Below are 142534 nucleotides of genomic sequence, written 5' to 3' on the forward strand. Positions count from 1 at the left end.
CAGTCTGTAAAAAGCGGTATGAAGTGAGTTCTAGTAAAATCTGATTATCCATGTTTAATTCTGCTTTTACCCAAACATTGTTTCTTGACTGTGTCCTTTAATGGTTGCCAGTTGTGTTCACAGGGATCCAAGGCATTCTGATCAAAACCTTCCTTTATGAAGAGAAATACCCCCTCCCCCCCACAAAAGGGCAAAAACGACAGCGACAGCTGATTATTAACCCCAGACGTGATGCAATCTTCATCTTTATTAAGATGTTGAAAGCTTCATGGCTCAGACAGCCTGAATGTCCATGCAGTCCTTTTTAACCTATCACAAAAAATATGCCTAGAGGTATTTCAGTGAGGCAGGAGGTATAACAAGTGGGGAGGGGGAAAGAAAGTAACAGGGTTGGCCCAGGAATAATTAACAAATAGAATACAGATGGTAAAAGCAGATGGTTTCATTTCTGATTTCGATGGATGGCAAGCGGAGGGTTGCTGCTCTGCTGATGATAATGGAGGCACTCTTTCACCAGATCGGTTCTATAGAAAATGGTAGAATTATCACCAGTGTGAAGATGATGTCTCATCTATTGCTGTCAGCATAAACAGCAGTAGACTTATATTCTGATTAGAGAGTAAACACACACACAGGAATTACTATTACACATGCTGCAGGAATGAGACATAGTAATCAAGACAGGGAATCCATGGGAGAACAGTGAAGAAAACCATCAAAATTCCTCATTTTATAGGCAATTAGAAAACACAGTGCTTGGCTGTTGTTTATGGTAACAGGGAGGGTGATACACACTCTCCCACACATACAGAAATGTGTCACTATTACTGCCTAGCAGTGTTAAGTCCCTATCCACAGACCTAAAAACCCAGAAAGTTTGTTTACATGATTTGTCACAACTTTTCCAAACATTCCAGCTCTGACATGAGCCCAATTCATTTTGATTGAATGATCAATTCCCAAGACTATAGAGGTATTTCCTCACATGTGGTGCTCATTTAGTTATTATAAGGCATGTTTTCCCTAAAATGTGTGAAAGAGTGACATGCTAAAAGGTCACTGATTTTTGTATTCCCATGATTCCTTCCTGGTGTGTGAAAGGGTGAAAGTGACAGATGTTTGGCAATGCCACCCCAAAAATGACCACAAAAAAAGCCCCAAAACAGATAATGAAATCCAGAGGTGGTGAGGAGCACTTTAGTGTTTGTACTATAACTTGTGGGTCTTAGTTTGAACAAGGTACAACATTCAAATCAAAGGTCTAATTACAGTACATCTGTGGATGGCTGAAAGGGGACTTGATCCTCAATTAGGAGCTCGTTGTGAGTGAAAAATGGAGCTTTAAATTGTACGTTTTCCTCTTTGCTACTCAGGCAATTCCTGCTGTGCTTCTACAGACAGGAGAGCAATTTGACTTAATCCATTATTGACCGCTCCTCTCTGACCTCATCCACCAGGTCCAGGCTGGGATTTTCTTAGAGACAGCCAATCTAAACAACCGATTTAACGTAAGGATTTTTTTTTGTGTGGAACTTAAGCCACCAAGTCTTCCTCACTGACATGATAAATGCTGCTGTGATATGAAATGGGAGATGCAAAACCAGGTTCCAGATGGCTTTCCATCAAAGGGAAAATGCATGTAATTAAAATATTCTGGCTAATGTAACAGCTATTTCCCTTTCTATTTCTAAAAAAAAATTCCATTTCTATTTAATAAGACATGTTTAATAATGTGGTGAGTCACATGATAACCATCAGATTCAGGGATATGGTATCATATTCCTTTTCCAAGCAGCTAAACGTCTTAGTCTGAAGTGCCAAACCTATTTTTTGGGGCTTGTATGTACATGCAAGTATTTTCTTATCTTTCTAGCTGTTTATTCACGTCTCTGTGTCTGTCAGCAAGGCTTCTGCCACCGCTGCTCATCTCTAACATTCATTATCAATCCTATGTCGATCAAGTTGTCAACAAAATGATGTCTGAACACTGATTACAGGTATTAGAAAGTTCAAATCTCTTCATCACCATTTCAAGGGCAAACATTACTTTTAATTTCTTCCCTTCCCAGGCCACATATCCTATTATTACCTATGTATATAAATGAAAAAGAATGCAGTGATGAGTGACGCATGTCCTCCTGTTACTATGGACTATGGTATGCCTGCTACGCTTGTTGATTAGAGTGTTTGCATGATTGTTATGAGAGGAAAGACTGTTTGGCTGTACCGGCTTTTTGGCACATACCTGGATAGGACTTCAGGGGGACTATGAGCAGATATGCGACTGGATTCTGAGCCTGGCAGCTGTTTTGTTTCTGTTTTTAATGTGTTTGTTTTTAAAATTGTAAAGCAACCATGATTGATGTGTTTCTGCATCAGTCTTAAATGACTGAATTGTCATTGTCCAAGAATACTTGAAACATCTAAAGAAATCACATCCAAAAGAGTGACCAGCACCATACAGTGGTGGTATCACACAAGCACTTCCTATTGATCAGGATGCAATGTTATGAATGATTTCTTGTAAAAAAAAAAAAAAAAAAAAAAAAAATAGAGATGGACTTCAATTAGCTATTCAGTAGATGAGAGCCTATAACTTCAATAAAATTTCACTCAGTGCATCGTCACTGCAAGCGGATTAGCCGAGCAGCACAGTGGACCAGTTGTGAGATGGCGAGTGTCTGGAAGTGATGCGAGCTTCCTGTTTTTCGACAGAGAAAATCTTCAAGGTTGAGAGCTTAGCTTGTCATCAATCATTACCCCAAGGCTTCTGGTGGACCTTGATGGTAATAATGACAATGAGCCTAGCTGGACAGTGGGAGGAGGGCTAAAATTTAAGGACTTGCTGTGATGACAATAGGCTATGATGATAGGTTGAGCTGGAGAGAGAGCAATCCTTCATCCAGAATGTCATGTCTTTCAGGCAAGTTGAGATGTCTGACAAGATCAAGGTGTCCTCTGTGTGGAAGGAAGTATTGTATGTCATTAGCCTTGTAGTGGTAAATGAAACTGAGGAACTAAAAGAAAAAGAGTGGCCCAGAGATCTTGTACTACTTTCCACAGACATGCTGATATTTGACATCTCAGAACAAAGGCAGACATTTAGGTGGTGTATCCCCAGTGTTCTCAGCCTGGTCATTTTTCCTGCCATGTCTGCTAAATCTGCATCATGACAGAGTCAAAATCCAGTCAAATCTGCTTACAGCTAAAATTTCAGCAGCAGAATAGTAACTCACATGACACTGAGTATTCTATTACACAATGCAGCAAGCTGGCTAATTACATTTGTTTGGATTTGGATGTTTTTTCGAATATAATTTGCATTTTATTCATAATTATTTTGATCCTTTATAGCGGCTTTTGTTGCTTGTCGGGTGTTGTTTGTGAAAAACCAGCAAAACAAAGTTAAATTGGGATTCAAAACCAGAGTTAAAATGGGATTCAACTCCATGCTTCTGTTGTTGCTTCCGTCCATTCATTTGAAACTATCTGCACCAGGATACTCTATTTCATCACTCTGTTTGAGAGAAAAAAAAGTTTCTCACATCTTCCAGTGCCTTCAGGCCTGTTGCTGTTATATCTATTGGAAATCTGTCGTCACTTGCAGGGTTGGTACATTACCAATAGCAGGTGGTGCATCAGCTAGGCTGACTGGCCTGGGGCTGATGGACACACAGAGAGAGGTATATGTTTCTAAATACCTCCTGTTTTTCCAAAAAATATCATCATCAAAAGCACCTGACTTGCTTAGACACGGCAGTTATACACAAAGGTGGTTTCAGTGGCTCCATTGAAGTGTCATCATTGCTTGTGCATTATTAAAATGTCCAAATATTGATCTTACAATGCTATAGAGAATAGTTTTATGTGAGGCTATGGAATGAATGAGCCAATGCCATGTGGCTACTCACTTTTAAATGTTATTTCTGTTAACAAAGTAATTCACTCACAAAAAAATATCAAACAATATATAAGGATGGCAAATTATCATGGAGGTTTACTTAGTGGGTGTGTGTGATGACTGACTGAACTGACACAGGACACAGCAGTGCACTTCCTCTCAAGTGTTCTCCTGTGGTTAAGCTGCATGTAGCTGTCAAGGTGTGGGGTTCAACACAACACAACTTCCCCCAATCATATCAGTCAGCTAATCAGCACCGCCATCACTGAAATATATTTCTCTCCCCAGTCACCAGAAATTAAAGCTAAGCACATTTCTCCTCCCCAATCTGACTTCTAACACTTTACCTGTGGTGTAGGTTCTCTTTGATCATGCAAGACACTGAGGACATAAGGACTTGAATCAGGCAGCAGGCATGTGACACAGGTGAAGCCGCTCTCACTGAAATGACAATTAGTGTATGCTGCTTTGTAGCTGCTTTGTAGGTGATGGTTCAATGCCAGTCATTCTTTAAGTAGCTGTTATGTCATCAAATCCTCCAAAGCTCCACTGAAGCTGCTGGAGATGGACATTAAAAACATCATTATATAAAAGTCAGGAAGAATACAGGGGTTTCTTTTTTCATAATTAAATATAAAAAAAACAACTGAAAAATACTGTTCTTTTTGTTATTGTTTTTATGGCTTTCATAAATCCGTGTTTATAATGCTAATGATTAACTGGAACTCACTCACTGCATATGGCAAATCATTCATTCTTGGTTGTTTACATTTACTCACATTCTACTCTATTTTTCATATGTATTTCATGCCAGTTTTTTCCACTTTTTAATTGAGCTTTCAGCACTGTCCATACATAAGAGGCCTTTGTCAGGGTTTTTCGCCCTAGGCATTTTTCATTTATTCATATTGACATATAGTTATACTGAAAGTCTATTACAGTGTGCCAGTGTATAATGAGAAGCAAAAGTGTGCATTTGTTCACTATTTAGAACAATCCCATACTAGATAAATGCATATTGCACTTTTATCAGTTTCAGAAATACTGGGTGTGCTGCGTGAGTCTGGGAATGTCCTCAGTGTCTCTGCACAGAGGTGCATTTCAGCTGTTTTAAATTCTGAATAATGCTGCAGCCAGAAAAAAGTCTTTCCACAGAAAACAGCAACTCCTCCACAGTGCACTTGGGGTGTGAACTTAGAAACTTTAATTTCTCTGACACATTCTGCTGAAGTATTGTGCTAAAATGACCTAATGACTTATTGTGGGTGTGTCTCGGGTGTACTCCAGCTAACTATTATTTAAGACTTCTGAGACACTTTCTCATGATACTCTCAGTCCAAAGGAAATGTTCTGTGTGTGCACCTTGTGAATTTGCAAGTCAGCTATGCCATTTTTAATGTTGTTTAGTCATTGGCAGTAAAATTAAATTAAGTACTATATGGAGTTTGGGTCTATTAGATAGCCTTTTCAATGTTTAGTGAAATATATTACAATCAATTATTATTTTAACCTGACTTTCACTTGCCTTGGATCATTTGCTTTAAAAAATATGTTTATTATTACTGAAAGCCCCCTGTGCACCCCCCCCCACTCATTTATATTACATATGTCGTGTTCAGGTCTACTGAACCTGTGAGTAATGAGAGCTAAGAAATTGTGGGAAAAACACAGATAACCGTGATATAAATGGCAAAGAAATGTTGATAGCAGACTTTTACTCTGTCTGTAACTTCCATATGCTACGTTTACACATACAACGATTTGCAATGACAAAGCAACCAGAGACTCTCGAGTTTCAGTGAGAGCTGGCGACTTCCAGCAACATGAGTGACAGCAACCGTTGGTGACTACATGTAGGTGTATCCATAGAAAAAGTTGAGCAAATTTTATGCAAATATGGAGCAACTTGGTGCAGCAACTAATGGGAGCGAAGTCAGTAGAGCGCACACTGCTTCTCCTTCATCTGGTATGATATGACACGATATGATATGATATATACAATGCTGAATTTTATATATTTTATATAGAAAAACTCTTCCTTCAGAATGCTAGTTAAGCCACTCACTGCTAAACGTTATTATTATAGCATCCAGAAGTATTAACACATAGTGTTGTCTTAGCGTTACACCTTCAAGTTTTTGTGTCTTTTCTCTGAATCTCTATCCTTTCTCATGCGTCATCCACAAAAATTTCTCTATTTCTGAATTCCTGCTTTCTAATTTGCACATACATACACAGGTGCAGAAATAAACAAAAAGTTCTTAAAACACAGATTTCTGGTCAGCTATGCATGATCACACATTCCTCTGTCATTGTTGTCTGTGTATCTACAAATTTACTGACGAGACTTTAAAACTTCTGTAAGTCACTCTGGATGTGAGTGTTTGCAAAATGCCATAAATGTAAATGTCTAAAAATTGTGAAATTGACCGATTTCCTCATTTTAGGAATGAGCCACCAGGAATGGATGCCAACATGATGATGATGATGATGATTATGATGAAACTGGGAAAAATATGAATGGCTACTACACAAGTGCAGGACAGATCTTCCACAGTTCACCAAGGACACAGTTCACAGTTTCCAAACGCAATGTGTACATTTACAACACACAATGAAAATCTTCTCTTTATGTGATGTATAAAATACATCTGCATGTATTCAATTTGGCACCTTTATCATTGACATAAAATGTTTTTGTATGTGTAAATGACCATTTGATGTTGTTCTGACAAATGATTAAATTTCAATATTAATGAAAACCTTGTTTTGTCTGTATTTGTTGTCTGATTTGAACCCTCTCTATCTCAATCTCTCCATCTTTAACAAAGGTTTATTATCCAACAAATGAGAAATTGGTACATAGCTTACATAATGTATCTGTATAATGTAATATGATTGTTTTAGAATACACAGAATGCAACAGGTCTACCAGATCCATGAACACTGGGTGTGTAACAAAAATGCAAACATTAAACAAGGGTTAAATAATTACATGCCTTCAGTGTAAGGAGTACAAAGAGTTACAAAGAGTGAGAGTATAGACACATGAAAATTAATGACAGTTTATGGCAAGCACTGGTGCTATCAAAGTCTAGTGTGATATCTGTAAGATGTTTGTCTTGGCCTCTTAGAAATATTTTAATGTTCTCACTTTAAAGCAGTCTGGAGTTAGAGATTTGCAGGAGATATGTATGAAGAACCATACATATCATATCAGACCAAAACTGATGAAGATGGAATGTTGAAATTCTGTATAAAATCTTAAAATCTTATGAAAAAGAAGCATACTCACATTAAAGAGAAGGTTTTGTATGGCATTGTTTCATTTGACCTTACAGCAATGCTTGTAGCTTAGCCCTACAAACTGCATTGTTCTACTTTCAAATGGTCTGACTGGTCATAAGTTGAATGTTGCCTTGAAAACTAAGGAAAGTCATCAGTATTCTGCTGACAGTGTTATGAAATAGCATAGAAAAAATGACAACAATATACCATTATAATCACATTTGTGTGTTATTTGCTTTTGATCAATGATGTATAGTTTTAATTCCATGTTTGAGCCTAGGCTTGGAACAATAGATAGTTTATCATGGAGGAGGAGTCACTGTGAGAAATCTAAATTTGTATTAATTACAGATTATTCTTCTTTGAGAGAAACTGCAATAAAAGCTAATATTCCGCTCGTCTGCGTTGAACAGGGTCCCTGATAAATGTAGTCTTCCTGATGACTGGATCATTTCTGAAATGAAGTAGGAATGGTAATATAGCAGCTTCTGAAATACAATTATTTATTGTGGACTTCAAAAAGAGGAGTTTGTGATTATAGCAAGACCAATGTTTTTTTCATTTTCCTGGGATCAGTGGGGGTGAGGTGGGAATACACCCTTGCACTAGTAGGGAACCATGCACACACACACACACACACATTCACACCTAGAGGAGCTGCCAATTCACCAACTAGCATGTTTTTGAGATCTGGAAACCACAGGAAATCATTGATGCTTGCTTTAATGATTCTGAGATTCTGTCACATTTTATTTATTTATTTTTTTTTAAAAACAGTCACAATAACAAGACTTTGATTAACCCAATATTGATGACAAAATTAGAAATCCAGTAGCTTCCACTGCAATATGACACTTAGCTATAGTTTGGTGTCACAAAGATATTGAGTCAAATCCTTTATAAATGGCAACATCTGAAAAATCTGATTATGGAATTACAAGCTAATGAGGACAATTGTAAATGCAGGTTTACAAACACAAGACAATAATGTGTTATATAATTAGCATATGTTGGTATAATCTGGAGCCTATCCTGGAAATTGTGGAGATGAGTAGGTACATAATGAAACACAAGTCCATTGCAGAGCAGCAAACATACACACTCTTACACTCATTTACATTTAGGGATAATTTACAGAAGGCAATCCACATTCTGGCATGTTTTTGAAAGGTGGAGATAGGAAGAAACCCGGGCAACCTGAAGGACACCAGGTAATTAAGGGTGTCACACAATACCCTATATATATTAAATTATGAATTGTAATTCTCTCTAAACCTCTAGAAAGGCTCTAAACCAAAAGTGTTCCTAAGTGGCAGGTATATTACAATTTGGAATCAACTATACTTAACTCCACTTCAAATAATCTCTCTCTCTCTCTCTCCCTCTCTCTCTCTCTCTCTCTCACACACACACACACACACAAGGGTCAGCAGTAAGGAGTATAAGCAGCTGGAGACGTTCAGTTGCATAATGAGTGCAGTAGTAATCCCTTTCCATGCATCACAAGCTGACATATAGAATCAAACTCCATTATTCCAGGCCAAGTAAGCATTTAGCCTGCAGAGGGATTGCGTAGTGGGCAAAAAGTAAGACTTGCTTGTGAATGTGGCAGATGAGTCCAGGGAGATTGTATTAAATGAAGAGAAATGATATCTGTTCCTCTGAGGACCAGTGTGTAGTGCTGACATGGAGCAGTTGTAAACACACACAGGAGTTAATACGTGTGCTCAGCTAGATCAACACATGCAGTTACATTCATGCTCAATGATGACCTAATAAAGACTGTAACTTTGGTCTGTGGTTAAGATGTGTGTGGCTACTGTTGCTGACTGCTTTATCGCCTGACTCAATGGAATATGTATTGGAAGAACTGATAAGAACAATGGAGACTGAATTGGAAAGACAGAATTCTATGAGCACAATTTAATAAACTTTCTGTGCATTGTCAAAATGCTTTTATATATAGCCAAAGTACTATACAGCCACAGTCACAGCCACAACAGAACAAATGAAGCTGTCTTAGATCCAGGCTAGGTAGAAAATCTCAAGACATGGTAAAGGCCTATTTAATCAAATATTTCATCAACATTCAGCAGAAATGAAAGTCCGAGCATCTTTTTGATTTTCTGCCACTTTCACAGCTTAGCCTAACCATATAACCTCCTCTGGTGTTGGATGTGTCTGAGTTGCTTGTTAAGTTTGGTTAAATTGGAACTATGATAAAATATCAAAACCAATATAAGCAAATGACCGAAAGAGGAAGCAGACAGTGAAATAATGTGGAGTCCTACCTGTAGTCCATATGAGCACAAGCAGCCACTTTCTGAGAAATAATATCTGATGTGGTGGAGTGAATGGAAAGATTCTAGCTGTCTGTATACTTTGGAAAATGAGATAATCCAATACTATAATATTTATATGCTAGTGTTCCTCACATGGATCATAATTTGAGCAGTCTTTTTTGAATAATTACATTTTCAGCTGCAGTGTTTCTAATAATATTTATGTACTTGTTTAAAATTTAATGTGCTGAGCCGCATTGCTTAAACAGATATAAGAACATGACTGTCAGTATGTAATTTGTTTCCTCTTTAACAGCATTAGGCTGTTAGGACTAGTATATTTGTCAGTGTATCCGTACTTGTATGATGCAATATCCAGAGGGTCATTTTATGGGCTGTAAGCCCTCCATTCTTTTCCCTGCTATCCTGTTCATTAATCATTTACATGAGACAATTGATGGAAAGCACAGCAGAAATTTCAGCATGAGGCTTTGGACATTCTCTGAGGTATGCATTGTGTTGTGTTGTGTTGAGGTTTTTGGCTTGGGCACACAGGCTACACGCGTATGTTTGTGTTTGCCTGTGTCTCAGTGCACTGCAGGGCCATGTGCAGAAGTGCCACCCAGATCCTCTTTCACAATGACTGCATTGTCTTGGCCAAGGCAGCATTACAGCATGGCCTGTGATTTGTATACAAATGATCACCAGCAGATCTGACTTGGGGCATTGCAATGATAAGTGCTGTTCTATAGCTGGCACAGGGAGTCCTGAATATGGCAGCAGGGACCGGATAAGACAGGGATTTCAATGTCAGTTGAACAGCATCCAGTGTCCCTACTCTTCTGTATCTACAGAACATCCCTTTAAATGTGTTACATGATGTTTAAAACAGCATTGCCTACATTTTACAGTTTTATCATACCAGAAAAAATGAGGGAACATTGCTTTCCTGTACTGTTATATACTACTGAATGCTTTGTGAAATTCAGCTTTCCTTATCAAATGCTATTTGTAGTTCCATACTTATTTAATATGAAACAGATACAAACTGGTCTATGAGAAATGTGTGAGAAATGATTTGACTGTCGATCGATGGTTATGCATATAAATACGATGCTGAAAGTAGAGAACCAGTGTTCAAATGCAAATGTACATTGATTGAAAAATTCGATAATAAAATATCAAAGCATAAAATATGAATGTCACAATGTTTTCAGCTTTAACATGATTCAATTTTCACTGTAAGACAGCTGGTCTAGGTTAATATTACAGATTTCACTGCCTGTCTCCTGGAGATTTTCATGGCCTGAGCATGAGATTCTAAGGAAAATATTACATCCAAAAAATTTCATGAGATCCACTTCTTGGCAAAAAAAAAAGGAAAAAAGTACAATACAAAATTCGGTGCTTGGAAAGGAGCTGTGATGAAGGCGTTGGTGTGATGACCTCATACACCCCCCTGCTTCTGCTGGCTGGAGTGGAGGAGTGGAGGAGGCATGGTGCACGCTATAATTAAGGGAGATGAATGTCCACCAACACCCTGAAGCCTAACTCACACAGTGTGCTGAGATCTACTTGTTCAGTAGTACAAATCTACCATGGCATATATTCAGTTAAGAAAGACTGGTTGAGCCATAACCCTAAATCAACAAGTTTATTAAATCTTATATCCTTAATTATAACTTGTGGTTGTTTATCATTCATAACTCCTTTGAATATCTTTAACCTCTGCCACTTCATTTACACTGAATACACTCCCATTTAAGCACCGGTGCAGCCTACACAGTTCTACAATAATTTAACTGTTAGAGTGGTGAACAAACCATTCAGAGCTTGGTTTGTGTACATATGGTCTTGCATAAACATTATAGAGTTGTATTTAATCCTTGCCTTTTTGCTGTGCAATATACAGTCTCCACCATGATGGACAGAAAATCAATAAAGTTATGATTGAAATGTAGACTTTCAGTTTTTATTCACATGGTTTAAAAAAAATATTGCATTAACCATTTAGGAATTACAGTCCCTGTATTTTCATAAAACCCAAAATAGCCAAACTAAAACAATAAATATATGGATTATTTTTAATAATTGGATGTAAGTCTTTTGCAGTCAATGACTGACTGAAGTCTAAAACCCATAGACATCAACAAATGCTGAGTTTTCCCCCTTGATATGCTTTGCCAGTCTTTATTGCAGCTGCTATCAGTTGCTGGTTGTTTATGGGTCTTTCTTACTGTTTTTCTTCAGTAAGTGAACAGCATGCTCAACTGGGTTGAAGTCAGGTAACTGACAAACATTTACATGAACGTTCATTTTCTTTGCTTTAAGAAGCTCTTGGGTTGCTTTCACTGAATATTTGGGTCATTATTGTACTCTGAAGCACCTTTCTATCGGTTTTGCAGCATTTAACTGAATCTGAGAAGAACATACAACTCTTTACACTTCATAATTCAACCTGCTACTTTTATCGGCAGTCACATCGTCAATGAAAGCCAGAGACCCAGTTCCACTGGTAGCCAAATATGCCCATGCCATAACACGGCATCCACCATTTTGATAGATGATGTGCTATGCTTTGGATAATGAGCCCATCCTCTTCTCTTCCCATCCTTTCCTTCTCCATCCTCTTCTCTTTCATCCATCCATTGTGGTGGATTTTGAAAATTATGAAAATTGTGTCACTGTCCAAATACTTATGGAGCCGACGGTATCTTAATGTTTGTTAGCCTACCTCACTATGTCCGAGGTCGAACTTCCGCGAGGGGGCGCGAAGCCGCGCATGCGCAATGCAGATCAACAGCTTTAAAATGCAACAAGTGCAACAGCATGTTATTTTATCTAATAAAGACATGTAGTATTTCAGTGGAGCTGTGTGTATGTGTTCAGTTAAGCGTTTTCTGTTCCCCTGCAACTCTGTGTTGTTAAACTCAGTTAAAATAATTGGAGTCCAGTTATAGCTGAAAGCAGTGCATCTCAGTCCCTCGCTTGGGGATCACTTGCTTGGCATTTAATCTGACGAGCTTTAGCAATGTGCCACAGATGGAGTCCAGAGGTTGGGGTTAAAAGCTTCTAGTGTAATCCTGCATCGAAATATTAGACCATGTGAAAAATTAGCACCTGAAGAATTCTCCATATTTATTTATTAATACTAATTAAAAGATGTTCATAAACAGGAACATGTCCACTGACTTATTATGTTTGAATGGGGTTAACAGTAATAGATTGCCTCAATAAAATAATGATTTTCTACTACGCTAAAATAGAACCATTGGACATTAGATTGTAGAGAAATACAGGTTAATCTCTCTCTCTCTCTCTCTCTCTCTGGTACCTGTTATTAATTGAATTATGTCAAGGTTAGAAAAGAAATTCCTTCTCCCCGCCGTAACGCCTCATCCTCATTTGGACCAATGGTGCTGCTTTTTGTCCTCCCGTAACTGAATCTCTCATCAGTCTTTCCAGCTGACCGTCGGTTTGCCTCCTCCTTCTCTAACAGAGAGAGAGAGAGAGAGAGAGAGAGAGAAAGACAGAGAGAGAGAGAGAGAGAGAGAGAGAAAGACAGAGAGAGAGAGAGAGAGAGAGAGAGAGAGAGAGAGAGCAGAAGCACCGTGCTGAATAGTGAGCTGTGCGTGGCTGATGATTAGCATGACGCGCCGGAATGGTATTCGGACTTCGGGCGTGATCGTAGCTGATAGATTCTCAGGCGGGCCAGGCGACTCCTCCCCATCTCCTCCGTGACACTACTTTTCGGGTTTTTTTTGGAGTGTGTGTTTGGAGAAACAGAAGAGACAGAAACCAGCTTCGCTTTCTACCGAGAATGGCGTTTTAAAAGTTATCCCAATGCGCTGATATTGCCCTCCGCCGGTTTTCTTTTCCCTTCACAGAGACACACGCAGCCTTGTGATTTTTTGCTACGAAGCGACCACGAGTTGAGGCTTTAGTGAGACAAATGTAACAAGCGGCAGAAAAGGGAAAGGATCGCACTGATTTGGCTGGACTGAAACATGCTCTAAGGGTTGCTTACACTGTTACACAAGGCTGTTTTTTTATTTATTTTTTCTGCTCTTGAGAGCTGTCACTGCCATTGGAGGTGCATGTGCTGTGCTGCTGCTGGGAGAGATGGTCGCTCCGATGAAGTTAGGAGGCAGCGCCAGCGCTTAAAGTCGAAACCAGACATCCCATGGACTGTGATCGCCTTTTATAAATAAGCTGCCCGGTATTTTATAGGTCTTCTATTCTATGGACAGTGCCTGATTTTTTCTTTCTTTTTTGAAATAAACGAGCTCCTGGACATTTTCACATTTTTTCTACTGCTTGTCTTTGTTTATACGAATCCGACAGTGCGCTGAGGACCTCGAGGCCACCGATGTAAATACAACTGAAACGTGACTAAGAAAAACAACAACAACAGCAACAAAAAAACAAAGCTGATAGCACAGCATCAGTCTCGCTTTTGGCTTTTAGAGAAAGGAATAAAACGCAGATCTCGGCTGTAGTGATGCTGCAAGTGGAAATGGTGCTGTTGGTGTGTGTGCTGCTGTGGATGTGTGTGCTGAGCCAAGAGCCGAGCTCCAAGGTGATGGCCGACCGCTACGCTGTCTACTGGAACCGCACGAACCCCAGGTGAGAATGCTTCTCTGTATTCTCTCCAAAATATTCACGTTGGACTGACAGTGTGTGAGCAAACAGGAACAAACTTTCACTTCCGCGAGCACAATGTTAGGAACGGAGAAACGTGCGTTTAGGGGAGCATGGAGCTTAGGTCACGCGCTGGTGTGCCGGTGTTGCGTTAAATATCCACACTGCTAATGTACTTCATTGACATTTGCAACAGTTACTTAACATTAGGTGGTAATTTAACGACGGTGTGCCTGTTCATCCTTACAAGAGTTAATTGAATACGCTAGGTGTTCATTCAAAGAGCGCGCGCTGACTGCCGTGCGCCTCGCCGTGCGTGGACTTCTCCTTTAATAACAATATTAAACACACACGATGCAGCATTCAGTTATCAATCAGTATTCGGCTTGTACCGAGATAGTTTGCACAATTTCACACAACACGTAAGCTATTTTTAAAAGCGTGAGGGTCTTGCTTTGTTTGTTTCACTGATCAGCGGCCAGAAGGGTTTCTCAAGGATTGTGCAGTAAAGGGGCACAGTAGCCTAAATGTATATAAATTCATTCATTCATTCATTCATTCATTGGTGCTGTGATATTCCAGGAGTATACGACACATTCACATACAAATCACCTGCGATCATTAAAGTTCTGTTCTTATATGTGTCCAGTTCATTAAATGATGAGATATTTATTTAGTTTGTTAATGTTCTTTATATATAATAAAGATAATAATAATAATCGCACCTGCAAAAGATCAGAAAAGACAAAGGCGCATAAGGTGGTTTGAAATGTTCAGCGGGAATCCCCTTAGTGAACTTACTTCAGCCTGACTGCCGAGTTTAGGTTTAGTGACTGAATATACACTTCTTGTAAACAACATTTCTAAATAGATATATTTCCTCACCGTCCTCACACGTCTGCATCCGACAAAAGTACGTTTAAAGCATTAGTCAATTAGTTAAACTGTTGTTTTAATAGTTTCATCATTTCTCGAACAATCTCTTATGATCTTATTATTTTATCGTTTTCTTGGACTAGAAGAAGTCAATAAGCCTTCCCATCGCTACAGCAAAGTCAGCTAAAATACAGCTTTTATTGCGCAATTTTAGCTAAAACAGAAAGTCAGTAACCCTAAAAGTAAAATTAATTTTAGTTCATCACTGGGGTTTACCCGCTGAGTCACTTTAATAGAAACGATTCATTTTAAAATAAATGACTCTCGCACAGAGAGACTCGAAGCCGCTTAGCGTCAGGATACTCTTCAAACTTCCAGTGACTTAAACCACAACAGTCTAATCCCATACACACTTTACATACTAAAATATTAACTCAATTTAATATATTTTACCTTTTTGGAGAAAAATTAACTACTTCACACAGTAATAAGTTCTCTGTAATGCCTTTATAGTGCCCAGATATAGCCCACTTCTAGTTCATTCTCCCTTTATTATAGAGTATATATGTTTTGTCTATCTCAGGCCAGTTCGCCAAAAATGTTTTACTCACATCATGTAAAATGTCAGTTTGTGAGTTCGGAAAGAAGTTTTAAGACACAGGGTTGGCTTACACTGTCCAAATTTCACTTTGATATGACACATTTTTTTTTTCAGTTTTAAGATTTAACATTTTTAACTTTAAAGTTACTATAATAAGTTGAAAGAAGTGCTCACAAAATAAATAAATAAATAAATTAATTAATTAATAATTAAAAAAAAATTAAATGGTTTATATGCATAGAATTTCCATGTACAGTTGCTGTGTGTGTGTGTGTGTCCTTGCTCGAGTTTAGTGGTCAGCATGTCACCCCTGCTTTAAGCGGTGTTTATTTATGCACCACTTTGTTCAAACACAGCAAATGCAAAGTCAAGTTTAATCTGATACATTATGCTGATAGACACACTTTTATTAGAGTTCACATTTTTCGGCCCAGTTGACTGGCGGCCCTGTCGAGAAAAAGCAATTTACTCCAGATGTGCTGGCGAGAACAGTAGCTTACTGAAAAAACGGCATAATATTAATAATACTAATACTAATACTAATACTAATACTAATACTAATAAAAATAATGGTACTGTTGTAACTGCAATTTGTTACAGATGAAAATTCAATGATAGTCTTTCAACTTTTGTACTCTTCTCTTCAGTTATTAAGTTTGCCCTGTGTTCAGAGACTGTGTAAAGGAAGAAGCCTCATAAGAGAATGGCTGGATGAATGAATAGTGATTTTGTGTATTATGTACACTACAGTGACACTTTTTTCTTTCTGTTTGTGATGAATAGAGACTCATATATACATATGACTAATGAGCATTATTGTACAATCATAAGAGCCGACTAAAAATCTGTGTGCCTGTGAATGAGCCTTATGGTGTCTCAAATGTAGTCAACCATTTAATGTCCTCAATATAGGTGCAAAAACACTGAACCCACCATTTTGGTGGTTCATACAAATGATAAAATAAGTATTAACCATGCTTCTAGCTATGGTTGATTTGGATACTCTCTAATCTATTGTTAGTCAAATGTTTTTTTGGCCTTCACCTTGTTGGCACTCTCCCGGTGTCAGTTTTGTATTCTCACACCTCTGCTGCAGAGTTGAACTGCTAACTGCTTTAATTACTCAGCTGATTCCCATTGCTATTCTTAACGGCTGTAGTGAAGGGACTTGTTTTGGACTTTTCCCATGCTTACGAAGTGCCCAGTGAAGAGGTCTAGCAGCAATCACACTCTCCCTCCCTCCCATTCCTCCCTTTTTCTCTCGAGTCGCTGTGACTCTCTCTGGTTCCCAACACCATGCTGGGCTGAGAAAATTAATGAATATGATTTTACTTTGCCTCTGTCTCAGCCTTTTGGCTGCGTTTTTACAACTGCTGAAGACCTGAACACAGGGGTCATATGTTCACACGGCAGCAACACATATTCAGCCGTAGCGTGGTTACTTATGAGAATGTTCTGTGAAGTTAGAGTGACAAATGAACTCATTTTCTGTATAAAGATTATATTTTCAATGTAATTCTGACAAACAACAAAACACGTACACTTAACTTGAGCATTTGATAAAATATCCTACTGTTTTTTCATATCGCAAAACAAAATATTACATACAGTAGGCCTCTCATTGAAATGCAAAAGTAAAGATCAACTATTTTTAAGTAAAAAAAAAAAATAGTTTGAATCGCTGTTGTTTTTTTCAAGGTGACCTCATATCACGCACAGTGCTGTCCTTCACCCAAACATTGCCGTTTTCCCACCACATTTTTCATAGCTTATGTGAGAGCGAAAGAAGGCTCTAATCCAACTCTGTTGCAAAATAATAACTAAAGTAAATGACATAGCTGCTTAGCACACACTAATGCAACTTGAATAACCACATAGTTATCATGCAGCAGGTTTGCTGTGAGTTCGGTAAATTTCTCATGTATGAAGTTTCCCAAAACAAAAAACGTCTGTGTTTCTATAATCAAAACATATTTAAATGAAATATATTTTAATTGGAGTGTCTGAAACTAACATTTTGAATTAGTATTAAAGATGGCATTATAGTACTCTTTCTTCACTGGTATTGACACAGACGAAGCCGATGGCCATCTGATATTGTTTTCTTTAAAAGCTATTAAGATTTAATATGTTTTTTTTAACTGTTGCAGTTGTTAAGCTCTATCACACAGAAATCACTTTACATTTTCACATTTTAACACTCTAAAATGCCATAAATATAATAGTATAATAATATATAATAATAGAAAGTAGAATATATTAAAATTAATCAGAACAAAATAATAAAAAACTGTCTCTTTGTATGTAAATATTTCCAGTTCCATTTATTTTCCAAATCTAATTTCTGTTCCCACTTCAAGCTTTGCTGTTTGTTACAGGATCTGATATCTGATATGTTTTTTTTTTCGGATATTTGATATGAGCCACCTTTTTTTTTGCTGGTATCGGCCCGATACTGATACTGGGTCTCTAATTAGAAGTTCTTGCACTGCTTCTATTTTGAGATTTGGTCCATCTCTGTTCTTCGCCTGGTTTGTAAAAGCATAATAACGGCACGCAGAGCCTTTCCTTTTAAGCTTAAAACATTATATATGGTGTTCCAGTTGTACTTTTTCAGGTTTCAATGAAAATGATAATAAAAAAGAAAATAGTAATTGACTCTTTTGTATGGATCTGAAATAATAAAACACAGTCTATCAATTTTTGAACATTTTTGAACTTTCACTTGTAAAATATTTAATAAAAAGGACTGGTAGAGACATTCAAGTAATAGAAACTTAGAAAAATAGCTTACGCATCTAAAAAGTAAAAAGCAAAGGAACATTTGTATGGTATGTATGAAAGCGAGATCAAGCAGCGTTTTAAGAAATCAATATTAATTTTTTTAGGAAATAGAATACAAGTTTGTAAATATAATGATAATAAGTAGTTTTGTATGTTCAATTTGAAACTTTGTAAAGTGCTATTTTGTCCAATTCTGCATTTTAAAATAGCCTTATAAGATGATTTATATGATGCTAGTGTCTATAAATCAGCGTAAAGATGGCTGGTTATGTCGCGGTTGAGTCGGGAGTCGACTATTTGCTTGCCTAGGATTAGTTTCACATGGGCGAACGTTGGAGGACTGCAGCTGCTTTCCCTTTTATCATGTCTGATTCGCTTCAAACTATACTGAGAATGGATTTCTTTTTTGTCTTGTGGTTTTTTTTGTGTGTGGTAACACCACTGTTTTTATCTGTTTGATGTAGGAGGTTACTGCATTGTAGGTGAAAATGTATTCATTGTATGTAGGTGAAAATGTATTCATAGTAAATAATCAGATATACAAAGTATGACACAATATCTAATCTGTATTTCTTTGTACATACATACTCTCCTCCTTCCATACAGAAAATGTGGATAATACAATAAGATAAGATAAGATGATATTATATGATAAGATGTTATTATTGTGACCAGGGCACCTTACATTACCAGTAATACTTATTAATTATTTGTATATACTGGTATATGTAATATATGTATGCATGTTTTTTTCTGGTGTTAATCAATTTGTTTTATATTTATAGTGTGGTCTAGTCCGTAAGTGGGTGCTGCTGTTAAAAATCTATGCAATATCACTATTTTAATTAGCATTATCAGCTGTAGAGAGAAATATACTTTCACATTTGTACCAAATGGATTTTGATACTATTTGAAAGTATTTCGGTAAAAATTAATGGGACGAATATAAGTAAACCATCTTCTGTACGTGTAACCCACACACATTTTCTAAGGCCATTAGCAGTATTTCTCAGCTACGGACACCCTCAGTACACACCTATCTGAATCTGCTGCATTCGTGACGTTCTGCATTTACACTTTTACACTTTTTATTCTATTAGAATGTCGAAAGTGCTCCCAGAATATGATTTTATTCCCCCTTTTCAGTCTCATGGTTGAATAACAGAATGATTAGTTCAGGATGTTGCTGTTCAAGTCTGTACTGAAAAACCTCAAGTCAACCTTGTACAGAGACCAAAGGAACCAAGTGCATTATTTATTTATTTTTTTTCAGTTATCTTGCAGGTTATTTTCATGAATTTTGTTCTTCTTCAAGTGATGGACAGAGCGGGAAGTCGCTAAATAAACTCACATTGCTGGATGTAAAGTGTAGCTTGCTCCAAAGCGGCTCACTTCCAAACGTGCTGTAAATATTGACCGGGCTCCCACACACCAGCGCCCGGTCACTCTCTTCCTCGCTCTATACTTCTGTCAGCCTGAAAGGCCAGCATTGTTCCCTCTCTCCGTCGCCTCTCCGCAGCCCGGGTCGAAAGTATGCATGTATTTAGAGAAATAGAAGGGAGGTGTAGGGGGGCAGATGGGGAAAGGACTGAATAGAGAAGGACTCGCAACATTACTTGTAATACTCCAAGTGTTTAGAGGGCCACGGGAAAGAGGGCACAATGAATGGTAGAGGCTTTTGCCTGAGGTGGATTTTGTAATTTGGGGACCAAGGGCTGGATTTAGAGCTAGGTGTGGTTCTCAGGTGAGGTTTTTAATCATATGTACTCAATGTCTGATAGCATCACACAATATAAGAGATTGTGGTTTACCATGGCAGGCATTTTTCATTTCTTTCCATTAGTAAGGGCTTTTTAGGAGAGACACATTCCTACCTGATTTTTTAATTGTGAAGACACTTTTTATATAATGTGTTCTTATTACTGTTAGAATGAATTGTTTTTATTATTATAAAACAGGTTCTACAACTAGAGATTACAAATGACCTGACTAACTGAAAGCCTGCACAGACATGTTGGATTGTAGTAAAGAGGCAAAGATGATATCTTTTTGGAAATATTGACTATCGTCATTTCGGTTAAGTCTGCGATTTCCCACAGCAAAGGAAAGAGGATACATGTCTTACTGAATTACTTTCTGGCTGCCATGTTTCTTTCTTATATGAATATTCAACAGTATTTGATATGACTAAGTGTGCTGTTTTTCTTTTTTGGTTGACTGGATAGTCAGTTGATATTGCGGCACCACCAGTGAATTCAAATTGTAATGTTCTTGTTGGCTCTTGTGGCAATGTTAGTAATACTATTCGCTTTTTTCTTCTTAATTAGGACTGACTGCAGCTTGTTTATTTAGTCTCTCTGACAGTAGGGTCCCTGAAGTCTTGAGATTCAGACCCCCAAGTTTCCTCCTAACCCCCGTATTTCCTCCTAACCCCCACACGCAGGAGGTAATGCTGTGAAGTCACTAACAAGCTTAAAAACCCGTCAGCTATTTGTCCAGTAAGAAAATCTCCTCTCTCCTGTCTTACCCCCTTCCCACTTCAGAAGCCCCTCTGCTGACTTCCAGTATTCAAATTCATTAGTTTAGATACCTAATGAGATAAATAAGACTAACTGTGTAGAAGAGCCCTGGAGTGCTTTAAGCTCTCAGGGTTAAATATAGAGATCGCCCTGGACACTGCTGCAGCATTTTAATGCTTTGCTTAAAGGGAGAGTCTACAATATTTGGAATGTTTTACTTTGTTTTTAGGTTAGAAGTATATGTTTCCCCAGCTTTGAATGCTATTTATATTTTTTATATGCTCTGGCTAGCTGGCTGTTTTAGTTATATTGACTCGTATTTGTTTTAAAATTGAAATGATGTCTGTTTATAGAAAAATGTTACAATTTGACTTAAAATCTTAGTTTGCTTGGTATTTTCCCCTGTTTCCGAGCTTGTTTGCTGCTTGCTAAGTCAAGAGAAATTAGTCCACCCTCTGTCCGTCTCTCTGTCACAGTCTGTGATGGCTGTCCCTTCACATTTTTGTAATATACTCTTTGGGGGTATTCAGGAGTGTCTCATTAGTGAGGGTGCTTGATTTGGCCGCAGTGTTGTGGCTACTCTGCTTGAGTGACAGTGGCTTAAAGCTGAAAAGCGTCTCCATTCTGAGAGAGCCAGTTGATGATTGTGAGCTTTGCATTCTCCTTAGCTTTAGGACTGACCCTATATGGAAAAAATAGTGGATACATTTTTGAGTGCAAAAGGGCAACGTGGCAGGTCGAGGTTTATTCCACATCTGATGGGTTGTGGTGATTTTTTAAGGTTAAATTGAAGTCTAAAATTGACTGAGCTTAACACTGGCAGCAAATCAAAGCAAATGTATCGTGAGTCATACTAAAATAATATTATAATCTGCTGTGTACCATCAGTAACTTTCCAGTCTTTTTTATTGTTGTAAGGATGTTGCCAAAAAGAATAGGAAAACCTGTGAAAAATAAGCTATTTGGTATCAAAATGCAAGCCACAGCTGTAAATTGCAGCTGCTGTACTATTTTAAACAGCTTTTTTTTCAAAGCTGAATAGATATATTAGATATAAGCAAAGAGCGGGAAATGTACTGAAAAGGATTTTTTTTGAAAGAGTGGTAACCCCAGCACAGCTCTCTGCTCATCTGCTAAATATGACAGCATTTTATCTTCATGAGACATGTGCTGTCTTTTGAAGAGTACCAGCAGTATTCAACCCTTCTCCCAAACCACTGTTTGTCATATTCATGTGTGCTGTGCTGACTAAATCACTCCTGGATCTTGCAGCCTTTGCAAAATGTAATTAGCTGACTGACATTTAGGTTAAAATAAATAGCGAAGGCTTTGTTGAGGGTCTATGTCTAAAGAACCATTTATGATTTAAATAACTGTGGGCAGAGTTTATTTAAGACTTAACAAAAAGATTTTGTAAAAAACAAAACAAGAACAAAAACCTTTTGAAAACTTTTAAGTAATGCAGTCTTTTCTCTCTCTCTCTCTCTCTCTCTCTCTCTCTCTCTCTCTCTCTATATATATATATATATATATATATATATATATATATAGACAAAAAGGAATAAAATATATGTAAAATAATATATAAAAATAAGATTTTAGTTAATTGCTTCTAATTTAATTACTACTACTTTAATAGTCCGAAACACAAACCTGTGTCTCTGCAGTGCTAAAATCTAATATCCATCTCTCTCTCTCTCTCTCTCTCTCTCTCCTTCTACATATATATATAGAAGAGCCCTAATATAAAATCTGTTATGGATATGTTCACATATGTTCACATTGTTTTGGGCTGTAAAAGTGTCAGTAGGACGTGCAGTGCAAATGATATGCTCAGTAAGATAATTAGCGGATGGTGAGATCAGGCGTGAGATGGGAGAGAGCCTTTTCTTGTTTAGGACCGCTCAGACTAGGATAAACCTTAGGGAGATGGATGGGGCTGGATAGTGAGGAGAGGGAAGGGTGGTGCAGATGAAATATTAAAACCTGTTTGTGATCTCACACACAAGCTGTGCTGGCAAACCTTCGCACGCAACGCAGAAGGAAGGAGGTCATAGCAGCCATGTTGGCAAAGCATGGACACGTTAAACACTGGGGCTTAAGTTATTTGTTGTGTGGGTAATCTGCCATGGTTAATATTTTCACATTACCACCATTTTGGAAATGCTGCATTCTCACAGAGAATTGAACCATATAGTGGAACATTTTTCTAAAGTCTTAAAATATTTTGAAAAGTTAAGAACCACTTTTAATTTGCCCGTTTCTTGCATTTATGAGTTAAGAAACCTTGGTGTTGTGTTACATTCTTTGGCCAGTGTCAGTTTTTCCACAGTTCCTCAATAACAAAGAGAAACTTGGAAGCATCCAACAATGAAACGCTTTCCTCCAGGCTACCAAAATATGATGTAGTTGGGTTTTGGTGAGGGTCTAATGGTAGTGCTAGACATTTTCACAGTATGCCCTGGGAAGTACATCAGTAAAAGCCTTGCTTCAGTATTGCGAGTGAGAGCTACATGGCATGAAGGTGTCTAAATTATTCACGGCCATAATCGGCCTTTATGTCAAATCAGCTGGCCAGGGCCCCAGTGTTATTTTAGCGCATAATTGATGGTGCCCAGAAGTGGAAAACTTAGAATAGCAGAAGTAATGGGAAGCGAAAGTGCAGGTAGGCGTGCGTCGGGCTCAGTAGGGGCCAATGGTGAGAGGCGAACGCTGTTAGGATAGCGTGCAGTGGATCACACACAGGACTGACCCTAACAAGGGCTGACACTGAGCTGAGCCAGAATGTTCTCTCCCTGAAGATTTAGAAGAAGGAACTGGAGAGGACAATGAGTTCAATGCCTCCAAATAGCTGTTATTAATTAGAACGTTCTTTTTTCATTTAAAAGCATTCTCTAAGCCCACATGAACACAGGAAAGGGATTTTTCAACAATTAATTTCGCAAATGGAATATTTTCCTGTTAGATAAAATGTTAATTCATTACAAAATCTACAAAGAAGCTTTAATTGTTTATTTTCTTATTCATTATATTATTTTTATTTTTATTATTCTATTATTCTATTATCTTTTCTCCAATACATATTGTATAGTAAAATAAATTAGTGGCCATTAGAGGAAACCCAAGAAATTGAAAAATCTTTTAAAAAATTTTTAATATTTATGTTGCACACATTGCATTTATGCTAAATTCCCTAACAAGTGTGAATTAAACATTATTTACTGTTTATAAAAATCAACTGTTTAATACTTTTTTTATTAAAAGAATAAGCTACATAATGTAATGAACTAGCCAAGAAAAAAACAATGTACAGACTGAAACCAAATGTCCTTTCTTTTATTTTCGGAATGAAAACCCTGAAACCCTGAGATTCGATATCCCTTAATTAAGTTCTTTCACCTTCTTGTGACTCACTCAAATTTTCTAAAAGCCTACGCTTTCCCAAACCAGAGATTTACAAGTTGAATTCATCCTAGCATCTCATGTTAAAGCATAGACATTAATAGTCTGTGCGAACACAATGCTGAGCCTCATTTGCTTAAATCATTACAGCAAACGAAAAAGAGGTTCTTTAAGCCATCAATATTTATTTAGCTGTCTGTGTGTAAGAACCATGTTTAAACCATAACATTTTAATCTTCATTTACAATCTTGATAAATACATGAAAAAACATGGCCAAAAGGTTGTACAGAGAAACCCACAGTAAAAATAGTGAAGAAATCAGAATTATTAAAAGCCAATTACAGTGAAAACATCTCTCAGCAAGCTTCTTAGACGCATCTTTAAATGTGCTCTATTTTTTTCCCCCACACATTTTTTCTCTTTACATTTTTGGAAATAAATTCACACATATGCATCAATCAGAAAATTAATGTATTTTTTTTTAACCAAAATATTTTTAACAGATTTCATATATTTAACCAAGTTTCTTTCAACTTCAGTGTTCCTTTATATTTGTAGCATAATTACACACATATGAAATATAATTACAGTCTGTGCTTTATGTAGTCTCAGTTTTGGTTTACCGTGGATACACATTCACATTATTAATTCATGTAAATATAGAAAGACAAAATATTGAGTTTTACCAAAATTAAAAAGCACCACCGATTAAATGGGGAAAGGTGATATTTTCCATGGCGGAAACATAGAAGTACAAAGAGTCTGACTATGCAATTAAAGCCGTTCAGGGTAAGCACTACGCTCAAACTGACTTTTTATGATGCTTTTATGGTATGTTGAATCCCTCCTATATAGTCATAAAGCTGTTTGATGGAAGCATTAGCCTCAGCCTGTCCAGGACATGTATAAAAAGGATTTATAAGTGTACTCTTATATTCTGAGCACCTTCATGAGTCAGTCAATTCACTGAATGCTCTAAGTGGCTCCTGCTAAGCTTTAGTCACAGCTGTGTTCAGTATTTATTACTAATTGTTACTAATATTACTTTTTGTTAATAATGTCTGTAATATATTTTCTGTTGCTCAATGTTTAATATTTTTTAATTTTTTTGTATATAATTACTTTTTTAAGATTTTATGTTGCATCTCTTCTTTTAATTGTGTGAAATTGTAACTCTGTGCTGTCATTTTACATGAGGAAATATACGTTATAATTTTAGCAATTTACGTGACTGGTATTAAATATCATTTATCCCTGCAGAATATCTAACACATTAGCAAGTCAGTATATGGAACCTAGTCAGAATTCGTGACCTAATTCAGATGACGTTAAACCTGAGACCCGGACTCGCATGGCCAGACGTCTGTATACTTGACTATCTTCAGTCCGGTGTACTGTGCTGGAAATTAAACTGCCTTAAGTAGTTATGGATTATTTCTCCTGCTCTTGCTGTGTGGGTAATTGAAGAAATCTTCCTCCCAGTGCTTCCCCAAAAGCTTATTTATTTATAATGTACAGACACAGAGTATTTTGAATTACTCTTCTCATCATATTTAGATCATAATGGATTTTTGTTTTTGGATAAATTACTTTTTATTTGATTACATTTCTGATTTTATAACTATAATTTCTATGAATTTTTAAAAATTTATTTTATTTTGTAGCTTGACATATTTAGACGATTAGCTTATAATATTTTATTGCATTTATATTTATTTATAGTTTATAACATTTTATAGCATTTTATTTTACAAAGTGTCTAATTATTTGTTTAACCTTTTCCATTTTTTTTTCAAATTATTTTTATTATTTTATTAAAATAAAATTGTGCAGGAATATATTTTATATTAAGGAAGGTTAGTTCTAGTTCAAGGGTCAAACATACAAAACCTAGTAAACGTGTTATAATTATTCACATTCTTATTACTTATTGTCCTACAAGATCCTGTGAGAAGTGTTTTTTAATTTTTTAATTTTTAATTAAGTTTTTTGGAGGTTTTCAGGAATATATGAATAGAAATTATACTATTGAATATTAAGTTGACTTTTTTTTCTTCTTGGTCTTCTGAGCCTTGCGATACTGTTGTAGAAGGTAAACCCAAAACATTTTGGGGCTGTGGATTTTTTCGTCTCTCCCTTCCCGAATTTCATGCCACATTTCATGGTCGTCACCAGACCTTCTCTCATGCTTGCTTGAGTTTACAGTACAATGACGGCTGACTTTTGGGGGGATGGTGGAGGGCCACAGCTCGCTGATAAGTGCCCATCGTTCAGGGAAAGAGGGGGTTAGTGTGATCACATGGTGCCGAGATTTCGATGTTGAGTTTTCCCCTGATGGTTCTTGGCACGCAATGCTGAAGCTCTTCACCAACCACCAAGCGCCGCCTTCTAAAAGATTCGCCTAACGTCCCGACAGCAAGCAGAAGCCAATGAGAAACATGCTGCTTCTGGCACTTTGTGTTGCCAAGGTGGGATATGGAAGCCCTCCTTTGTCTGCGTGATACCAGTTCTGAGTTTTCAGAACACAGGCTTGAGCATTGTGCAGATTTTTTTCCTCCTACTTTTAGAAGTTTTATATTTTGTGCTGGGTTTTGGTGGCGTGATCAGCTTTACGTGGCTTCAGCCACATGGAGAGAGCTACAGCAGAGACTTGCTGTCTTTTATATGAGCTCCACAGCTGTTGTGATCATGCTGTGTTTACTGATAACTTTTTAATCTAAAACAGCATTTTATTAAAAAATGTCTGATCACACGACATAGAATAGGGAATAAAAGAGGCGAATAAGGTGTTTTAGCTACCGGCAGATGTACTGAATCACAGTCCTGTCTCTTCTTTTTCTGCATGAAAAAGGCAGTGCACCATTAAGGAAGGACAAATTGATTTCCTTTGTTCTCCCTTGTTTAAATACTCTTCTGTCATTACCTGCTTCTCTGAATGGCCAATCAATATAGCTTCTACAATGTGATAAAAGTGAATATAAAGAGGAGTGTGTTTGCTGTGTGGCCCTTGCAGTATTCCTAAAAATATACACTACATAGGGTTTAAAGAAACAAAATCACACAGTATGTGTTTACAGTTAAGCTAGATAGCTGCTGCTGTTCGGGTTTAATTAAAGGCCCTAACATGCTGTTTGATGCTGGCCGTATAAGAGTGAGCGACTTTACAGAAGCAGGCCAGGATAACCTTTGTGCTTTTGTGCTTTTCAGCTTTCTTTGAACTTCACCCAGTGATGCCAGTAATGCTATAAGAGGGAGCTGATCTCACAGTCACCCCAATCTTACATCTTCCTCACTGGTGCTTCTCGGGGTGCCTGGATTTGTGAAAAATAGGGTGTACATCTAGGAAACATGCAGTTTTCTATTTTAACTTTTTTTTGTGTGATTGTTTTAACGATTCACTGTGTCGCAAAATCAGTTGGCAGAGAGACGAATGAAAGGGGGAAAGAAATCGGCAAAAGTCACAGGGTCTCTACAGTAGAAGAAAGACTGATATAAAAAAAAATCTAAAAAAGTCTATTAATGTCAGTGAGGGGGATTCAAATACCAGCTACACAATTACTACTACTACTACTATTTCAACTACTACTACTGATTATTATTATTATTATTATTATTATTATTATTATTATTATTATCAACAGAATTAATATCATTATTACTTTATTTTTTATATTACTTTATTTACTTTATTTATATTATTTATATTATTTATTTCGCATCCTTCTCATAACAGAAAAAAGGCAATATCAAAAACAGAATAAAAGAAAATATCAAACCATCAGTTGAACTAGACGTAGTCCCACTGATGGCTGAAAGACGACTGTTACAAGCACTACTGCTCTAAATGTTGCACCAAAGATCCTCAGAGATTTATAAGAATCACAAATACGGGCATCAAGCAACCCTGAGACATCAGGAACAATGTCAACAAACAGTGCAAAGTGAAAGTAGAAGCAGAGCAGAACAGAGCAAAGTGGAGCAACAGTGGAGCAAAGAGCTACCACTGATAAAAGCAGCAGACATAACAAACATGATCACGTCCTGAACATGATCAATAACTGACCAGAACAATTCTGCCATTCAAACTCATTCAAAGGCTCTGGAGCTACTTTACAACCTTGCAACTTTGCAAGAACTATAAAACTGCACAACAAAAGACACATGCAGAAATCCCCACAAAACATTAAAACTGCAAAAAGAAAACTCAAGTGGCAGCAAACACAAGCACAGTGCATTCTCTGCAACAGGAATTGGAAAGTAGGCACATTAGTCAATGACGTTTTTTTTTTTTTTTTATATCTTCAAAAGGGAATTTTTTTCTGATAACCTGCCTTTAGGAAACAGTTTCCTAAACAGCTGTTAATATCTACATTACAAATTTGCCTTTACGAATGAAGAGATCAAGTGCAAAACCAGAGGGATGCATTCGCATCAGCTCATTGTTGTTCCAGCGATTTCCTTGCTTTACCAGGGATCCTGGATCATCCTGCCAGAGGCTGCAGCTCAGTTCAAATGGAGATGAGTTGTTCCTTGTCTTACATAAACAGTTATTGAAGGGAACTGCTAATGAGATGGGCTTATCAGATAGATAGAGCACATACTGTCTTCTGTAAAATGTAGAAAGTATTTAGGTGCAGTTTAGCAAAAAAAAAATATATATATACTGTATATATATATCCCACATCTACACTTACCGTTTCACATGTTAAGCATAATGTTGCCTCTATTTCTGATGACCTTATTTCTAATCATTGTTTAAAATCAGAGGAATTGAAGGCAAGTGAACTTTTATTTTCATTTATTTTATTTGGGTGTGTTTACAGTCTGATGGCAGCATTTGCTTTGTGACCCCAGTCTCTATCCAGATTACACACCATCTGGTGGGAGGCATGGAGCCATGCCCATCTCCTGCTGTCCATGTCCTTTAGTGTGTTCCAAAGGCTCATCATTAAGGAAATGCACTTTTTTCCTGCTGTGAGTAATTATCTATGAAAGAGGGATATATTAGTTGCTTGGCAAGACCAGAGGGTGGGGTGCTGGTTGGGGGTGCTCATATCTCTTGTCCCTTACATTTTGGCATTTTTTTGGAATCACTTGACTGCGATCATGAACAATCTTGAGCTGCACATATCTTGTTAGTGCAAAAAGAAAATTTAGGATATCATGATACATTTGATATGGTTATATATGTTTCAAATATGTAATGAATATTTCTCCGATCTCGGATTTTGTCCTGGTGTGGATAAATTCTTTACACTCAGTAGTTCCGGGTGCTTTTCAGAGCTGCAGGCTCGAGCTTTTTAATATGGTGGCTCTTCCCTTGTGTCTGGGTTTCGAGGGATTTCACCTCTCACTTTCTTGTCCTTTAAGCTATGGCTTTTCATTAAATCCTCTCCTGTGCCATAGCAGAGCAAATTGCCTCTCATACTTATGTTTGTCACTGCTCTTTTACATGTCAGAGAGCTGCTGTCCCTCACTTCCCTGGAAAGAAAAGAAAGAAAGACAGTGTGTGCTATTCTGGGCTGTTATAGCCTCAGAGTAACCCCTGAGGTCAGAATATGTGTTTGTGTGTGTCCATGTTTTTGTAGACTAAGACAGAATGGCTGATAAAAAGGTTTGGTCTCCTCCTGATATTTCACTGAACATTGGCACAGTTTTCCAAAGCCAGAAATGACTGTAACTCACACAGAAAACTTACTCTGCAGTCTTCTTTTGTAATCAATAGGAATTAAGTCATTATACTACACAAGCACACACCCACTGGACAGTTCCTCTGTCTTTAAGCTGAGCAAATGTGTAGATGGCAGTGGCTGCACACACACACACACTTAGGATGATTGTTCGTTACTCCCTAATTACACTTTAAAACCCAGCCGGTGTTTAGCATTAGGCTGTGGGCTTTCCCTTTGCCTTGCCAATCTCTCATTATTGGTGGACGGGAAGATTAACTGCCTCACTGCAAATTGCTGTTCTGATGAGCATGTTAGGAGGAAAATTGCGACTGTTGGGCTAAACAAAAATATGTTATGATGCAACATACTAATAGTCTCTTAGGAAGAAGGAAGAAGCTTTCCAAATAACTTTTCATGAGTCACAAACAACCCTCAAAGCTGTAGAAATTTAAAATCTCAATTTTTTTTCACTAGACTAATCCAAATTTTGACATTGGATTTAAGGAGTTATAACTTAAATTATAATATACTGAAAATATGCCAAAAGAGCAGCCCTGAGTTGATAGATATGCCAGTGGACACATGAAGCTTAAGAATTTTAAGAGTGAAATCCATCAATTCATGCACAATTTAGACATTAGATAATGATACATTGAACATCAGTTAACTATGCACACTTTCTCATTAAGTAATTATGTAAGATATTTTCCTAGCAGGGGTAAAAAGAAAGTAAACTCTTCTACAGTGGTGCTTGAAAGTTTGTAGAATTTTCTATACCTGCATAAATATTACCTTAAACATCATCATATTTTCACACCAGCAGACACAAAGAAGGCAATTTAGCAAATGAGATATACACAGAAATATTATTGGTCATTTATTTATTGATGGAAATGTTCCAATATTACATATCTGTGAGTGGAAATAGTATGTGAACCTCTAGGATTAACAGATAATTTGAAGGAACCAACAAAGATCACTCCAAGAGCAAGATGTGTAGGTTTCTGTGAGCTCAAAGAGGAACCCAGGGTAACTTCTAAGCATCTAAAGGCCTCTCTCACAACGACTAAGTCCACCATCAAGAGAACACTGAACAACAGTGGTGCGTATGAAGTTTGCTAAAGATCATGTCAAGCCAGATTTCTACTGTAAAATGTTTTGTGGATGGATGAGAAAAAAAAATGTTTTGGTTTAAATGAGAAGCATTATGTAGAGAAAAGAAAATGAGACAAATAAGAATAAGAATCTTATCCCATGTGTAAGCATGGTGGACGTAGTGTCATGATTTAGGCCTGTATTGCTGCATCTGGGCCAGGACAACAAGGAATTCTGAATTGTACCAGCAAATTCTAAAGGACAATGTCAGCACATCTGTCCATGAACTGAATCTCAAGAGAAAGTGGGTCATGCAGCTAGGCAATGACCCTAAGCACACAAGTCATTCTACCAAAGAATGGTTTAAGAAGAATGAAGCTGATATTTTGGAATGGCTATTCCTGACAGAAATGTTGTGGAAGGACCTGAACCAAGCAGTTCATATGAGGAATCACACTAACATCCCAGAGTTGAATGTGCAGGACTGATCAAGGTTTAACACAAATGTTTTGTGTGGACATACCAGATGCTGAAAGCAAAGCAAATGAACATATACATTTGTCTTATTTGTTTAATTGGGTTCTATTTGTTTACATTTAGGAAGATGTTTATTTAGGAAAATTCAGAAGGCTTCACAAATTTTCAAGAACCCCTGAACTTTCCTCCATATATAATCTTCTATAGTATATCCAGCTAAACTCAATCAGACGAGCTGCTGTTTAAATAAATAAGTAATGACTATATGGCAGTGTATTACTAGTTTTTTAAGAATATGTGTAAGCATCAATCAATAATGGCATTATTTTGTGGTTAAGGTGATGTGCATGGTGCAGTTTTCTGTAGAGGTTTTCAAAGTTCCATCCTATAATACTACACCTGTCTCTTACTCTCATAGTGTACACCAGGCCAGTAGCATTGTTATATTGCATGCTGTCTCTAACGAAGGTTTATATTGCATTTTTCTGTGATACTGGATCCTGCTGGGAGCACAGCCATGTAGCATGGCCATGACAGGGCTTTTAACCTAATGAAGCACTTATTTTTATTTTGTCATCTGTCCTGACAAATTGTCTCTTTATCTCCCTCTCTCACCCTCCCTTTATGTATGACCTCACATGAAATGTATTGTAAAAAGCTGGACAGTTTAAATGAAGGGTAGGCCACTATAGATATGAGTCATAATCACTATGTGTCATGGGGGGGTCAGAGAAGAGTCAGGCTTACAGATGGAGATGTTTGGTAGCAGAGTAATTTATAAAAATGCATCGGAAATGTTGATAACCTGTTAACATAATTTTATCAATGATTTTTGCATCTTCATTAATATCTAACATGTCGAATAGCTAGACTCATAGCAAATTTAAGTAATAGTGATTGGCTATGTTATGCTGTAGGGCCATTTTGGAGTATGGTTTGGGGTCATGTGCACCCTTTGAGGGAACTTATTCTGACTGATGACCTTTACCTTACTATGAAACATTCCTATTTCAGTGGGTATGGTCTATATATATTTAAGAAGGAGTTAAGGTAAAGGAAAGCCTGTAACAATGTTAGCAAGAAACATACTTGTGTGGGGTGAAAAGTTAAACTATTAAGAAATACCTGCTAACGGTATTTAATGTCAGCCACTCCACTGAAATATACACTGAACTATACCCATGGAGTTAATCACCACGAAGGCTCATCAGCTCAGTGCATTTGACAAAATTGCATTGAATAGTCTGTACTGTGCGAGGAACTCAGAGGAAGTGCTATGTGAGAATACTCTTGTAGTGCTGGAGTGCTCCAAAGGGTCAAGAATGTAAAGATTGTGGCAAAGAATGATATATTAATTTGCATGTAAAATGCGAACAAAGTACTAATCCTACCTGTAACTCTGTAATGCTGTGTAGGGGGAAGATCTATTCTGCTTCTTTCAAGAATGCTTATATCACTTTTGGCCAAGTGAGAGGGTACACTGTACATGACCTGGTACTGTCTAAGCTGATGGATGCAGTGATCAAAGAAGGAAATCCAGGAGATTGAAGTGAAGCTTGCTGTCTACTATGGTGACAAAGAGTAATCATACTGCCAACACCGAGGAAATGTGTCCTTAAATTTAGGCCAGTGCTGAATGGATGACATGAACAAACTCACAAAAAGTAACTTTGCCAGCCAATACCAATATGAAAAATCACTAAAAAGACAATCATGTTAGTTTCATATATACAAGGAGACACGACCAGTTTTGCTTAATCTGTGGGACTAGCCCAAAAAGCATGACAATGCAGTAACTACTGGTGCTTTAGTAGGAAATTCTATATAATATTCTTCAGCAAATTCTTCACCTGTGAGTTGCTCAGTAGGATTTTCTAAACCAATCTATGCTAAGACCTGACTAAGACTCCAAATCTCACTTCTCCTTTGACTACTTCTGAGAACAGCCACCAAAAACATTTGAGTTTTTAGGTACATACTATACCAAAGAATTGGAGCTGAAGAATTTTACAAGTTCATGCTTTAGCTTTGTAAAAATATTTGTAACTGCAGTTCCTGTTTGTCTTGTTTTCTTTAGATAACAATTTCTTTTTTAAATATATAGGAGACTTACCTTTGCTAAATTACATTGCTCTTAGTAAAGACGTTTTGAGATTATTTAATGAACAAATAACTATTAGTTTATTTATGGTAATAATATATGTTGAAAGAATACTATATAAGCATATTATGTTCTCAAGACAAAAATCTCTTACCGAACAAGAAATTGTGTTTTATTAAAATTCTTTACAAAGGAATATAATGTACAACTGAATGTGTGGTTATTCTGAACAAGAATATAGAAACTTTTTATTTCCTGTTGCAGATCCCCCACTCAAATTATCCTATCATTAATCAATCAGGTGGTGATATGCACAACAAGGGCCAAAAACCAAAACCTTTTCCATCTGTGGGATCCGTTTCTGACCAGCACTGTGCATTTTATTGCACTTCCATGGGAAATGCTAAACTGGAATTTGGGCGCTCTCATTTTCACGGTGCAGAGTTAGGGCCAATCTATCATTGTGAGGAGAACTGGTGCTATAGTTAGGAAGTAAGATATCGCCTGCTACACTGAGCCAGAGATTATTTTGACTATCATGCAGGATTTAGAGAAGGATTAGTGTGCTTGGCTATAGGTGGCAGGGTTGAGTGATGGATTTTGCACTTATTGACATGGATGAGATGTAATGGAGTTCTCCTTGCTGCTGTCAATTAAATGGCTGTATTTGACCAAAAGTGATATTTTCTTCTGTAAATCTAGCACAAATCCTTTATGTTTTCAAGAAAACTGGACCATTCAGGCTCTTTAGATGCCTGTGACTCTTTTGAATATTTCGCTGAAAGCAGTGCGTGGTGTAGTCAATGAAATGATGCAATCAATGACCCACAATGATGCACAAATAGCTGGCTTTAGAGAATGGACACACTGACTTTGGCTACCAGTACAAGCATGGAGGCTCTATTATGGACTTGAAAGAGCTGCTAGAGTGCTGCTAATGCTGCTGCATGCTCAATAAAGCCTCTCCTCTTTTCTCCACAACCTTGCCTTGTGATTATTGGGGGACAAATGGAAATCGTATGTCCTAACTCAGTAGTATAGATAAATTGTGGAAATTGTCAAATAAAAGCAGCTTAATACAGTGGAAACTTTAATAGCTCTAACAAAAAAATAAATAAATAAAAAGACTGTAAAATGCTCAGCTTCCGTTTTACTCCAGTAATTCGCTGGGCCGCATTTTTGTTTTATTCTTATCTAAATTCTTTAGTAAGGGTTCATAGTCCAGTCAACACTTGTAAAAACCCCCTCACGATGGCTAGCACAGAGCAGCTCCAGTTTCATTATTTTGGCCTCATCTCAGACGTGACATATTTAAGAATAGAGGCACTCTCAAGGTAGGTTGATAGAATAAAGGTCTGGGCCTAATCTGATGCCATCTAGAGAAAAAAAATTCAGGGACTAAAGCCTTCTGACAGAGAGGTTGTGTCCCTTATGTAAACAGAGCATTTGTCTGAACTAATGGCATATCACATTAATGCCTATACAGTTTGGTTACGGAGACTGGGCCAAGTGGTCACTAGAAGTCTCGGCTTCTCTCATATCTCACAGGTCATAAGAATAAATGCAATCATGCGGAAGCTAGTTGTAAAATGTTTGCCTAGAGGGCCACGGCAGCTCCCTTTCAGAGCTCATTATGTTAGAAGGTTTGTGGATGGAAAGTCAAGGTGTAGCATATAAAATGGTTGGTGTGCTCCAACAGCGTGGAGGACTACTGGGCTCTAGCATGGTTTTAAGAGTTTGACCTACGCTGATGAAAAGTCTCCGCTTCCTGCTACCCCGCCAATGAAACTGTCACTGTGGTAATTCATTGGTTCGCTGAAACAGTAATAAGATGGTGGAAAAAAAAAAACACATCTCCTACAAGCCCACTGTGTTTCCATGATCATCGGAGGACTGTAGCATTGGTCAAAGCTCAAGGGGGCTGCAGATCCTGTCAGAACAGGAATGTAGTGAACTCAACAAATATATCTTTAAATATTGCTTTATGATTTATGATCTGGTGGGACAGTTTGATGTTTTAGAGCCTCATTTAAACTAAAAAGGCATTCAGAGAGCACCAGAGAGAGGTTGAATTGGCTAATATATTCATTTGGTTTATTCTCCTCCTACCTCCATCAACACCAACTACAAACATATGTTTTTAAAAAACATTCCTGAGCCACTCATGGCATTGAATGTCTGCCTCAGTTTGAAACGATTAAAAGGGATATAAATTATTCCGTCCTGATTACATCTCACTTTCCTGCCTTTTATTATTCCATTCTTGGCTTTTGGTTATAAGAAACATTACAAATGCTTTTCTCAAGTTATAAAACATGACTCAGTAGGTCTTTAACCATCAGAATCTAGCTGCATCTCTACAGCAACACCACCAACAGATAAATAACAAATAGAAGGGGAAGGACAAGAGGTTTTAGAGCTCGCTTAAAATAGATATGATGTATTTGTAAAAATAGATAAAAAAACCCAGAAGATAGAGAGAATGAAAGACAGATAGGAAGAAAGAAGGAAGGAAAAAAAAGAGACAGCAGAGTGGCAGAAAGTCCCCCATAGCATTAATGGTTTGAGCAGTTCAGCTCCCTGCAGGGTTTCCAGCTCACCATTGCTACTCTCTTCCTCGACCCACACTACATTTCAAAGGCTTCCCATTGTCTTTGCCTCCTTGTGAGTTAGTCTGCCTTGCAGCCTCCAGGAAACCCACCCCAGCATCCAAGGTTCCATCAGGACCTCCAAGTGTTGCCAAAAGACACTCTGTGTGCTGGCAGCCAAAGAGGGCTTCAAAGTGGTCAGTCGTCTGTTTAAGGGGGGAGACTGAATTTGAGCTCTTAGTGGAATCTTGTTTTAAGAGGATAAAGCAGATCCGTTGTGTGAATAACAAAAGCAAGATAATTAAACCCCCATTGGGCTGATACCAAACTCAGAAGGGTATCTTTAGTGACTGACAGCTGGAAGCTCCTAGCTCATTTTTACTCGCTTTTCTGTTATAATATATACCTGGCTACCAGTAATTTTTTGAGCATCAAACAATACAATGCTGAAAAATGCTTAGTGAGACAGCAATTAAACCTTTATTTTGCAAACCTGCATGCTAAAATCTTTTCACGTAGAAACCATGCAGCTGAAATTTTTTCACAGTCTCCCAGCACACAGGTGATTAGTTAAAGAATACACAGAAAGCCTGGTTTCATGAAAAGCATCCATATTATATCAATGTTTAGAGAATCAAATGATAAAAAATAACTCACTGCAGTATTACGGTGTTTGTTTATTAATCTTAAACTCTTTTCAGCATGTTAAACTCCTCTGAAACCCATGACACAGTGCTAATAAACAGTAACTGCAACCTGTGCATTAATTACTGTGTGCGTTAGCTGTGTAGCTCATGTAGTTGGTAGACCAATTACAAGGCCAGAACCTCGTAAAGATCAGCTGCTGATCAAATCGGGAATGGATTTTACTGACATGTAAAACAAACACATCAGCACCAGTTAGAACTGCAGTTGGAGCCTGTTGTAGGTTTCATTTAAATATATATGTTATATTTATTGTTGTTTTATTTATTTATGTACAAAACGGCAGATACTGCTAATGCTTTTCTGATTTTAGAAAAGTCTTTTGATGCTCATACTTATTTGGAGAGGCTAAAAATAGGAACAAAAGGGCAGACCAACCAAACCAATTCAGAACCTTTTAGCTCTCACATTGATTGCTTTGTTTATTATTAGTTTTAGATTTATATATATATATATATATATATATATATATATATATATATATATATATATATATATATATATAAAGGATATACACACACACCATCATAAAAATGTTAAATAAACACCAGCTGCTACTGTCACTATACTTGGATTAACATTTAGCCATCAGTCACTTGTGGAATTAATTAGAAGAATGTATTACAAAAAATCCTCTGAAATTGTGCTAATTTAGAAAGGAATGGCCTTTTTTTAACATGCTGATTAGCTTACCCATAACTGAATGCCAAAATGGCCATTTTAGTCTCATTTGCTGAAATGAGCCAGAAATTCACTGCCCAAATATTTGGACAGGGTTTGGCATTCTCAGCCCTAAAGCATATCCGTTTCTCTGTTGACACTGAGGATGACTATACACACTAATTGTTTGATATTAAATATGCACCATCTATTAGGATAATTATGACATGGCACCACTCACTCTCCTGGGACCAGTAAGCTCTGACATTATTTGGGGAGAAATGAAAATGCCTCATACGCATATGACACAGAGATTCCCACTACCTGAGGCATTTTTTGCAGTGGTTATTTGTCAGAAACTGTGTCTTCTATGCAGTGCTCTGAGTAAATAAGATTTACAAGTTAGTAGTGATACACACTGTGTGTAAATGCAAGAATTGTACTCATGCTATTCATGCATATTTTCACATGAGCTTTTATGATGCTTTTCCCCTCAATCTGTAGAAAATATATTCTAAATGAAAAGAGTGAACACATCCTGTGTTGTTTATTTGGATCATTCTGCATTGATCACAAGTGATTTTATACCCTGTTTGTTTTTTATTTTCCTTGATTAGCTTAAACCCCCTCCCAAACTTTCTATGCCATTCAAATTTTTTTCTCTCTTTCTTTCTCTCACTCGCTCTCACTCATACATTTTCTCTCTGGTAATTGTCCATTTGCTTTCAATTATTTTTTGTTATTTGCAGAGAGTTAATTGAGTCAGGCAAAACTGTGTAGCCAAGTGTGGAGAATGGCAAAGGCTAATAAATAACCATAAAGCAGACAACACTCAGCTGCAAGTTTATTGACACTGCAGAAGCAAGCCGTTGCAAATATTAAAGCTTTCCTTTGCTGGCGATGAAGAGAAAAGCAATTAAACACTCCATTTTTCTATGCATTTCCTTGCCCTCTTATTCAGCTGCTTGGTTGTTGTTTGCAATACAATCACCTTTAGACTCTTTCTTAGATTGATGATATACTTTTGACCTTCAGACACCGCCCTCTCTTTTGAGGTCAGTGCTTAAGGGTGTTTTTGGACTTCTCCACAAGTCTTTGGGTAGAGGAGGAGCTATCCAATGCATTCTGCAAATTCACAAAATAAATAGATTTTTTTGTTAAATTGTCAGGGCTCTTTATCAAATAGTAGTATATAACTCAAAGAGAGGAATCAAAGACTCTCTTTCTCAGTCTCTATGTAGGGCTAGCTGTCACCAAGATTGTGAATGGAGGTTCTAGCCAAGGCTGAGGTCAAGGGTCGCCTTGTAGTGCCAGCTGCATGGTCTACTCGTTGCATGTGCAAAAGGAAAAAATGCATAGACAGGACAAGCCTCAAAATATCTTCCCCTCTCGCTACTCTCTATGGTTGGGTTCAGTCCTTTCCTCCTTGTTTGTCTCACATTGAACGAAGGAGAGAACCTGCTTTAATGACTTCATTAGACCTACAAGTCTGTATTTTGTCTCTTATTAGTATTCAACTCTTGGACGTAGCTAATTGTGGGTAGAAAAAGCTCATTGTGCCTCTGGCTTCCTGTACAAAGACAGTTAGTAGCTGTGTTTAGCAGCTAGCATGCCTCCAGTGAGGCCTGAGACAAGAGAATGTATTGTTTCTGTGAATCCTTTGCATGACCCTCCTGCTGTAAAAGTGCCCTCAGCGCCTCAAAATGTGACAAGGTCACATCCCTCACACTGAGCACCGTGGTTAGGTTGTAAAAGTAAGCGTGTGTATGCCGATGGGTGGCAGCTCTCTTGGCGTCATGAGATATGAAGAGGATTGTAAAAGCCTAGCGTCTTGGTGGTCGAACCTGTTAAACAAATAGCTTGACTGCATTTCAGCACCTCTATTCTTTACTGCCAGAGAGTAGAGGGGTCAAGGTTAAGATGCCTCAAGTGTTATGAGTTTGACTTTATAAGACACACGTTCCAAAAAAAAAAAAAAAAAGAGCATGGTGGTTACAGTTTTCCTGTTGAGCTGTGGCCTCTGTGAAATTCCAGAGAAGAAGAAGCAAAAAACTTGTGGATTTCAGTGCCTCAGATGACAGGGTAAAGCTAAATGAGGCTGTGTAATTTGGCCTTGTGGTTATTGCACTGCAGATCCCCCTGAGCCCCAACTCCTCCAATTTGGATGTAGGCTTTAGTGAACACATTTCATAGGCATTTGTCTTTCATTTGCTTTCATGACAACTATCAATCAGTGCTCTTCTTTTAAAATAATAACATATCAGACTGCATCTTGCCTGCAAATGACATTTAAAGTACATCATTTCATACAGTCATTTCTATTATTGCAGGAAAAATTCCTTTTTGTGGGTGGCAATGCAGATAGTGTAAGACAAATGGATAGTCGTAAAAATGCAATAAACACTTCAAGGTCTGTTTTCTTTTATTCTGTGGCACAATATACAGTATATCCAGATGCCAGTTTATTAGATACACCTAATTGGACTCATTGGTTATTTTGATTGGTTAAGTATACTCCTGTATATATATAGAGGTGTGTGTTCAGTCTATTGCCATCTTTAACCTTCACTACTGAAACTTAATGCTTATCCATAAGAGGCAAAACTCAGATAATATACTAATACCAGTGTCTTCTTGGTAATGGTGTTTATATGAGGTAAATGGGAGACATTGTGTGGTTATTTAGTAAAAGTGCACTTTTGGTAGGTTTAGTTGAAATGATCAGTGACTACAGCTACAAGATCAGTGCAAATCTGGGCATTCTACAGGATGCAATCTGTGTATGTGCTTGCTCGTATGTGTCTATATCTGTGTTTGTCAGCCTTTCATACTAACGTAAATGTAAAGCTCACTGATAAATAAAACTGTCACACCCTCCCTCTTCACTCTTCCATTTCTCACATTTCACACACATTTATCCTCCTCATGTTGAATTGATAAACCTCACATATTATATCAGGCAGGAAACCAGCCATAAAACCCCACATATGGAAATAGTCAGTGATATACAGTATACGTTCCATCTTCAACAAATACATTTTTCCATATTGATTTTGCTTTTATCTTCTTTTCGATACCGTAAAATATACAGCTGATGAAAGAATAAAACAATGTTCTTTGACAGTTGATGTTGTTGGCTTGAAGGTGCGGCCTCTGTGCAGCCTGATGTCACCCAACAGGATGCAACGGAGACTTCTTAAACAGTCTCTGTTCCAAAACACACACACACACACAGACACACACACACACACTGTCTTGTTTTTCAGTCATTTTTCTCACTGCCTCTGGCGATCCCCCCCCCCCTCTCACCTGTGACAGATTCTGTTTGATATTTCATGGCTGCATTTGATTGTCGAACGTAATGCATCACATTTTTCACATTAATCCATAACTACCTTACCTTAAGTGCAAGAAAACAATTTTCTGCCATTATTGCTGCTGTGTGTTTATTCTGTTTGTCTTATGTTACATGTAGCAGTTCAATGCGACTCAATGTTCAATTCAGTTCAATTCAATTTTATTTGTATAGCGCTTTTAACAAAGAGCATTGTCTCAAGGCAGCTTTACATGAGAAACGACATAAGAAAACAACAAACATATAAACAGACAAACAGTGTCTCTCTCTCTAACCAGTTTCCTGGAGTCACTGATGTCAGGTTCACACAAGAACAGACATAGTTAAAGATTTAGGTGTTTTTGTTTTTTCGTAACAGGGACTTGACAGCTGTGATTTCACTGATTGCAACATATTTTCAGTTTGCTAGCTGCCACTTACTAAGGTTAACATATAACACCATCAAAAGATTGCTGTGAGCCCATTGGAAATGAGAACAATTTTTCTCAGTGAAAAACACATAATCCTTCTGACCTCACAGACTGCACAAACCATATGGTTTAGATACCTTCTGAGAGACAAAAGAAAATCTTCCTATGCAACTTTGCTTAAAATGCTTAGTGATATATTTCTAAGCATGTCTCCTTGAAAAAACACTTAGTTTGGATTACAGATCTTTCCACCTGCTCACTTGCACCGTATGGCACTAAGCTAATCATGCTTTTATGTCATGTTATACAGTAAATAAAGCCATAAATAGATCTCTGTTGACTCTCTTACCCAAAGAGATGTCTTGAAGAGATTTCCTGTGTTTTTTATTTCTGCACTGTACTGAGTCATGACATCTTACACTATATCTCCTGGTCGTTTAACTCATGATATTGAGCTTGACAAGATTTCACTGGCCTCAACATGTTTGTCTGGACTGTGGAATCCAAGGTCATTAAATCGGTCAAAGATCCATGGTATTGGTAATGCAGTTTACCCCTTTGACATCAGACCAACATACACCCATGTGTTTTCAAGATATTTGATAAATATTACAGTCAGAACTGGACTTTTGTTAGTATGCCAGTTGCAGCTAGCCTTCAGGTGTACAAAAATTAAATCAGCTAGATTTACAGCTTGTCTTTAGAGAGTAAAAGAAAAAAAGAAAATGTGAGAAGGAGAATAGGAATGGGAATCGGTTTTACTGCTCAGATAAAGAAATTCTGAGTCTTTCTCACACCGCCTGCCAAGGGGACACTCAACCCAGGAGGTTAAAGAAGGTGAAAGAAAAAAAATTGAATGATTTCATTCTTCTGCTCTTTCCTAAGCACACTGTGGTTCATTTTTACCCTCAGTTTCAGGAGCTCTGTTCCAGTATTACTGGTTTTTCCCCCATGCAGGTATCTTATTTTGGGTAAATATTACAATCTAAGGGAGAGAGACAGCACAATTGGCGCAAATGTTAAAATGGGAATATAAAACCTTTTTTTTTCTAAGCCGGATTGTGGAAGCAGATTACTTTATGAGCTTTGTGTTTGTGGAGATTCTCAGCAGGGAAGCATGCTGATTCAGATTCAGTGGGATCTGGTGCACACCAAGGGGGAAATCGTTGATCTTTACCATCAGGATCTTATTTTCTTCCTATCACTTATGAATCTGACCATGAAGAGTGTTTGTCATGATGAAACCATGTATAGTAAATGTGGAGAGGGATGAAGGGATAGTGTATGTCTCAGAAGGGTCCATATTTATGGTGTGACTTAGGTTTAATAATGAGTTTTCTCTCCCATAGAGACCTTGCAGTCATGGCCTAGTTCTGTGTGGAATGTTCTACTGTCTAAGCATATGTGGTTTCACACTTACTATGATCACATTGTGAAGCACAGGACCCAGGTTCACTGATAGAGCGGCAGAGAGTGAGTGAGAGAGAGAGAGAGAGAGAGACAGACAGACAGACAGACAGACAGAGAAAGAGGAATGACACTTCTATTTTAATGAATATAAAAATTTATTCAAATTCAGTTGCACCTCGCATTTAGAGCACATCAAACATTTGCAGGAGTGAATTAGACATTTTATGACTTCCAAATAATTAATGTGTTTCATTTTGTTATGTGTTTTAGTGTGTTTCTTTTGAAAAAAAAAAATGAATGTATTTCATTTTGAAGTGATCTAATTAAAATACTGACTTTTTTTCCCTCTAGTGACCCAAGTCTGTTTTCATTAACAGTAAATCCAATAAAGTACTGTAGTGTTTATATTTTCATATTTTACATTAGTCAAACCTCAGACATATGTGTGGGCCAGGCCTGCTGCTAGTGCCTCCCTAGATCTGCAGCTTATAAAGTCAGCTGCTCTTAAATCAGTCACATCTGGATTTCTCTCTCTCTCTCTCTCTCTCTCTTTCTCTCTCTCTCTCTCATGTTCATGCACTTTCCATTGTCTTGATTTTTCATTTCATGCACAGTATCTATCTCTTACTCTCTTGCCGTGAAAAAAGGAAGATTTGTCAGTCTGTGATAGTTAATGCAGCGTTCATATAAACTTCATTCAGTGCCAGATGTTCTACACTAACCTTTACAGACCATTATTACTGTATTTTAAAATGTAATCAGTGATTTTTTAGGAGGTAGAAAGCTGATAAAAGACAGTTAAAGGCAGACAAGACTAATGTTTGTAGATGTGGCTCTTGTACTTGTCACTGCCGTCTGTGGTGAAGGGCACATGTATTTTTTTAATCTAACTGTTTACTCGGGCTGGGTTATAGGATATAATATCAGTATTGTCAAAAAAATTTACTTCACGTTACACTCTTCTGCGATATTGTGGGTATCATAAAATATTTTTATTACTTAATAATACTTTATAACCATGACTCTGGAAGCAGCTGAGCTGATGTTCAAGCTTTCTGTTGCTTTGAATCTGATTCTGAATCTTTTTTTCAGGTATTAGATACTAAATTTAATTGAACAAATATTTGCAATGTTTATTTTTAAATAAAACAAAACATTTTAATGGCCCTTTAGTGCCTCTTGATTTGATTCTCCTAAAGACTAGAGCCTATTGTTTATCGCAGAAATGTCTACAGATATTTTTGTCATATCTGAGTTATACCTACCACTAGCTGATAAGGCAATCAACGAGATAAGCACATCCATCTCTGGGATGAACCGAATGTGACCCTTAACAGCATGAATCTAATTAGGATTTAGTTAAATCTGACCTGTCCACCTCTGTCCTCACTTGCAGATGCACAGTCAGTCAGCTCCAGATAATGAAGGCTCTAGTCTTTAGAAGAATCAAATCAAGAGGCACTAAAGAGCAGACTGTTTATCCATTATTAGCCTTTGAATTAAGTAGTTCTGAGATGGCATGGCCTTTTTCTTGCTCTGTGTATTAAAAGGATAAGGCTGTCCGATGATAAAATGAGGTGGGGTGTATGTGAGGTAATGACTGAGGGAGAAATGATCCTGCAGTCACAGCATAACGTAATCTATCACAATGTTAGCTTCCAAATAAGCAGCTAAAAATGAAGTGCTGCTAATTTTTTTTTATCTGATTTGAAAAATCTATTTGAAGGCTCACTCTGGTCCTTTTAAAATGACTAGAAAGTCTGCTTTGCAGCCATATGGTGTTAGCAGCATGTAGGCAAGTAGTCATTTAATTTGAACTATTAGCAGTGCAAAGCTCATCTTAAGATGAAAGATCAACTTGAATAATCGCTTAAATAGACACAATGATCTTAATATCTCTAATCCATAATGTGTCTCGGTTCTTTGATATGATTCACCAAAAGCCTAAAGCACTGATGCTGTGCAAGCAGGAGTGCCATGTCTGAGCATGTCTACACTTGTTCTGTGAATGTCACACATTTTGTGGGCAATGGTGTTGCTGTAAGGCACACGACCGCACAAGTTGTCTGACTTACACATGGCAGCTGGTCTAGTTGGAGCAATCAGCATGTCCCATGGGTGCGTGTGGGCTCGTTAAACTCACCTTACAAGTGTCCAGTCCTCTCTTTCTCTCCCCAGAGGTACATCCACCTCAGGGGGAACTGATTGATAGAGATCCCTCTCGCTCAGGCTGCCGAGTGCGGTGGATGTGGATGAGTGGCAAGGGGTAACGAGATGAAAAATGAGATGACTAAAAAGGAGCGGAAGATCAATATGGCAGAGTGCTTGCTGTCCATTTGGATAATGGCCATTGGAATCATAACCGCTGTTGTGGAGCTAAGTGGACGGGGTCAAAGTCAGCTTCATTATCTAATCCATTCGAGGCTTTATTCCAGTGTTAAATGAATTACAATACTGGTAAAAAGGAAAAGGACATTTAGTTTGTGTCTTTGACATTGCAAGGGTTGTGTTATCATGAAAGACAGTATCTGTCAGTGAGAGTTAGAATAATGAAAAGACATAAGCCAAAAAATAATAAAACGGACTGTTATTATGTTAGAGTATCTATAAATACTAAAGATAGAATAAGCAAATCAAATTCTAATGAACCTTATCTAATTTTCACAGAGCATATTTTGATACCTCTAAATTTGCATCATGTCCTGGCAGCTCTCTGTTTGCTCACATGTGAACAGTCGAATAAAATTTCATTTTGTTCTGATCTAGCAGACTCATGCTTTGTGTGAAAAGCTTTACTGGGCTATATTTGACAATAATTGATATATTTACCAACTGACAAAAGGGAACATGACATTCCTAGTTTTAGATTAAACTAGAATACATAGGCATTTCCTTAGATAATAAACATAGACACTGTGTTTGTCAGTAAATATGCTGTATGTGTGTGTGTGTGTGTGAGAGAGAGAGAGAGAGAGAGAGAGAGAGAGAGTGTACTTGATGTCTAGGTTGGTGACATGAATTTTTCCGGCTGTCGTTATCATTGAAATGGCACACAATGAAGTGGAGCACAATGGAGTTAAAGGCAAGTGGCAGTGTGTCAGTTTCGCTTTTGTGCTCTGTTACAGCGTATGATAAGACTTTATACACAGACTTATAAGATACGGCCTGCCAGCCATCTTCTCTCCATCCTCTCATCGTCCACTTGTTTCTCTTTAAGTCTATCAGCTGCATCCCTTGAGAAATGCATTCCCTCTCTCTGACCACCGCACCAGCCTATTCCATCAACACAAGAAAATGTGTAAGTGATGGACGTGTGTGGGTGGATATCGCTTTTTGTTGGTGGAGTACAGATAGGATTTCACTTCTTTTTCTTTAGCATGGGGAGTTTCTTTAAATGGTGAATTGAATGCAATATGATACACGCACACACACACACACACATTTGTACATGACATACATATAAATGAAAGATGTACAGGAAGTACGAATCACTGAATAGTGTATAAGATGTCCAGAGAAACAGTACTGTTCACTACTGTACTGGTTGAACATTTTATACATATAAGAACCCTTTCACTGGTTATTAAAATTATTAGAATGATCAAACTCATTGGAATTATCAAAGTAAATCGCTCATCATTTTCATTTCGTATGTTTATTTGTTTTTTTTACAAGCCACTCACCGATCACTTTAATAGAAACACATGTACTCTTGTGCATTCATTCAATCATCTTGTCAGCCATCATCGTATGGCACCAGCACAGTGCATATAGTCATGCTGTTTCAGGTCCAAAGCTTCAGGTAATTTTCATATTAAATAACATAATGGGGAAAAAAATATGATCTCTGTGACCTTGACTATGGCATGACTGTTGGTGTCAGATGGGATACATATTTCAGAAACTGAAATAGAATAGAATAGAATAGAATAGAATAGAATAGAATATCTTTATTGTCATACTGAGGATTTCGGAAACGGATCTGATCTAATCTGAGAGTTTTGCACACAACAGTCTTGTGTTTTCATACAATGGTTTGAAATACAAGAAAAAATACAGTGAGCAGCATGCCTTGTTGATGAGAGCTATCGGAGGAGAATGGCCAGATAGTCATTTTCTGCTGTGTAGTACATTTCTAAATACACTCACAGGCCACTTTATATGGAACACCTATACATTCATGCAGTTATCCAATCAGCCAGTCATGCGGTAGCTGATCTTTCTCAGGTGTTTAAAATCCCTGCACAGATCATTACAGATTAATATGTCAATTTTCATCTTCCATTTTATAGGGGAGAATTAAGAAATAAAAAATAAGATTGAATTCTTTGGCATATTCTTGAGTGAAAACTGGTCTAAAATTACTCAGCTTCTGCATACAATACATAAAAAGTTGGCAGATGTAGTCATGTAATAATGGATCTCATGCCGGAGTAATATTGTGTAGGAATTGTAATATTGAACAAGCCTAAAGTACACTCTAGAAACTTTAATGTCTTACTGAATAAACCTTGTGGTATAAATATCTATATGTATAATGGTTTCACCTCTTTGAATAGCTTTTGTCCTAAATGTTCTGTTTCACTGGAAGATTTGTTCCAACTCTGTAATGAATACCAAGACTCCTCATCTGTAAGTTACAGACTTTTATCAGCTAATTATCATGTATGCTCACATTAATTGTTTTCCAGAGAGTGATATATATGCATGTTCACACTGTGTCACATGTCAGATGTCTGCTGGGTGTAAATCTGTATTTACATGTGAAAATATAAGCAGCAGCTTTCATTTTCTCAGTTTCTCAGCTCGAGTGAGAGTGCACTTGCATCACATAAAGCTAAAGGTTAGAGGGGCAGAGGGAGCAGGCGAGACGGAGACAGAGCACAGCGATGCCTTTAAGGCTGATTGATAGAAGCATATGTACAGCAGAACTCTAATGAAACAGGTATGGGCTTCCACGTAATGATTTCTCTCTTTGCCTTTTATCAGAGAGCAGATTGTCACAGAGACGTTCTTTGTACTGCTAGCAGTGAGGAGGCCCACACAGGGCTGCATTGTGTTAGAGGAACAGGTGTCCTTTTCTGTATGTGCTTGTACCATGTTCTGTATGTGCTTGTACCACGCTTGCATGGCCCTCTTGTCCCTCTCTGCTTACAGTGCAACCCAAACCCAATGCCTCTCTTATCCACTTTCCATGACAAGCCTCACTCATTCATGGCCCAAGACACCAATCAAAGATTGATGCTGCTGCCTCCCAGCTTATCAGTGACTCTCGGCAGAGCCTGATGCTCAAGATCACCCCACATCATTCTGGCAACTTTGCTATTTGGTTTTTAACAAACACTGACATTACCTTCAGTGAGCATTCTGTGCCCCCGTAACATGCTTCGGGATCATAGATACAACTTGCAACAGATTCTTTTCTTTTTTTCTTTCTTTTTTTTTTTTACTATTTCTAATACTCCTATAAAATACAGCCAACCAAATGGCATCTACAGAAAAACAGTTTTGGAGTTGCAGGAGAAATATTAACACCGGTGGTCTACCCATGATGGATGGTGGTCCAGAGGGTGAGCTTGCCCACATTTGATAAGTAAGTGCAGTATATCATGAGGATGTATTGTCCTCTTTCTTTGCCTTCCAGTGAGTGTATGTGTGTGTGTGTGTGTGTGGCGAATGGTAAGTGGATTTGGCAGTTCAGGAAAATGATATTTCAGGTCTGACTCCGGCTGGGTTTTATTACCATCTTCTAGAGACTCCTCTGGCAATGTGCATCTGCTGATGAGCTCGTAGATGGATGTCTTTCTGGAACCCCTCTAATGAAACTGGTTGGAGTTGGCAATGCGATTTCGGTAAAAAGATGCATGCCCATTGGTGGTGCAGTTGCCCTTCATTGTGTCTGAAGCTGCAGGAGTGGCCTTTACAGATTGCCTGCTCTGCCATGCCTGGAAGCTACAGTTATGAGTCATTAAGAAGCCATTAGAAGTCATGGAATAAAGCTGCCAGTTCCAAAAAAATATTCACAGCAAATAACTGTAAAATCCATGTGATTTTCTTTTCATCATTTTTTTAAAGAAAGTATGCTGCTACTCTGCCAGCATTTTCCTGTTATGCCAATGTCGACAGATCGAAATGGAAAAGATCTAAAACAATTCTAACTTCTGATCATGCCCATGAAAGGAAGAGTTATGGCTGGTCAGATCTAGAAAATAACACCAGCCAAACCCCCACCCCCCCGCTTTCTGTTTGTCTGTCCTCCCTCCTGTCTATGCCTTTTTTGTATTATAGCCCTGAAAGACTGGTGCAAGATCAGTTTTCTCCACTGTAATCTTGCCTTCAACCAGAACGATGAAAAGAAAAACCACTCTCTGATCAGAATCAACTTTTAAGACTGAACTTTTCCCCCACTGCCTTCCTGAGTCAGAATTTTGTCAGTATCCTGACTCTAAGTCTGCTACTCCAGCCAAGCCTCTTTGTCTGGTTTGATAATAAAGCTAGCTTTCCTTTGAAGAGCACAAGAGGGAGTGTCTTATCTCTAGCCTGTTAGCATTAAATGAGACTTTAGCACTATATTGCCATTTGCATTGGTTTAATGAGACACTGCCAGGCCCAGCACTCAGCAGGAGACAAAACTCATCAAACAAAAGTGAGAGGAGAAAACATGATATTTATCAACACATGCAATTCATCCTTCTTTTTCCACCATTAATGGGTCAGATTACAGGACAGATATGTAAATAATGGATCATTATCAAGGGCACTGTGTCTCAGCAATGAGGTGGCTAGACCTTTTTTTCCCCAAGCAGCCTTCTTTGGGTTCACCTCCCTTTTCTATCTGCATTCGTTTGTTAAAGTGCAACGAGGAAGGGAAGCTTCTTTCTTCACTTACAGAAGTGAATGCGTTGTAAAAGACTAAATAAACCTGTAGTAGATTTCCTCAGTTTGCAAGCCTAAGGGCTGAAGAATGTAATGCGTTTGCATTCTCAAACCATACTAACATTGTCTTTTGTAACCCCTCTCTATGCAGCTACATGCATGCTCAGACACCGTCCCAATAGAAGACTGTCAAGGTTTCCATTCACAGCTAATGAAACATTTAAAACAGTCTGTCAAAGAGAGTCAGGACAGAGCTCTTTGAGCTGTGGCATCAGGGTGAAATGCTCTATCAGTTCAATTAACTTGTCAGCACATTATATCTTTGATATTTACTTTTGTCTGTGAATAAGCTTAATGTCAATCTGTTCTATGTTGACTAATTTCGGTATTAAGAGATAAAGAATATATTCATTTGGAATTTACTACATAAAAGCATTGCAGAGTAATGAGTTTTAATTCCGAATTAAAAACAAACAAACAAAAAAACAATTGGATTTGGTAATTTGAATAGGAACAGCCAGGTAACACAAATCCGGTACTCTGTCAGAAGAAGATACTGAATATTTTTTAAACTTGTGTGTTGATTTGCTCTGTGAAAATCACACTGCAAAAAAAAGAAAAAGATGTTTGAGTGAAATATTTTCAGTATGGCCGAATTGATCTAATATCTCTCATTACGTGATTATTATGAATCAAATAAAAGATTATTCGGCTTACTCTTTTACATATTTCAAGCTTTTACACATTATATTACTCTGTTGGCAGATAATTATGCTTCTTTATAAAACTAAATGCTTTAAATTAGAAAAAAAAATAGACCAAGTCTATTGACTTCAAATGAGTAAAACAGCTGTAATTTTAAAGTAAAATGCTAGATACATTTAACTGTATTCAAGATCATTTCACTTGCTAAGATTTCTGCTGTCCAAAAAGAGGTTCCCAAGTTTGAAATAGAGGTTACCTCCTGTTTGCCTGGGTTTCCACTGGATTCTTCTGTTTCCTCTCACCTTCTAAGAACATGCCAGTATATGACGTGGCTACACTATACTGCCCCTATGTGTGAATGAATGTGTGAATGTGTTTATTGATGGTGACCTGCAGTAAACTGACATCCTAACCGGGGCGTATTACTGTACTGAGTCCAGTGTCCCCAGGACAGACTCTAACCAGAATAAATTGATTACCGAATGATGAAGATAAATGAGCGACAAATATTGTGGATCTGTTTGATGCACAGTAATGTCAGAAAGACAAATGAGCTGCCTTTACAGGTCATGATGATAAGATGATTGTCATCAAAATGTGATATTAAAGCTACAGTCCCACTGCTGGTCATGTGTAACACAGCTGCACAAGTGCACAGTTTTGACAAACTGTGCTTTTGTACAGGGTGAACTGAGATAAATGTGCTGATGCTGCAGGTTTGATCAGGATGAGTGGATGAATGCAGTCATGAGTGCTAAGTGTCAGAGGCGAGATCAGTGGATGTTTCAGGCAGCTGTCTGTCATACACATGCTTTATGGTGACATTTAAGAACACATAGAAAGAATGGCCAATTGAGAAATGCTCTTAGATCCCTCTCCTGCCAGAAGCTTGAATCTTGATCTTGACCTCTTACATTTTCAGCTCATCTACGTTTTACCCTGCTTCAAGGACGTGGAAGAGAATGAGGTGGCTGAGTTCACAAACACATTACTTCCTTAATGTTCTCCTAGTGCTGTTGCGTGGTCTGCTTGTGTTTTCTGCAGTTGCGGTGAGCTTTCTGAACCATTCTGCTTCACATATACCGTGTCCTCTTTGTACCTTTTATTTCTGTTATCTCTGTCTCATGCTGTGATTGCACATGTCTTGCAAAACAGAAGCAAAGCCATTAAACCAATGTTCTCCTATTTGAATTATTTACTCAGAATAATCACACACGCATGAGCAGCTTGTTGGTGGAGCATTATGACACAAGCCGGAGAGATGGCGCTGGGATTAACAACCTGTAAATGTGTAAATAAATAAAAAGATATGCTAACAAAACAAAGCAAAGCCACAGAAGTAGAGCATGAGAAGTTATCTACAGATGCCTTATACATATAAGCAGGCTCTTAAGGGTAACTCACATACACACTGCATGCCAAATGTCACTTAGAAACCGTTATAGACAGAGGTACAAGTCCTGCATACTGCGTGCTGTCTCAATAAAATATTTACTCACGGCCTATTGACATTTAAACAATTTCTGCCATGGAATGACTAACAACAGAAAAAAAGAAACAAAAAAAGAAGTCTGTGTTTTCTGGGCTCCACTCCCTTGCTGAAGAACTAGCTGTCATACCACGCTTGTGAACTTGCTTCCAATAGCCAGAGGCCTTGTACTGGCACCAGCTCAAGCTGTGAAAACACAGCCAGCCTCTCCGAAGTCCCCTTCACGTCCCCAGGTGTCTCTCAACACATTTCCCCTTTCGCACCTGGTTCCGAAGCTGCTACTTTGCTCCTCTTAAGGGTCTTTTGATGGCTATGAAGCACCTGGTCCCTTAAATCTGACATTAGCACAAGACTAGGTGGCTCAGCCTGGGGCGAGCAGGTGATTCACTTGTCATTCCACTTGGCCAAAGAGGAAGAACAGCGTCAGCTTCTCTTAATAAGTACTGCCCATCAGTGACACCCTAACTGTAGGTTTGCCGCAAATGTCCTGGAGCAAGAGGATGAAATTACAAAGTGGGATGACTATGGAGTATGGAGCTGTTTACAATAAGCAAAAGATTTGACATATGCTCCACTATGCAACTGTTCCTATTACAGAGCGTGTTTGTGATATATCAGCTGAAAGAAATGAAGCATGGGGTAAAGTGTAGCTCAGCCTGAGGCTGTGATTATGGATTCCATAAGCAGAACATGAGGGTTAAGCTATAAGACAATCACTGTGCTGCTGACAGTTTTTTTCTGCCATTGTTGTTTCCTGGAAAAACAAGTTCTACTTCTTTTTAATCAGAGAATGAGATGTTGGGAAAGTTAGGTTTGAGTACAAAGATTGCATTTAATAGTGTGTGTATGTTTGTGTGGGTGGGTGGGTGATGTTTCTGTGTGTGTGGGGGGGGTATGTGTGTAGGGTGGGTAATGTTTCTGTGTGTGTGTGTGTGTAGGGTGGGTGATGTCTCTGTGTGTGTGTGTGTGTAGGGTGGGTGATGTTTCTGTATGTATGTAGGGTGGGTAATGTTTCTGTGTGTGTGTGTAGGGTGGGTGATGTTTCTGTGTGTGTGTGTGTGTGTAGGGTGGGTGATGTTTCTGTATGTATGTATGTAGGGTGGGTGATGTTTCGGTGTGTGCGTGTGTATCTGTGTGTGTGTGTGTGTCTGTGTCTGTGTGTGTGTGTAGGGTGGGTGATGTATCTGTGTGTGTGTCTGTGTGTGTGTAGGGTGGGTGATGTATCTGTGTGTGTATGTGTGTGTGTGTGTGTGTGTGTGTGTGTGTGTGTAGGGTGGGTGATGTATCTGTGTGTGTGAGTGTATGTGTGTGTGAGTGTATGCTGCCTCCATATGTGTTTTCTAGTGTCTGTTCATCTGCTCTGATGTCTGGTTACAGGTGTTCTCACGCTGCCTTCAGACAAAGGCAAGGTCATTGTTCAGGAACTGAGCAGCAGTGACTAAAACATGTTTTTCTGCAACCTCCTGAAAAAAACCCTCTCCAATCCCTCTAGAAATAGTATAAGAGAGAGATCAAATAAAGTCTGCTATTTTATGCATTTTCTTTAGCTCTGGTTATAGGATGTAGCAGAAAAAAAAGAGCGAGATGGCTGTTTAATTGGCTGTGTCGCCAAGAAGGAGAGACACTGATAGAGAGGGTGAGACACTGACAGAGTCTTTGTGAATGCAGTAATAATAGGATTTCTGCATTGTCTAACAGCAGTGAAAATCCCTGATCAAAAGTCCGCTTAGGGCTTTATGTCAGACAGCTTATAGCTGCAGGCCCCAGGAGACGCCATGCTACTACAAAGCTAACAGTAATGCATTAATGTCTTATCGAGAACCTGTGGTCCTGGAATTATGACTGAGGTGATGCTAGCTTTTGTGAAATATAGGAAGATAAATTGAAATATGGGATAGAAGCAGACAGATAATGATAAATCCACAATTGATAATAATGTGCACAGCACAGTGGCTCAGCAGGTAGTGCTAGTCTGGGCTTGAGTCTGAGCTTTAGGTACTGGATGTTGTTAGGTCGTCTGGCCATTAATTTGCCCAAAAATTTGAATTATTGCGTTACTACCTTGTACCCAGTGTTCCCAGGGTAAGCTCCAGAGACGCGGCAACCTTGACCAGGATAACGTTCACAAAAGGTTTCTTCTTTTTTTTTTTTTTCTAGGATGAATGCATGAGTAAATGGTGCCGGCAGTGTGCTGCTTAAACCTAATCTCAGCTTTCTTTGCCTATGGAATGAGAAAGTTTTTACCTTTCACCTTTTTGTCAGTGGCGGTGATATAGAGACATTCCACTCACAAAGAAAGAATCTGTAGCGTGAATCTGAGTCTGAAGTGTATATATGCGAATATGCAAAGATAACATATAGGCATGTAGAGCATATGAACCAGGTAGCAGTTAAAGCCTCATTAAGCATAATTTTAGTTTCCTACCATCATGGGGAAGGATTTAATGATACCAACTTATTCACAAAACTCTAATTTATGTTTGTATTGTGAATGAATTATGACAGTGAGGTAACTAATGATGATTGGAAGTCAATAACACCACCACCATCAACAACACCAACAACAATATTATTATTATTATTAGTAGTAGTAGTAGTAGTAGTAGTATATTGATATATGGATTATGTATAACATGCATAAAACTATTTTAATTTGAGTTTAAAACTTAAAGCAATTAATCATCCTTACATATATTACCTAAGTGTCTATGTGTGGAATGTGTGGAATTTTCCAACTGATATGCAGCATTCATACCTTTGATAGACAGATGCAGTTTAAATGAGTCACCAGGTTAATTTCTGTACATACCACATACAGATTTTGCACTTATTCTGTTATCCAGGCGTAGAAAAGCTCACACACGAACTCTAACTGCACCTCATGTGAATGTGTATGTGTTTCTCTAAGCAGAGCCAGATGTGTGTCGTACTAATGAACACTAATCACATTTGGACCTGGTGAGGAGGAAAAAAAGGCACGACTGGGCATTCAATTTCCCCACACTGTCCTTAGGTCAGACACATTATACGTAAATATAATTAAAACCAGGCTGGAAGGGAATGTTGCCTGGCCACTATCTATTTTTTGTCCCTCCTTTTCCCCTCTCATTAAATGGACAAATCAGAGTCCAATTAGTGGCCCTGTCATTCAGCGGCCTGGATCGGACGAAGGAGGCTGCTTATTGTAGCCCATTACAGTTCATATGCTTTCCCACTGTCCCCCGGTGTGAGAGAGGGCCACTGCTAATTACACTTTAACCGTCTTTCTGAAATGTTTTCAGAAGCCTGGAGGCACAGGCCAAGCTGTTCTCACTAGTGTTAGCACACTGCACCATATGCACACCCTAAGCAGAAGCTAGCTACTCTAAGTGTAAAATCTGGAAGAAAACGAAGGGACAGAAGAAAAATATAGCATATTACTTTTAGGTTGTTATGCATGCAGTCATCCTGTGTGCATAATTATGCGTGCCCATGTTGTGAAGTGATGATTTCTGCATTATTCAGTTTAACCTTTTCATGTATGATGTGAGTATGATGTGGAACATATGAAGAAATGAATGCCAGATGAAGTTCACTTTTTGGAGATTCTTTTCACACATGCGTCCCAACTTCAAATAACGTGCTCTGGTGCCAGTTTAGTTTGCCCTTTTCATTTACGTTAATAATAGAAGTTCCCAGGCAATTACTGCACCTCTCAGGTCTGTGTTCAGGTGACAACTCTGCATGTCGGTGCTAAATTGTTAGAGAGCGTGTATGCTAAAATTGTCTTGGTGCTATTAGAACTTTGACTGCTAGATATATATTAAATCATTTTTAGTCTGATTGAATAAATTCTATTACTTTTGCTAGGAAGGTAGCTGAAAGAGACCTTCAACAAACAAAAGCAAAAAGACCTTCTAACACAAGTGTTGTTCTCAGTTTGCCCTGTATTACTATTTATTTTTGCACATCTCACACGCCTGTGGCTGAATCATAACTCATGGAATGACATGCAGAAACCTGCTGGTTGCCTTTGCTTTGAAAAAGCGTGTGCATATAGGTGTGTATGTTGATCTTAGCACTAGCTATATTCCTCCAGGGCACCTGAGACCCATGAGGAGCATAAAGGAAGCATACAGTGTGCGCCATGCTACTACTGATTTGTGACACCGTGTATTGAAGTATAACATAAACCTGAGCAGACCTTGCAGGAGGCAGACCAAGCTTACTAATGGCATTCAATTACCAATTACCTCCTGTTTTTTTTCTCTTAACTCCACCTTCCTATTACACATATTGGCTATTCACTTTTTACATACCGGTTTCTAATACATAAAAATGGAGCAAGGTTTATTATGAATATGCCATGAGACAAAAGAGAGCTTTTTCGCAGGTCGGAGATCAACTGAAGGTGTTTATAGGCTGTTAAATGTTTATGGTGAATCAAAGCCCATGGAGGCTGATGGGTGAGACAGATTCTGCCTATGTAATGCTACTCTCACTCTCTGTGGTAATTGGCTCTCAGGAGAATAGCGCAAGGCAGCATGATAGAAGCACACACACAAGCGTCTTCCAGTTATTAGGAGCGATGAACAAATTAGGACCCAGGCAATTTTCTTTATGAACATTTTTCCCTTTCTCTGTCATTTTTTCCTCTCCTCCACCTCCCACACCTATTTTCTTGTGACTTTGCCCTTTTACTGGTGTTTAGATTGAATTATTTTCTTTTCTGTGTGCCTGGCATTATAAATATTAATGGCTCCCCTGGCATAGCAAACCTTTAATTTTATGAATTTGGTGCCATTAAGAAAAGAAGCCAGGCCTTTGAGTTTCCATCACTGCATTCAGCATACATTTCCCAAATTAGTCTCCTCCACTCAAAGGTTTTGCCTCGGAAAGATTCACTAAACATTTGTTAGGGACTCCTTGGAGATTTGCAGGGCCTTCTTCTTGCAAAAGGTCCACCTAACTGAATGGCACAGCTTTTGTACTGCAAGCAAAGATTCTCTCCATTTTTATTGCCAAGTTGGTTAACCTGTGGGATTTGTGTTCAGGCTCCAAATTAGTTGAAAGAACAAATGAATTCCTGTATAATAAGGGCTCTGGGTTGTCACAAGTGCTTTTGTACATTCTGTAAATAGGATAAAGAACTACTGCAGAGGGTGTGTGTGTGTGTGTGTGTATGGCCTACAGCACTTTCAGGTTTCAATACATTCAGAGGAACGCATTAGGCACTCAACTCTGCCACATGACTAGATGCCTGATTGGTTGGTACATCACTTAGCGACCTGGGAATGAGGACCTCCTTCATCGTCCCTCTTAGTGAGAAAAAAACCCAAAAAACTTTTATTTGCCTTTTTTTAATAGCCTCATTTAGAACCCACAATGTGCAGTAATGATGCAAGGTGCACCACTTGAGTCCCACTTACATGGATTAATCCTAATCATTGACTTGAATCACAGACAGTGCAGCATGTAGCATGTTGGGAAAATAATGATCTATTAAGGCTTTTTATGTTAGAGCGGGGTCTCAGCTCCAGCACTGAGACATTCCAATCTATTTCACGTCTCCTGTAGTTTCTGTGCAGCTCCGTAAGTGCCAGTGTGTGCATGCTCTAGTATTCGTAGGTCTATAGTCTCCAGTTTCATGCAGCTCACGTCTAGTGTTTGTGTGCCATCAGGCAAAACCAGGGGCAGCTCGGTAAATGGCCAGGTGGAGCCCCATCCCCAATTCCATTAGCAGTCCTTACACATCTCCTCATCCCCCTTCTCCAAGCAGAGACAAAGCCCTGGACAGAGAATGATGAACTCGTACTGGCTCTTTGTATACCTAAAAACGACTCGTCCTGTCCTCAGACTTTTATCATTGTCTCAGTGTTGCTTTTACATAGGTATAGTGTACGATAATAAAAAAACACCCTTTCTCAGAGGAGTTCTGTACATTTGCAGACATTAAAAACACAAAGTCAGCCTATTATTTTCTTTCTAGCATGTCCAATTGAAAGAGATTACTACAAGCCTGGCAGGGGGGCTGAAAAGTGCGCCAAGAATGAGATGGTGCCGGCTTTGAAACCAGGATACACAAAGCATCGCCCTTCTCCTGTTTTATTGATAGACTTAAAGCCAGAATTCTGGCTCCCTCTGTGTGGCGCAGTAGGATGCTCCATGATTAGCATTCCTCTCTGCAGAGTGTATGCTTATCACATGCTTAGCAGAGGCCACCAAGTGATGATACACTGACCTCTAGCTCAGCTGATCACAGAGCCCTTGAGGGAGATAATCAGCGATAAGACTCTGGATCTTACCATCTTGCATTCCGCCACTTTTGTCAAGCTGGTTGACAAGACAGCAGGGCACTGGCAGCACAAACGTCAATCTCCTGCTTCACCTCCTCCCCTCTTAGACAGTGGGTGGTCCATACTGTCACCTGACACATTCCTCGTGCTAACAGAACTTGTAAGAGGCCCTTCTAATGACTTTCAAAGTTTTCAAGTGGCGGAGCTTTAATATGGCGAGTGTGGATTGACAAGAGGTAGCATGCGTAAAGGAATGCTCTGCTCTCAAACAATAGGTCTGCAAACACACACCGATCTTCTTGCTCGCTACCCGAGCTGTATGTCTTGTTGAACATAAGGGAGTATGTTTGTTTTAGATGGGTGGCTTTCTGCTCAGCACTTTACCTCAGATTGTCCCTTTTTCCCCAATGAGGGTTTGAAGCTCTTGTAGCTGCATTTCAAATTATATCCAAATATCCACTTTACAGGGTCACTGGAAGCACTGCACTCTAGCATAACGGATGGCCAGATCATGCTGATAGTTTTTGCCCAATAGCACATTTTTCTTGAGGGGGTTGCAGATGGGGCTATGGGCTTCTGTTTTATGATAGATGACCCCATTTATGACCTCTTCTGGGGTTCTGAATGCATTTAGTCAGTGCTAAATGTCTTCTAAATATTGAATTTGTTTTGTCACTTTCTTAATCTCACTGTAGCTAAAAACGCAATGACTGTAAGGCCGGTTTGAAAGGCAAACATGAGGACTTTAGGTTACAGTCTCTGATTTTAGTGACTGTGTGACATTAATAGTACAGGCATGTAGACTGGCTGTGTTCTAACAAGGTTTACTGGGACATCTGCTTGGTGCAGTAGTGCACTATGTGTTTGTGTGTGTGTGTGGGTGTGTGTGTGTGTGGGTGGGTGGGATTGTGTGGCTGTGTGTGTGTGTACCCTCCATGGAATTCCAGGCCTCTAGTGTTGAGAACAGTGGCTGTTGTAGCACTCATTCTCCTCAACCCCCTGACACACACACACACACACACACTCTTCTCTGTGGTACAGAAATTGACGTTTTATTGGTAAAGAGGGAAGTTGGACAGCTGAGAGGAGCTTTATTGGGACTGCCATAAAAAGAATGCTATGCTGTAATACATTTCGAGTGCACCCCATTCAGACCCACAATGCTCCACACAGTAATTTCCACTCACGTCATCATTCAAATCCAAATGAGAAAACATATGTTAAACATGCCTGCATGATACATATGTTCCTTTAATTAAGAAATGATGAAATATGCTTTCTAACAAGACCTACTTCATGTTAATACAAACTCTGTCTGTTTGCTTGCAAAACACTGTAGCTCTTTTTATTTCTCTTTATCAAATATAATGAGGTATAAATATAATATAAATTGATTGCAATATTCTTGAATGAAAATTTACCCAGATGTCATTCATACAGCTTCAGTAGCTGCTTTATTCCACTCATTTTGGCAGTGGAGGCAATCCCGGGAGCCCTGGGCATAAGGCATCCGGGATGCCAGTTCCTCCTATTGCATCATATACACACTTGTTCACACCGAGGGGTGAAAATGTGAGAGTTTTCTCCCGCAAAAAGCAAGCTTTACTCTAAAGCCTGTTTTTATTCTGGGGAATATACAGATATATTTATATATAAGATGTGCAGCCAGAACTTCAACAATGACAGCTGTGGCCTTTGCTGTGACATCATCCCCTACCAAGCCGAGACCTCATGCCATGTGGTGTCTTTAATGATGAAGGTCATAAGAAGTAATAAAGAGGGCTGCATCCCATATGCCGGTCACAATAGGGGCATCCTTATTTAATAAAGCCAACTATACATCACATCATAACTGTCAACCTTTAACCTCTCCCTGCATAACCAGATTACTTTTAGAGAGCGCAGATTGCAGTGACCTGATCTCCTTCGTGTGCATGTATTTGTGACATCCTTGTTGTGTTTATCTTTGTTAACATTCTTTTATCTTATCATTAGTAAGATAAATAAACACACAGAGAAACGTTATCCTCAGCACAGGTGCATAAGGCAGGAGAAAACGGCTTGTTTATTTTTACTGTAGATATCACAATCAGATAATTGCTGATGTTCTTACAAGTATTTTTTTTATACTGGAATTTTTGTTAAAAATTCACATTTATGCAGATCGTCATCTAATTAAATACTTGCAATTTTTCGTGCTAATTAAAACCACAAATTTAATATTTTGATATGATTAAAATAGTTATTTCACTGTCATCAAAAGACAGACATAAAAAGAACAGACTGTTGAAAGATCATTTCTTTATTTGTTTAAGCAAGAAAACACTGTGCCCAGTTATGATTTTTCTTTGTTTTTCAGTGTAAAATCTAACATATAATTTTAATTACATTTTAGTTTAATTCTATAGAACTTTTAACAAGGGACATTGTCTCAAAATAGCTTAACAGAAATGTAAAAATTTTGAATAAAAATGATAAATTTTAAAATTAAATTTATATTTATCTTCATAAAGAGCAAGCCTAGGCAATGGTGACGAGGGAAAACGATATGAGGAAGAAATAGACATATGATAATGTCAAAACCTGACTGTGCCAAGTCTTCATCCAAGTTGCTACTTTTAGGATAAAGAGGAAAATTCTATTTCTATTAAACTTTAATAATGAATAATAGTATTACTATAATTTAAGAAATCTGAAAAATGAATACTGTGGCTAAAATTTCCATCTGTAGAGTCTTAAGCATTAAGCACCTGGTGTTTATTTATTTGACAGACATAAAACGGTACCTGCAAATGCTTATATTTGTTTTTTTCAGCAGCTGAAGGTTAAATGTCTTCCGTAAACTCATAATCTCCTAATCACCAAACCTTAAGAACTGTAAACACTGAACCACCCTTCCCCACAGGCCGTTAAGCACACCGGCTCACAGGAAATAATGCTACACGAGAACTCATTTGTGCGACACAAATCATCCTAGATACAAAATATTGTCTCGGTGAAAACATTCAGGTAGCACAGAATAAACGTATATGTTTATACTTATAAGTATAAAAATAATTATAAAACTAGAATAATCTAATGACAAGCCAGAGCGACATTTGTTAAAAACTGTGTATTATCTGTTTATATAAATCCCACATCACCCACATGAGCGAGACTACACCCAGATACAGAACCTGCCCTCACCCGATACTTCTCCCTTCTGTCCTTCAGGTTTCTCTCTTCTACTTCTCTCTCAAAAGTGATCATAATCAGGTATTCTGTAGTGGTGGGATTCGTCGATTACTCTAATGCTGGAAGGATGGAATGAGAGGAAGATGTATTAGGATAGAAAGGAGTCTACAGGGTGTTACAGGGGAGAGAGTGACAGCACCACCCAGCAATTTCAGCAGCACTCATATGTAGTTACGCTTCTTCCAAATGTGCTGCAATTTTAAAGTATCAATTTTTTTTATATAAAGGCAGGAAAATGTATTTTATAGTGAGCTGCTGCATGTTCCCTTCATCTACGCAAATCTCCTAAGGAGCATCTGAACAAGCCCAAAACAAACACACAGAGGCTAGACAACACACTCATACACATTTATTTATTTTAATGCATTCAATCATTCATTAAAAAATTGCAATTAACCTTCATTATGTCTTATCTTTATGTTTTTCGAATTTGTACATGACTACAAAGTAAACAATGTGAAACTTGTTCTCTCTCTCTCTCTCTCTCTCTCTCTCTCTCTCTCTCTCTCTGCCCCAACAGCATTCAGCACTTCAACTGGGAAATTCTAATAAATAAGGACAAAATTTGCTCTGTGTGTGTGTGAGACCATATCCATGGGCATTCTGGATTCTGATCTGAGCGCTTGTCTTATAATCCATTGTGCTACTTTTCCTTTCCATTAAACAACACTATTTTTGTGTGTGTATGTGTGAGATGGATCCATCTGAAAGCAAACACAGCACTAGTCTGTGGGAGATTGATACCGGGTATTGTGTCAGAGACAAAAAAAAAGAAAAAAAAAGTAAAAGGATTGAAAATTAACACCAGCCTGTGGACTGAGCACAATAAATAATATCTCTAGTGCTTAGCAATGAACGCTCAGCTGCTAATCTCAAACATCATCGTTCATTCCAGACTATCGGCATGACAGAAATAAAGTCGACATGTAAAGCTTGTCCTGCTCATGTGTCTCTGTTCTGCCAGTTTAAATAAAGTAGAGCGCTCTTGAATCTGATAATGAAGATAACGGATACTGTCGTTGGTATTAGCAGAGAGTTGGTGGCTTCATAACTTTATTACACTAAGCACAAGCTAAAAAACAACATAGGAAATTGCAACATTTGTTACACTGATGTTTAGAGGACCTGATCACTTTGGGGTAACAGCTCAGCCAACACTGTATAAACAGAAAGACGATGCTTATACAAAACAGCACAGGGAAAATTTCAATGTTTACAGAAGTGAAGGAAATTTTTATACAGCTTAATTTAGATTCATAGGTTTTTATTAAGAGCCCACATGTGCTTTGTCACTGTGAGTGCAGCTAATTATCGTTTGACGTGTTTGAGATTACGGGGTAGTTGCGGCTGGGGTTTAAGGTGAGCCTTATGAAAATGACTTTCACTATTATTTTAACGTTCACTGGGGAACAGGGTGTAGAATCCCTCTCACATATTCAACTATTTATCACGAGTTAATTGCTTGATCACACGAGACGTTCATATTCATATGCAAGTTTGTGCAACATGGCACATTCCCATGAAGCACCTGGATGGAGAAAAAAAATCTAGACAGGCAGAACTGAAATGTTTTTGTCCCAATACTCACAAACAGTTGTATAACACAAACACACACACCTGAAGTACTGATCATATCTTCCAGCTTCTTGACCAAGCAATACATAAAGGGAAGGATCTCTTATGAATCCCATTTGTGTAGGAAGGGGCTTCTCACAGGAGTACAACATGTGTGATTTCCGAACCCTATTTATCACCCACCTCTCTAGATCATTCAGTCTGGGTGGTGCATCGAAACTGACAGCCTTCTGGCACACACACACACACACACAACTCCACTGTGAACTAATAACAAAGATAAATTAGATAAATGATAGATAAACTGTGTCTGTGTGTGTGTGTGTGTGTGTGTTACTGTTCTTAATAAGAAGCATTTCTTCTTACACCTTTTACAGTTTGTCATATTCTTCTGTTCCTTCACACAATTCTCCATCCATTTTTAACCCTGCTGTTTTGGTTTAACAGAGATTCGTTTTCACATGTCATAAAACAGAGCTCAAAATTAACACGTTTTTATAGACGGTGTAAATGTTCTCCTGTGAATATATTAATTTCCTGCTGGCATGTACATTCAAAAACATATGCAGTACATACTGTGGTTAGCAGGTGTCTTGTATTGGAACGGACAGTCTGCTTTTGAGCTCCGTTGTTCAGTGATGACTGGTACTGTCAGCTCCATGTTGAAATGTCTGGTGGAGTCTCACTTGAAATATGTTGCATTTGTTGAAATAGATAAAGTGCCATTTTAGCCCTGTCATGTAACTCTCTCTCTCTCTCTCGCTCTCTCTCTCTCTCTCACACACACACACACACACATATACAGCGTTCTGGGATTTATGCTGGTGTATATTACACAAATCACAGGTGATGATTATGTCGTGTATAGACGTTCTCAAACCAACTACATCATCGTAAGTATTAAGATTACATTACTGAGTACATTGTGTGTTAATGATTCATTATTAAAGGGACAACACTTAATGACTTTGATGCAGCTTGTTCTGGCATCACAGCTGATTAGCTCCTGAGTGGTAAGAAACAATAGGTAGCTCCAGTTCAATCCTGAACTTAAGCGTTATGCATGGTAGCTTCCTCTGGGTTGTCTGGTTTCCTCTAACCTCAACATAAACATGCTGGCAGGTGGGTTGGTTATGTTAAAGTGCTTCTAGGACTGAATGGGTGTGTGAAAGTGTGTGCATTAGGCGATGACTGAAGATGAATAAATAAATTAATGAATGATTAAGGTCACATTTAGCAAATACATGAACAGATTATTTGGAATGACGTGTGCTTTTAGGACAGCTACAGAAACACATTGTTGTATCTGTCTGAGTTGCTAATCTCTCTGGGTTTCTTGTACCTTCAAAAGTTTATCTTCTTGCCTTGCTTTCATCATTAATAATAAAATAGTATGACTTATGGGCTGTCATCATCTGCTGCCACCCTGTGGACAATAAAATACATCCGTTTTAATTTATGGTTTAATAACGGTGTAATGTTGCTTCAGCTTGTGACATGTAGGATGTTTGATGAACACCACAGCCAAAGACCCACATTTAACTGAGCTTAAAATGTCCAGAAACTTCATTCTGTTGTCCGATAGGTTCACTAAACTTTAAATACACAGCTGTAGACATGTAGCATTTATGATGACCCCATCATCTCAACCTGGTCCAGTGAAACACATGCTTTTGCAGCATTTCTTCCTGAGGCCGTTTCAGCAGTGGTCAAGAACCAACAGGGGGCAGTCAGCAGGCGAGAGACGCTCTCAGATGTAGAATGAAATAGCCACAAGGCTCCTGGCTTTACTATCTCTCACATTTATCTTCCAAGACTGTTCATGTGGTGAAGCCAGTGAAGAGAACACAGGAGAGAAGAGAGAGAGAGAGAGATAGAGGGAGGAGGAAAGGGGGGAGGTAGAGAAATGAAATGGAATACCTGGTTCAATTTGCACTTGGCCATCCATGACTTCAAAAAGATATGGAGGGGATATTGCTCATAATCACTGCCACTAAATCAAAAGAATCCACGGCCCGATAAACAGCATTTTCCAACCAATGAGTTTGCCCTCTTGCTTCATTATTCATTTTATAGTAATGTAAATAGAGGGCAGATTTTTAGGATTATTTTCTCCTTTTCATACCTGGCAATGTACAAATGGCAGTGTTATTGTTTGGCTTTTTCATGCTTTTATTTCAATGGTGTAGCTGCTTTCACATCAATATTTCTAAAATTGGTCAATAGGCAACTGCCGCTCAATAATTCTGCCTTTGGATATTTCCATCTGTCAGGCGCCTATCAAATTATGCCAGTCATCCGATCCTTTGACAAAGATTACCTTCCGGTGATGAAGGTGCAAAGATCAACCGAGTCCATCTACTCTTTCTTTCTTTATCAGATCTCCACCTGCCTTTCAGTCACAGAGACATTAGAGCTAACAAATTAAAGCTTTCGGCAAAGTATTTTTTTTCCTCCTGAGTGATTTATGATTGACTTTCATGAGAAACTGAATTTCCGAGAATCTCCCACTCACTGTCTGCTGAATCCACCGTGATCGAATAAATCAGATGCTGATTATAGGCTCAGGCCTTTGATTTGTGTCAAACTGCAGCTGCAACAACTGCAGGTATGCCCAGACCTCATAACTCATCAGTGTTGAGTTGATCTAGTGTCCTTCTGCTAGCTATTTTTGCCTCGCCAGTCCAGCAACGGTCCCCCATTTAAACCTCAGCAAACCTCGAGATCCGTTTGACACAGACGTCTGGACCAATAACTGCGTGACGATGGAACCCCACTGGGTCATTCGCCATGCTGCTGTTACATGTGTGTGCAAGTGTGTGTTTAGATCAGAGGAAGTGTGTGTGGAGTGTTTCTCTAGGCCTGCTGTGCAGGCTTAGGTTGGACTGCAGGCTCTGACAGCCCCTGCTAGGCCCTAAGAGCAATAGCATCCATGATCAAGACGAGAGCAGACATTCCTTCAGTGCAGGTTATTTGGAGATTTGCACTCGTTACTCATACTACATCTAAAACCAAAATATTTGTTAAATCAAATATAACCGAAAAAGGTCAAATGATATCAGTCCAAATTGGATCCTCTGAACTCTTCTTACTTAATTTTATATGTGCTAATTTCATATGGTAATATGGTGGATACGTAGCAGCAACATGTATTAGTCATTTAAATTGTTGGCAAAGTTTCCATGTTTAGCAGATTCATATTTGGTGTATGAAACAATGGAGATCAGGACAGGCCAAGACATGGTTTTTGGCTTAAAGGATTTGTCATACTCTTGAACACTTAAAAAGAAAACAATATGTAATCCAGAAAAACCTGTGAAGATTTGTTTTGAATAAATCTTTTCATACGTAGACATGTCTTACAATTTTTGTGAGGACCTTCCAGTATAATAAATAAATAACAAATAAATAAAAGTTTCCTTGTGGGGACCATGTCTCAAAACACATACACACACACACACACACTCAATAACTAAACAGTGCAAGTGCTTATCATCATATTTACTTCCGAGTATATACTAAGTTCATAGAGCAGAATATTTCTGTGCCCATGTCCATTATGACCAGCAGTTTCTCATCACACTTCAGTGTGTTTTCTGATCAGAGGAAATAAAGAATGCTTCATGCAACTCATTTAACATATTTTTTGCCACAAGCATATTTCGCCTCCTCTGTGCTAACAACAGTGTGTCTGTAAGGCATTACTTAACCTCCTACCCATGACCTTGGCAGCTCCTGCCTGACCCCTGACCGCAGCAGACTCCTCATTTAGCTTCATGGTTGCAGGAAGAGGGATGGCTGTAGGAGTCACAGACTATACCAGATGGCAGATCCTAAATGACAAGGACAGGATTTATACCACAGTTCTGCAGCTGCTCCTCTTGTTCTTAACTCTAATTACATCACCCATATATCATTTGGAAAAGGCTCCCATTCTTCAGTGGTATAACGCCACCAAATCCACTATGTATTTGGTTTGGTAAAGTCTGTCAAAGTTAAGGATATTTTTGCTTTTTGAGATTTCACTGAAGAACAGGGGTGAGAGATGTACACGAGGAAGAAGGAAATGTTTTTGTCCTGGCTAATGTATTCTCCAACAGGAAGCACAACTGTTGAGATTTACTTATGATAATTGCTTAGGATGATTGCTCAGGACCATATTGATGTTCCCAGTCAAAAGAAATGTGTATACAACAAGCCTACTTTAAATGAATACTCAAGGAACTCATAGGTGAAACTAGAATTGTTATGCATGATTGGATTTCATTTTCATGGGACCATCTGTTGTACCCAGTACATACTTCAATTAGGTTGAAATGTGAATTGTATGCAGTCAGGTCTAGAGATGCAAAATGAAATGTCTTTCCACCTGTGGTAATACAGACTGCGTGTCTCAAATAAGTGTGTGAATATGTACCGGTGTATCATGAAATAATGGCATTTGTTATTACCTGTATGGAGAATCATATTCCAGGGATATTTCCACTTTTGGAATATGGAAATTTTTAATGGAAATCTTTCTTCAGAGAATGAATTTTAGCATTGCCTTCGTACCCTACATCATAGTGCTTTTAATGAGTATGATTAAAAAAATATTCTAGACACTTACCTTAAAAAATCATCTAATGCTGCTAAAGGCAATGTTGTGGGCATTTTTTTTTTATGTGAAGTGTTATGTTGATGACACATTCATCTCATTTTCATTTGTGCATGGAATTTGTAAATTTAATGTAAATTATTTTGACAAATTGTAAATAGATTTTTAGATGAGAAGAACTGTACACTGTACCCAGTGCTCTGCCTCTTACTACAAAAGAAACAAATGCATGTTGCTATCTTAACTGGTCTTTGAAAAAGCAATCATACAAATATATAGAAAAGTTGAAAAGGCATTGCAAATGAGGTAACTGCAGTTCAAATTTATTTTAAAACATGAGACATCACACCTCATTTTAGATTCCTACATCATTAGCATGATACATCTGTAATAGCTAAATATCTTTGATTAAATACATTTTTAATAATCTACTATAAAGAGCAGTAAGCTGTAATAAACGATGTGCTGTGACACGTCTGTTTGTAACATGTCTGTGACATGTCTGTTTTAGAAATGCAACAGTCGTCTCGTATATTTTGTGCCTCTTTATGGACATAAGGAAATTGGCTAATGAACATTTCTGAGCATCTTGGAGAATTTGGTGCAGTTCTCTTCAAAGACTTGCTACTTGCCTGTTTTTACAGGAAATCCCTGATGGACTGGATTGTTTTGTGTTTTTTTTTTGTCTGAAAAACTGATGCAAACATTATTTTCTAAAATATACAAAAGTAATGTTTGAAAAGGTAACATTTTTACTGACTCAATGATGTAGAATTTAGGGAATGGGTCTTATAATGAAAATACAGATTTTTTTTGTGGAGTGTTTATGGATTTTGGCTGAGGTGCTTGTGCTATGATATTTCAAAGACAGTGATGTGATAATGTACCATGAATTTGAATATTTTTCTAGACAGTATACTGTACTATTCACTCGTGTGAAAGTTTTCTTTTATCCAAAAGTAAAGTTCAAATCAAAGCATTACTATACATATTACCATCGGCATTTTACCACAAACATTTCTAAAGAACCATTCTCAAATGCTGTTAATAATCTCATCAGCCCTAGTATCACCTTTTTGTCTTAGATTTTGGCAGAGTAAACCTGATGGCATCTCATGCTTCTTGTGTGTGCTAGCGCATGTTTGGGTGCAGCTGCATACTCAAGTTTAACCTCACCACAAAGAAAAGAGGTCTGTGAGACTCTTTGTGGCATTCCACTTACATAGATCACACAGCTCATCCCCAGGCATATTGGCCCCAGACCCAAACCCTGAAGCATCATTAGACCATACTGTGGCCTACTTCCAAAGATTTCCAGAAACAGGCCTTCCATCAAGCCCTGGGAACAGCCTGGGTCTGCCTAACTAGGTCTGAATTGATGTGTACTGTCAAAAGAGAAGGAACAAATCTATCCTAAATCATACACGCACTGTGCAGGATTCTCTTAGATGTAAAATAAATATTTCATACTCTCTGGAAAACTGATAGTCAATCGTTTTATTCTTTTTTTTTGTGATGTCCATATTACTGCAACTCACATACACAGACAGACATCAACACATACATGTGTCCTCTATCTACTGTGGCATGAAGGGTGTGAACTGTGAAATAGCCTACTTGATTAAAATGGTGACATTCTAACTACTACTTAACATTAGTAGTACTTATGGTGAGATGGAAGGCAATGGAACAAACTTCTTCTTTGCTAACACTCTTTCCTTGCATCAATTTTAAGAAAGTCATTTAATCTCTCTCTGTCCTTTGTCCTTCTGTGTTTCTCTCTGTATCTGTCTTGCTTTATTTCCTTTTGTTTTCCATCTGTCTTCCTGTCTTACTCACTTTCTGTCTCTCTATTTCAACATTTTTCTTTTTTTTACTTTTAACTTCCTTATTGCTGGGCTCTCCTTTTATCCAGTTTATTTATCTCTATTGGCTTCTTTCCCTCAGCAGGTACACATTTGGACCATTTAAGCCACCTCTCTATCTTTCTCACTCTACTCTCTGTCTGTCTGCCTGCCTCTCTCTCTCTCTCTCTCTCTCTCTCTCTCTCTCTCTCTGTCTGTCTGTCTGCTATCTTTTCCTCTATTTCTTTTTTTCTGCCACCAGACTTGCATGATGTCATTAAGCGGCTCTTGGGCCAGACTGCAGACAGGGGCTGTTTAACATTCTGGGCATGGGCAGCCCTTCGCTCGAAAACACACTCTCGGTTCATTAGGACACAAATACACACATATACACACATGGAGCAAATTGAGAGAAGGTGTCAGGAGATGGATGACAGACTTGGAATGTGTTTAACATTATTTATAAGGCTTATACAGACTGTGTGGCTTGTAAAATTCTTATAAAGCATAAAACACACATGTGGCAATGTAAAAGTTAAGCTGTGGGAATTTGTGCATGAAAATATTTTAAAAAAATAATAATAATAGTAGTAATAGTAATTATTATATTAATATTATTATTATTAGTAATATTAACAAGAAGAAGAAGAAAAAGAAGAAGAAGAATACATGAGACATACCTTTTTTAGACCAAAAGTAATGGAATCAATGTGGTCCAGTGCACACGTCAGCTCTGATTGCTAGGCATGCCCAATTGATTCCTAGAATTTCCCTTTTGAAAAAAAAAAGGAAAACCTCAGCAATTCATGCAGTCTCCAACAAACTATTTATCATACAGGCCAGACATAGAATGAAAGATGCCAGCTCTCTTGTCACTTGATATCTTCACATAGACAATTATCCAGTATGAGATGCTGAGATGCGCCTGAGGAAAAATACCTTTCAAAATGTGTCCTATCATGCATGTGTACTGGTTAAAATAATACTAGTTTCAATGTCTTTACCACAAATATCTATACTAGAGCTATTATTTAGACAAACCATGCTTTTGCAATAGTATATATTTATATACAATTGAACATTCAGTTCAGTACAATTCACTTTGATTTATATAGCACTTGTGTAACAATGGACACAAAGCAGCTTTATAGAAATATATAAAATTATATAATTTCAGGATGTAATTTTTTCTTCACTTTTTAAGTGTATCAATTTATCCCTAATGAGCAACTATTAGGTAACAGAGGAATGGAAAAACTCCCTGGGAAGAAACCTTGAGAGGAAACAGACTCAAAAGTCTGTTTTCATCTGGGTGACACCTGAGATTGTGATTGTAAATCATTTCCCTTCTATAATTGTGTACTATCTGATCGAAAATGTGCAATTATGTAACCAGGAAATTCATCCTAGTTTTAACATGAAGCCTATTTTGTTGGTTATCATCTGTTTACTGATAGAGACTTGAAAATATTTATGCTATCTATGTGGTTCTGTCCACAGTAATCTTATCTTATCAGGCATATTGGTCTTCATCTCATAAATTTTTCTGTATATTCATCAACAATCATAATAAATGCCCTTTTACATTATATAACTTAATACAAAGACCCCACCTAGTACACATGTTTATGTAGATAAGCCTTCCTGCCTTCACTAAAGCACCTCCTTTTACAGACCAGAAATCAGAAGATAGAAGTCTGGCTTGTAGATTTACAGCCCTGTGAGAAGGATTTTGATTAAGAGACTAGCAGAAAGAAAGAAAATTATGACATTTATAATATTCACTACTTTTTGATATTTATGAGTGATATTCATCCAAGTCTAGCGCATGTCCTTGAGGGTTCATGTGGAAAAGATGTCAAATCACTCTTATTCCACTGAACCGCTGGCTGTACTCTTTTCCATGGAAACTGACAACAAGTTAATATTTAGGTTTATTGATCTTGTTAAGTAAATACTTCAGAAACAATTTGCTTGGACTGGCTGTTAGAGATCAACCAAACTAGACTGCATACTTATCTGTGATGAAATATTTAAAAGCTTATCCCACAAATATAAATTCTTGCACTGCTTGTATGAAGAAACACAAGTAATCATGACAGTAATTCTCTGATGTTTAATCTCAGGCCTGCATTTTGCTTATGCTTCTCTGTTTAGACAGTCTTAACTATCAGGACATGATAAATATATGGTATAAACAGTTTAATAAAAGTATAAGGAAGTTTACACTATGCAAACCATTTATCGTCATAGAGAAATAAACTCATTGACTTGTGAATGCTGGGGGTAGACAGGAAAGAGGGAGACAGGTAGAAGGAACGAAGGAAAAGCAAAGAGAGCAGTGTGTCTTCTCTGTTGGAGACTGAAGTATGACTTGTTGATTTTAATCCATTGCAAATGTGTTGCGCTGCAGGGTTTTGCCTCCTCACTGACCTCAGTAAAATTATACTTCAGAGGAACCACTAGTGGCCTGTTTAAACCAGCTCCAGCCCCCAAACACTGTTTACCAGTTGTTAGCGCTGGCTCATAATGACCCACGCAGAATAAAATGCATGATGCTGAAAGAAGTAGGAGGAAGAGAAACCCGGAGAGAAAAGGTGGATGGGAAGAAATAGAAGTGATAAAGAGACAAAAGGTGAGAACAAGTGGTCTGTCTGAGCTGCAGGATCTTTAAACTCTCTGATACATTGATTTGTCCTGGCGAAGGTTTGATGAATGAACCTCATTAACCTTTCTCCATCATAATGATAAGTAGTTAGGCAGATGTCTGATCTGTTTGTCTTGCCCAGGTCCATTTGCCCCTGACCTCTCTTAAATATTCTTCAAGGCCACCCACCTAATTTATACACACACACACACACACACACACGCACAGAGCATTGCTGCTGCTTTTGGTCAGTACGCTGGTTTAAAGTGACTGTTCAACCGTTCTACTTGCTTATAGATTATACAGTTTCTTTTTTGTACTTTTACACTTATTAGTCTTTTAGCTGAGTCCTGATTAGAGTGAAACTGATAATTGATAAATAAATACACCTGGTGATACAGTCTGAACGAATGCAGCAGGACAATGATCCTAAGCACACCAGCAAATTGTCATCTGTACAGCTAAAGAAGACAAATCAAGGTGTTGGAATGTCCGAGTCAATGTCCAGACCTCAACCTATTGAGATGCTGTGGCAGGATCAAATGCACTCAAACATCAATGAACTGAAGAAATGATGTAAAGAAGAGTTCTCCCACCTGGTTTCTGAATGTTGCTTTACTTTTTGCGAAAAAAAAAAAAAAAAAAATATATATATATATATATATATATATATATATATATATATATATATATATATATATTGTGGCACCTGTGGTTATTTGTTTGTTTATAGAAGTAGATGAGAAGCACACAACTCTTATTTAGACCCTGATAAATATATACATAGAACTGAAGAAGGGTGTACTACCTTTTTCTCATGACTGTATTATAAGTGGCCCAAAGCAGCACAGCCTGCCAGAAATAAGCAGAATGGGCAGTTATGAGCAAACTCTCCTAACCGCTCTAGTAAGGGTAGAACAATGGGCAGTATTGGCATGTCAGATCATTTGAAAATGCTATATTTGATTCGTGACAGGAAAATGCTAAACTGTTTAAATTGCTGCCTGGTTTACTGTAAAATAGAGTGAGATCAAGACTCTAGAATTACAAACATTACCTGTACTGAGACAGGATTACATTTTATTGCACGCAGCTGCTCCTCATATCAAATCAGGGCAGAGTATAGCAGCAGGTGGAGAGGCTATGTAATATATAGTCAATGATAGGGGGCATGCTGCTGAGATTTTCTTTCACAGCTCCAGCATGTTTTCCAACCTTTCCTGATCTTCTGGATTCTTGGGAGTTCAGAGGGTCTTGAGGGAATAAAAAGGACTGATTGACAAAATGGAGTCTTAATGGAGACTGCATTTTTCTATTCCGACATTCTTCCCAGTTTCGTGGGATTTTTATTGTGGCCGCTTAAAAGAAGACGCCCCATCCAGTTTTAACCATCAGCTGGTTCGCATTTTTTTTTCCTAATTATGAAAATTTTCCTAATTATAAAACTTGAATTCTTGTTTGTTCTTTTCAATGAATGCACAGAACTTTTCTACTTTAAGACTTGGGACTGCAAAGTTTAGTCAGCATAATTGGTTATGAAAATTTATCAATGTCATCATTGACTAAACCAACAACAAAAGTAGGTAATAATATAAGAGTGCTTGGGCTTCTAGTTCTCCTGCTCCTGATGAACGAAATAATTGGCATTATAGACATACTACATTTAATAGAAGGGTAGTAAAATATGTGTTTCCATTTAACACTGTAATGAGGCTGGTTAAGGTTAAGCCTTTTAATTTGGGCTTGTTAAGTTTAATAATGAGGCAGCGTCTATGTCATTTAGTACAGTTCAGATAGAAATATAGAAGAAAAATTATTTATTAAAAATACATTCATTATCAAATTTGTCTTTTAAATTGTTAGTGTAATTGGGAACAGGGAATAATCATTCAATTAGCCCTAATGGAAAACATCAGTAAAGTGAGAAGATGCTGATGTTTGTTCCTCAAAGTTTATCTTATTAATATAAAATAATATTGAATAAAATTATATATTAAACTTTTTTTAGTACAAGATAAGATTCATTCAAATATATTTAAAAAGATATATTTTTACAGCCGTACCTAGAATACCACAATTCTATGTTCTGTCAAAGAAAAGAGTTGAAAAGTCATGTTTTTGCCATAAAGGATACAGTAAAGTAAAACAGCCACTGTACCATTGTTTCAAAATGCTACCCTTCTAAATTTGGCTCAAAAGAGTAGCAAGAGAGGTGACATTCTTATAAAGAAATGGAAAAGTGTAGAAAAGGGCAGAGAGAAAGAGAAACACTCTAGTCACTCTGATAAAGAGACACATTGAGAGTCAGAGCCTCTCAAAGAGGTTAGTGAGTTGGGCTGTAAATGCTCAGATGTGACTTAGGATCAGGCTTGTGTAATCTGATGTAGGCCTTCTTTGCTTGTGAGAGCGTTATAGCTTAAGGTATTAGGGCTCCATTCTAGTATTGATCTTCTAATATCTTGGCTGAGCAAAAATGAAATGGGTGTGTATTCTCAAGGATGTACCCAGTGAAAGAGAAGTATAATCCTAGGCAAAAGATCCTCAGCTGGGGACAATCCACATTCAGCTCCACAGTGAGCTTTTGGGCTAATGGATCAATGTTTGATAGGGTCCTTTCTCCACGGTCATTGCTAATCCTCACTACTAAAAGACTCCAACTTTTCAGAAGAAGAACATTTGATGAGAAGTATGACTAAATTTTCTTGGGAAAATCTGTGAAATTGCTGAAAGGAGAAAGAAACCTAAGGAATAATGAACTAAGTTTTAAAACTAGTCCAAGGACGACAACAAAGAAATTTTGTTTAAGAAAAAAATGTTTCCCGTTCAGTCTGAGTAGTGCGAATATTGTTTGGTAGCAAAAACATCCCTATATATGCAGTCTACTAACAAAGTCACAGTGCAGTATCTGTAATGCTGTATTGGGCTCTGTGATGATCATGCACTGTTGTTGAGCTTGTTCTAGAGGGAAAAATATGTGCACAAAATAATAATAATAATAATAATAATAATAATAATAATAATAATAAACAAAAAAACAATGTAGCCTGCAGGCAGAAGCCTTCACTAGGAAGAATGAGTCAGCATAAACCCTCCAGAGTGACATTCAAAGAGGGCAGTATGAGATTTTATTAAAACTGTGGTAAACACTTTTGTGTGATCTGGTGTGACCTTTAGTTTACTATGTATTTACATTATCAATGCAGATCAGTATTAATTATAGCTGTAGGATATTTGAATATAACTCAGCCTGGTAAAACACTGCAATTGTAAGCTATTTGCAGAAGAACATTTCATAATGTGGATTGTGCTGCTTCCCATACCGCAAGGCTATGTCCCAAACTACATAATAAATAGATGACACACACAAAAATCATGTTTTAAAATCATACATACTATGGATTTAAAAATTCTTCAGAGGTTGCAGACACCTTGCCTTTTTTAAAATTCCCAAGTAGGTTTTGATTTTCTGTAACTTCAAACACATCTACAGGCTGTGTAAGAGGAGGAGGAAATATTAATAACACTTAAGTCTAAATCCGATCAAGCTGCTCTTGTAAGAATTTGCAGCAGCCAACTTGTATAAAATGGTCATATAACATACACTATATTGCCAAAAGTATTCGCTCACCCATCCAAATAATCAGAATCAGGTGTTCCAATCACTTCCATGGCCACAGGTGTATAAAATCAAGCACCTAGGCATGCAGACTGTTTTTACAAACATTTGTGAAAGAATGGGTCGCTCTCAGGAGCTCAGTGAATTCCAGCGTGGAACTGTGATAGGATGCCCCCTGTGCAACAAATCCAGTCGTGAAATTTCCTCGCTCCTAAATATTCCACAGTCAACTGTCAGCTGTATTATAAGAACGTGGAAGTGTTTGGGAACGACAGCAACTCAGCCACGAAGTGGTAGGCCACGTAAACTGACGGAGCGGGTGGTGGAGGGGGGATTATGGTGTGGGGTTGTTTTTCAGGAGCTGGGCTTGGCCCCTTAGTTCCAGTGAAAGGAACTCTGTATGCTTCAGCATACCAAGACATTTTGGACAATTCCATGCTCCCAACTTTGTGGGAGCAGTTTGGAGCTGGTCCCTTCCTCTTCCAACATGATTGTGCACCAGTGCACAAAGCAAGGTCCATAAAGACATGGATGACAGAGTCTGGTGTGGATGAACTTGACTGGCCTGCACAGAGTCCTGACCTCAACCCGATAGAACACCTTTGGGATGAATTAGAGCGGAGACTGAGAGCCAGGCCTTCTCGTCCAACATCAGTGTGTGACCTCACGAATGCGCTTCCGGAAGAATGGTCAAAAATTCCCATAAACACACTCCTAAACCTTGTGGACAGCCTTCCCAGAAGAGTTGAAGCTGTTATAGCTGCAAAGGGTGGACCGACGTCATATTGAACCCTATGGATTAGGAATGGGATGTCACTTAAGTTCATATGCGAGTCAAGGCAGGTGAGCGAATACTTTTGGCAATATAGTGTATATCATACATGCAACATGTATTACAAACAGAGGATATTTTAGTGATTTTACACACATGTGACAAATGCTTCAACCACTAAAAAGAGACAAACATGTCTCAATATTTCAGTATGACCGACATTTCTCTGTGAGCATTTTGGTCCCATTTTGCCAGCAGACGGGAGTCTACTGTATCAGGGTAACGGATTATAGGCAATCACACCTCTATTTTTCATCATAAAGAATCTCTCTCCTCCTTTCTGCTTTACTCTTTCTCTTCATGTCCCTCTTCTCACTCTCGTTACTACAGGCTGGCCAGGGCCAAGTGTCATTTTGGTGGCTGATGGGACTTCATTTAGAGAGAGCAGCAATCTCACTGGGCTGTGTAATTGTAATGGAAATGGGTCAATCAAGTCCCAGTGTGGTTGGCCGCCCCTCTCACCAATCCAGCAGACCCACAGTGCTGCGACAGAGACGGAGAGAGAAAAATAGCTAGAGAGAGAAAAGGCATGTAGACCGAAATGAAAATAACAGGTTCCCTGTATCTTCAGTTCTTCAGGGGTTATAATAAGCTTCGTAATAAATGTTCTAAACTTGGGCAAGCCTCTCTCTGATTACAGAGTACACAGTGTTTTGACTTAAAGCTTTGCCCCAACAGCTGTAGCATAACAAAGACATGTTAATAGCATCATTTGACAATTAGCCTTCTATCCTTTCTCAGTTTTTAATTACAGCCTTCTTATTGCTAATCGTCAGGAACCTTTCCTGCAGCTGGTGGAAGCTTGTTTTTAAAAATTAGAAAAGCCACCAACCAACTTACATTCAGTAGTGGCAGTAGCTATGATGCCAATCTGCCGAAGAAGCTTTAGCTGATTTATAGCCTCAGTTAATATTTCTCAATGAAGAAGTTTGATTAAGCATAATCTTAATAAGACATACAATTTTCTATTTGTTGATGTAAGCCAGACTGCTATCAGTCTTCAGTGAATGTTACCGTTGGCTGTGCTGCAAGTTCTGCATCTCAATGTGCAAGTTCTTCATTATCATGCTAGATATTAATAGCAAATAAATGAATGAAATAAAACAACAGACATTACCAATGCATTATTACTTATATATATATATATATATATATATATATATATATATATATATATATATATATATATATATATATATATATATATATATTTGAAAAACACCTACAGCTTTCTGTGCCTTATCTCTGACAGCAGAATAAATGTTTAGCTGTTTGTGTAATTTAGTCTGTCATCATTCTCATACATTTTATGTAAAAGCTTGCAACATCAATGAATATAACCCCCGAATCATCACGAGCATAAAGTGAATGTCCAATACTGACTTTTATTTTCCTGCCTAAAACAGAAATTTAAAAGCCCTTGTCTCTGTGCTATATTACTGAGGCATGGAATAGAGATTTCTCTTCTAATGCAGTCATGTTGGTGTCTTTGTGATTACTTTTGTTTGTTTGTTTTTTAACAGGTCAAAATAATAATAGTTTACATCATGTGAGCATGAATTACATTTAATCCATTTTCAAAAAGAGAGCAACATGTGACTCCTCTTGTTGGTTATTAGAGATGGACTGAAGACTGAGTGCTGAGTTTGTCTCTGTCTCTTTATATTATGCTTCCATTGTATGAAACATCCTCGTCTCTTCACCTCATTGTGGCTGGCAGCAAAACCATGATTTTATTATCAGTGCTCACATCAAATCAAGTGATGAACTCACTGGGTTTATTGCAGCCATTCTTTACCCACCTTAACCTTCACGTAACTGTTAAATGTGCAGTGAGAGGATCCTGCTTTAACTGTAGCATTATCGACTTAATGACATGGCACATTTTTAAACATTTAATGTCATACTGCATTTCTAGGTTTTAAATGACGTTTCTGTATGCTACATATTGCACTGTACACACAGGCACAAGGTTTGTCTTGTCTGTAATAAATGAGATGTGCACTTTTCCATGGAAACAGCTGTTATGTAATCTGTCCTTCTCTTCTGTCTCCAAATCAGTCCTTTATAACAGTCTACTTATTATTATTAATATCATTATTATTATCACCAGCCCTTTCAGTCTTATTGTTTACTTTGGACAGTCCACAAAATACACAAGGGCAATGCGAGTAGCTCTTGGAAAGTCTGATGTAGCTACCAGATTCTTTTCCAAATACAAAGACATTCTTTTCATCTTTCCAATGTTTGATGTGAGGCAGAACAAACTGTAAAAGTTACATGCACCACTGGGTCATATACAACAGTACAAGTCTTCAATTAAAAGTTCCAGCAAGCTTCTGTCAGGTGATCAATCTAACGAGCAAAGCTGATCCTCAGCTAATGCTTTGACCTGCTGTTCACTGTTTAAAAAAAGTGTCCAGCTAGTAGCAGATCTTCTGTCAAGGTTGTTAAAAAGAGAACAAAAAAGAGTAGAAAACCTCAAATTAGCTGTGTTTGTCCAGAAGAATGATTTAAAAGCCAAACAAATGAAGTTATCACTTTAAAATCCTCTTGTGGCTTTAATAATGTTAACGAGTCGACCAGTTACGTCAACGCTTTTCATTTGAATGAAAAAATGTAAATAAAATGTCAGTAGACTGCTTGATTTCCTCTCTCTACATACTTAGAGGCATTACATGTTGTAAAGCTAGAGTCTTTTTGCATCTGAGAGGCATGTAGTAATCCATCAGCATCTGGAATTCTTTTGCATGGTTTGCTTGAAAAGCTTTATAGAACCAACACCCTATTTACTAGACGTTTATGTTAACTTGGAGATCATAAATACTGTCAGTGACTATATTTCAAAGCCATGGAATACAGAACCATGGAACATTTATGTTTCCTCACAGCCCTTCTCAGAGAGATAAAGAAAAGCGCTCCCCTGCAAAACCTTTTGCTTGTTTGGAGAATCTTGGCATTCTCTGTCTGAGTAACAGACACAAAGCACTGATCTGAAAATAGTAGAAGTCACAGCTTGTTTTCATTTCCCTCTTTCTTGCAGGTTTCTCCGTGGAGACTACCACATTGACGTCTGTATAAACGACTACCTGGACGTCTACTGCCCGCACTATGAGGATTCAGTGCCTGAGGAGAGGACGGAGCGCTATGTCCTCTACATGGTGAACTATGATGGCTACAGCACCTGTGATGACACAGCCAAAGGCTTCAAGCGTTGGGAGTGCAACAGGCCACACTCGCCCAACGGGCCACTCAAGTTCTCGGAGAAGTTCCAGCTCTTCACACCCTTTTCCCTGGGCTTTGAATTCCGGCCAGGCAGAGAATATTATTATATATGTAAGTAAATTTCACACTGTGACTTGACTTGACTTGATTTTACTCATACTAAATACGGTGAAAGTTTTGTTTTACGGCTTTGTTTTTTTCACACGTTAAAATGCACACTTTAAACAAACCCAAGCATAGTTTATGAAACAACTCTATAAAGTTTCAAAAGACCTTATAATAAAAACCCTCCCCATTTGCTTGTATGGAATATAATCATATAATTTGCATCTTGAAAAAAACTGGTGTGGTCAATAAAAAGTTCACATAATATTTTCATGACTTTTTTTTAGCCGACTTCTTAACTCCGTTTCAGGTAGTGTTTCATGTATCTTATTGATTTTAATGGCAATTAAATATAATTCTGAGGTTAGTAATCCAATATATTTCAACAGGAATAGCTCAAAGCAGTGGGCTAATAGGGCTAAGCATCATTGCTCAAAGATAAAAAAAATCAATATACAGTTATATTTTTGCCATCCTTATTGTCTTATTTGTTTTAAAGAGGATTCATTTCTTATCTTTTTTTTAAAAAAAAAACAAGTACAGCAGTACCACCCAGGATGATGAGTAAAACACACAGAATGGTCCAGGAGGCACTGTAAGTGTAATGAGACCAGGTCTGTAGATTCAGTGGCAGTCATTTCAGGTGATTATGCAGAGTGACACGCCCCCAAGATTTGAGCTCCATTTGGGCTAAAGCTTGTTTCAGTGATGTTTCCGTAATAAGTCATCAGCAGTCATGCTAGCCAAATTTTCCCAAACCGAATGCAATTTACCACACAATTATAAGCAAAGAGCTGTTGTGTGGGTCTGGCCATTGAACATCTGCTGAGGCAAAATGGATATGAATCAGTACTTACAAAAAAAAAAAGAAAGAAAGAAAAGAAAATCTGAGCTGTTGGCTGAAAAACACATGTCCTTCAATGGTGAGATAAGCAATAATCTGGCTAAGCCTAATTAGTTTTCCACATAAGATCTGCTTTAAGCCCATGCTTCTGCTTCTGTGTCCTGAGACGTCATTACAATCTGTATATATTACATACTTGACTGGTGAAGGCATAAAACCTGTCAAGCTCATCCTTCTCCTACAAACCCCTTTTCACTACAGACTAAACATCTGTGAAAGATATTTGCTTTTTCTGATTGATTCACCTGTCTGTTTCTGTGTCTGCTCCTTTTGCCTGAGGAGATTTTGCTTTATGGTCTCGCTCCTCTTGCCTACATGCAACAAGTCGTCTTTAACCGAAATGTATTTAAATTACTCATTTGCTGGTGTACCCTGTTAAGTGACCTTGAGTTTGAGAAAAGTGTTAGACAAATTAAACATTGTTATTAGTATTATAGTAGTAGCATTATTATCATTATTTTTTATTATTATGAGCAGTAGTTTATTAATATTATTTGAATTATTTAACACATACCAAATGTTGCATGTAATGTGGTTTGGCCTGTATGTATTAGTCCACTTAAATCTTTTCAGGAAGAAGTTATTTTGTAAATGGCTTCCTTAAAGAGATTATAGTCTTTTCCCCCAAATTCATCTGTCAAGCTTCACACTTCGCATTCTCTCCTCATGTCTACATTAGGCTTCTCTACATTCTACATTCCCCCTAGTTGTGAATGAGTGTGTAGATGATGGACGGCTTTTCCTTTCAGGGTGTATTCCTCCCTTAAGTCCAGTGTTTCCACTTTGGATCCAATACCCTGACCATGCTAAACTGAAAATGAGTGAAAACTGCAGTTGTGATTTTCTTCACTGCCTGCTAATTTCATACTCAGATTTTTCAGATGATTGATTACACTGCTGCTCACAGTGGATTTGATTAGAAAGCTCAGCTTGTTAAATCTGCACAAGATCAGAAACCAAAACCATATGCAAGCATAATCCATAAATAAAGATTTAATCAATTCAGTTTAATTCCATTTATTTGTATAGCACATTAACATGGACGTTGTCACAAAGCAGCTTTACGAAAACCTTAAAACTCAGAATTTATATCCTGAATTTATATTCAGGATATAAATTCTGAGTTTTAAGGTTTTCGCTAATGAGCAAGCCAGAGCTAATGGTGGAAAGGAAAAACTCCCTGAGACAATATGAGAAAGAAACCTTGAGACGAACCAGATTCAAAAGGGAAATCATCCTCATCTGGATGATATTGGATATGGTAAAAAAAAGAAAGAAAGAAAGAAAGAAAGAAACTTTATTGTCAAGAAGTGCAGTTGTGTAACTAGGAAATTCATTCTAATTAACCTGTCTTCAAATCTTGTTGATGTTATCAACTGGTCACTCAAGGAGACTTAAGTGTTAAACTGTTTGTGGCAATTGCTGTCCTAAAGCTTTTCTATCAAATATAATTCTAAACCATTGTAGCACAACTATTCATATCAATTGCAGTCCAAAGCCATCTTCATGGTTTTAAGTTTTACCATCCAGAAGATACCCATGTATCTCTTGGCCACTCATGTGGGGTCATCCTCAGCAGCAGGGAGTGGCCTCCAAATGTCAGAAGGCTACACTAAATTGACTTAGGTAGGAATTTACTGTGCCACCAGAATAAAGAAGATGCCAAATGGACATTAATAAGATACCAAGGCAAAATTCCAGTATGACCACTGCTTGTTGTAATTAGTAGTTTCTTCATAAAGACACTATAGCCAGTTTTATATTGGATCACAATTCTTAGGTTTGCATAAATGCAGGTTAAAGCTCATCTAGATGAACTAGTGACTAAAGGCAAATTCCTCTATAACATTGTTGTTATACCAACATGATTTGCCTTATTTGTGAGCCAAAGTGTTTGTATGTTTGTTTTTGTTTGCTTATTGTTTCTGTGGCTCCTGACTGGAGAGCTAAGGTGACATTAAATGCATCTGCTTCTATGAATTATCTTTGACCTGAATTACATTTCTCATATGTGTGTTGACTTACTTTTAACCAGCCAGATATAATTGTCCCTTTGATGCTTGTGAATTTTTTAGGTACTCTCATGGGTTAACCTGATGACAAACTGCCACAGATATTGCGAGTCAATTATAAGTCAGTCCAACAATGAAAATTAAAACGTCACATTGTGGCTTTCCAGATGGAAAAATGGCCCTTTTTGTTGTACTCTCCCCAGGTTCAGCAGGAGTGAGCTTGATTTGTAGTCTTTTTGATAGGGTTTAGGGAGAGGAGACAGAGTTCCGCTGTCGTCTCCTTGAGAAGCACAAGCAGGTTGATCAAGGAAAGCAGAGCCAGGGCTGGAATCAAATTGAGGCTATAATTCTTCTTTTTTTGTGTGTGTTGGCCATGACTCTGGGTCTGGAGAAGGTAAATTGTCTATCAGGATGCTGTGCTGGAGTAGACAAAGTGAATTTTTTTTTTTTTATCTGGGACAAACAGCATTTACTTTACTTTTTACCTTTTTTTTCTAAACTCCTGTCTCTATTCTGTACAGGCTTGAAAAGCCAGGGTACTGATGCTAACTTTACAACCTGGAGGACAACACAGGAAGCTATTTAATGTTGCACACATCTGCAAGCAATTTAAAAGAATTCAGTCTGAGTTCTCTGAGTTCTCTCTCTGTGTGAGTGTGTGTGTCTCTGTGTATGTGTGTGTGTGTGTGTGTGTGTGTTTGTGCATGTTTGAGTTTGTGTTGGATGAGAAATCTGGGCGTGAACCTTTGAGGTCAAAGGCCGGGACATGTTGATAGCTCATGTGACCCCCCACTTTGAAAAGCTTGAGGCAGCATCTTTTTCTTATATTGTGAATCTGAAGATAGATTTAATCTCAGAAGGTCTGTAAATCCAATATTAGAGGAGCTCCTAGGAGAGAGTTAGAAATATAATGAATCACATTTTTGTGGTGTGAATAGAATGAGAAATCTGTATACTCTCCTCTGTGGTGGTGAAGGTCTTTATATATGATTGATAATATTTGTGGTAGAGTTGGCATGGTAACACAGAAGTTCAGTAAAAAAGAGCTTGCACATCTGTTAAACGTGACCGTGGACATTCAGGTGTCGTATTTTTTTACAGGGATAGATTGGAGGATGATCCAACAGTACAAACAACAAGCAGGCTAATCATTTGTATGAACGTAATCTTTCTTTCCATATTTTGTCTTCGTATTGTACTCTTACTTTTGGCTGTGCAACCTTCTCTTTGTTTTCCATAGTATGTCACGCTGAAAAGCTTACATGTTGATTTTGCCTCAGGTGTTTACATTTACTTCAGTTTAACTTTATTCTCATAATTTTTATAGTTGTATATTTTAACAAAAATGCTTGCTGGGCTAGCGCAGCATGTGGAAACAGTTCAGTTACACAACTGAAGATCAAGTACAAATAACTTCAAATACCATAAGAGTCCATAAGAGACAAAGAACAATACAATAAATAAACATGAGTCAGCTGCAGGACAGCAACATTATATTTAATATAGACATGATCTTCAGAAACGAAATGATGTATATAATGGAATGGAATAAGAAAAAAAAAAAATCAGTGAATTTATTATGGCTACTGTTCAGTTTCACTGGTGTTTCTGAGAGGACCTTCAGATGACCTTTCCAAAAGTCCTCATACATAAACTCCCTGGACATGTCAGTGGGTCCAAACGTAACATTCCTGACTCATGTAAATACACTCCGTTTTGTATTAGTTTCATGGTAGTCACTGTATGCAGCTCCTGCCAGACGAAGGTTTTACTGCAAATGTCAACAATCTTATGGCTGTCTGCACACACAATATTGTCCATGCACAACACAAAAGCTGTTAAATTATTTTAACAGCTCATATAAAGCATGGCATTAATTCAATTAGATGCACAAAGGTTCGGTTTTAATTAGTAATAAGAGTTCAGCTCAATATGCAGTACTGCTACATTTGAATAGGGAATATTTATAGACACTGCACAATGTAGATTTTTTAAGGTTGTATATATTTATGACATTATGATTTTCTAAATGGGATAATAAAAGAACAAAAGGGCATAAAAGGCCACTTTTGCTTTGCTAGTGAATTTTCCTGCTTCCTGAAAACTATATTCAAAAGAGAATTCATTTCTGTATTACTTACTCTTATATCCCAAGTTTCTTTCACTATCCACTGGTTTCCTCGCCTCACTGTATATCTAAACCTAAAATCATGAGTTTTCCTCCTTGCTTATGCTTTTGTTTTCATTTCCAATAATTGTAAAAAGTGGTAAGTGGTAGAGCATCATGGAGAAACTCCTGAACTGCTGAGTTTAACATTAGGCTTTGGTCAGACTGCCAAGTGCCAAGAATGAGATTTAGTGCAAGTGACAGGATGACTGTGAGTTCAAATCCCAGCACTGCCAGAAAACCACTACTGGATACTTAAGCAGGGCTCTTAACCCTCAACTTCTCAGCTGTACACTTGAATTGGAATTATAAGTCATTTTGCATGTAAATGTTCGAAGCAGTGAAGCAGAAGTGACATCCATCTACAGATCTGCATGATGAAAGAACATGTAACTCCAGATAAACACAGATTAAAGATTCAAAATATTACACACCTGTGCTCTTACACACATTTAGGCACCTTTGTTCATCATCCTGATGACCATTGTACAGCCATCGCATGGCCATCTTCTCTGTGTAGGAGATTACATTTTCATCATTTGGCCGATGCCCTTAGCCAGAGACATGTTTCTCACATTTTTGTGGGGGTTAATGGTCTGTATAGAAAAATAGTTATGATAATGATAATTATAAAATGTATATTAGTGTAATATTCAAAAATAGTCAAACATTTTTAACATTTTTCACATTTCTATTTAAATAAATAATACATTTAGATGCAAAATCTGTGTTAATAGCTCTAACTAGGCACTGTTCTCTGTTCTCTCAGCATTGTCTATGTGGTATGAATGAGTGTGTGAATTGTGTGTGTGTGTGTGTGTGTGAATTGTGTGTGTGTGTGTGTGTGTGTGTGAGTGATGCCCAGTGTTCTCAGGATAGGCTCCAAAACCTCTGTGAACTGACTAGGATAAAAGCAGTTACTGAAGATGAATGAGTATATACAAGCCCTGTTTATGAGTCTTTATGTGAAGGCTTAAAAGGTTTGCCCTGCCTTTATAAAGCTCTCATTCAGTTTCGTTAAGAATAGCAGAAAGACCAGTTCTTAAGTTCTACAAATATTTAGGTCTGTTTATTTAATTGCTGTTCCGTGTCATCTTGTGTGCTCTGTAACAATAATAGCGATTAAACTGCAATAAAGCATACTGAACTGACCAGGATTTAATGTCAAAATCCTGTTTGGACACCATTTATTAGAACTATTTCTGACACCATAAATTTTATCTACATGATAAATGAAGCACATGTACTTGTGACTGTAAGGTTCTTGTTCATTCACAAACATACAGCAGTCGACTGTCAGAATTAAATAATGCACTCTATTTAAATATTACATTATGATTGTACATGACTGTTCCTCTGATGTAGAGAGGTACATTAGCAACAATTCGGCAATCGAATGAAGAACATTAAAAGACATATCTTTTCTCTACAGCGATGAGGCCAGTAATTGAACACTGGGTAAAACAGGAAAGGGCAAAGGTTTAAAAAGAAGAGCCAAATGCAGACAACTTAAAGAAACACTGGTTACAGAAAGTGGCCAAAGTGTTGAAAGGCTATCGCTTAAAAGGTTTGTCAGCTCAATAAGCCTACTTCACTTCAAAACAGCCATATACAGTAGGACATACAAACACACACACACTTTATTTTAGTTCAAAAACTACCAGTTGTATACTGTAGCATGAAGACACACACACACATGCACACACACACACACACATTGCTACAGCAGATAAAAGCCACACATTTAACAAAATCTATAGGCTTTACATGAACACAACCAAAGAGCTGTCACAGAATGCAGTAAGTAGTTGCTCAACATTCCAGAAAATAGGCTGATAAAATAAAGATGTTTTTTACCACTGCGTTTACAAATGCTTTTGACATTTCAGTAAGCCCATTAGAATTTATAACTAGAATTTCAATGTAATACTGAAACTACTACAATTTCTGGAAATGCTACAGCCACACAGCTAGTCTATGTGAAATTAAATCAAGCATTTCCCTGCTTTTCAACAACATTTTAACATTAGCCTACACAACCTGCTTGTGTGTGTGAAAGAAACAGAGTTAGAACAGATGCTTCAACAAGTCAGAAAATGAGAAAATGTCAGCAGTCAGAGATGACAAGAGTTTCTATTTGTTTCAGAATAAAACAGCAGATCACACAAACCGTTTTTAATTGTTTAAGTTTTCTTTAGACTTTATTAGAAGAACCATTATTGTGGTCTCTCTGAATAAATTTTGACAATTAAAATTAATTTATTCAAGTGATTCAAAGGAATTTAACAGTAGAGAGTCAGAATGACCCACTGCTTCATCAGATTTTTATTCAAGCATTTCTTTCACTCATGTAACTACAGCCTTCAGAGTTTGATTTTGTTAAGCATTTTTATCAAAGTAAAAAAAAGATTTTATTTCAGCACTGCATTGTGCCTCTGTTCCTCGTCTGACTCCCATCTCTACTCCACACTTTCCAGTAGTAACAGTAACTGAAATACATTTGTGTTTCTATATTCTCTGATTGCAGTGTACAGGGGGTGTGGGGAAAAGGCATCCATGGGATCTGTTTCAGAGAATGTAAACTCTTTAATGAACTAGAGTGCTATATGGCTGCACTCAGTGCACCTTTTTAAAGTGAGAGAAATCATTTTTGAAAAGACAGTGGTGTAACCTTTAGCAACAAGTGTACTTTTTTCTAATGGCCAGGCCTCCAAATGGGTGGGCTCAGACCCGCATAGCTCACCACTGCTTCATTAGCACTGAGAGGTAGAGAGGTGAAAAGGAGAAACAGCAAGAGAAAATGCTGAGTGAAAAAAAGGGCCAAAGGTCATTAATGTCTCTTTCTAACTCTCTCTCCTGGTCTCTTGGTGCGGATATGCCTCTCTCTCGCTCTGTAACAGTCTCTTGCTTTCACACATATTCACCCTATATACTGTAATGCTGAGCATGATGCCATGCAAGCATTTTCTGGCCTAACCAATGATCTAAAATTCACTCATGCCAATAATCTGTAAGTCCATCTTTCTTTGTTTCTCACACATGCTGTACTCTTTGGCTTTTTTTTCCAACCATAGAATGATTCAGAAGAACAGAAGGGGTTAAACAGGGACACAAGAAGAGAAAATGATCTCAATTTTTCAAGATGTTATCAGGCTAGACTCTTAAAGCTGCTAGCTGCATTTTTAATGTGTCTGCCTGTGCCTGTTCTATTCATAATACTAAATAAAAGGTCAGAGTAATTAGCATGCTTTTACCTCTCACATCCCAAACCTCCCACTGGATGCTTGTTATTGTGGTCTTCGTGGACTAGATGTAAATGGGGTTGAGCTCTGGGAATTTGATTCTTTGCTTTCTTTTTATTAAGAATACACCATTTCATGTTCTTACACTTTTTTTTGACATGCAAGGATGGATTTGTAGCGGGACCAATTAGGACCTCATTTGCACTGGGCCCAGAATTTTTGTGAAATACTTGGGGCCTCTGAAAAGGGCACTAAATAGTTAGTAAATACTAAAAAGTTACAGGAAATATTAGAGTATACTGATTTCACTCTAATTTGACTTGTTATCTGGGATTAACATTATAGAAGATATGTATTTTGCTAGTTATGGAAGTTATATTGAAGTTCTCATGCATAGGCATTGCAATGCAGATTACATATTACATATATTTTATTTGGCCCTGTGAATCTTGTTTGGTTTTTGTTTTTCATTATTTGATCTTTAGTTCAGTAATAATCTGAGCTAAAGATCAAATTCCTCTTTAATTCTGCAGAAGATATTTAGGCACCCCATTACACCAACACCAATAATAGTGATAGATTACAAGTGACTGGGTGATATCCTATTTTTTCATCAGCAGACACCCCAAAAATATGCCCTTCAGATTCCATAGGAAAGGGGCAATTTCCTGAATGAGACCACAAACTATGGTCAGAGGAATGAGGGGTGGGCTGTGGGCTGGTTTGGTTGTTGCTAACTATTAGAGAGGGGAAATGGAAATCCCCTTCACACTTTCATTTTCAGGTCCCTGTAGAGACCTCTGTAATAACTGAACCAATGTTTGTACCAATAAAACTCTGCACTCTGTCTTACTCTAGGTGAAATTGTCATTGTTTAAATGTGACATTGATTATTTTATGAATTTACTACTCATTATGTACTCATTTTCATTATTAGCTTCTGTGGAGAATTTACCAGAAACTAGTGGCCATACTTTTTATACATTTTATAGACACAAGTTTAATATTGTAGTTTTCTTAATGGTGACTAGCTTTTAATGACTTTGCATAAAAAACATTTAAAGGAATTTGTAGAGTAAGATCAATACAACTGAGATAATTATGATGTACACATAGTACTGAAAATAATCGACACAATTCAAGTTTTCTTTATATAATTATCACATGTTTATGCTGCTTATTATTTGCATATGGGCACAGAAGGCTGTAATTTCTGGCGATGTTTATCATGTTTTGGTGTTGTTTCATGTAACATTCTGAACTTCACTGGCAAAACTCTAATAGGTTAATAAGCCTCCAGCACTTCCCGTGTTGTTTATGATGCTGGGGAAATTTTATTCCAGGGACATTTAAACATTTGTGTCACAATCTTTGTTCTGAATTTAGAAACTTCATTAAAATAAATTAGTTTGATGTGAGAGAAATGAATTGTCATTAATCAATGGAAATTGTATTTGTTTTTTTGTGTGTGTGTGTGTGTGTGTGTTGCAGCATCCATGGTTACAGAGAGTGGAAAAAAAGGTTGTCTTAAGCTGAAAGTTTTTGTCAGACCAGCAAGTAAGTGCCACAGTTACATGACGAAGTGTTCACTAATTGTATTTATGACAAATGCTTAGCCTGATTTCTCGCAAATTGGCTATTTAAGGTTTGACTATTACTTTGTACATAATGGCAGTGGCTTGCATCACCTGTGTTTGCTTTCCCTGAGCTCTTCTTTGGTGGGCTGGGAGAGGCATCTTGGGGTCGCTAACATGTTTGGCTTATAACATTTGTCTTACCTCTTCTGTTTTCTAGACAGCTGCGTGAAAATCATAGGCGTTCATGATCGAGTGTTTGACGTTAATGACAAAGTAGACAATTCATTAGAACCAAGAGGTTAGTATGGCTTGGTTTCTCTTCCTGTTTCTTTTCCTCAGATTTACTTTCTGTTCTGTGTCCTCGTCTGTGCGCTGTCCTTTAGAAATAGAGCATGCTTTCACATTTCAGTGCACTGCATGTGCTGTTGCTGATTTAATGGTATATAACTGATTATCTATTTATCTCCTGACTATATATTGATTATCTACAATGTATGTGAATGATTTTATCCCCATCATTTTTATGTAATTGACATTATGTCAACAGCACAAGATAAGTACCTTTTATTGCAAGCCCATTGATAATAACATTTAGTGATTCAGTGAGTCTCCAAATATTTCCAAGAACAGTATACAATACAGTGTATAATGTGCACTGTACAGATGACTGATTAAAGTGCAAATAGTACAACAGGTGGGTTGTGTTTAACTGCAAAACGGCTGTTTCAAGAAAATGACGAGCTTTAGTGAAACTGTAAACATATAAACTGGAGAAACATTGACCAGCTGATGATTACAAGAAACTATAACTCATTAAAGCGAGCAGCATGTGAGATAATATATTACACTGCCCTATTTACAAAATGTATAAAAAAACACACACACACACCAATAAATAAATACATACTGTGCATACATACTATTATGAGTTAATGACTGCCTCAAAAAGAAAATGTTCCACTGTAGCTGCGGCGAACATAGTTTAATTTGATAAAAAATGACTTGTTAATGCAGTGTGTCAGCTGCATTACATTTTCTTTGCTTTCTTGCTTGCCATTTTTGTGCATACTAGAGGGACATGTAGTACCTTAAACCATGCGCATGAATATACATCTGCTGACATTTTCTCTTCTTTTTCTTTTGCAGTTAATGAAACATAAGAGATTCAGTTTAAGCACAGAGTATATGTGTAAACAGAAATAGTCATATACTGTATTGAAGTCTGTATATTAACACCGCTGTGATTGATGACAGTGGTGTAACTTGCAAGTTGAAAAGGCGTTTCAGAGTGCACATTTGCCCAAACCATACACATACTTTTTTTTTTTTCCTTTGTTTTTTTTTTATGTGTGTTTGTGTGTGTGTGTGTGTGTGTCAGCATGGAACCATTGATTTATTAGTCTAGGCACCAAGTGTGTGGAGGAGCTGGTTACATGCATGCCTGCCTGTCTGATGCTCTCCAAATAGAACCAGCCAAAAAACCTCCATCTGGACGAGCATATTTGTCTCTTTGTGTTCTACACCTGTTGCTATTGCCTTCTCACACTCCCTTATGGAGCTGTGGAAAAAATCAAGTCTTTTTGATTTTAAGAAATATCACAGGCTTTTGATAATAACTGTTTTTTAGCTGAAGCTAAAACTTCGAGCTGAACTTCATACAGATATAAATAATAAATACATATAATATAACTCTTATGCTCAAAACAGATCTCTTTTTTTTGTTTTCAAAAGGAGTAACAGTGCTTAAATCATGAGTTCCCTCCTAACAATACTTTTTTCCAATACAAAACCTTATGTCATTCAAAATAAAATTTTTTAGAATTTTAGAAAATGATTTAGAAATCATCTTTTGAATACTTAGCTCACATAACACAATGCAATAAAATGCATATAAGCAGACGTTATATAGAATGAACCTCATTGCTATTTAACATTATGTGACTAGATCATTCTACAGGATATGTACTGTTTACAGAATTAATACAATGAGGTACAGTGTCATGTCAGTGATGCACAGGCACTGCTGCTTATCAGACAGTTACAGTAAGAGCCATGGTACAAGTCAGAAACTTCCATCCCAACATACAGATTAACAAACTAAACATTATGTCCTGACAGATTTTTTTTTACCATTGAGGGATCCCAAATCCTATAGCTTTGTTAAGACTGATTGAGTTCAGCGCCATGCTGGTTCAGCTGGCTCCTTACATAAGATATTACAGGCAAGATTAGAAAGTAAATAAAAATAAATTAATAAATGATACACATGGATGTATATTTCAGATGTTCTTTTAGATAAGGGAATTTTGGAAATTTTGTTTGTTTGTTTGTTTGTCATAATTTAGAATTCTGTGGTTGGACAGGTTTTCCCAGACTGTCACATACATATAAAATAAAAAGTTCATTTTAGTATTACTTGCACTCAAATTTGTGCATACACCTGTGCTACCCGAGAATACAGAAGCACTGTTAGGGATTTCAAGTTTCTATTACCATGAATAGTGTGTGTATTTTCAGCGAGAGGTAAAAAGTATTCAGATTCTTTCTTTCTTTCCTTTTATTTTTTACTTATTACTTTACTTCCAGTGCACATATCCAGTTCAAGTTTACACACTTAATGGTTTTTTGATATTGTACTAAAAAAGTATGTATTCAGCATAAACAAAGATTTCATAATAAAGATTTATTAATATTTATAAATAAAGGAAAGGGTTGCACGTGTGATCCCAAGAGCACCATACTCACAGGAAAGTATGGAGGTGGAAGCATCATGATATGAGACTGCTTCTCTGCACACAGTACTGTACATGTCATCAAAAGAAACATTAATAGAGAAATGCACCAGGGTGTCACAGTGGGTATTTATTTTCAAGAAATTAGGGAGAAGATGGATGGTTCAACAAGATTATGGCCCCAAAACACAAGCCAAATAACGAGTCTCCTGACTTGAATACCATTAGAAATTTATGGATGATTTTGAAATTGCAAGTTTCCCATGTTACCTCTGTGAATTGAAGAGGATTTGCCCAGAGGAATGGGCCAAAATTGAAACACAATGCTGCAAAAACCTAATTACTTCATACATTATGAATTGAAGCTGTAATTGCTAACAACTTTGCAACAGCGTACTAATGTTTGTAATTTGTGGTGTCTAATCCCCCCATTGCCCCCACACTCCCATTTACATTTTTATGCCTGTGTCACAAAGTGGTGTTGGCATTATATTTCCAGGTGGTCCACATGTCTGTTCTTTCAAAGACTTATCTTTGCTACCAAATATGACCTGATTCAATTTTGGCATTGTTCCAAACATGGATAAATAATATTTTTTGCAGGATACAAATTACTAACAAGAAGGAATAGACTTTTTAGTGGCATAGGCATCCCTGCTGACCCCATTGGCATCAAGCTCTTCTAGTTTAAACATATATTTGTTTAAGCTTATGAACAGATACTGAACTTATTTTTCATATTTATAAGAACAAAGTCGAAAGACATTATGTGTGTAAATCTGAAGCAGATAAATGCCCTGGAGGTACTTTATTAAATAAGTGTCTAAATGCTTTTTTCCCCTCACAGTAGATAACTGAGATGAAGCTTAGCCAGATTGGGTATTTGAAATACATTTTGCAATTTACATTTTACATTAACACAACTATGAATGGGAAAGATCCAACTGTAGCAAAATCCAAGCCATGTTTTACTATTTTGTTGCATTCATTTAGCTTTTATTCCACCATGGAGCTAAGCACTTCTCTGTCTACTTTCAGATGACACCAGTCACGAATCAGCCGAACCATCTCGGAGTGATACAGCTAATTCAGGGCATCGGCTCCTGATGGCACGTCCACTGATGGCTTTCTTGCTGTTCTGCATTTCTGCACTGCTCACCTTATAGCCCCGAATGTCCTGCCTGCAGACAAGTCCCAGCAGCCCCCACTGCTCCTTGCCCAAGAAGCCACAAGGCTTGTACAGGCAAGGACTCCAGGCCACAGGATTCCTCTGAGACTCTCCAGGAGCACTACATTTGGCCCTTTTTTCCAAATATTTAAGTGGTCCTTTATCAGGAAGAAAAGATTGATTAGTAGCATGAGGGAGAAAAGCTAATCTGGCCTTTAGAAAATCAGCGGAGAACTCAATCAAGTTGTAATGCTTGGGATCCATGCCAAGTAGCCAAGTTTGAAAAACTGTGGTTTTAAGTGGTTTTTAATTAAAATAAACATGTATAAATGTCTACATAAAGGGTGTTCCCTGATACAGATTTATGAGACATTGGAAGTCTATTTGTCTGTTTGTTCCTGTTGGCTTTATTCCCCACCACATAAAAATTAGGAAGATCAACAGATTGTCAAAATCTAAATTTGACTAAAACTGTGTATGTCCAGATGGCTGGAAGTCTGGAGATTGCACTCAAAGGGGAAATGGCTGTATATGTTTGTTAATTGACATAATGTTAGATTGGAAATAAGCGGGAGGTAAAACATTTATTCTCTGCAAACAAGGGACTTATCTTAGTAGACCACAGCATTAAAACAGTGCTTTTGTATTTTGTAGGATAAACCTACTGCAGCATAAATAACTCTATTTTTCCTGTTGGCTTTTATCTATTGATATAAAATAGCAACATTAACAAATCATAAAAACTCCTGGTCATAATGACTGTGAGTGTGCAGCTCTGTATATACAGCACCACAAGAGACTGCACATGGTTGACATTATTTCCCCCTAATTTTCTGGATGGAAATATCAGCATCTCTTGGAATCAGCTTTGCAAATAAGATCCAGAGAGCTAGGGACAAATGTATTTAAAACTGAAAAAGCATTGTATTTTCAGCTGCACTGAAATGGCCATTAACCCATGTAAAGTGCCCACATATTCTTACGTAACATTAACATTAACTTTGACACCAAATTTCTTTGTCAGCCTGCTGTTTGCCTTTTGCATGGCAGCCTTAGATATGAAATGTGCTTTCGCCAGGCCTTTAAAAAGAAGGCTCAGGCTTGTGTAAGACCCGAGCGTGCCCAGTTACATCTCCAGTTTAAGTGACACTTTAATAAGGTTTCAATTTGGCTGGCATGCAGAGCCTATGCTGCCTGTATTTGGGTATTGAAACTAGAAGGTTAATTGCATGGACAGTGCTGAGGTGACTCAGATTTCGCTGGGACTTTTTTTAACCTTGCGGTCAGAATGTTCTGTGTGGGGTGAGAACACAAGCAACAGAGGTTGTTGTGGTAAAGGCATGGGCAATTAGGTAGTTGGCACAATAAACAATGGTGGGAACTTTTGAAACGGTCTGATATTGTGTAATTGTTTCTGCTTTTTCAATCCTCAGTAGGCCTGTTTTTTCCCTCTACTTTTCCTTTCTGGGGTGCTGGAGAGGAAGTGCATTCCTGTTAGAACGGTAACGGTTTGTGCAGAAAGACCACTTGGGGTGTTAAACTAATTTAGATGAGGAAAAATGCCACCACATGTGCTTAATTTCATGGTCCAAATCCAAAACTATGGAAGCCTTTGGAACTCTAATTCAATAGTATTTGTATACCTACCATTTATACTCTTGATTATAATGCTTATCATACTTTATACACACTTTAAACCAGGAAATAAGGCGCAATTACATGGATACTGTGTATCCTAAAGTAGTCAAGATGTCATTAAACAACAACAGAAAACATCAGCGACCACAATTATTATTATTATTATTATTATTATTATTATTATTATTATTATTATTATTATTATTATTATTGATATGCGAAAGCTGTTGTATATAGTGTTTGATATGGAGGTATTCATTTGATTAAAAACTTTTCTAAAAAAAAATCTAATAAAGTGAAAAAAAGATTTCTGAAGAAATGAAGTGAGCATACACATGAACGTGATCTTCAGAAGCCAATGGAGCCAGTACATAACAAACGTAGATCTGTGGAGAGAACCAGCCGGCATCCGGAGCGTTTCATCTTTCACACGCCTGTATTTCAGATCTCCTCCCACCATCAGCATCCATTGGAAGATTCAGTCAGAGTGCAGTGGCGGATTGTACGTAACTGGATTCAGTGATTTCGAGGGTGTCATTGTCTGAAAGCATTTCTTTGTCAGCCTTTTTTTTCATGACAGACTGTCAGTTTCATTATGTGGCATGCGCATGAACTTGACAATGAAAAACATGTTAGATAAAGTGTTGTTTTTGCTTGTTCCCCCCTCCACTGTTTTTTTCTGTATGTTAGTGACATTAAATAAGTGTTTCTCTCAAAGCTTTGTCCATTCGAAGGGGAACGTTGCACAGAAGAGTAGATGAGATGATTTACCCACACGACCCAGCAGGATGGAGGATGACTGTATATAGCACTGTTATAGACTGGCAGAGAGGTTACAGGGATACAGCAAGGTTATGTTTTGCTTTCTGTTTTCTTCTAATAAAGAGGAAATTGCCCTCCATAAAATAATTTATTTTATACCATGTAAATTGTGTTATGACACAATAACTCTTGCAATGCTAGCCCTTTTCTCCCTCTTTGTGAGATGCAGCCACTTTTGGTTGTCAATGAGGTGGCCTTTCCTGCCGTAGTCCTTAAATCATTTAAAATACCAACTCTAGTGTTTGTACCATCCAGTCATTGCCACCATTGTTCTGATTCTTAGGTATTATTTTAGTTTAATGTTTATTCAACCCTTACCCTTTTTCTCATATTCTGGGGAACTCATATGTACATAAACTGTATATCAGAAGGCCCATGTGCTCCTGTTTTCTTTCTTTTTTTTTATTTGTTTGTTTGTTTTGTTTGTTTGTGATTCTCATTTTTCCTTTGCATCTCTTGGTGCTGTGTTTGATCAGCTTTCACCACTGTACAAACAGGAACAGAATTTTGAAACAAATAATAATAATAAAAAAAGGTCTGTATTTGTATATACATGTGTCTGAGCAACTATGAATAATGATTAAAGGAAAAACACATTGCTTTGTTGTTCTGTTGCATGCTTTTAATGACAACTAATTTACACCAAATTATTGGTAGAAACAGCATTTTGTTCATTTTGGAAGGCTTGTCACTTTATTCATGTTCATTTTGAACATCTTACAAAGAATGACAGAACAAAAATGTGTAGAACAAGCTTGTGGTGTTGGTCTGCAAGTAAAATCTGCTTATTTGTTGTATATATTAGCAAAAATGACCACAAAGAGTGATTACTAGAGAAATTCATTGATGGAAAATTCAACAGCAGGCTATTTTGTAATGGAAAAATCAATTCTCTTTTTATATTGATATAAAACATGGACACTAAATATGCAAAAATGAAAATTGAATATTGCCCTCAGTGACATTTAAAATCTCTGTGAAAAATTGGCCTTTCAGAGCCTTTTGCATGTGTTACTTAGCAATACGGACAGACAGTATCAAACAGATAATTTGATATCTAGAAATTGTGTTTTGTAGTTACTTAGATCTGTGTTCCAATATGCAGATATAAATATAATCATTTCCAACTTCTGGGAATTTTCTCAATGCTTGAGACACTCATCCATATACATTCAACAAAGTTGTAGGATATGTTAATCACAATTTGCTTTTGTTGATGTATGTCCACCAATATGTAAAGTCAAGTATACACCAAATGCACCTGTAACATGTTCATGCCAAGTGAGCAACTGTATTTCACATGCACCTTCTTAATTATTGAATATCAGCCAAAATTAGGATCAAATCTATTGGATGTTTCTGTCTGTGTAATCATCTGACATGACTGGTATCTACAATCTGGTCTAGAAAGAATGAGCCACAGCATCACTTCTTCATTCCATTCTGTGTCATTTGCTTATGAGTACTGGTGGTGCTGTGGATCCAGAAAAATCCACTTCCAGATATTTGTTAATAATTGATATAGATTTAAAAAATGAAACATTTTTGTTTTAAATAACAAAAAGCCCTGCTACCCTGATTTATCCTAACGGTATAAGAAAGGACACTACACACAACACAGTGTTCGTCAGAAAAGGCAAAAACAAGGGTGGGCTCACAAGCACAACACTAAATAATTAACTTGCCAGCAGACAATGGGCTGCTGTGCTAATGGCATGCATAAATCCTCATGAAGTAACAAAATAATAAACCCAAATGTATATATGATACAGTGGTACAAGTGGAAAAGAGTTGCATGTCTCTATGCTTTTCAGCATCCAGACCAAGCAGACAAGATTGCCTTACTGTAATACACTTCACTGCATACATCAACTACAAGAAGCTATGAAGCACACTATCCTTGAAACGCTGCCTCATAGAGTCATTTGGGAAAGCCAGAAATTCTGTCCCAAATATGTCATATGCAACAGAAACATCACATGACTGAAATATTCGATTTCATTTAGAAGTACTTGATTCTCCTCTAAACAGATGCCAATGCCCATTTTTGAGGACACTGCTAGTTTTTGGAAACCAAATGAGAACAACTGTCCATTGATGTGAATGGAATATGATATGAGCACCTCGATATTCACTGACGCCCACAGTGCGCTTCTTTCTGACATTCAGGGCAAACTGCTGTGGGGACACCATGCCAACTAGCTGTGTTTATCCCTATGAGATGATTTGGTTGTTGTTGCTGCTGTAATGTTTTAATTACACAGTTATAAGTGAACAAACATTGTTTTAAAGTAACATCCCTGTGGGCTTCCTATTTTTCAGTTACATGTGTGATTTTAACTCGATTCACTTTTATTTCCACAGCACTTGGAACATTGTCACAAAGCAGCTTTACACGTATCTAAATAAAAAATTATAATTTAAATGTATCCCTACTGAGCCAGCTAGAGGCAATGGTGCCAAGGAAAAACTCCCTGAGGCAACAACAGGAAGAACATGTATACAAGTGAGTTAAACATTAATTCCTTTTAGATCTCTCTCTCTCTCTCTCTCTTTAAGACTCAACAATAAAATATCACCATTTATTGTTGATTTACATGTGCCCCTTAAATGAATAGTCATTTAATCATTCATCTGTTACTCAGGCTATTTAAATGGCAGAATTTGCTGAATAAATTCTTTACTCAAAACTTCAAGTCAAGCAATAAATGGCATGCTGTGACTTTATATTGTGGTTCATTAGGACTAAAAGGTACCACACAATGGACATTTGGTTAATGATAGGAAATTTCAGCTGAGTGAGTTGAGTGTTTCAGCATCTGTTTCCAAGTGGAAGTGAATGAATGAGCTGTGTGGGGTCTAATAAGAAACAGCACAGCGTTCTAATCCACAAAGGATTACACACAGTTTACAAGTGCCATTACAAAATGCCTACAACCAGAAAGAAACGTTTTAGATTTTGTTAAAAGTGGCTGTAAGCACTTTCTTGGCTTCTGGTAGTTAATTCCGATCTGTTGCATAATAAAGATTTAATATCCATTTGATGTAATCCATCTGACACTCAAGATTTTAAAATTAAATAGAATTGCTAATACATTTATCCTAAATGTTTTTTGTTTTTTTTACATAACATTCATTTTATGTAACAGTTATACTGCTATTCCATTTTAACAATAATATCCTTTTTATTTATTTTTTTTAAAGAGCAAATAACCTTTATAGATGATCAAAATTTATTATATTTACATTATAAGCCACAGTTGTTCTTGTTACTATATCAGCTGGTAATTATGCAGTTTACAGACTTATTTCTATTTTGCTTTGGCACATAACCAGCAAAATGGAAAAAAAAATGATATTCAATACAAATTGCACACTTAACTAACAATTTAAAGATCTTTAGGCAGACTGGCCATTTGCGCAACTATGTTTGTTAAACTGGCTTCTCTACCACCTACCAACATGATTTCTTCAGGCAGATGGCTTTGGCAGGATCAGAAAAACATGTTTTGGTGAAGTATATTTTTTTATAACTGGAAGAATTTTATCAGCAGAAAACAACATTTCGGCTGTTTGTCAGAATTAAGCCACAGCAAAAATCCTTCCTGTGGTGATTAACTGGTGGACTGATTAACCAACTGCACTATTTGTAATTATTATTATATGAACACTAAGTATTATACTTAGATATGTCTTCCAATATGTAGATCTAAATATAATGATTTCTAACTTCTTGGGATTTGTCTAAATGCTTTACTTAAATAAAAGTAATAATAATTAGTAATAACTGCAATACAAAGATTTTCCTCCCCTTTCACAATGCAAATGAGGAAATACAGAAAAGTCACTCTGATCAGTACAGCCTTAGCTTTTCTGTGGTCTAGATAGGTCCATTCTATGCTTGCTTAGTTGTCCATTTCCCAACTTTATGTCTCCTACCCACAGTTTGGGTAAAAAGATCAGATACAATATTAAAATCTAAAATAACAGTGAATGTTAATGGTTTTTTGTTGTTTGTTTGTTTGTTTTTGAATAAAGTGGATAACTGAAATATTTTTTTGACAAATTATGTCCAGATCTATAGTTTGAACACTCTGTTAGTGGTTTCATTTGACATAAGGTAGTTGTTATGACTTGTACTGCACAATTCAAAAACAAGAAGAAAGTGGGGTGTAATTCTGACTGCCCTAAAAGGGTATCTCAGTTTACCAGATATGGGGAAAAAAGCAAGGAAAAAAGAATTAGAAACATTCGCCCACTTTTCCATTTTCAGCTAAGGCCTCCATTAGATAATGAAAAGGCTAAGACAGACCATCCAGCTCTGTTTTGCTTGCTTGAGTGCCATTGAAAGGCTTTTTTTCTTTCCATGTTATTTTTTTCTTCTTCTGTTGTCATGGCAGTAATGTGTGCACTTGATTATGGCAGACCATGTTTCGATAGGAAACCAAATCTTAATGGGACGGAATGTTCTTCTTTCTACATCGAATTCAAACGATGGTCAGAAAGACACATTCTTTTCTTTTCTCTTTTTTTTAAGTTGTTTTGAATCTTGCTTTTCACTTGTTTTTATTATGCCATCATGTGAAGCACTTAAGATGCACTCAAGCACCATGTCGCTGCTGAGTTCTTGAGTGCTTCATTAATGAGTTGTGGAGTGCCTCATGGCATGTACCTGCATTGAACACATTTAGCTTCCTACGTCCATTTAGCCGTGGCCACAGGGTACATGTTGAGCATTTGCAGGTCAGCAATTATTTGACACTTTAGTGCAGAAATGCTACAAAATATACAAATCCCATTTAAATCAAAATACAGAACCAGTAAGTACTGTTACCTAAAAAAACTCATACATTTAAGCATAGTTGTTCAACTAACTACTTTAGGAACACATACAGGCTGTGACACTGTAACTACACAAGATCAGATTTACATTTCAGGACAATCAGCGGCTGTGAATAGGAAAAAGATCCTCAAATGTCAATATGCATATCATTATTTGCTTGCTTCCTTAATATTGCATATAAATGTAAGTTAAAATATTAATTAGTCTGTACATGTACACTGCAACAAACTGAGCAAAATGAGCAGTCTGTATTACCTAAACCCTTGAAGGTAAAACTGTCACATGGAAATCACAAGTACGCAGTAGGTTTTTTTCTTACAAACTTAAATGCTTCAGATTTTTAAATGTGTTTTCTTTGTCAATGATATTTAAGTATTTATTAATTCATATTTGCTGCATGGAATATTTAGGTCGATTTTATGTTTCGGTTACTACCTGGGGTTGACTTTAAGAACACTGCAGAATGTTTTAATTTTGCCCATTTAATAAAAATAAAAAAACACAACAACAACACCAACATCCCATTCTATTCTGAGCAAATGTAAAGGAAAAATTGTAGAACGCTACTTTCATGTCAAATTTCCCGTCAAGCAGTTGATGAATTTACCAGACTGCTCTTTACACTCTTTAATTGGCCGCAACAGTGCATGCAGGCTCTTCAAAATGTTCAATAATCTGAGCAAAAAGACTCTTGGACCAGAAGAAACAATGAAGTACTTCATCATGAGAGCAGGTCAGTATAAAGAAGGCAGGATGAAAACTGAACAGAACAACAAATTATACAAATGACCAGAGAGCTGTCTAAAAAGCTTGTTCCAATATGCAAGACTATTCAAGAGGCATATGATGTTGTGATAAGAAGGTCTTAACATAATTTTTGTGAATAGTGGTCTGATCTGAAACTTTAGATAAATACTAATAATCACTCTATTTTAGTGCATTGCTGTAGCAACAACCATATTTTGGGGGCTTTTTGACCTGAATATTTCACAGGGGCCCAATTTGGTCCCAGAAGCAAAGAAATGCAATTAATTATTGTTTATTCAATTTATTCAATGCCCTTCCAATTCAATATAATTCTGTTGCAAACAATTTTAATCTCATGTGCACAAACTGAATCAAGAGTATTGATTTTTTTTTTTTGTGATAATTTTACCTTTTTGGCAATTCAGTCAAAGTAGGTTTCCAGTAGGATTTTCTTGAGTCCTCTTCTAGCCTGTGTGTACTGTTAGATAAATTCAGTCTAATGTGCATTGCCAGAGAAGAAGCTAAATTAAAAGAAAATGTTGGTTGAGACAGACATGGCTAAAATTCCCTAAAAAACGTTATTCTCAAAAATGACTTCAAATAATTGAATACCACAGATTTGCCAGTGCAGATGTTGTGGTTGAATGCCATATGTTTAGGCAAATAGTCTGAAATTGAATTTTTATTTATATGCAATTTTGGCAGAAATCCTAATAAGATTAGGAGGCTATGGGCAACATGCCGAAAAGGCACTAAATTCCAGAAAGCTGTGACTATTGCTTGGAAGATTAACATTTCGAGTCTGCAGTTTCAGAGCAGCAATACAGAAATTACCCCATGGAAACCCTATTTCTTAATTTAGCAATCTAACAGGTCAGTGTAACAGACCTGCATATACCCAACTGAACTGAACTGAACTGACAGATTGAATTAGAATCAGTAAAAAAATGTTTTAGGTAGCACATGTATAAAATGTGTCTAATCCATTAGAAATATGACTAGTTTTATTTGGAAGAATTTAAAGAACATTCAGGCCAAGAAGAAAGGCATGGCTCCCTTCCCCCATTGTATTCCTGCAAATAGTTATAGCACTGGGATAAGCCACATTCCCAGATTTCAAGGAAGTAACACTATTTTGCCTTCTCTTTAATTGGAAATGACTGGGCTACTCATTTTTCATGTATAGTTTGACTAATGGGGGTGGAGGTATTGGGGGAAAATGAAGTTTGAAACTCACAGAGTTCACATAATTCATTTCTGATGCCAAAGTTTGCAGCATGGAATTTGTCTAGTACTGAGGATCATTGGATCATACTATTAGCAGTTCTGGCCCTTGAACTATGTACAGTATTGCCAATTGGAAAACAATCGTTCTTTTATTCATTTCAAGTAGATTTATTACTACGATTTAAAAATCAAACTCAAATCGAATTAATAATTTCACCCAGAATGAGTAAACTAGGCCATAAGCTAGACAAATGTTTTAGTAGAATGATGTACATTATTTATTCATATGCCTGAAAAGGTAAATTGATAATGGTACAATATTTTACACAATATTACCCAAAAATCCCATCTCAAAAAATAAAGCAAGCTGAGATATTCAAAGAAAAACGTTTCATTTTACTTTAATGTACACATGACAAATTTTCTTATTTTCTTCTATATCATATTGCCAAGCAAAAATAAAAGTGTATGAAATGTAGTATTATTAATTGAGCAAGGAATGAAACATTTAACAAACAAGGACTTAAGCAAAATCCAAAATATGTTGTTATAGCTTTTCCTTTAGATTTACTTAAACCTGTAAACAGATTTTACACACAGATGTTATTAAATGTTAGGCTGTGTTAAAGAAGCAGTGTAGGTGTGCAAAGTGGCCATTATTATGAATGATAGGTGCCACTTTTGTGGCAAAAAAAGTCTAAATAAATGCAAACAAATTACAGTAAGCACATGTAAAATGTACTTGTTACTTGACTGTAGTTGACTGAACTGCAAAGCATTTACTGACAAAAAGAAAAAAAAACCTTACTGGGAAACTCACTCGCTGGGAAAGTGCATATAGTGGACTTTTAAAGGCTTCTTCTAAAAACTAATTAAAGGTGTGACAGTGGTCCATGAGGTCCAATTACACATCTTAAATTTTATCTTCATTTTTAATGATACGATGTATTCATAGTACAAAAGATATACCCTTGTGGTTTTCACGCCAGCAGCAAGGAAAGGTACAATTTAGCACCTTTTTCTGAGTGTGTAATATGGTACATTTCCCAGAAAGAAACCTCTTTGACATTCACGTCTGAATAAATCTTGATTCAATCCTAACTCACTTCTCACACTAAAATATCCATATGCACAGCAGGAAAGTCTCTCTTAGGTCACCTCTGAAGCATTTGTTGCAGTTTCCTGTTTCTAATATTTAAACTGTTCACTTGAGATGTTTCCTATAACTAACACCGTGTTTCTATTATGCCTGACCCCAGGCGTTATCCATATAACAAATGGCACACAAGGTAAGGGCATCTCGTTTCTCTAAGCTGTGTCTTGGGTGACAGAGGGGGCTATTACACTTAATGAACAACATATTTCAGCAATTAAACTTTCTTTTGCCAATTGCTGTGAAACATTCTGTGGGTGGTAAATACTAGTTAGCATAATTTGTCAGCAAATTGCCTTAAAAGCAGCATATATTTTTAAGGAAAATGCTTTATATGTTGAAAAAAAATGAGATGGTAACAATTTCAGCACTGAAAACGATAGTGCACAACATAGGAATTCATTTTAGGCCTTTAACATTAACATTTGTGCATGAACAATGTACATATTGCTTAGGATTACTACTCTCTCCATTTTTTAGCCTCCTGGTGGTCCAGCGGCAGGATCCCACCCTCTCATTGCCACATCCCGGGCAGGTAGCTAACCAAGCCAATGAAGAGTTAAATCTCAGTGCCAATCCCAAGCCCCAATTAAATTTGAGGGTTGCATCAGGAAGGGCATCCGGCGTAAAACCTGTGCCAAATTGAAACTTGCGGACCAAATGATCCGCTGCGGCGACCCCAAAAAGGGAGCAGCCAGAAGAAGAAGAACAACAACTCTCTCTATTTTATACATCTCTGTCTATATACTACTTTGATGAAAACAAAGGGAAATTCATTCCAGTTTTAACAAAGTCTTGTTGAAGTTATTAACTGTTGGACTGCACTGATCGAGTGCAAAACTGTTTGTGTCGATTACAGTCCAAAGCCGTCTCCATGGTTTCTAAGTGGTACCATACAAAGCAATCCCACGTATCTCCAGGCTGTCCACATGGGGCCATCCTCAGCAGCAGCAAGAGGCCTCCAAGTGATGAGAATTCCAACCAGAAGTAGGGCATCAGGATGGACCAGGCAGGTCTGGAGAGCAGAAGGAGTCAGGATCACTGGTATCTAAGAAGTCATGTGATCATGTGTAGCTTAAAAGAGAGAGAGAGAGAGAGAGAGAGAGAGACTACTAGTTATGCTTATTATCATGTAACAGTTAAGTAGTGCAAGCAGGGACTCGCTATAACGGCAAGACTAAAATAGAGAAGGAAATAGACATGATGTAAACAGATTAATTTGTTTAAAACATTTGGTCAAATATTATAGACCCTTTACACAGGCAGTTGCTTTAAGAAAACTACACAGGAAGTCCAGTTTTCCCTATAATTTCATTAAAATGCAAAAATGAAATGTTTTTCAGTGTGTCTATTTTATTCATCAGTCTTGGTCAAAATCAATCTTTAGTAAATAAATTGATTAAATATTGTACTGAGATATCATATCTGTTTGTTTATTTACCTCAAACTATTTTTGGTGGACGGAGAAGCCTGCGTGAAAATGTCTATTGGACAAAAGGATTTTAACAAGGAAAACTGTGTGTCTCTCAAATGATATCTCATTGTATAAACAAATATATCTGAAAAAATTGGATTATGATAATAAGGTTGGAAGTCATATTATTAACTTAACCCAAAATTGCAGTGATTAATGTGATAATTACATGTAGGGCAATTTATGCAGCAATACTATATATAGAAACTATTATAGTAGTGTATGTGTGATATGTTTATGTCAATGCCTGCCATTTTCTTGCTGTCATGTGGATGGGAGATGAAATGGATGCAGGTGCAGAAAAAGTGTTTTATTTAAAGGGCACATAGACAAATTTGAAACGTGATTCAAAATCAGAACAGGAAACAAGCAGAGGTTGAGTTATCAAACAACAGTAGAGGGATAACCCAAAACACAGAGAACCAGAAACCAGAACAAGATCAATACTATCATATAGCAAAAATACAGTAAAAAAATACTCGGCTAAGGCAGCAAACCTGAACACAAAACATAAGGGTTTAAATACAGCCAATGAACAGGGGGGAACAAAGGGCAGGAGAAGAACATAAATAAAAAGGCAAATAAGGCCATAAACTGAGTGAAATCAATTACTGCATCTATGATTATCTCATTGAACAGAACTGCATTATGAGTCACCTGGCATCAACATGCACATTGCCTCAAACTGACCATAACCACAAAAATACTGGTAGATGGGTATTTTAGTGATGTCACCTGCACATTACAGGCACGTTATTCCGCAAAATAAATAGAATCACAAAACCACCACAACATAGTCATATGACCTATCAAAACATTTGGGTGAATAAGTAGAACTGTGTTATGGCTACTAGTGATGTCATGTGCATGTTAAAACCCAAAATAAGAGGAATCACAAAATAACCACAATATAGACATAGAACATATCAAAACATTAAGTTATAAGTACAATGGTGACATCATGTGCATGTCACGTGTTAATTTCCAAAATAAATGGAATACAAAACTACCAAAACATAGACATGAGACATATTAAAACACTGACTGAGGAGAACTGCACTGTGGGTATTCTAGTGACATCATGTGTATGTGTAAAATTCTATTTGAGCAGCTGCATAACCTGAGTCTGAGTATCAGTAACATTCCCTTCACCAGCACTGAATACAGCCATGTACAGTATGACCAATAAAGAACCATTTGAGATTAGTTGCAGTGTTACCTACACAATCAGCAGCCTGTCAAATCAGGTATGAATATTTTGCACTGGCATCACTGTGTAGGGCATTTATCTCCATCATTGTTCCAAAAATCACCTTCAAAACCATTACAACCTACTTACTGACAATGATGTTAGAAAAGCCAATTAAACAGATAACTGATGAATAGTCATGTGCATGTGGGATTGGGTTTGTTTGTTTATTACTTATTTACAATTATTTTGTGAACAACTTCAGCTGACCTTTTGGCTCTGTTTTACTATTATCATGTGAATGCTATGGTTTTCTAAAAAAAACCATTCTTTTAAAGATGAGATCACTGTATGATCTTTTTTTAATGGCACAATGATACGAGTATCAGCCATTTACATTGATCATCAGGTCTACTTAGAATAACACTTAGATTTTAATCCTTTTGTTTCTATTCTTTTAAAATATAATTTGTAATTTATTAGTCTGTGTGGTCTATTTTTTTCTTATAAATTGGAAATTTTATTTGTATGATCTGTAAGTAGTATACAGTATGTAAAAAAGAAATGTTTAAAAAGCAAAACCCATGATTTAAATGTTACAGTGTGCATACTACTGCTGTTCTTCCTCTGTGACAACATGATGCTTTGCCAGTTCTAAAACAGAATAATTGCATTTCACAGTTTGCCTGCCTAAACCATTTGAGGACCTGCAGCAGTGTTATACAATATATCTGTAATCATGAGGGGATTTCACCTTGATTGCATTTGTAAAAGCAAACATCTGCAGCCCTAAAGCTGCATTTTCGTTTTATTTTAGGGTACTTTACAGGAGTTTCGTTTAGTATATGGCTTTAATTTTACTTTTTTAGGTGATTCAAAGCACAGAGTAAAAAAGTGTCTGAAACATCAGTAGAAAAATAAACTGTAAGGCCCGTGAAATATGCTTCTTTATTGCATTATTTGTTTTTTATATACAGTATGTACTGTATATGCAAGGATTCAGATTTAGAGAGATGTTCTGCTGAAATGTTATAGGTGATAGAGGTCTGTAGCCTAGTAGGGATCTCATGATTGATCTGTCTATATAATCTTTAGTATCCAAAAGTCCCTGCATCTGTAACTGCTTTCTTGATGTAAATGTCTTTACTCCAGACAACAACTGTTCCACCTTTGTCTTCTCAAAGGTATTTGTGAAAATATCTAATACTTTTGTAATTATCTAAACTATTGTAATTCCACTGCTGGAGGTGTCCACAGTGATTGGGTGGAAAATATATGGAGAAATCAGAAAGGTTTCTGTTGGCTCCAGGAAGTCTGATTGATATACAGGTTGTCCTGAAAATCTCCATACATAAGGGAAGTGTACACTTGCTTAGCTTATTTTATGTTTTTTTTTTTGTTTCAGATAGCCTTTAGAATGCCTTACGAATGTATTAAAATCATTCTCATGGAATGCATCGGGAAGCTGTGGCAAGATTTCAATGCATATACAATTACGTGCCTGACACCAGATGTGCTAACATACAGTACATATGTTAGCACATCCATGGTTACACACAACCATTTGTATCTACAATGAAATTGCAATTATGAGGAGAATGTTTTGTAAATTAAAGTAACTTTCTCCTATGTATAAAGGACACATTTTAGCTTGTTCATACTCTTGTGTCATTCTAGCTACTTCACTGCTAGGAGTGAGTACTAAAGCTCTTGTGACAACTTTTCTTGGATAGGAATGAACAGAAGGAATGGTTCATCTGGCCTTGTTGTCTTAATAGGATTTTCTAAGGAAGGTAAGCATTTTGTGACTTCCAGGAAATAAAAATATGTCTGAATTGAGTGAGTGTGTGTGTGTGTGTGTGTGAATATATATAGGAATGTTATATGGAATGATGTTAGATTCCAGCATGATAATAGACCATGTCACAATGCAAAAGTCATGTGAAGTTGGATTCATTTCATAAACATGATAATAAGTTCATTGTTCTTCAATAGCCTTCCCTGTTTCTGGATCTGAATCCAATAGAACATCTTTGGGATGCGGTAGAACGGGGAATTCGCAACATGAAAGGGCACCAAAATCTGCAGGAATTGTATGATGGTTTTGAATCCATATCCATATACATTACTGAGGTTTGTTTTTTTTTCTGCCAAAGTAAATATAGAAATGCAATATACAAACCCTTGTTGTGTTCGGTCACTAGTGAAATGTAAGTCTTCAAAACTGTAACTTCAATTTTTGATTATGATCAATGTACAGAGGCCAATAAATGTGGAATTTGTATGAATATTAGGTTATCCAAAGTAGATCTAAAAAGCACTGCTGGATTATGTGGGTTTGGAAATTGGGAAATTTTAGGGAAGTGTCTCACAAATTCCCTCTTTAACTTTGCTGTGTGTTGTGTTTCATCAAAAGTATATCACAGTAACTTTGGAAGAGATTATCTTTGATTTGTAATACAGTAAATCAGTGGCATGTGTGTATGCTAACTGTATGTAAACCAACAGGAATATGACACAAAATACATTCCCAAAATATGTCAGACATCATTAAGCATAACAAAAGATGCATTCAGTCTCTATTAAGTTTTGAATCTCTCCAAGAATTGAAAAGAAAGCTGTATCAACATTGCTAAAATGTGAAAGGAAAAATTAAAGAACAGGATTTAATGTTGCTGTAAGGGTATCTGTTTAAGCATTTGAACAAATAATTGCTTATTTCTTTCAATATTAATTCTTTTGCCCAGCAGTAATATTTCTTCGGAACTGCTATTACTCAGCTATTAGATGTACTGATACCAAGTATGCCATTCCTAGAGCTATGATTTTAGCTCGCCACATATTTAAAACTGGTTATTTTCTCTCATTCATCCTATGATTTATTGGGCTAAAAAGCTTTATGGTGTACTTTCCCCTGAATTTAAATAATAATGTCACACTTAGACATGAGATCTCTCTTTCGGATCTTCTACTCTCTGTTTTTCATACATAGCAAAGGAAGCATGGCGTGTTGCCAGTGGCATAGGAAAGAGAGAACGAATGTATTTGGTTTGGCGCCATAACTGTCCAGCTGAAATTAGCTGTGTTTAAAATGTGCTGAATATTATGGACAACGTGCAGGCCAAAGAAGACAGTTGGTCTCAAACCCCAGACCATGCTCAGCTGCTATATTTCAAACCCTTCTAACATCAGGCCTTTTTCTACAGTGCCAGAACCACCAGCTTGCCGAATCAAAGCTTTAATTAAATGTGACAAGAGACTTAGGCGTCAGCTCTGATCCTGCTCCCAGACAAAAGGTCTTAGACTCTGAAACTATGCTTTAACATTCATTAGGATACAGAGCGCTGTAGCAGAAGGCCAAATGACTGGTTCTTACATTTTCACCTCCTTTTAATGACACTAAAATCTCCTAATCTTCTATTCTTTTTTTCAAGAAGGTCCACTGCAGAGCTCCAGTGACACTGTACCTCAAATGTATTATGACATGGCGAGATGAGGAGAGCTGAGTGAAATGTAAATGCATTTATTATGTAATAAATTTGAATACCATATGTTAAGCCAGTGAAAGAAAATATTACATGTACAGGTAAATTACATGTTACAAAAGATGACTTTTAATTCTACCTTACAGCACACAGGAGTCTTAAAAAAGTATGGAGTGAAATTGAAAAGTAACGGTCTTGGATTCTTTAAAATACTCCACATCTGCCCATGCTGCATATATTTTGGTTTGTATTTTTTTTTTATAGCAGGCAACTTTGATATTTTATCTGGGAATAGAGTATTAAAGCATACATACTGTGGTAAAAGGTTAGCCATTTAAAAAGGCTTGACAGAACAAAGGTAGATGAAAGTCAATTTCTGAAGAGAAAAAAGTCTAAATGTCTACTTAAATCTATACATAATCTGTATAAAGTTATTCTTTTGGTTAAAATAATTTTGGTTTAAATACAAAAATTTTAATGTCAACTAATTTTACTTCTGATAGTTTCAGAAGCAGTTTGCTTGAACAACCAAAACAAATTGATTTTCAAGTCTTAGGAGTCGTGGGAAAAATGCAAGTGGAACTGGATATAATCAACTTTTGAAAACTGTGTTGATAATCATTAGAGTAGACATTGCCATTGATGTGGCCATCTCACTAATCTCGTGAAGAAAAACTGCCAAGCTGAATGTATCCATGGCACCATCTACCAAAGCTCATTCTGTTCATCTGGCAGTTTAGACACTATTCATTCTTAATAATCAAATTGAGAGGATGTGAGGCCATACCCTGATACTAGATAGTGGAGTTGGAGGACAACTCAGTAGAATGATATTTTGCAACAAAATGACATAGTTTGCTACAGCCTTCATTTCCGTTAAATGCAGTTTGGTCACTTATTTTCCTAGCCACCAAAAGTTCTAGCTGAAATGTGGAGAGAAGTAGTGCTGCAGTTCTGAGCCAGCTAATTCTTTTCTTTAAGCAGATGATCCATATAGTCATTTTCCATATAGGCATTTTAGAATTCTTCGCTTTTTGGCAGAAGACAAATATCTGTAACATTATCCAACATTTATTAAGATTTTCCAGAATTGTTGTAAATTTTCCTAAGCTTTATTGTATAACAGAGTAAAAATGTTCTAAGGCAGCCAAATGCAGAAAGTTCATGAATAATATCAGACAAGTAAGGTATTTGCTGGATAGCCATAAATAGTATTTAATACATTTCTTTAGTAAGCTGTTAACCCAACCACAGTGCTATAATACTGACATTTGTTTTGCTTGATACTATGCAACAGTCTGGGGAAAACAAACCATGCATCATAAAGCAAAATGCAAGCCTGGATGAGCTGATTTGCACCTCGTTGTTACATCATTGGCAGTCTTCATTATAGGCAATGCATGAATTTTGAAATATTCTCTCTGTATCACATATGAGGAAACAAGGGACAAAAGAGAAATGGTAATCATTGAGAGTTCTCTCATAAAAGCTCATAAAAGAAAGCTGAAGTGGAATATAAGATGTAATTGTTTTCACAAAGGAGTGGGAAGATTCTTCTCTTGCTGGCATTGTGGATTAGGAATGAGTAATATACAGTACCGTACAGAAAGTTCTGCTGGATCCAATTTGAATAGAAGATATATGACCTTTGAAATATTGTATGTTTTGAAGTTTTAATTGTCACCAATAAATTTGCGATTGACCCTGTTGATCCTGCTGTCATCACATTACAGCATACACATTACACAACTTATTATGCAAAAATATGCTTTGATGTCAGCTGGCAATTTATGTTTATGATGTTTATTTATTAAGTTATGATGTTTATCATTTGTAAAGGTCTTAATAACATTATTATAATTATTTTATGATACATTATAACGTTATATTACTAATTTTCTGATCATTTAGAGATGAGATGGGTTGTTAAATGAGATGCTAAAATCTAGCTTATGTGAACAAAGAAGCATTAAATTGCATTTTACAAACTTAATGGCCAACAGCAAAGACTGTTGGCATCAGACTAAAAACAAATGATTTATACTTTTTAAATGAAAGCAATAAGCATATTAACAGTAGCTTTGTCTGACCTGACATCTTTAATCAGGATTATTTCTGCTTAGTTAGAGTCAAGCCATGCTTATGCAATTATTGCTAATGGTTGTAAATGAGAGGGGGATGCATAGCCTGTGTCTTGTTATAGTTTCAATGAGCTCCAATACTCATGCATTTACCATTCTGATTGAATGATTGGATAAAACTGCAATTAAACTTTACCACAGACTGTTGAAACTGTAGAATGAAATATTTCTGCTTCAGTGAACATCATATACTGATTTGCCTCGATAATAATAATAATAATAATAAACAAAATCAACAGAGAAAAACATAATTTTATGGCATAACATTTTTAGCATAATAACTATGTTATTATATTACATATAACATTCAAGTAATTACTACTGAATAGCACTGACTGTCAGACATCCAGAACCTACCTGCTGGATTATTAATTATTTGAGACTTAAAAAGCCAATGGAATTCTACAAGGCATGAATGTAATCCAACCAAAGAACTCCATGTAAATCAATATAAATTTACAGGAATAGTTGCCCTCTTAAAATTGCTTTATTGCCCTTAAGATTACGCAGCATGGCACTAGTGGCTACTTAGAACAGTAATAAGATTTCTCCAGTCATTCTCTGGGAGGAGTTTCATGCTTCCTCAGCCTTGAGCCTGCATTAATGCTGTCAGTAAAATATAACATTACGGCACTAATGATTTCCAGGCCCATATGTGAAAATGCCCTCCATGCATCATGTCACGAATGCATTTACAGTTTGAAGAAACAGTTTCAGTCACCGTTGAAAAGACTATATCCATATACAGTACAGCATACAAATAAGTGCTCCCACTATACTAATGCGTAATGTGCGGTCTTGTGGAGTTTAACTGCTACACACAGCAACACTTGACTCCATTTAGCATTTAGGTGTTTCATTCATTTCTAAGTGTTTGAATATTTGTTGTTGTTACACAAAGATAAACACAGAAGAATTGCATAATTAGAAATGAATGACCATGGAACTAAAGACATGTACCATTCCTACCATTAAGTGTTGGGACATTTTCATGTGCAATTTCATGTGCAATAATCAATAATAGTAGGGTGCAATGGTAATTATGGGCATTTCATGTACAATACAACTTCACCATTATTTCACCATTATCACTTATTAAAATGATCACCAATTTACAACCCTTGTGTGCAATATTCCAGTTCTACACTACTATTTGTACAGTATCTACTTTTCTCAGTCTCTTCTCCTGGTATAGAGTATATATTTCTTTCGTTCTCTCTTCCGTTTTTATTAGAGCAACTGTAACATGGCAAAGCAATTTCCCCCTGGGATTAATAAAGTTCTTTGAATCTTGTATTGAATCTTGAATATCTGTATCTGATGTGGAGTATATTTAAAGCAATAATTTTAAACAGTGGATGCCCAAGCACATGTTGTACATGCTTCTTTGGTGAAATATTTGCAGGTCTCCTTATTCCTCTCACAACAACAACAAAAAAAAAAGTCTGGCAAGAAAAAATCATTTAGAGCATTTCTGTTCCAGGACGTACATTAAAATAAGTCATGCAGATCTCTGAACCTGATTAGTCTCAGAGGGCTCACAGTATGGCCACGATGCAAGGTTACCTAGCAACAATAACACACATTATTAATCTTTTCCCTCAGCTTCGAACAGGGCTAGAGTTCTATATCTAAGTGCTCTTTTGTTTTCAAATATGTAGTATATTGCCAAGGTTGTAAAAGTTCGAGATATCTCAAGGTTCTAACACATCCTGGAAAAAAGATCAAATCTCCTAGAAATAATAGTGAATTGTATTAACACCTCTCAAAATTATTCACAGCACAGCTATTTTTGCCCACTATATTTTTGGATTATACACAACAATGTAAAATCTATTAGGGAACTGGTAATAGGTAGTGACAGAGAAAATATTAAACAAATTTTTACAGTTTGTGTCAGCCAGGTGGTTATTTCTAGAAAGATGTAATGGGGAAAAAGGAGGAATTTGTTTGACTAGTGCTATGGATGCCATTATTGCATTTTCTAAAATCTCTGTCCGCGCTCACTTTTCTTCCCTTCCTAGAGGGAGCCATCAGCATGTCAGCCTGTTGTGTGCTGCAAGCAGTGCAGGGGAATGGAGTATAAAAGAGAACAGGAGAGGAAGATTGTTAGCTAAACGTTTCCCTGTGGGTTTGTGTGACATGATAAAACAGTGCATTTTGGTGATATTAGTGTGAATGGTGTGCTTGTTTAATCATTTTGTTTGCTTAAAAAGTGTGTTTATTTTCAATGCTGCCAGAAGAGCAGAACTGACATCTTTATTCATTTTTCCCACAAAGTTTTAACGTGGTATGATATTTGCTCTGTGTGGGTTGGCATACTTCCATAACCCTTGATGTATACACACCGATCAGCCATAACATTATGACCAACTGCCTAATATTGTGTTGAACCCCCTTTTGATGCCAAAACAGCCCTGACCCGTTGAGGCATGGACTCCACTAGATCCCTGAAGGTGTGTTGTGGTATCTGGCACCAAGATGTTAGCAGCAGATCCTTTAAGTCCTGTAAGTTGCAAGTGGGGCCTCCATGGATCGGACTTGTTTGTCCAACACATCCCATAGATGCTTCATTGGATTGATATCTGGGAAATTTGGAGGCCAAGTCAACACCTCAAACTCATTGTTGTGCTCATCAAACCATTCCTGAACCATTTTTGCTTTGTGGCATGGTGTATGCAGTCCCATACACAAACAAACTGTGAATCACTGTGTATTCTGATATCTTTCTATCAGAACCAGCATTAACTTCCATTTTCTGGAACATCCAACAAGAGCTGCAGTTTTGGAGATGCTCTGATCCAGTCGTCTAGCCATCACAATTTGTCCCTTCGTCAAACTCACTCAAATCCTTACACTTGCCCTTTTTCCTGCTTCTAACGCATCAACTTTGAGGACAAAATGTTCACTTGCTGCCTAATATATCCCACCCACTAACAGGTGCCATGATGAGGAGATAATCTTATTCAGTTCACCTTAATTGAGAAATTGTTAGGCTACATCAGCCTGAGCTCACACAACATTTGCAGGAACTCTAATAAGCTTTTGTTAGCTTTTTTGCAGAACAAGAAATAAAACCTGCTTTTTCCCAGCTGTCAACTGAGTTGTAAATTTTCTTCCTTTACCACACTGCTATAGGTTTTGTGGACTGTATATTTTTGTTGATTTCTGTATTCAGCTAGTCTCTTTACCCACTGAGTGTCAAAGCAGTTAGCTTCAGTGTCATTTCTGCATGTCCAGGTGTCCAGGTGTGAACTTTGCTTTGTGTCAAATCTCACACAATTTAAACGTTCCCCAAAAAGCTGCACAGTGCCTGTCAGACACCTGCTGTCAGAAGCCGGCAGTCTGAGCTCACATGGCCCTCAACACCACTTTGACATGCAGCTTGTTGAAATACTGTGACAGAATATTTCTGCTTGCCCCTTAACAATATGTGAATGAGCATCCAAATGTGTGAAAGATTATTAATTAAATACAATTAAGTCTTTGGAGGGAAGAGGTTCCATCTACAATTATGAAAGCACATTGAGATTTGTCCCTCTTGCTTTATGCAGAACTCTGAATTCTGGAAATGGAAAATAATAATAACAAGCTTATGGATGTTGACAGAAACATAGATGAATTATTTTCATTAGAGTAAATGTATGTGAATATATCCTTAAAGTTACCTTAAAATTAGAATAATTAATCTCTGTTAAAGAATTAAGCCTCAAAGAGAAACCACCTGCTTTGTAACTAAACACTGGATAGAAACAATTTATTCTGTGGTCTCTGATTAAACTGAGCTGACAAATTCATTTTCCTATTCATTTAGAATTCTTATGAGAATTCAACATGGCTGCACAAAGTAACACTTCTTGTCACCTTCACCATGGGCAATTCCAACCCCACCAGAGGGCACCCTCACTCACATTTCTTAAAAAATTTCCATTGTTGTCTGTCCCATATCCTTTGTATATCTGTTTTGTGTTCCCCTAATTAGTTCCCCTATTTCAGTACTGTGTTGTCTCTCCTTAGTTGCTGTATGGTTGTATGGTTAATATTATGTTGTTTGTGAGGGGTTTTTTTTCATATTGAATTATGCTTGCCTTGCCCTTTCTTGCAGTAGTCTAGACCTTTGTTTTAGTTTTATGTCCTTTTGTTTGTTTAGTTATTATATTAGTTAAGACTACCTGCACTTGCATCTGACTCTCTAGACTTGTGACACCACCACTTTCAAGGTCAAATTCTGCAAATAATTTAATGTTAACTAGAACCCAGCCTCACTAACAACTATCCATCCATCTATTCTCCACACCACGTATTCAGGAGGCTCAGGGCACAAAGAAGGATACATCCTAGACAGGATGCCAATCTATTACAGTGCACAATCAAACACTACAGACAATTTAGAGATACCATCCAGCTCACAACACATAGTTTCAGAAATGGGGGCAGGGGCAAAGGGAGAGAATATGTACACTGCACACACATATCAGAGGTGAGAACCAAACCCCCAACCCTGGGTGTGTGAAGCAAACGTTCGAACCACCAAGCCAACATGCCACTAAGAGCTAAAAAGCCTAATGTCAGAGAGTATGCTGAAAGTCAACATGATGACAGAAGCCCTAATGTCAACATGGTGTCACTTCTAGTGTCCAGTGTGATACTAGTATCGGAAGTTTGTACAGAGGTCGGCACTCTGCTTCAAAATGTTTTACCTTTTCACTTCATATTACATTTAAGCAACATCTCAGGAGCAAGAGTGCATTTATACTGAATATCAGCACAACAGTGATTTGGCCATAGGCACAAAGCATTCTATAAACAAGAAATGAATAAAGAGAAACTGTCATTTCAGACACAGCACTGACAATTGTTTTGTTTATTTTTGCACAGCTAGAAGCTAAGAATCCACACTCACTTTATAGCCTGAAACTGAAACTGGTTTCCCTTACTTTCCATCTTTGACTGATGAGCTTTCATGTTTTAAATCAAAAGTTTGATTCATATAAAATGTATTGTTTGTTATGTCTGCTAGAATGGAAATTCTATATGGAATTTATATAGCAAACACAGATCAGGAGAGTGATACAAAAGTGAAAGTTCCCAGTTATACTAAATTTAAGCAATCTTGGAATGTGACTCATCCAATCAAATTAGTTGTCTAGAAATGTTGTAGAATAATAATTATAGTTGTTAATATATATAATTTAAATATTCTAGCTCATATTTTATTTATTATTTTAAGAATAAATTTAATGGTTATTTCATATTTTTAAAGATTATTTCGCTTATTAATTAATTGTTACACATATTAACTGAACTATTTTTTTCTCTTTTTTTTAAAAGAATGATTTATTTTGTAATAATATTGACATATTATTTTGACTATTTTGACTATTTCTAAACCATTTTTAACCTATTAATTGACTTTCATTTATCTGTTATTCTATCTATTTATTGCCTTTTTTACTTTATATTTTATCTATTTCTATTATTTTCTATATTCTATTATTTTCTATTACTCTATTATTATTTAAAGTTTTTCCAAGTGTTTTTGCTGACTTTTTTTAAAATATGCTTCTTTTTATTTTTAACCAAATTTAACTATATATAGCTTGCTTAACTATTTGTTATCTTTTCTGAGGGGAATAATTGGCAGGGGTCCCAATCAGCAGCCACCTAGCAACAACCTACTAACAACCATTACACACATGACAAACCCAAACATTTTTGCTACATACCTAAAAATAACATGTAATATTAAGAAGAATCTGAAATTGAGTGCTGAATACATTTAGAATCCAATACAACCACACCTTTATTTACAGAAACAAGTTGAACCAAGTTTTCTTGATGCACAGCAGTGGCTGGACCTGAACACAACAGAAAGTTTATTTGCAAAAATGTGCTGTTATGGTGTTCAGATTGATATGGCTAATATTGGGGTCCTTAGAGAATGCTCTAGCCAATTTACAAACATGATGAACACTGACTGAGCACAGAGGAGGGAAAAACCATCCACTGACACAGAAGGCTTGACAAATGTTCTGCTTAGACTCTACCTATGTAATGCAATTTGCTCTTTTAAAATTAGCATGTAGCCTTCATGCAACCACACACAGGGGTTTATTCTAACCATTAGAGTTTTAAAATGACCACATTTGACACAGGCAGGTAAATCCATTTTAAAACATTGCAGCTCACTTCATCTAAATATCCATCATCAAGAAAACCCAACAGAGACACTACTTCCTCAGGATAATTAAGTTATAGAGTAAAAAGCAGCTGCTGTTTCAATTCATAGCAGCAATCATACAAAGTATCATGACAGCATCAATTATTGTCTAGTACAGCAACATCGACTCACACACCAAGAGGTAACTGGTAGACATTATGCGTAAGACCTCAAAAATAATTAGATATGATCTACTAACAGTGCAATCTCTGTAAATAAGATAAATAAAAAAAGTCATCCCACCCAGCATGCATCATATTTCAGCTCCTCCTAGCTGGCAAAAGATATAGTCAAAGACAAGCTGCTTCAGAAAAAGCTTTTTTTTCATCTGCCAAGAGTTAAGTTGGCAGAGGAAAAGAAGCTTTTTCTGATGCGGCTTGTCTTTGTCATCAAGAGTCTACTTCTTTTGCCAGATGGGAGGAGCTGAAGTAAGACACTGATAAAAAGTCCCTGCTTCTCTCAATATATACTGCCATTATGCTTCTTCCCCCACAAACTGTGCTTCATGCATGTAATCTTGTGTTTCACTTTGTTTAGCGTATTGTTGATTGTTGAGCTTTACCAAACCAAATTACCACCAATGCTGTTGTGCAGCAAGAAAAAAAGCAGCTTTAAAGAAATGTATGGATTGTACAAAGATACAGTATACAAATTAATGTAAATGTTATATTTAAATAATATAAATAAAAATGTTAGATTTATTTTAAATATACTGCTCAAAAAAATTAAAGGAACACTTTGAAAACACATCAGGTCTCAATGCAGAAGAATATCATGCTGGATATCTGTTCTGATATGGACTGGGTAATGTGTTAGGAACAAAAGAATGCCACATTGTTTGATGGAAATGAAGATTATCAACATACAGAGGGACGAATTCAAAGACACACCAAAAATCAAAACTCAAAATAATACTCAGTAGTTTGCATGGCCCCCACATGCTTGTATGCATGCCTGACAATGTCAGCTCCTAATGAGACAACGAATGGTGTCCTGTGGTTTTTCCTCCCAGATCTGGACCAGGGCATCACTGAGCTCCTGGACAGTCTGAGGTGCAACCTGGCGGCTTTGGACTAACCGCAACAGTGTCTCAGAAGTGTTCCATTGGCTTTAGGTCAGGCGAGTGTGGGGACCATTCAGTGGTATCAATCCATTCATCCTCCAGGAACTGCCTGCATACTCTCGTCACATGAGGTCGGGCATTGTCAGAGACATTCACACCAGTGGCCTGCTGGAGGTCATTTTGTAGGGCTCTGACGGTGCTCATCCTGTTCCTCCTTGCACAAAGGAGCAGATACTGGTCCTGCCGATTGGTTAAGGACCTTCTACGGCCCTGTTCAGCTCTCCTAGCCTCCTAAGACCTGGCGTCCTCATATGAGGACATCACATTTTTGGTTGTGTGCACCATAATACTTAATTCTTTGTAACTGGAACCTGTTGTACACAAAAAATAAGTGGCTTCATGTTCAAAGATAATATCTGGTTATTATATTTATTGGTTCCTCCTAACCCCAAATAGATAGAAGAAATCTAAAATGTAAGCTCAGGTCTTAGGAGGCTAGGAACCTGGAATCTCCTCCATGCCCTTGAGACTGTGGTGGGAGACACAGCAAACATTCTGGCAATGGTGCATATTGATGTGCCATCCTGGATGAGTTGGACTGCCTGTGCAACCTCTGTAGGATCCAGGTATCGCCTCATGCTACCAGTAATGGCACAGACGCTTGCCAAATACAAAACTAGTGAAAAACAGTCAGAAAAGATGAGTAGGGAAAAAAATGTCAGTGGCCTCCACCTGTAAATCCACCTGTCAGTGGCCTCCACCTGTAAATCCATTCCTGTTGTGGGGATCATCTCATTGTTGCCCATCTAGCACACCAAAGCAGCTGAAACTGATTAACAACCCCCTCTACTACTTAACTGACTAGATCAATATCCCAGGAGTATAATTGACTTGATGCTATACTCTGATTAAAAAGTGTTCCTTCAATTTTTTCTAAGCAGTGTAGATGAGCCAGGCAGAGATGATGGTGAAAAGGAAAAAACCTTCAGATTCAAAAGTGAACCATCAACTGGGACACCAGATAGTGTGATTATAATTCAATTCAATTCATTTTTTTAACAGTATACACTGCCACAACAATTTACAGAACTGACACTGGAAACAGATTTTCAGAAATCCAGACAGACTTGCAAAACTCCTTGAGATGACTCAAGGAAGAAACCTTGAGAGGAACCAGACAGAGATGGGAACCAGTGCAGGTAAAAAGTGCAGTAGTGCCTAGTGCCAAGTCATTATACTTCCACAACTGTATGCTATGAAGTCAAACAGCACTGAGTATGTTGAAAGGCTCTTCATTATGAGCATCACTATTTATAGTACACTATAAAAGTTAAAATATTAAAACTTTCTGGACACCTGACCATTACATTTATATGAGTTTTTGAACACCTCATTCCAGAGGCTATTATAATAATCTCCAGTCTTCTCTTCTCCAAGATTTCTGCTAGATTTTGGAGCATGGCTCCAATGGGAATTTTGCCATTCATTACAAGAGCACTGACATCAAGGAGGCAAGTGGGTTTGGGGGTTGAGTGGGATTGAGGCTTTTTTGTGGAGTTGAAATCACTTGAGTTCTTCCACTCCTTATACTTCCAATTCATTCATCCATCCATTCTCTGTGGCACTTATCCTACACTGGGTCACAGAGAGCCTGGAGCATATCCAAGCGAACTTGGGGCACAAGGCTGGGGACATCCTGGACAGGGCACAATTACACACTTTACACATTCACCATGCCTTGTCCACCACTTTTTCATTTTAGTAGATGAACTAAGTAAAACATTATATAACTGTTGTTCCTAACAGTCCGTTGTATGCTTTGTTACGCTGTTGGAATATGGTTTTTGATCTTAAAATTATTTGCTTTGGTCCCAGATACTTTTAGTTGCAGCAGCCTTCCAAAGTCCATGTCGACATGTCTGTTCAGATATCACATGCTCCACAACAATAAGACAGAGAAAGCTTAAATTTCATGTGAAAATAGAAAACATATTATTTGAAGAATGACATGCAGCATTTGGTGATATCATTGCTCTTTCCTTTTTACAAAAGCTATTTTCCTCAATATTAAGACTGTAAACATCTGTATTTACAGCAACAGAGGGCCTAAACAAAACAATAACTAATGAAAAGAAGCGTATCTTATCTAGTAATACAATTAACATAGCTATGCTGCCAATTAAAACATTAAATGAAATTAATGTACATATTTAGACGAATTTAGCTATAATGTTAATTACACCTTATAACATTCTGAATTGCAGTTGCAGCCACAAAAGACAAAAAAAGACAAAAGGCTACATTACTAATTACTAATGGTCAAAAATTTGGGACATGAACACTAAAAGTTGTTTACCATTTACTATTTTTAAACAGGTTAAACATTCTATTTTTTTCTATCTTCCAACATTCAGTAATTCTATTACAGAAATGATCTTGGCCTTTATGAACTGTGGCCCTGGTCATAACTGGTATTAACATTCATCTCGGGTAAAACGGTCACAAGTGGACAGCTGAAATGAATCGCCTTTCACACCTGACATTTCGAATGTGTCTCGAGAGACTGCTTGTGATCGGATTTCATACATCATTTTGACTAGTGGAAGGGTGTCACACACGTTTATTACATCAGTCTTCTGCTGCATTTGTTTCAGGCAGTAATTCCCCCAGGATATGTTTTATGTACCTGTATGAGCTGTTTCAAACGTTTCGATGGCATGCTGTGTTAAATAAACTTATAAATGAATAGTAGATGAAATGATGAAAGAAGTCTCAGCTTTTATGACATTGTCTTTATCCTTAAACCTAGCACTAAAGAACTCTAGTGTTCAGTGTGATTTCCAATCAGTCTGGATATGGCAATAATGCAGTTAATTAAGGGGTCCTTAATCACTGTCCATGATGCATTATGATCCTTTCTGCATTCACACAAAGACGTTATATGGTCTCATGGATTCCACAATACCTTCAAAAGTGGTAGCTGTGATTGGATTAGCCAGTGGGTAAATATGTGCTAAAATTGTGTTGCACATAAAGTTGCACAGAATATGAATTATTTTAATGATTAAAATTAATATTATTTAACATTATGTATATTCATTCATTCATTCATTGTCTATACCCGCTTATTCCTAGGACTCCCAGGGTCACGGGGGTCTGCTGGAGCCTATCCCAGCGCACATAGGGCACATAGGGTACACCCTGGACAGGTCGCCAGTCCATCACATTATGTATAATAATATTTAATTATTTATTGACTAAATATGTTAGGAACTATAATTTAAAGTAAAAGGAAAGGAAAGGTAGTAAACAGAGAAGTATGCAAGTAAGATAAGTCATAAAGTAATTTTTAGGAATTATATGTTATAGCAAAGAACAGTAATGGCAAAAATGCTAAGGTTATCGAGGACAAGGTTGAAAATAACAATGATAAAAACAAGCATATAATGCTTGAGAAATGACAGTCATAACAATTCATTTAAATTCAGCACCTATAATAGCATGTAGTTTAAGACTTTTTTGGTTTTTTTGGTAACACTGCCTCTGTTCAGTCAGTGATTTAGTTTAGAAAGGTTGTTTCTTTCAGTCAGTGTGTGCATGTACATGTACACACTTTAAAGATTAAAAAAAAGTGTTTAACTTAGCTACACTGTGTTGCTTTGAGACACTGGTTAACAGGAAATAATTAATCAATTCAACTTGATTGTGAATGATATGACTGATATGGCTGACTGGTTACAGCGCTATAAAAATATATTTAAAAACCTACTTATCTTCCTGCTTGCCTGCCTGTTATCATCAGCTCGGAATTACAACACAAGCAACAACCTTCAAATGAACTTATGGCTTGTTCACAAAGAGTGCTCAAATAATGAATCAGCAGTCATGCACAGTCTTTATGTGTATCATGTTTTTTATGTCCTCATCTTACGTGTGCCCAGGACCTAGATTAAAGTGATTTGATTGAGAGTGCCTGCTTGGGATAATAATGAAGGAGAGTGTGGAAAGAGATAGAAGAACAGACAGATGTATTGAGGGCCAGGATAAAACTGTAAAGCTGAAGTCCTAGTTAATTCATTCATCTTGGGTTATTAGTGACAGCTCTTCTTAAATTGTTGGCAAATAATATTTAGATTTAATAATATTTAAAATAATATTAAATTTAAAATAATATTGAAATTATATCAAGTAAGGGTTAGGGTTAGTAAGGGTTGAGGGTGTTTGTTGAGTGTTTATTGCCACTAATTTCATTTATTTATTTTTACCTGGCTGATTTTGAATTTTATATGGTTAACTTTCCCTCAATGCTTTACCAGTTAGCTGAAATGCAAGTGATATTACACATTACACTGCCTTAGCCAGGTTGATTAGAGCTGACAGCAAGGCTAGAATAAATCAATAACCACTCTATACAATCATAGTGAGCAGGAAAGCATCTCCGAATGCACATGTTGAAACTTGACATGGATGGGTGACAACAGCAGAAGACCACATCCACTCCTGCTAGCCAAGAACAGGAATCTGAAGCTCACAAATATGACACAGTTCAAAAGTGGCAACACATCACCTGGTCTTTCTCACTCACTATGTTTTCTGCACCATTCTTTGTTAACTCTATACACTGCTGAAAAAATCCCAGAAGATCAGAAATACTCAAACCAGCCCAACTGGCACCAATACCAATGCCACTGAAGGCTCACATGCAACTGTGAACATTAACTGAAGCTTTTCAACTGTTGTACTGGTATAATTATGTGAATTGTTTTGTTGAGACATGATTGACTGGTTGGATAATTACATGAACGGGCAGATGTTTAGTTGTCCTTATTAAAGTGGGTGGTGAGTGTATATAGAGGACCAGATGGCTGAAGTCAATGGACTAGAGTACTCAATCTCAACACTCTTTTGCTTCTAGTAGTAAAAAACTAAAAACAGAATAGTGAATAGTTAGAGCTTTTAATAATGAAATATGTTGTGACCTCACTACACAAGTCAAGACAATTTTGCCAGCATGTTATTATTTCTCAGTGAAGACAAGGTTGCAAATGTTGGGGAGGTCTCAGGGCTCCCACTCATCCAGAATAGAATTGATCATGTTTGAAAATGTTATTGAGATCCTCAGAAACACTGGGACACAATACAGGTACATATTAAGAATGTAAACAAGTAAATACATTTAATTGGTTTAATTAACTGGTTTACACTTTGCAAAGAAAAACTGTGTTCTGTTGGCCGTGCCTCTGGATGCAGAGTGTGTGCTGTAAGCAGTTTGAGCTGGTACAAGGAGCAGGTGTTTGCATCTGCTGCCATATGGGAGCGTGACCCAGGAGCATGCCTCACTAGTCAGGCTCCTCAGCCTGCTGATGGATGGAGGTCTTGGCAAGGTGGACAGTGGGAATACACAAGTCCCTGGCCTTCCTTTTACATGAGTCAGCCTGCTTGGACAAGACAGTGAAAAATAAGGCAGTACTTTCCATGGGTCATAGCGTTCCCATAGCATTTTTGTGCAAAAACTATTTTATTAATGTTTTTTAAATTCTTGGAAATCTATGCTCAATCAAGTTAGAGTATAGAGTACAGTATAGGGTTTGACGTATTGTCAGGAGCTACAGTACGTTGCCGAAAACCAATTTAAATTTCAAATGTTTGACGTTTTAGCATTGAGTTTGTACTGAAGAAAATAAAGACTGAATAGTAGTATCAATGTCATTTAAAGTATTTGTACTATGATTGACATGCAATTCGCCCTGCAAACTTTTATTGAAAAGGATTGTGTCACTGCACAGGGCATAATTATGCTAATTTCATGACATTATGCTAATTTCATGTGAAGAACCACATGCTATGGCCATATGCTGCTACAGGTGGACTAACCCTGCCAAATTTTTAGGGCAGTTTATTCAGCCAAGATCATCTCTCTAAGTGTTAATACTCAAAAATATGCTACAGCTGGATGAACAATGTATAGGTATAAAAGGAGACTTAAGTGGTGTTTTTTATGTTCTAAAGGAGAGTAGAAGTAACAAATAGAATTTCATGGTGTTTTTTACTCCTTGTATTTGTATAGAGGAGAAGGGAAAAATACAAAGGTGGTGATGGAACAAGACGGTGGTGGAGATGATGTCCACTGCTTTAGAAACCATTCAATGTGCCCTGTGTATAATCATAAAGGTGGTTAATCTGAATAAATCAGTATTAATTTGTAGTGACCCTGCCTTTAAGGGGAGAGGTAGATGCTAACTATGGAAGTAATTAGAATAAGATTAAAAATAAGAATTAAAATAAGGTTACCTACATCATAATGCATGAAACAATAGTTGCCTATATACTTGCTGGCATGCACTTACAGTTGCAACTTAATAAGCTACTGCACTGCAGCACTGGAATGGTAAAAGTATATATATATATATATATATATATATATATATATATATATATATATATATATATATATATATATATATATATATAAATATTTAATGACACCTACCTAATAGAAGGCCCTTCTAGCCACAAAATCTGTGTTCAATTTTTGTGAGGTTGGAAAGTGGTTGAGGAAGTCTTTAAAACTGGTGAGCATAAAATATGGTCTGTTGGGTTGATCTATTATAAAAGGAGGAGCGGATATGAATGTACATATGGAGAGAATACAAATGATAAAATCCATATGGAGATGGAATCTTAAATGATGAGATGCTGCCCTGGCTATGAATCTGCAGAATGCTATTTGGAGTGTTTGCATCTTTGATTCTAAAAAGAAGCATATCAGAATTGGCCACCTTACAACCAACCGCAACAGACTTTCATTAGTGAATAAAGGGTTTGTCAGGTTGGTTCTCCATCATCATTGCTCTGGGGTATGTAAGCTGATCTCCAAGCGTTCTAGTCCATTGTAGGCAAACACGACGAATGACGAGGAGCTCATTGTCTCACTAAAGCAGGACAGCTGTGTGCAGCTGGAGGTGCTGCATGATTAATAGAAGGAAGTTGAAGAGAGGTTACACCTCTGGCTCTGAGAATCTTAATGAGGAACCCATGATATTCCCACAGGGTCTCCTGCCCCATATGAGCTCACAGGAGACCAAACAATAAAGCCATAATACAGCTAATGGATGAAAGAATTAAAAGAAAAATCAGAAGAAATAAAAAAAAAAGGTTTAAGAGTTTAATTCATAAGAATGATGGTTATTTTTGACAGAGGAAAGAAAGTATCTTGCTTTTTTTTACAGTATATTGTAATTTTAAATAGTTTTGAAAATTATGATTTCATACTGACTTTTATTTGTGATGAAATAATGAATTTGTGTGATTATTACTAAATTAAACTTCTCTTCCTTTCTAGAATATGTTTTCTGTGCCCCAGCAGACATGATCCCTGCACATAGCATCTATTAATAAGCATGACTCATTCCAATTACTGGCACAGAGCAGAGGAAAACTAATCTATCTTGGCAGAAATTTAGGAAGTATTTGTTGCTCTATCCTGCACTGTAGATCTAAGCACTCTTAATTAAATAGGCTAATGAGGAAGCTGTATTTATTGTAAACCAACTTTTAAGTCTCAGACAGCAGTGCAGAGACATTTTGGATGCTCTCTACTCTATTGAGAGGAGTGGGAATATTGAGGAGTGGTAATCTTTGTTTTATTTGTAAGATTACATAGTAATGAAGGCACAAGTCATAGCTGGGCTGCCCCATAGTGCCAAATGTTAATTTTAGCGATTCAAATGTAAATTCAGTAGACAGAAAAGACTCATTCACTGTTTGACAGTTTTATGCTTCTTGAGTTTAGTCAGAAATCTTTTGCCCTCTATCTCCAACATCCTCTAGCAGACATGTATTTCAATTCTTTTCTACTAAGACAGAAATCAAATTATGAGAAGTCACTGTACGTTACATTCAACCCAATTCCAGTACATTCATTAAATGTAGGTATACTTTGGTGATACTTTACTTTTTATAAATAAATGGCATACTTTTTTTGTTAAACAAACATATATAATGTATCATAATATACTTTTTTATAAATAATTCTCATAAATACATTCAAATGAAATATACATTTAGATTAAATTTAGTTTTGATTTTATAATGGTCATAACATATACTGGTTTTCTAATTCATTCAAACTAAATATTTACATAAATTAAAAATAGTTTTAAATGGTTATATAAAAATACAGTAATTACAAAACATTAAGCAATTATTTGATAAGACATCATTATCTTCATGTAAGCTACTTTTAATTTTTAAAGTGCAATAGTTGTGTAAACATAATGAGTTTTAATATATATTTCAGTTTTTAATATGTGGATTAAGAATTTAAATACATACACAGCAGTATATTTAAAGTATACCAAAGTCGACCAAATCTGACCAGCTCTGACTATATTATAGGACTGTCAGAGTGACTAACATTATAACTGTATCTTTAACAGAATTCATGTGCATGAGGCCTGTTATGACCTTTGTCTGTAGAATTGAATATTCTATATAATATAGTAAATAAGCTTGCACATGGTGCTAATACTTTATGACACTGTTAAATCACATCCTGTGCTAATCCTAGGACTCTCCTTTACAGAATACTCAAACTGAAAATCTACACCAGTATGTATGTGTAGAGTAACGATTTATGCTCACACTATGGAGAGTCACCCAGAAGAAGACAGGGTCACTTTTGAGTCTGGTTTCTCTCAAGGGTTTTTCCTCATTTTTCTTATTTTGTCTCAAGGAGTTTTTATTTGCCACTGTCACATGTGGATAGTTCATTATCATTTTATTTATATTTTATTTATAGTTCATTATCATCAGTTCATAGTCATTTTATAGTACATACAACTGAATATTTGATATAAATATAATATCTTGTAATGTTTTGGTATATCATTCTTTGGTATATAATTCTTATAAGATTCTTAACATACATAAAGAAAAATTCATGCACGTTTTACCATACATTTCAAAAAAAAGATGAGAAAGAAGAATGTAAGATGAAAAATTCAGCTTTCACTTTCTGATATTTACATATAGATGGCAACTTTTGTTAAAGCCACACTTTTTTACAAGTCATAAGAAATATTGGACTGTGACTGACAGATGTTCTTGTTGCCCCTGATAAACTGATTGTTGAAACAATTAATAGCTCTAAATATATATTTTTGGTTTAAGCTGTATGTTTTTTTTCCAGTGAAAAACTGCATTTGTTATTAAAAAGGATAAAGCTGCATAAAGATCAGAGAGCTGTCTATGGGAGAAAAACAAGCCATTTTGAAGCTGACAAAAGAGGGGAAATTGATCAGAGTCATTGCACAAGCATTGGGCATAGCTAATTACAACAATTTGGAATGTCCTAAAAAAAGAAACAAACCACTGGCGTACAAAACATAAAACAGGTCAGCCAATGAAAACAGCAGTTGATGAAAGAGCTATGAAGCAAAACCCAAAAAACAACAGTCAGTGACATCGCCAACAACCTCCAAAGGGCAGGGTGAAGGTATCACAATCCACCAAGTGAAGAAGACTTTGAGAGAAAAAATATAGAGGCCACACCATAAGGTGTAAAGAAATACAGAGGTGAGCCATAAAACCTGAAACCAAGATTAGAAGTTCAGAATAGAGATTTGATGGAAAGGCCAAAGTGTGAAGAAAGAAAGGATCTGCACATGATCCAAAACATACAACCTCATCTGTTTTACAATAATATAGAGTGTACCATATACTGTATGCATGTATATATGTTGCATAATTATTGTGTGGTGTAGTTGATGGGTAGTGAAAAGTGTTTCATAAGCTTGAGAAAGCTTGAGATTCTTAACACTGTATGTATTGCATGCTTTAAAAATTCAGACCAGTTTTAGTCTCTGAAAACAATCAGCCGAGCAGAACTGATCTATGTGACAAATTTTCACTGGCTGACTCACTACATATATGACAGCATCACCACACCTGACTGATCCAGCCACTCTTTTTTGCCTCACAGACAAGGGCCAAAACATTCAGAGTTAAAGCAAATATGAATAATTGTGTTTACACTCTGGGTTTAAAAGAAACAAATAGATACAATATTGTTGGGAAACTTAGGAAGATATCCTTCAGTCACTGTGAACTACGTTGCCTGTTAATGAATCCAATAAAGAACTTAGATGAGTGTAAAAACAGGACTACTTACTCATTTTATTATTATTATTATTATTATTATTATTATTATTATTATTATTATTATTATTATTATTATTATTACTATTATTATTATTGTTATGTTGTTGTTGTTGGTTTTCTTTTTCATTTTACTCTTCTTCTCCTCCTTGATAATAATAATAATAATAATAATAATAATAATAATAATCATCATCATCATCATCATCATCATCATAATACAATTATGAGGAAGAAAAAGAAAAAGCTCATTGAAATGAATTTGATTTGATCTGAATTTGTCTGGAAAATCTGCCTAATAAGGTTTTATAATTAAAAAAAAAACAAAAAAAAAAACATCATTGACTTTCACTTACAGTTATTGCTATGACTAATTTATGACCATGAAATAATACAATTATGAAAGTATGAAATTAATTATGCTTGATCTAACACTGCTTTCCATAGTTGACCCTGTAAAGCATCTCTTGTGACAGTCAAATATGGTCATAGAATGGAGAATGCTCATAGATTGAACTTAAGACTTAATATCTTAGGACTTAAGAATTACTCTCACAATAATGCCCACTGGACTGCAGATTTTACAATAAAAAAATTAAGACACTTTCTTTTAGGAAGTTCTTTTAGTACAATTTCTTTGTATCCATGTCTGCAGCTCGTCTGCAAGACAAGAACATATACATTAAAAGTGGTGTAGTTTGTGGTTTCAGCAGAGACAAGTGTTGACAGATAGGTAACAGTCTTCGAGCCTTTACAGCAACATATATGGCATATTTCAGTGAAGGAAAATAAAATGAGCTAAAGGTAATATGACAGACACCTAGTTTAGTTAATGTGAAAACAAACTTCCCTGACAAATGAAATCAACCATTGTAAAACAAAATCTAACTACAAATCCAAAGCAACACTAATCCTGCTGACCTACAAAAACATTACCGAAGAACTGAATTTGAGGCGCTAGTAATAAATAAAACAATATTAAATAAAATGTTCCTCAGCAGCCTGCCTTAACTCCTGTATAATATCCCTCACATATTCTCAGAGCTTTCACATAAATCTTTGCTTTGAATTTAATTTCAATTCTCTATGGGGACAGAAAACTGGAAAACTGCTCTCTGGGTTTCCTATACACATAAATATTGTGGTAAAGAAATATACATACACAGCATATATATGTATTTATGTATTTAACATATATATGTATTTATATGTTGACTACAAAATAAAGATAAAACAAACTACATTTGTTAGATTTTCAGAAAGAGTGAAACTGCCACCTCACAAATGTAGTTAAATGTTTTGCTTTGTCACTCGTAGTTAGATTGTAGTTCATAGTACAGTTTGTGTTTCTTAGTTTTTTTGGACATTGTTGATGCACCTGGTTATAATCATGCCGAATGATGGTGGCCAAAGACTGCAATGGCTGCAGATGCTGAGTTTACACTCAAATCAGTTCACATTCAAGCTCACACTTGTCTCCATCATTGACCAGTGATATGACAGACTCAAAGTTAAACCTCTAACATTTCTCATACTCAAGTTTCCACAGTTAGTACATTTTGACGGAGTTATAGAAGAGAAATTATTTATAATCATACAGTCTGATGTCACCTAGAGGAGGATGGGTTCCATTTTGAGTCTGGTTCATGCCACTAGCTGTTTTTGTAATTACTTTTTGGTGACCTTTGCTAAAAACCTATATCTATGCAATATCTTCCTGTTGCTTTGGTTATGCTATCCAGTTGCCAAATATCTATAACCTTTAACCTACATCAGATAATAAGGGAGTGTGCAAGGATATTTGAGAATTATGTGTAGGTCTGTGGGGGTTAACTGCTTTAAGGTTAGTTTTTATGGGTATGTCCTCAAAGTGGGTAGTAACACTCTGCTTCAGTTCTGTTGCCAATTTCTTACTGCATTTAGAGAAAAGGTGCACCTTTAAGACACCAAATTAAAGGGCTAATGTCTTCCCATTGATTTTTGCCCCTTTAATTTGTTTCTTATTTATGGCCTGTCCTCTTCCTGCTGCGAGGGCATGAGAGAGGAGGAGGATTGGGGGTAAGAGGGACAGCGTGAGACAAAGAGTGGTCCTAATAAACACAAATATAATTGGAACCACGGTACAAACTTTGAAATCCTAATATTTTGATCACACCTCCATATGCGACATTATTACTGATTTATCCTTACAAAACATAATGGCCCTTATTTCTCATAGCTGTTTAGAAATTAGTATGCAATTGAATGCACGGAAAAGTAAATGATTCAATCTGCATCTAATTCATTAAAACTGTTAAGACATTAAAACTAATGGTTGAATTTCCACACAAAAGATTCATCAGCCTTAGGTTTGTGAAAAACAAGCTCCCACCCACCCACTGAAATCTTCACCTGTGGGTAGTTAGGTCACTATTTCAACATTTTCAAATTTCTTTTTCTGTATGTAATTGTCAATTTCATTTGTCTTGGTGTATAGTAATGTTACCTTTAACTAAATGATAATAAAGCTAATGAAATGCTTTTGCGCTGTTTACATACTGATCTTCTAAGCCTCCAGGCTCCAAGCCTGGCTTTTGAGAGAAAATCACTCCTGACATAATTTATTTTGCTGTGCTGAGAATTCATTTTGACGAAATACACATACTGCCGCTTTGTACAAACAGCTTCTGTGCTAAAGTTTAGTAGTATATTTTTATGCTGACTTCATTGCTTCATAGTATTGTACAGATACAACTGAATATACCACAGTTTATACACAGCAATCAAATATTGAATCAAGGTAATCATCATAATACTTATAACATTGTTAAATTGAATAATAATGAGGAAAATATCTTATAAAGTGCACTGCTCTGCAATTGCTTGACATTTTGTATTTGTCTTCTTTTATTTTTCTGTTCCTGATCATTCTTCTTTCAAAAACAATTACAAATTTTTACGGGTATATTTTTTGGAAAATTTTTCAGAAATTTCTTGGGACATCTGTACACTAGGTGGCAGTAGAAGTCTAAATATGGACCAGCAACTCATCAATAAACCTAAAGGTCAAAACTAGTAAGAACTACAGTCTAATTTTCCTACCTATATACTGCTTCTACCTTAGGAAATTGGACAGTTATGAAGCCAGTTGGAGACAATAGAGAGAAATATCATATTTGTCAGAATACAGGTGGGAGTAGAGAAATAAGAACTATTTTTGGTTGCTTCTAAGGTTTCTACACTGTTTTGCAGTGGTTTCTATGGTGATATGAACATGTCTCAGTGGACACACACACAGAAAGAGAGAGAGAGAGAGAGAGAGAGAGAGAGAGAGAGAGCGAGAGAGAGAGCTCATATTAGTTTGTCATTATTTTGGCCTGGATTATCATAGAAATCTCTTTACACTTTTCTTGAAAGACTGATATGATATTGTTGCTCAGTGAAACATGATATTTCTTTTCACCTTATGGTGGGATGTTGTATAACACATGTTGTGTAACACTTACGCTTCGGTCTTAACACACCTGCATTTTCAATTATATTAAATTCTGCAACATGAATAATATAACCAGAAATAAACACCAGGCTTGAAAAAGAGAGTCAACCTCAAGATATCGAATGCTAACATACAGCAGGGTCCAAAAGTCTGAGACTACATTGAAAATTCTATCAATTTTTAATACAAAATAAACAGAAGGATTTAGAATTTTTAAATATTTCAAACACAGAAAGTAAATGTATTGAAATCAACATTTCTAGGTCACTATTTTAATATGAACAACATTGTTATGGTGACCATGCTAACTGCAAAACAATGGAAAAAGGAAAACTAGTCAGAAAAAGTCAGATTTTCCTCAAAAACTCCAAACTTGTGAAGTCGGTGCCATTCTCATCACTGATCCTGTTAGATTATCTCTTAATTGTATATTTTTGAATTATTTTGCTTAGAGTTGCTTGAAATTAAAGGAAAGCTGTTTGGGAATAAAATCATGGCTACTCAAAATGAGGGGCATCAGCAATATGACTCAGTTTGCCTTCCAGACTTCATTGTTCATTCAAAGATTAGAGTAACCAGTAACATGTTAAACAAATCATTCTTTAAAACACTCCATGTGACAAGCATTTAATAAAGGTGCTAGTGGATTATCTTACACAAACAGCTACAGCTGAGGAAAAGTTGCATATACGGTGTGCTAGAGTACAGGATATACAACACTGCCCAGTTCTTTTCAGACTGCACTATATGTTGAGTTTCCTTTTCATACCACATCCAGGCACAATATTCAATGTGCTACTCATTGAGCTACCTTGTTTCCATCTTATGCTGGACATAATAAAACCACTGCCCAGAACCACTGACCCTGCAACATTGCCTGTCTCTCACCTTCACCTGCAATCCACAACCTGCATAAAAGTAATGAAATGCTTTACTTGCTGAAGGGAATCGTGCATGAATTATATTATATCAGCTATATCTAACTTTTTAGGTGTTACTTCAAAAAGTTACATTATTATAATATCGAATACTATGCACACGAGTAAGGTCTGTCTGAGCCAACTCTTATTGAAGAACTTTGAGAGATGACTCATATACATTATACATCCCAAAACCTTGTGGGCGCCTGATTATCACACCCATATGTGGGCCATACCTAAACTGTTGCTACGAAGTACACAATTGTAGGAAGTCTTGCTGTCGCTTTACAGTTCTACTTTCCTGTAAAGACCTGACTGATGGAGTATTTCTGAGATGGTTGTCCTTCCAGCAGGTTTTCACATCTCTACAGAAGATTTTTTTCTCCATTATTTGTCTCTTTTTTCTGACCTTTATTCTTTTAACTGATGCAAATAAGCATGGCCTATGTACAGTGCTGGTGCTGGTACAAGAGAATGTAAGATTATATGCATGCATTCATCTGAAAAGAAAGGAATTTACAGCAGAGGCAACAAACCAAACTTGAGAGAGAGGTGAGGGAGAGAGCGGGGAAATCTATTATATTTTTGCCAATCATTTATAAGGTATAGCTTACAATGTCACTGACCATGTCCAAATAGGAGACAGGGGAGGGGGCTGGTTCTTTTAGTCGTTTTTTTTCTAATCCAGGGGCATGACCAGCATCTACTCAGCACAAGATGATGATATTCCAGGACCACTCAGACCTTGAGCACCATGACTAGCCCCTGCATCCCACCAAGGGACCTGTGCCTTCACTGAGCCAGCCAGTTATGCTCGCCATGACCCTTTCCATTATTTTCCCATTTTGGAAAAAACACACAGCTGATAACAGTGAATCACCCAAGCAAAACCCTATCAGTAAAGAAAACCATTCCTTTAGCTATCTGTATATATGACATATATTTGGGTGTAGGGACTAGGGTATACTTGCCAGAATATACATCAAGGTTCAAGGTTCAAGGTCCTTTATTGTCAATACCACCATATGTGCAGACATATAGAGGAATCGAAATACCGTTTCTCTTCTCTCGTCAGTATTAACATTATAGATTTTGTGATGGTACCAGCAGTATACTTATAATAAATAGATATTAATAAACCAGTGAAAAATAAATTGAACATCTGAATGGATCTATATCTGAGTAAGTGTAAACAGTGAATTTTATTAAATATACAAATATATTCTAAGGTGCAAACATGACATGACATGTAAACATGACATGCCACAAACTGAAAATAAACAGTGGAATTGTGCATGTGAGACGATTTCCAGAGAAGATGCTGATGAAACTGTGATGAAGATAAGGCCCTAAAGCCAAAGAAAGATGCCACTACACTAATGTCAGTAGAGAACACATCGAATTTGATTAGTCATGTGTACTCAATTTATCTAAGACAAGAATAGCACAGAGCTACAGTATCACTGATCTGGAAAATAAATCATGTCATCACTGAAGACCTCAACAAAAGGTACACAGATGAACAGAATCCTTCTTCTGGCAGCTGCTACTCTTGACCCTGATTTTAAGATATTGTCTTTGAGGGCTTCACAATTGTGTAATTTATATGACTAATACAAAATAAATGAAGTCTTCTATGTTTTAAATGCGTTAATAAATTAAGATTGAAGTCACTTATAATGACTTTTGTTTATGTGTGTTGATCAGTTTTCATTGTAGTTATTTATCTGGGGTAATTTACACAACAGGCTATTTATCTGAGATGGCTAGGCCTAAAGTGGATGTGTTGTATAACAGCTACATGCCATTACAGAGATAATGACTGACTTGTTCTGTCAGTTTTGTCACTTTGTCAGTAGGATGTGGTGGAAAAGATTGTGGACATGCATTTTTTTTTCCTGTTAGCAAAAGAACTTATTCAGATACCTACTAGTTGTAATTGGGATCCTCAATAACTGTTACAGGAGTGTTTTCATGTGTAAAAATAACATACTAGAAAACTCCACAGTCATTCAACATCAAGGATTTACATACTGCAATATGACTCTCAACACCATCTGCTTTCACTGTAAACATTGCTTCTTGAGACAGGTTTTACCCATCACCACCTCATTATGTGCACATTCATCACACGCACTGGAAGGCATTCTTTCACAGCATGTCCATGCTAAGACTTTCTGACCTAACAGCTTCACATACCTTTCATTTTTACAAAAGAATCCTCTTTTTGCTTTTTTTTTCCAATCCAGATTTTCTACAGCTAGCTCAGATATCTCAGTAGTGTAAAAGGTTTAGGTCCTTATTTGTAAAGACTTGAGTATTTGCTAGAAATGATGTATAGAACATGCACACGCACACACACACACACACACACACACACAAAATTAAAATTCTTTAATTTTAATTTTTTTTCTTTAAAAATCCTTCCTACCCATGGCCTGTTTACTCATTGCCAATCTAGAACTTTAATGAAGTGCTGGGACTCCACATCGAGAATGTTCACAAATTTGCTTATATAAAGAGTAGGACACACACAATAGAAACGAAAGGTTAAATACTATTAATATTTAGTTAAAATTATAAGGCTAATAAAATATCATTTCATGAGTGAAATTTTTGTTCAGCCTTCAGAAAATTTGAAGCATATTATAGTTTATTTTCTAACAAAGACATTGGTCAGCCATGCTACTATTTCTATATTTTTATACATGTTATATAATAATAATTTTTATGTCAGTTTAAGGATTTAAATCCAGATTTGTTCATCACATTTGACATAAGATCAAATCCATGACATTTAAGATCAGATCTGATCATATGAAAGATTTTTCCCTAAACCTGTGGAGCAAAGTGGTTTGAAAATTTGACGGCTTGATGAAAACATTAAAAAAATAAATAAAAAAAAACCTCATGGATCCCTGCATGACAATGGTATCTTTTGGGAGCTCTGCAATGCCAGAAAATGCACATACATTTTGTATGGTTTAAAAACAATAATGCACCACAGCAAAACAATTCAGAAATGTTTCTGTGCAGAGGTCATGCTGAGGTTTTTTAACTGTGTCTATTTGCATGGTTTTCTATAGAATTGGATTGACACATGGTGCAAGGGCAAAAATATGTATCATCCTACTATAGTTTTCTTGCTAACATCATGACCATTAGTTTCTAACTCTATATGAACCTAATCTCTTGCAACTAAACATCAGTCAGACGTCATATTTAACATTTTTAATTAGACGAATAATCTGCATAACCTTATTACAAACAACCTTGCCTTATTGAGACTTTAGTGCACATTTAAATTTAATGTTACCAAATGAAGTGAATAAGCATACATATATATGACAGGAAAAAAAAACAATTTAATATCAGCAAAGAGATGTCTTAGTGCATTTGTTGCTATTCATTAGATTTCCAGTTTGACGTAAAGAGACAGAGGTCTGTCTCTGAATAATGAGCTAAACAATTTGAGTGCCAATTAGAGTGCACTATATGGCTTTCCTAAACTGTTGCTCCAAAGTTGGAAGAACGCAATAGTACAGGGTATCTTTGTGTGCTATAGCATTACAATTTCCCATCACTGAGGGTCTCAAAAATGTTCCAGCATGACAATGTCCCTATGCACAGTATTATGGGCAAAAGTCAAAATGGTCTAGGGTATGTCATGACAACAGGTATTTCATGATATGAAAGGATTGTTTGATTGATGATTGCGCCTTAAATAATGAAATAAGAAATCAGCGTCATCACTGCTCCTACTGATGTCTGACATCCACCTGGAAAGAGTGGATGTCAGACATCAGAATAGAGTGCAGCACTTTTACCTATTTAATTGTACAGATCAGGAGTTAGTTTCTGGTTATGGCAGTGCTGTATTTAAAATTATATTTATAATTATAATTATATTTAAAAAGTGTCTAAGATTAAAAGAATGTCAGTGCAATTATTACCACCTTTTCCAAGTGATATGAACCTGTTGGAGAACAAGCTACACAGAAAAATGGGAGATTTTTTTGGGGAAGGCTTAAAGAAGTGAGAATAAAGAAAAGAAGGTGGTGGAGATGAATAAAACGAGCCTGCAGAGCATATAATTCATAATTACATTGGGGTTCATCAGTAATAACTATTCCAGGTCAGATTTTTAAGTTATTTGCTGGGTCCTAAGATTTTAAATCCACCTTTAAACCAGGCTTCAAAAGTTTTTTAGCATTTAATCTGAGGAATGAGTGATTGCTCACAGGTAAGTTAAGAGTTAAGGTCTAAAAAATGAAGCATGGGACAGAGTAACAAGCAATCAAAACATATTTATCTGTATATTTTTCCCCAGGAGAGAGTTTACATTATTGAATCCAGACACATTTACCTTAAGGAGTCTTATTTGTACATGACACTGAAAGCAAATCCCATTTTCTGATAAATTACTACGATATGTGACACTGTATACCTTTAGAATCTTTATTCAGTTGAAAACTACTGTACTCGTGGGATAGAAATAATGTAGAAGTACTGGTAGAATTTGAAAGCAATTTGGTATTCACAGGCACAGTCTATATTTGTGTGCATCCCTCTGAAAGCTGATGCTGCATCTTGATGATGAAATTTCATTATTCCATTGCCATAATAAAACAGTACCCATCTGTCCTTCATTACTTAAAAAACTCTCAGCTTTCTATCCACATAACAATGCCACATTAATCACAACACTGAAGTGAATACAAATAAGTCAATTGTGCATGATCTGCAAGAAATGCTGATAATTAATTGTTTTATTTTATAGTGAACATTATTTCTTCCCAGAAAAAAAACAGTAGTTTATCTAGTAACCCAGTCTGTAGAAAAATATACATTCTTTACTGGGAAATTTTGTCTGTCCACTTTATTATAAACACTTATACATGGCTCATTTATTTAGTTAGTTACCAGGTATCATGTAGCAGTAACAGATCGCTTAAAATCATGCAGACAATTCAACAGCTTTAAAAATCTGAATGGAGAATATTGAGGGTTAAATTTCTTTCCAAAAAGCACCCCTCTGCTATGTAATGGTCTTCAGCCAGGGGTCTGTTCAGGGTCATGGTCAGCTGACATGTGTATATGCTAGGTTACAAGGAATCTGTAACAGCCACCACAGAGACAGCTGTTGATTAAATAGGATTAAATGGTGCCATGTTTTCTTAATCCTGCACGAAGTTACCAAGGGATTTCTGACTAATCCCATTGCTCCCTTAGATGCTGTTGACCAACCCTGTCCACTCCCATAGGCATTCCTCCACATAAGGTTTGACCAATCCTGTCCTCAAATGTAGTTTATTGAGATTATCTTTGTTTGCACCTGCTTGCAATATTTTGTTTTCTAAATTTTATTCATTCTAATACCCTCCTATGAAAATAAATGCTAAGCTTTCTTTGTCCTATGTGCTTCATATGTGTCTGCCTGAATTAGAGTAAAAACACAGACTCTTGTTACTTTTTTTTTTTAAGTCCAGTGGGTCCATAAGAGTGCTGGGCTCAGCTTACCCCCACCCAGTCTCCATGGAGCATAGCTGACCAATGCAATGAATCATGTGTAAGTCACTCCTGGTCTTTAGCCATTCGTCTGCTCTTGTTGCATGCTAATGGCCTAACCAGATAAGCACTCCACCCAGATGTGCGTTGCCCAAGTGTGGAGTGCAGATGTACTCATTACGCTGTAGTAAAAACCTACAATATTGCATCATGTTTATTAAGCAAGGCAGTGCATTGGCTATTCTGCTGCTCACATTGGAGCAGACCATCCAATAGGTAGATGCTGCCCCCTGGTAGTTCATACAATCAAATTCAATTCAATTCAATTTTATGTGTATAGCGCTTATGATGATGGACATGGTCACAAAGCAGCTTTACAGGAGTATTACAAGGTAGGCTGTTGTTTCAGTTCTAGCTAATATAATGTTACCAGCATGCTTATGTTTTATATACTTAGTTATATACTTAGTACATATTTTGTTAGCATAGGTTTTTGGGGTAGTAAGAGAATATGCTTGATTTGAATAAGGTGATTAACAGTGGAAAAATCTAATTATTTACACTTAAATAAGCAAATAAAAAACAAACAAAAATGCATTTGAGTTGGAAGTAATACATACCAAATCTGCTTGTTGTTGGCTCCATAATAAACTCATTAAAGTATCTATTCCTATGCCAACATCAACTGCCTGTGTTTCAGGCTAGGCTTTTGGATAGATCATTAAATCACAGAATTAGAAAAGAAAACCATCATCTAGCTCATAAGATCAGCTAAGCCTGCCAGTTTGATGAGCTAGAGTATGACTGATAACTTTTTGTCATTATTTTTTTTTTTAACTGCCTTTATTCTTTCTTATTTAGTAGAAAGTATTCATTTAAACTCTATGATTTGTGCACAGGTTATAATATGACATCTGGAGACAGATGCAGTAGCAGTCTGTTAAACAGTTTGAACCCAATGTCATAATGTGATATGTTTAATCCAGTTTAAGATAAATATGTACTGGTCTTGTCTACTAACATGCCTACATCTTTAAACACTTGTGCTCACATTTCTCTAGACAACGAACTGTATAGAAATTGCAGTTATTTTCTCAGCAATAATGCTCCAATCCTAACAGTGAAAAACAAGTTTGATGCAATATAACACTTCTAACATAACACTTGCTTTGTCTGAGGCATTTATTAGGACACATATTTTCATGTAAAGGTCATTTAATGCAGAGATGACATACACATATTTGGACATGCCAGATATTCATCACTGGTTACGTAGCTTTAAGTTTTCTCTTGTCCAGTAAAAACTGTTATTACAAAATGACTGAGTAACCAAAGCCCTGTTACCTGCAGGCTTGCTAGTCAAAGCAAGAGAGGCCTAAATTATCTCCAATAAATTAACGGTAAATTTACTTAAATTCAATACAACTTTATACTGCATTTTCATATAAAAAGTAGGGCTGTCAATCGATTAAAATATTTAATCGCGATTAATCGCATGATTGTCATGAGTTAACGCGATCTCTCTCTCCCTCTGCCTGCCTGCCTGTTTTCAGTATTTACTTATCCGCCGGTTCTACTAATACGAGAGCTCTCTCTCTCTCCCTCCCTCTCTCTCTCCCTCTGCCTGTCTGCCTGTTTTCCGTCTTTATTTATCCGCCGGTTCTACTAATACGAGAGCTCTCTCTCTCCCTCCCTCTCTCTCTCCCTCCGCCTGCCTGCCTGTTTTCCGTCTTTATTTATCCGCCGGTTCTACTAATACGAGAGCTCTCTCTCTCTCCCTCTCTCTCTCTCTCCCTCCGCCTGCCTGCCTGTTTTCCGTCTTTATTTATCCGCCGGTTCTACTAATACGAGAGCTCTCTCTCTCTCCCTCCCTCTCTCACTCCCTCCGCCTGCCTGCCTGTTTTCCGTCTTTATTTATCCGCCGGTTCTACTTCTTTGCCGGTTCCTCTGAGCGCCGCAGCACACTCACGCTCATCCAAAATGCTCTCATTGCTTCCGACACGTCATGACGTGTATCCCAAGCCAATACGAAACGAGATCCCACCCCTCCCGTCACCCGTCGTTTGTCTGTATGTGTATTCGGAGCCAGTGAGCAGCAGACTTCTTAAAATAAAAAGTAAAATAATAAAATATAGGAAAAGATAAAATCATTATTATCGTTAATGAATTAATGAGTTAACGCGATAATAACTTCCCCAGCCCTATTCTCTATTATTTGTTAATGTATGTGCATTTCCCATGCCTGGGACTGTATTTATTGTTTATTATCATTCTCTACTTTTGACTGTGTTGGCCGTGTTGTTGAAACAGACATGTGATCTATTGTTCATGCAGCATAAAACTAATTTCTCTTATTTAACTAATAAACTCTTATTTCTGGGTATAATAGTGAGCTGTTTATTTTTTCTGCCAGGCCCAGACAAAGTTCTATTATACATGATCAGTGCTCCAACTATTTGGGTGCGGAGAATCTTTGACAAGTATTTACAAAGCCTTGCCCTAAAAGCAACATAATGCCAAATGGAAAACATGAAGCTTGTAGGCTATGAGAATACTGTTGATACTCATTCCTCTGACACAGTATAGAGACAGCAGGAAGTCGAGCTGAATTTAAGTGAATAGACATGCTGTTTTATTTATAAAACTATGACAAATGCTATGACAAATGTGTTTTTTACTGTATGGCAAACTCAGTGATCTAGCACACTTTACACAGTGCGAGACACAGCAGTGAAATGTGGTGGATCACTGGGTTTGAGAAAGCTGGCTGCCTCAAATGCCATTGCCAGAATAAAAACATCTGCTGTGCCTAGACAGTTCTTTTTCACACTGAAATGCTGGATATCTCTATCTCAGACAGAACTGCATTGCTTAGGCATAA

The 142534-nt window shown here is 36.9% G+C and overlaps 1 protein-coding gene across 2 annotated transcripts; it reads left to right on the forward strand.

Moving 5' to 3' along the window:
- Positions 1-13056: 13056 nt before the first annotated feature.
- Positions 13057-96649, forward strand: efna5b (ephrin-A5b). Of its 2 annotated transcripts, XM_058389975.1 has the most exons (5): positions 13058-14097; positions 79502-79794; positions 89605-89670; positions 89908-89988; positions 93461-96649. In XM_058389975.1, the coding sequence occupies exons 1-5, from the start codon at positions 13973-13975 to the stop codon at positions 93586-93588; spliced, it is 693 nt and encodes a 230-aa protein (XP_058245958.1). In that variant the 5' UTR covers positions 13058-13972; the 3' UTR covers positions 93589-96649. The 2 variants fall into 2 exon arrangements, with proteins under 2 accessions (XP_058245959.1, XP_058245958.1); XM_058389976.1 differs by lacking the exon at positions 89908-89988 and having other exon boundaries at positions 13057-14097.
- Positions 96650-142534: the final 45885 nt, after the last annotated feature.

This window comes from Hemibagrus wyckioides, linkage group LG05, assembly GCF_019097595.1.
Source record: "Hemibagrus wyckioides isolate EC202008001 linkage group LG05, SWU_Hwy_1.0, whole genome shotgun sequence".
Lineage (NCBI taxonomy): Eukaryota > Metazoa > Chordata > Actinopteri > Siluriformes > Bagridae > Hemibagrus > Hemibagrus wyckioides.

Bases quoted from the DNA above. Each gene is read 5' to 3' on its own strand.
- efna5b (XM_058389975.1), top strand. From the start codon at position 13,973: ATGCTGCAAGTGGAAATGGTGCTGTTGGTGTGTGTGCTGCTGTGGATG. The intron at 79,795-89,604 runs GTAAGTAAATTT...TGTGTGTTGCAG, and splicing joins CAGAGAATATTATTATATAT to CATCCATGGTTACAGAGAGT. The intron at 89,671-89,907 runs GTAAGTGCCACA...TCTGTTTTCTAG, and splicing joins AGTTTTTGTCAGACCAGCAA to ACAGCTGCGTGAAAATCATA.